Source organism: Sorex fumeus, unplaced genomic scaffold, assembly GCF_029834395.1.
Source record: "Sorex fumeus unplaced genomic scaffold, SorFum_2.1 ptg000128l, whole genome shotgun sequence".
NCBI classification, from domain to species: Eukaryota; Metazoa; Chordata; class Mammalia; order Eulipotyphla; family Soricidae; genus Sorex; species Sorex fumeus.
This window is the reverse complement of record NW_026606185.1, coordinates 2,544,731-2,660,054: the sequence shown is the minus strand read 5'-3', so window position 1 is coordinate 2,660,054 and position 115,324 is coordinate 2,544,731. Positions and strand designations below refer to the sequence as shown.

At 51.2% G+C, this 115,324-nt stretch overlaps 2 protein-coding genes across 2 annotated transcripts; one reads left to right on the top strand and one right to left on the bottom strand.

Moving 5' to 3' along the window:
• Positions 1 to 3,610: 3,610 nt before the first annotated feature.
• On the top strand, positions 3,611 to 66,700 carry ABHD12 (abhydrolase domain containing 12, lysophospholipase). Its single transcript, XM_056138088.1, has 13 exons — positions 3,611 to 3,851; positions 47,476 to 47,600; positions 53,693 to 53,798; positions 56,197 to 56,316; positions 58,528 to 58,558; positions 59,337 to 59,382; positions 62,329 to 62,458; positions 63,084 to 63,121; positions 63,388 to 63,467; positions 64,130 to 64,212; positions 65,469 to 65,547; positions 65,850 to 65,977; positions 66,403 to 66,700. The coding sequence occupies exons 1-13, from the start codon at positions 3,667 to 3,669 to the stop codon at positions 66,440 to 66,442; spliced, it is 1,191 nt and encodes a 396-aa protein (XP_055994063.1). The 5' UTR covers positions 3,611 to 3,666; the 3' UTR covers positions 66,443 to 66,700.
• Positions 66,701 to 68,903: 2,203 nt separating this feature from the next.
• Positions 68,904 to 104,992, bottom strand: PYGB (glycogen phosphorylase B). The gene is made up of 20 exons (XM_056138085.1): positions 104,720 to 104,992; positions 90,109 to 90,210; positions 86,543 to 86,621; positions 83,370 to 83,473; positions 82,209 to 82,340; positions 79,937 to 80,048; positions 79,584 to 79,666; positions 78,916 to 79,059; positions 77,982 to 78,074; positions 77,044 to 77,190; positions 76,343 to 76,506; positions 75,947 to 76,061; positions 74,507 to 74,608; positions 73,977 to 74,124; positions 72,715 to 72,773; positions 72,432 to 72,573; positions 71,902 to 72,109; positions 71,137 to 71,271; positions 69,863 to 69,929; positions 68,904 to 69,071 (listed from the first exon to the last, which is right to left on the bottom strand). Exons 1-20 carry the CDS (start codon positions 104,960 to 104,962, stop codon positions 68,919 to 68,921), a joined length of 2,532 nt encoding a protein of 843 aa, XP_055994060.1. The 5' UTR covers positions 104,963 to 104,992; the 3' UTR covers positions 68,904 to 68,918.
• Between the last annotated feature and the right edge of the window lie 10,332 nt (positions 104,993 to 115,324).

Genomic DNA, 115,324 nt, shown 5'->3' with positions numbered 1-115,324 from the left:
CTGAGAACCATAAGTGATTCCTAAGTGCAGAGCCAGGAATAACCTTGAGCATTGACGGGAGTGGCCCCAAAACCAAAAAAAAAAAAAGAAAAAAGATTAGTTGGAGTAGCTCAACTGGTGGAGTGGAACACATACGTGCATATCCAAGGCCCTGAATTTGATTCGTGGCCTACTGATCCTGAGTTTGTAGGTATGCGTGTAGAGTATGTGTGCTGGGTTCATTCTAACCTTAGAGACTATGTCCCTAGAACTGGGGAAGGCTAGCCCCAAACCCCAGCAAGCAGGGCCCTGTGTATAAGACCAGTGTTGATCTCAGTGCCCCAACGAAGCTCTGGGGAGCATCATAATCAAGTGTGTACCCCCTCTGGTTGTGATAAACAATGAGAAGAAAGAAGGGTAAAAATCCTAACTCTTCCCTTTTTGCAAATACGAATTCAGTAAATGTGTGGGACTGAGAAATGGGCATGAGATTGACTTTACTGTGTTGGTGTGGGAGTGGGAGTGGGACTAGGGGGTTGGTTTTGGTGTCAAATTCAGTGGTGTTCAGGGACCGCTCCTAGCAGGGGTCCAAGTGGTTCAGGGTTTGAACCTCCCTCATGTACAGTTTGCATACAACACAGCCCTTTGAACCCTCTCTGCTGTGGAAGCTCTCTCTTCTGTGAAATGACTTAAAGAACAGCCTTTGAATCTCATGCTTTGTTGAAAAGCTTCTCCTCTTTAGTTCCCCAGTAAGGGGTGGTTTAATTGAGTGTTTTTATTGAGCGCACAATTCAGTAGGGGACTTCATGCTACAGGAATTGTAATCCTAGTAGTATCTACAGCCTTCTTCTGTCCTTAAAACGCTTTAGTTTCTGAGTAGAAGGCAAAGTCCTTCACTCATTTCCTCCCCCATACAACATGGAAAGCAATACTCACTTCTGATGAGCTGCAATGATTCAGTCATTTCTTTAGCAGATATCTACAGCGGAACGCCTTTTTTTGAGGCCCTGCAGATAAAGAAGTGAACAAAGTCCTTGCACTTAGTGTAGGAAAGAGTTTACAGAGATGACAAATATATCGTGGAGAGGGCTGAAGTACATAGATGGTAAGGCCTCTAAACACCCTTTTAGAGTCAGATATATAAAGTAGGAAGGGAATATGTCGTGGAGCTAAGGAGGAACAATCTGGACAGAGGATTCCTGATATGCAGACAGTGGAAATAGGCCAAAGACACCCTTCCCCTAGGCCGTTAAGGTAGGGAAGAGGCTTTGGCACTGAAGCAAGGATGTGCAAGGGAGAGGCTGGTGACCGACATGAGATGAAGACTGGAGGTCACACCCTAAGCTTTCAGTTTTATTTTGAGACGGGAGTATTGAAGCATTTTGAGCAAATAAGTGATAGGAGTGAACCATAGTTATTAACCTCAGCTGTTATTTATGGACCCACATACCTCTGGGACAGGAGTGTTGGGCCATTTCCAGTGTCGTTGGATGGCTAGAAGGACCTGATGGGCCTTTGGTGGGAAGGGGGCAGGCAGGGGGCGGGGAATTCTGTGCTGGAGATTGAACTCAGAACATCACTGTTAGGTATGTGCCCACCATTTGAGCAATTCCCAGCCCCTAGATGGAGTGTTTTGTTTGTTTGTTTGTTTTTGCTTTTAAGGTCATACCTGGAGAAACTCAGGGGATACTCCTAGCTCTGCACACAGGAATTACTCCTGGTGCTAAGGGGACCATATGGGATGCTGTGGATGGAACCTGGGTCGGTTGCATTCAAGGCAAATGGCCAACCTGCTCTACTATCACTTCTGCCCCAGATGTAGGATTCTTAAGGATTTTTTTGGCCACTGAATGTAGAAGGCAGAATGGGGAGCTAAGTTGAGGTTGGAGACCCTGTATTAAAATAATCCAAGTGAGAGATCCTGGCCATTTGGCCCACATGTGGTTGAGTGGCTAGATCCTAAGAAGGATTTGAAATGAGCCTCGGAGCCTCCGTGACAGATCTGGAGTGGCAAAACAGGAATTAGGAATGAGCCCAGAGTTTTGGTCTGAGGTACTCCCAGGGTGAAGTTGTCATTTTTAAAATGGGAAAGGGTAAGGATGGAGTCAAGCGGTAGAAGAGCTGGAAACTCATTTCTGAGCAGAGTAAGTTTAAGTGTCTGGAGGACATCAGAGTAGATGTGTTGACAATAGTGAGGCTTGGAGTTCATGTGACTTAGAAATAAAAATACAGATTTCACTAGTGTGGGTATTTAACGCTGAGGTTAGACCACTAAGAAAGTGAGTTGAGGCCTGCAAGATTCAATGCCCGTTACAGTTCCCTCTTCCCTAGAAACCTCTCTTCCTTTGTATGTTTGTTTGCTTCTACTAAATAGGATTTTGTGAGTGTTAATGATAAAAAAAAAATTATACTTTAGTCTCAGGATTCCCAGTCGCCAGCATATGGTACTATACTCTAAAGCATTCACTATTTAAATCCCAAGTGTATTTGAAGACATCTATACAAATATGACCAAATATCATCAGCAAAATTGGTTTGCAATTTTGAATACATTACAAAGCTACTAAAAGGAGCTATTGAATTGCTGAAGGCATTTCTAATCTTAAATTACCCAGTTGACAGTTTTCACTGTCACAAATGTTAAAATTACAAGTTGCTGAGGAATAAGTAATTAATTCTCTTGGTTTTAGATTATTTGTTTAAAAAGAAACAACTATCCCATAATAAAGAAAGCCAAATATATAAAACTGAATTGTTTGTAGGTCAGGAAGATGGTGCTTAGCGCACGGAGTTGAGGGTAGATCTCCAGCACTGCACCAAGTATGACTCCAAAAGAAAAACCGGATTTGTGAAATTTTTCTCTCATTTGAGAATGGGCTGAATCGCTCGTTTGTGTTTCACAAGGAAAATCTGCCGTTGAACCTTTCCCCCAATTACTACTGATTGCTTTATTAAAATTTAATACAATATTTTTTAAAAGTAGGTTGGTTACATATGTTTTCATGTAATCAACCCTAAGGTAAAAAATGATTCGTGCTACCAGAAAGACCTGCCTGAAAATAGACTTTTTAAAAGTTGTTATGGAGAACTAGTTACAATTAGTGTTAAACTTATTTATTTTTCTTCTAATAAGCCTTTATGAGCGCATTTGGGGTGAGGGGTAGGGGTGGGGGCGGGGCTTAACCAGACTGGGTTTCCAGAGTTAGGCTAGGCTCCATAGGAGCCGGGGCTGGGATAAGAGCAGGGTTTTGACCCTCTGCAGGACTTCCCCCGTTTTGGCCAGCGTCCTGCCCTTCTCTGGGGCCTGTGCTCAGCGATGCTGAGCCCGCAGGCATAGGCGGCGCCCCCGCCTCCCCCGCCCCGTTGCAACCTCTGCACAGCGGCCGCGGGAGGTCCTCTTTGCCCAAAAGATGACGCAAGGCGCGGCTTCAGTGCCCTTCCCCGACATGGCTGCGGGAGGGCGCGGAGGCCTCTGGACTCGCCGCCCGCGGCTCCGGGGAGACGGGCCGGGGGCGGGGCCGGCGGGAGGCCGCTGCCGATTGGCCGGCGCGACGTGGGGCGGGGCCTGAGCCGGCGCCGCTGCCCGGGCGCGGGTGTGAGGGCGGCGGCGGTGGCAGAGGCGGCGGCGGCGGCGGCTCCTGGGGCAGCGCGACGCGGGAGGGCGGCCGAGGCCGGCGGCGCCGCGGCATGAGGAAGCGGGCCGAGCCCGTGGCCCTGGAGCATGAGCGCCGCGCCGCCTCGGGCTCGCCCTCCGGCCCGGCCGCCGCGGCGCTGGACGCCGCCTGCCGCCTGGGGCGCCACCTGCGGCTGCCGGGCGCGGGCCCTGCGGAGCCGCGCGGCGCGGACGCGGGCATGAAGCGGGCGCTGGGCAGGTGAGCGCGGCCGCCCCCGCGGGACCCGCCCGCCGCCCCCCTGCACGGACCCGCCCGCTCCCCGTTCCCTGCGCGGGGCCCGCCCGGACGCTCCCCTGCTCCCTGCGCGGGACCCTCCCGCCCGCCCCCAAGCCCCCTGCGTGGGACCCTGCCCGCCCCCAATTCCCCTGCGCGGGACCCGCCCGACCGCCCCCTGCTCCCTGCGCGAGACCTGCCCGGCCGGCCGCCCCCCTGCTCCCTGCGCGGGACCTGCCCGCCCGGCCCATCCGCATCCGTTCGGCGTCCCCCTCCCGGGTACCGCGCGCGACCCCCGAGAGCTGGTGGGCGGGAGAGCGAGCCCGGCCCCGGTCCGCCGCCTCGGGCAAGGCCGCCCGCACCTGCCGCATCCCTGGGGGCGCCGGGCGCGGGGGCTGCGGGAGCGAGTCGGGGCAGGGCGCGGGGGAGGGGCTGCGGGAGTGTGCGGGGCGCCGGGGGACTGCGGGACTGAGTCGGGGGCAGGGCGCGGGCGGGGGGGAGCGGTGGGCTGTGAGGGAGTGTGCGGGGCAGGCGCCTGGGCGTGCGGGCCGCTGCGGGTAGAGTGTCAGCGCGGCCGTCCGGGGATGGTTCACGATGTTGGAGAGTCGGAGGCCCCGTCCCCCACTGACTCTGGCCCACCCGGTGTCAGCTGCGGAACTGGCCCATCAAATGCACTAACTTCACGGGAGACCTGGAGTTCGAGCTGGGGCGCTATTAAAAAAAAATCCATTCCATTGCCTAAATGATCTTGATTTAAAATTGTTGATATTTGGAGAAATTAAGATATAAGTGATATTTATCCATATAGATCTATCAAATTTTCAGTTTTATGGTTAAAGAGATCATGAAATGAAATCGTGCTTCTCTGAGTCAGTAGTTCTCGATCCTGCTTGTCCTGGGCAAGACTGGGGATATTTTTGTCTGTGTGCGAAACATAGCCAGTAGTTTTGCGAAACTAATGTGTGTGTGTGTGTGTGTGTGTGTGTGTGTGTGTGTGTGTGGTGTGTGTGTGTAATGGTTTACTTGCATTAAAGACTAATGATTAGTTTTGATGTACTTTCGTGAGCAGACTTGACATAATAGGTTGCAAAATACTTCTTTTGGAAAACCGTGGAGCTGGAGAGATGGTGCAGTGGGTCGGGTGCGTGCCTTGCGCATTGCCACCAGGGGCTCGATTTCTGGTGTCCCATATGGTCCCCAGAGTGGGACCAGGAATGGTTCCTGAGTGCAGATGCCAGGTGCAGCCCCAAAACAAAAGCAAAAATCAAATCATGCATAATGTTTAGGAAAACAGTGTTGGCCTGTCATGTCCTTGAAAAATACATAGTTTTAGAAGAATGCAGTTACCACTTTTATATCAGGAGGCAGAGACGTTTGATTGGTGCTCATATACTTTGGATAAACAGGAGGCGCTGGCGAATAAAGGGAACAGTAGAGGAAGGTCAGATGTATCTCGTGGCCTTTTGCCTGAATGTTTCCCCAGATGGCCTTCTGCCTGGTTCCTCCTTCTCCACCGCCTGTGCTCCTCTGCCCTGCTTTTTGGGTTTCCCACAGCCCGTCTTTTGTGCTGTTCTCAGTTCCCTTCCAGTGATGGTTTTCTTCATCACAGCTGTTCTGTCTGATCTTGTCATTGTCTGGGTGCCCAGCTTGCTTTGTGGTTGTGTCTTTACCCATAGGAGGTGGCCAAGAAGGCTAGTTGAGGGACTGACTGGAACACATCCCTGAACCTGGGATTGCTGGCTGAGCAGCGGTGAGGACTTCACAGGGAGGTGCAGAATGCCCAGCTGGCATTGATGGCTCCTCCTGTACCTGCACCCCCCCAGTGTCCGCTAATGCCAGGTATCTTCATCTTTGTTTCTGGTTAACTGGTGAGATGCCATTTGGTTTTCTTCAGCTTTAGTATTTATTTTTTAATTTGTTGGTGACATTTTTGTAGTGTATTTGTTTTGGGACCACTTCTGGTTGTGCGTGGGGCTTACTCCTCATTCTGTGCTCCAGGATCACACCGGGGGTGGGGGGCGCTCAAGAGCCCCTATGTGGTGCCTGGGATTTGAACCAGGGTCAGCTGTGTGCAGGGCAGATACTTTAACTGCTTTACTGTCTCTCTGACCTTGTGATGGCATTTGTGTGTAAGCGTATTTTATGTATCTTGGGATTATTTCTATATTTCATAACCTTGAGTTCTGCACATTCTTTTGCTTTCTTTGTATTTTCAAATATGTGGTAGAAATAGAGAGGACAAAATGATGAACCTTCAAGTGTCCATTTCTTTCTGTTTTGTCAATCCTTCTGTTTTTTGTAAGTGGAGAGGAGAATATTCTTGAAGTAATTTATTTCATTCATGAGCCAGAGAGATAATACAGTAGGTAAGGCCCCGCCTTGTGTGCAGCTGACTCAGGTTCATTCCCCAGCACCCCACATGCTCCTCCCAGCACTGCCAGGAGTGACCCTGAGTCAGAACCAGGAGTAAGCCCTGAGCACTACTTGATATGATTGAAAACCAAATAAAAATTAAAAGTGGAAAATAAAAAAATGATTTTGCCCATAGATACATCACAGTATACCTTGAACAAATAAGAGCTTTTAGAAATATATATATAAACATATGTATATACCAACTTTGTTGTGTCACTTGCCGAAATAAACAAATAAACAATTCAGTTACTTACCTGTAAGTAACTTAATCTTATCTAATATCCTGTAACAGTAACATTTCCCCAGTTGCCTCAGAAATGTCTTTAAGGTAGTTGGGGTTCTTTTTTTTTTCTTCCATTTTCTTTTCTTCTCTTTAAGTTTTGAGGGACACCCAGCAGTGCTTGTTGCTGGGGTCCCGTGCAGTGCTGGACGTCCAGCCAGGTCTCCTTATGGAAGGCTCCTGCCCTCTGAGCATCTCTGCAGCACCTCAAATCTTGTTCATTTCATTTCTTAATTTTATATCTAGTTTTTAAATTTTTCTACTGTTGAAAATAGGATTTTTCTTATAGTACATATTTTTGCTAATTTTGAAACTAGTAACTTACACAGTCTTGTTTCTAGTATATCTTGCCACTAGTTCTCTTGAATTTTCTGAGCATACTGTCATATCAATTAAAAATTTTAAGAATTTTCCCCTTGTCATCTACATTTTATGTATGTTCTTTCTTTGTTGGTTGTCTTCTGTTTCCAGAGCAAGGTTAAACATAGGGACGTCACCGGCTCTGTTTTTTTTATACCTAATCTTAAAAATAACACTTTCAGTGTTTTTGATGTACTGTTTTACTAAGACGTGTGTTGCTTTTTGTTTTTTAAATAAAAAAATGGTTGCTAAGTCTTATCAAATTCTGTTTTAGCATCTATGAAGTGATCATATATGGATTCTCTTTTAATATGTGAAGTTACAGTTGTAGATTTTATTACTGAATCATTTTTTATTATTAAGTTAGCATTATTATTGAGCGATCACTATTAATTTGGGGGGGCACATTGTTTGTTTTTGTTCTGGGGACATACCTGGTTATTGCTGGCTCTCTTCTCCAGAATTACTCCTTGCCATGCTGGGGGACCATATGGGATACTGGGGACGAAACCTGGTAGGCCATATGCAATGCAAATTCCTCCCCACTGTACTGTCACTCTGGCCCCTCTATAGGTTCTTTAAATGCTTTCTCTGCTTTAGCCAGTTCACTTTTGAAATGATCTGTTCCTTTACGTTTTCATAGAGTTCTCTGTAAAACTGTCTAAACCTGGCACACTTGCACTTACTCCCAGACATTGATAGACTTTGTGTGTGTGTGTGTGTGTGTGTGTGTGTGTGTGTGTGTGTTGGGTGTATGAGGGGCAGAAGGGGTGTTACTACTAGGGATCTTACCTCTTTTGTAAACTGCAGAGAATGCAGAGAAGAGGCTCCAAAATCCTTGGTCTACTGTTTGCATCTTGGAACTTCAGAGGTAGAAGGTGGTGGCTAGGTAGCTGGGAGGGTCTGGATGGGGCCCGTGGTACCTGAGAGTAGAGAGATGCAGTAGGGCCCCCCCCACCACCACCACCCCCTCCAGGCACTTCCTCAGGGTGGAACTTGTTGGGACTTGTTACAGTTCTTAAACTTTCTCTCTGGGATCAGTTTTGGTGACTCTCAGTTTTATAGAAAATGGTCTGTTGTTTCTAACGTTTTCCCCTTTTTATGTGGGGCTGACACACCTGCTTAGAGTTTTCTCTTGGCTCTGCACTCGGGTTACTCCTGATGATGCTCAGGGGGCCATATGGGAAGTGCTGGGGATTGAACCCTGCCCGCTGTACTATCAACTTGGCCCTCATTGCGATTCTGAAAGGCCCAGAGAATGTGTTCATCTGATGTGGCAGCTGCTTTGCCCTGCTGTGGCATGGTGGCAGGAATGTGGCCCTGGTGGCAGGGTGGCAGGATCTGCCAGTCTTTCCAGAAGCTGTGTGTGTGTGTGTGTGTGTGTGTGTGAGAGAGAGAGAGAGAGAGAGATTAGACATTGGCAATTAATGAAGAGGAAAACAATTTTGGAGGTTTAAGAATGTTTTGTTGTTGCTAAAAATTTCTAGAGTGAATTATAGTTTTGGGTTGTTGTTATTATTGCTTAGCATATTTTGGCCACCACTGGCTGTGTCCAAGGCTCACTCCTGCCTTTGTGCTCAGGTGTCACTCCTGATGGGGCTTAGGGGACCATATGGGGTGCCAAGGGTTGAACTCAGGTCAGCCACATACAAGGCAGGGGAACTGCTGTACAGTCTCTCTGGCCCCAAGAGAAAATATTTTCAGTAGTTGCTTTGCCCGCCATATATGAAAAGTGTTCCTTCTGTTTTGGTTTCTTAGGTAGTAAAGTCTGTCCTGAAATGTTCCCACCAAGCGAGGCACCAACCCCAGTGAAGGTGAGGAGGAGGGCTTAGACCTAACTACATGCATGTCTGGTAACTCGTGCCTTATGGGATTGACATAGAACTTGGGGGGGGTCTTAGCTCCATCGTGGCCGTTACCGGCCCGAGGGAAGTGCCGTGCCCTGAGCTCAGTGCTGAGCAGCCCCCCCCCCCCCGACCCCCCGCCCAGCACCAGGGTTCCATTGCTCAAGACCCTCAGTCTCATCTTGCCCTCCACATGCTGTGTTCCCCCCACCCTCTTGGACGCATCTGGCTGGAAGGCCTTGGCCACTGTGGGCAGTGAAGTGACCGCTAGGCTGAGGGCAGCACCACAGGGCAGGGTCCCCCAGGCCTCATGTGATGGGGAGTCGGGCAGGCTGTAGCCTGGGACACAGGAGGATTTGCTGAAGGGTGCTGTGCAGGAATGGAGAGCAGCTAAGCTCGTCAGGACTGGGAGAGGCTGTTCTTTCGCTGTGGTGAGATAGGTTCGGGGGCATAGCAGGCGCGTAAGTGTCATAGGTCAGAGTTCATAGGGCTGGCACTTGCCCCTTGGCCTGAGACAGTGTTCAGGGTCCTGCTGGACTGAGAAGGCTGGACTCTGGGCGTGGAAGAAGCAGGGGAGTGAGCTGTGGGGAGAGCCAGGAGGAGGGAATCGAGGCCGCCAGAGTGAAGCTCATTGCTGAGGAGAGTGTGGTCTGCGTCTGGATGTGGAACATCTTCTAGTGCGCTGTGTAGTCTTCGCTGTTCCAGCTGAGCTGTCGAAGGGCACTGCATCAGTACTTGGGGTTGTGGGGAGGGGTTGGTGGTTAGCAAGAGTAGCCAGCTAGGTAGAATGGAGTAGCTCCCAGAAGAGGTGGGGTGAAGAAATGCAGTTTTGCAGTAGAAGAAAACAGAAAGTAGGGGAGTGCTGGAGTTTGGGTGTGTGCAGTGTGGTCCAGTGAGGTCAAGCCTAGATGCTGATGGTAGGGTATGCATGGGCCTGCTCACAGGAAGTGAACTCAGTCCCAAGGTTGAGTGGAGAGCCCCCAGACAAGAGGGCAGGTCTGGTGCTTAGAAGGTGCAGCTGGATGGTTAGATTTGTGGTGGATGCACTGGACATTTTGTTCTGTGAATCTCTGTTTTCTCTGTGACTTAAGAGCCAGGACATCTACCCAGGGGCCAGCACAGTAGAGCTGGAACGGCCCTTCCTGATTCCTCCACCTCTCTCCTCAGCCTAGTCTTGGCTTTTCTGTCACAGTGACTAGGTTCCCATCCACACTGACAGGGACTCCTACACACGGTGTTTCCCAAGAGAGGACAGAAATGGCCTCATGGACAGTCACTGTGCCCCTGTTGGCCGTGTCCGGCCATGCACTGCCGAGTTCTCTCTATCCTTGGGGCCTGGCAGGGCGCTCCTGTGCTGTCCAGTCAGTGGGTTGCGCTGAGCTGTCAGGGCAGAGGGATTGGGTTGTACGGAGTGGGAGTTCTTGTGTCTCAGTTTTGCTAATACACAGATGACTAGTTTATAAGTTGGGGATTCATCTCCAGATGTGCTTTTGGACTTCTGTCTCGTCCACGTGTGACTGTTCACCGGCTCTTCCTTACCAGTGAAGGTAAGATTAGGGAGGTTCCCCATGTGAGGGGTTTCGGAAGAGTCTAGTTCTTTGTTTTTCAACAATAGTACAGAAGGGTTTCAGTGAAGTGCCACAGATAAACCTTAGGGGTGCTAGGATTCATGGTTTGCTCTTGAAGCTAGAGAGAGATTGCCCTGAGCTTTCGGCTAAAGAAAATGTTTGAATTGTTTTGATTTGTAATGGGAAGGGAAGGATGTTCAGGGTTGAAGCACTAGATTGATTTGGTGAGGATGGAGATGCATTATATGCTCTGGGCCTTGTCCCAGCTCTGCTCAGAGAATAGCATTACCAGATATTGAATAGTGCACTGTTCAGGTTCTAAAGAAAATCTGTGGTTCTAATTTTCATGTATTTTCTTCTCCTAATAATAATGTCTAGCAGATACACTCTACCCATAACTGAGAATTTGTGAAATACAGTCTTTCTTCCCGAAAGTGTCCGCACCAGGGTCTGGTGCTTGTTCATGTTTTATTCAGCAGTTGTGGTGCTGGTCAGATGCCGCCTCAGTACTGGGGATGTACAGACAAAAGAAGACAGGACTTAGGTAGTTCCCAGAAAGATGGGTTTCCACACGTTCTTACCCTCTGCTGTTTTGACAATCATTCCTGTAGCGATGACACCTGGTAGCAGTGACCGTAGACAGGTTCACATTTGCCCGTTGTCTCCCTGATTTTTCTGGGTGCTGATTTGTCTCCAGAGGCTCATCTGGTCGCTCCAACCTCATTGACAGGAGGAATGCACAGCACATGGAGCTGTCACCAGATTAGAAAAAAGCAGTTCTCAGTTCAGGGTATAGAGCTCATTGGTGAGCCGCAGACAGGTGACCAGATGGCCTTTAGGGTATTGGCCTCTCTTAGGGCGCCAAAGGAGAGGACTCTCACCCCACAGTCAGCTGAGCCTGCCAGCATGGCTTCAGAAAAACCTCCTGGGAGTTGCTGCAGGCCCCCAAAGCAGGAATCTGCCATGAGAGATGCCCTGGGGTGGTGATCGCCATGGCGAGAGGCTGCCCTGCGGGGACACCTGCTCTCCCTCCCCTTCCTCTTTATTCCCTCTCTTCTCCTTCCCCTTCCCCCCCCCTCTTCTAATTAGGAGCTGGCAATAGTGCAGGAGTTAAGGGGCAGGGGCTAGTTTTATGCTTTGCCCGTGGCTAACCTGCTCAGTCCCTGGCACCCCCTGGTCCCTCAGCAGTCCATGAGCCCTGGAGGTGGCCCACGTAACCCCGTGCACTGCAGGGCCCAAGCAGCGCTCATCTCCTGGGCCACCCCAAGGAAACAGTCATCGGAATACCTACCAGGGACACCCAGCTCCCTTGGACAGGCCCAGTTAAAAGTGTGGTGTAGTGCAGGAATATCATATTCACGTTTATTCTGCCAGTCTGTTGTGTAGGGTAGGTTTATAAAATTTTGCACAAGTTGGGCAAGTATCATCCCCATGGAGCTTATGTTTTCATGATGGAATGAACAAAAATAGCATGTAAATATATAAAATGTCAAGGGGGGGGATGAAGTGCTACAAAGAAAAAGGTAGCAATTCAGTTGTATTTAAAGCCGTTGGAAATGGGCTAAGCCGAGTGGTAAAGTGCCTTGTTCTCAGCTAGAATAGTAAGGCCCTTTTCCCATACGATGCCTGCTGCCTGCCTTGGCCCGAACATTCTCATGGTATTTTGTTTTCCTCTCTGGGAACAAAGAGATATTGATGGATTGTTTTTGTGTATTTTATTAAGGCCTTGAGTTAGAGTTGGAATAATACTGAATTCAGTAAGATTTGAAAATTATTCTTAAGTTTTCCATCTAAAAATTGATAATTTTAATCCAGCAATTAGTCATGGAAATAAATCTTGACTTTACTCCTATTCCTTCTGAGACTTTTGAAGAGTATAATGGGGTATGTGTGTGTGTGTGTGTGTGTGTGTGTGTGTATGTGTGTGTTGGGATGTTTATAATAGAATATATAAAATAATGCACAGTATATTATGGAATATGTTTGCTGTCATAGCATAAGTTCAAATATTCTAAACAGTTTTGAAGGTTACAGTATAGCAGGACTTACTGGAAATGAAATACAGACATTTAGAAAAATAAAGGACTGGGAGGGGAGGTTAGAGGACTGGAGAAATGCATGAGTTCTTAGTTTAGTCCCTTCTACCACTGCCAGGGACAGCTCTGGTGAGCTCTGATCACTGTCAGCTGTGATCCTGGTCACCCTCACCCAGGCTGAATAGCACCTCACTACTGGCCAGGTCTCAGCAGGAGTGGCCCCAGGCCCCGAACACCACTGGGGAGCCCCCCACCCTTGAGTTATTTGGGAGGAAGACTCCTGAATAATTGCCCAAGTGGTGGCAGATATGTCTTGCGTGGGCATGGCCCTGTGTTCTATCACTGCATGGCCTCCTGAGCTCAGGCAGGTCTAGTCCAGAACCACAAAAGAAAAACCCACAACAGCCACTCTCTAGCCAAGGTGGAGTGACAGGGAATGAATTTGCCGTGAAATATACCAGTGCCCAGGGTCAGAGAGACAGTACAGTGGGTAAGGCGCTTGCCTTGCATGTAACCAACTCAGGTTTCATCCCTGGCAGCCCGTATGGTCCCCTGAGCTCACCAAGAGTTATTCCTGTGTGCAGAGCCAAGAGTAACCCCTGACCACTGCCGAGCATGGCCCAGAAAAAAAAAAAAATCCAGTGCCCCGAAGTAACAAAAACAGCAACAGCAATAGGCAAAGTGTATGTAACAAAAGTTTTCCAAACACTGAATTTAAGGCAGTAGAAGACTATAATTTGCAAGAGGTGTCAAACAGGTGAGGCCTGTGATAAACCCACTTAAGGGGGTTCTGTTTCTGCAGCCCACAGAGCCTGGCAGCCTACCTCGGTTGAGGACAGGGTAGTAAGGGCTTCGGGGTCCTGCATGCCTGAGGTTTATAGCCGGAAGGTGAGACCCAGGAGGTCTGTAGAGTGCCCATCTGGGGTCAGCCAAGCTTTGGGAGTGCAGAATCTGATCTGGAGAAGAACTTCCTGAAAGACTTAGATTAAATAATGCGTTTTCAACAAGACCATAATATACGGAACACTGGCTAAATAATCAGGAACGTCCTGAAATAATCTGCCCTAGACTTTATCTCAGAAATACCTAGCAGGTCATGAAAGTAAGATCAGGGCCAGAGCAATAGTACTGCTGGTGGGACTTTTGCCTTGCACTCAGTTGACCTGGTTCAATCCCCAGCATCCTGTATGGTCCCCCTGAGCACCATTAGGAATAATTCCTGAGTGCAGAGCCAGGAGTAAGCCCTGGCTTACTCGCAGGGCGTGACCCAAAAGCCAAAAAGTAAGAGACCAAAATCAAATTCTTTTCAAGATTCAGTTGCATGCTTAAAACAAGGTACAATAATATATATAATAATATAAAAATATTCTGGGGGCCCTAGCTAGAAAGCTTAAACAGCAGAATTGATTCTCATATCTCTGGAGATTTTTGAGATCAGGATTTGAAGCTGGTTTCTTTTGAGGTTTCTCTCCTAGGATGGTAGATGGTCATTTTCTCTGTCTTGAGATGTTTTTTTTCCTTCTGCACTTGTCTATGTCCAGTTTTTCTCCTCCTCTACCCTCTCCTCCTTTTCTTTATTCTCTTCCTTCCCCTTCCTCTTTCCCACCCTTTTCTTCCCAGGAATCCAACCCAGTTCTGCTGCAAGGCAAGTAAATTCCTTACCTGCCCCGCTATACTGTTTCTCTGGTGACAAAGTTTTAACTTTACTTTAAATGAACTTTTCTCCAAATATAGCTACATTCTGAATTGGGGGGAGGGAGGGGGGTGGTCAGGGCTTAAACAACTCAGTCCGTAATACCAGATGTGTAAAAGAGGCAGGAAAATGTGGCAGATAATGAGACTGATCAACGGAAAGCAACTCAGAACTGCCAGAGATTTAGTTAGCAAAGAAGGACATTGAACGAGTACAGGCGAGAAGGGAGAGTACAGGGATTGAGGCATTTGGCTTACGTAGAGTTGACCATCCCCAACCCTATATATGGTCCCCCGAGCACCCCCAGGAATAGTTTCTGAGCACAGAACCAGAAGTACACCCTTAGTACTGCCATCCCAAAGTTATGATGATAATAGTAATGATAAGTGAAAGCAAATCATTGTAGCTGAAATGTGGATGAAGACCAAAAGTTCTGTATGTTCAGAAGGCATCTGGAGTCATGAAACGGGTCACGAGACGTGAGCACTGCCCAAGTCGGATTTCTTTTTTTCATTAATTTATTTATTTGTTTTTGGGGCCACACCCAATTGTGCTCAGGGTTTACTGCTGGCTCTGCATTCAGGGGTCACTCCTGGTAGGCTCAGGGGACCATTTGGGTTATTGGAGATTAAATCCAGGTCAGCCACATGCAAGGCAAATGCCCTACTTACTGTTCTATCACTTGGGTCCCCAAAGTTGAATTTTTAAAGAATGAAAACTGCAGTGTTTGAGGTAAAAGGTACACTGCCAGGCATTATGGCAGAATAGAAAACAAAAAAGATTCAGTTGTCATTATGAAAAATGAAAAATGAAATGATTTTTCTGGAAAGGCATTGAGTTGTAAATTAATTTCAAGCAACTATTATATGCTTAATATTAGTCTTCAGAGTAAAGTAAAGTAAAGGCCCTCCCGTTGATCATCGATTTGCTCGAGCGGGCCCAGTAACGTCACCATTAGAGACTTTGTTGTTACTGTGTCTGGCATATCGAATACTCTCGGTAGCTTGCCGGGCTCTCCAAGAGGGGCGGAGGAATCGAACTCGGGTCGGCCATGTTGGCTGCGTGCAAGGCAAACGCCCTACCCGCTGTGCTATCGCTCCAGCCCAGTCTTGAGAGATGTGAAGGAAAAAAGAGAAAATGAGTTAATGAAATAATGAACAGAAACTTTCCAAGTTTGATATCAGCTATAAATAAACTCAGCCAGAGAAGTTCAAAGACTCACCCCCCTCTCCTCTTACACCCAGTAGGAAATTGTACCAAGGAGCATCATAATCATATTGCTCAAAATTAGTGATCAAGGGACTGGAGCGATAGTACAGTGAGCAAGGCATTTGCCTTGCATGCAGCCAGGCCCTGGGTTCGGTCGGCCCCTGGCACCCCACAGGGTCCCAGAGCCCTCCAGGACTGTCCTCTGATCACAGAGGCAGGAGTAAGCTCTGAGCCCAGCTGGCTGTGGCCCAAAAACCACACACACACAAACAAAAAAATCTGTGATCAAAAGAAAAATCTTAAAAGCAGCCAACAGGAAAGTGGCTTACTCAGAAACTGAGGTACTGCCAACAGTACATTTTTTGTTAGGAGGGAAAGGTCCAGATTATAGGGAAGTTTAGGCACTGGAGGGAAAGAACCCAAAGTGCTGTCTTCTAGAATTCTTTGCTAGATGAAAATTGTTTGGAAAAATGCAACGTAATAAGGTTTTTTAAGTACATATAAATTACAAGAATTCTCACTGTAAGAAATCTGAAAGGCGATTCTTTGGGCAGAAAAAATTGTCATTTGAAAACATGGATGTTTAGTGAAATCCCATTGGAAATAATAGTGAGAAAATGCATGTTTAAAATTTTCTCTCAATTATAATTGCTTAAGCAAAAATAATTAAATGTTTTTTTGAGGTATAGAACACATTTGAAAGTAAAATACTTGATCCCAACAGTGTAACTCAGAGGTGAAACACATACCTTGCATGTCTTCTATCATGGGTCCACAGACCAGTGCTGCTGCACGGACAGAAAAATGAAGAAGACCCTAGCTCGTCTAAAGTGGAGACAAAAGCAACAAGGATGTAGTACACTTGACCAGTACTGTCTGTTAACTACCTTGTCATTGCCCCCCAGCAACAGTAGATAGACATTCTCTGTCTAGGGCCTAAGGGATAATTACCAGACAGACCATATTTTGGGCCATAGAAGAAGTTTCAGTCACATTAGAATTTGAATTATGTACAGTATGTTCTCTGACCATGAAGACCTAAAGTAGAATTTGATAATTCAGAGATCTCAAGAAAATCTCAACGCCATGGAAAAATAAGACACTTCTGAATAAACTTTGGTGGATCAAGGAAGAACTCAAATAGAAAGTAGTTTGAATTGAATGAAGATGAAGACACATGAATCCCCCTAATAGAGAGAAATAAATAACACTAAATGCTTATAGTAATAGAAGTGAAGAAAGTAGTAGGAATGAAGAAAATAGTAAGAGTAGTGGTAGACACTGAACAAGCAAGTGGAAACAAACAAACATACTGGACTACGTTAAACTAAGGAGCTTCTGTACCTCAAAAGTAACAGTGACCCAGATGCAGAGAGAGCCCACGGAATGGGAAAGAATGTTTACCCATCTGTTAAGGGACTAATATCCAGGATACGCAAGACACTAGTATAATTGTACAGGGAAAAAACCTCCAGCCCCATCCAAAAAATGGGGAGAAGAAATGAACAGAAGCTTCCTGAAAAAAGAAATAAAATTGGCCAAAAGGCACAGGAATAAAGTGCTTTACATCGCTAATCAGGGAGATGCAGTTAAAAATAACAATGAAATATCTCACACCGCAGAGACTGGCACACATCAAAAAGAACAAGAATAACCAGTGCTGGTGCGGATGTGGGGTGAAAGGGACTCTCTTTCATTGTTGGTGGGAATTTCGACTGGTCTACCCTTTTTGGAAAACAGTATGGGCATTCCTCAAAAAAACTAGAAATTGAGCTTCCATATGACCCAGCAGTACCACTTCTGAGCTCAAGGGTGCAAAAAAGCACAGTAGAAATGACTTCTGCACCTGTATGTTCACTGCAGCACTGTTCACAATAGTTAGAATCTGGAAACAACCTGAGTGCCAGAGAACAAATGACTGATTAAAGAAACTTTGGTGCATCTACACAGTGGAATACTATGCAGCTGTTAGGAAAGATGAAGTCATGACATTTACTTATAAGTGGATGGTCATGGAGGTACCATACTAACTGAAATGAGTCAGAAAGAGAGGGACAGAAATAGAATGACTGCACTGATTTGTAGAATATAAAATAACATAATATGAGACTAACACCCAAGGACAGTAGAGACAAGGGTTAGAAATATTGCTCCATAGTTGGAAGCCTGCCTCATGACCTGGGGGAATAGGAAACTGGAATAGAGAAGGGATCACTAAGTCAATGATGGTTGAAGGGGTTGCTCAGGATGGGAGACGTGTGCTGAAAGTAGATAAAGGACTAAATGTGATAGCTTCTCATTATCTGTATTACAAACCATAATGCCCATAAATAGAGAATAAGAGAGAAATTGTGCCATAGAGGCAGGGGGAAGGGGTGGACGGGTTTGGGGAAGGGATACTGTGCACTGGTGGAGGGATGAGTGTTGGAAAATGTACACTGATGGAGTGATGAGTGTTTGATCATTGTCTGACTGAAGTTCAAACATGAAAGCTTTATAAGTGTAGCTCACAGTGATTCAATTAAAAAATAAAAGAATAGTGGTTGAAATGAAGAAAGGTCTTCAGTGACTTCAGAATCTATAGAACCAATTACGTGAAGAAAGAACTTAAACCCAAATTAATCAGAAGGAAGCATTTATGAAAAATTAAAGTATAAATTAAAGAAAACAACAACAAAACCCCACCAATAATGTTACTAGCTTTAATTGGTCATAGACAAAAGCTGTAAAAAAAATTCAGATGCCCATAGCAGGTGAATGTGAAAAGAATGTGGTATATGACTCAGCAGTCAAAAGGAATGAACTCAGAGCACAAAGGATATTTAAAAGGATTGTGGAAATTGCTCATAGGACATTCTAAAGGTGAGATAGATTTATTCAGACCATAGAATGGACCCTGAGTGATTAAGGTATTAATGTAGGGTTATTCATCAAAGTGAATGGTAATGTTAGGGGAAAATTGTGTATGTGTGAGGGCAGGGAGTCTGTAGCTTCTGCTCACTTCTGCAACCCGAAAACATACACACACACACAGATATATATATGTATATATATATATATATATATATAAGTTATACACATTTTTTTTCCTTTTTGGGTCACATCCAGCAATGCTCAGGGTACTCCTGGCTTTGCACTCAGGAATTACTCCTGGCAGTGCTCAGGGGACCCTATGGGATTCCGGGGATCGAACCCGGGTCAGCCGCGTGCAAGGCAAATGCCCTACCCACTGTGCTATCGCTCCGGCCCTGAATTACATATATTAAAGGAGAATGAACTCTTGATACAACAGTGAGCAAATGAATATTAAAATAAGCTGAGTAAAAGAAGCCAGACAAAATAAATTTTATTTGTATAAAACTAGCAAATTCAAAATAATAGGCAGTCACTGAAAGTAGATCTCTGGTTTCTGGGAGTGGGGGCACAGAGAGGCAGAAATTTGGGGGGAGATGGATATGTTCAGTCTTGGTCGTGGTGATGATTTCACAAGTGTTTACAACTATTTTAAAACAACAAAATATACACTTTAGTTTTTCAGTGTAGGAGTGCTACTTTTTATTCAGCCATTGATTAAGCTGATTGAATTGGGCGTAAACTCCACATTACGTTTTTTAAATTTTTTTCATTGAATATCCATGAGATAGACTATTACAAAGCCGTTCAGTCATACAATGGGTTTCCATTGTACAATGATCCAGCACCCGTCCCTCCACCAGTGTACGTTTCCCACCACCAGTGTCCCATTTCCCCACCAGCATCCCCTAACACCCCACCTCCCACCCCCAGCCTCCCTCTGTAGGAGGCATTTTTCTTCTTGCTCTGTCTCCTTTTTCTCTTGTGCATTATGATTTGCAATATAGGTGCTAAGAGGTTAATGGTGTTTCTTCAGGGCATTCCGTTTTTATTTTTGTTTTTTTTTTGTTGTTGTTGTTGTTGTTTGTTTTGCATTTGGGGCCACACTCAGCTATGCTCAAGGGTTACTCCTGGCTCTGCACTCAGGAATTACTCCTGGCAGTGCTTGTGGGACCATATGGGATGCTGGAGACTGAACCCTGGTCAGCCACAGGAAAGGCAAACACCCTACCTGCTGTACTATCACTTCAGCCCCAGGCATTCGGTATTTTTATCAGGATGCTAAGGCTGAAATAGTTTTTCAACTGGATTGTCACTTTGGGGTGGTGGACGTGACTGATGAGACTTCCCGAAGCACAGGGTGGTGGTGGCAGGTAGCCCATCCTGACCCTGAGAAAGCCTGGAGATTTCAGTCACAAAACCCGCATACCTGAATTTTCAGCAGATTATAACTTGGTGAGGTCTGTCCTGAGATGGTGGAGTCAGGCTGGAGGTATGGAGGCGATTTTGGATTGTGGAAGCAAGTGGCTGCTGGGGGCCCTGCTTGGGCGGGCCACTAAGCCAACCCCCTTCCCTCCGGTTTACCCCAGCCATGTGCAGGTCTGAGATTAACTGCAGCTTTTGATCTCTTTCAAAGTTTGTTTATGTGTCTCTGAAGCAAGGCCGGTAGTAGAGCTCACAGGCTGGCACTGAAGTTGGTCCTGCTTCTGCTCGCATAGCAGTCCCCTCTCTGCTAATGGCAGTGCTACCTGCCCTTCCTGCATCACGGAGCCTGTGCCAAAATGTCGTCGAGATCTCAGCAGCCCTGTAGAAGCCCAGGGTTATGCTTTCTATGATCTACTCACCCCACTACTTTTTTCGTTAAGTAAAAAAAAAAAGTTTGTCGGAGACCCCTGTTTTCTGTTGGTCTGTCTTCTGCTCTTCGTCTCTGTGCCCATGTGCTTCAGGCTCCTGTGTTTCCTGCCTGCGCTGCGCTGGCGCCAGGCCCCGTCCCCAGGCAGCTAGAGAGCAGCGCAGTGGCGGGCATTCCTGGCTCCTGGTCAGGGGCTGCTTCTTCAGATCACACAGTTTATTCACAGTTCTAGGACTAGATGCATGCACGCTCCTGGAGTGAACAAGTTAAGTGAAAAGGGAGGTCGACTTCCCTAAAAAGATAGTTTTTGTGACATTGTTTGGTGTGGTAATGACACTGTACTCAAGAAACACAAACTCCTCTCTCCCCTTAGCCTCTGAGGCTGGCCACTGCCAGTCTTGTTGATTCGAGTTGACTGCCCTGACTACCTGCTCTGAGTGGATCATGAGAGTGTTTGTTCTTTCACATCTGGCTCCTTTCCTTAGCATGGCTTCAAGGTTTGTCCATTTTGTAGTCAGAACTTCTTTCTTTAAAAATTGCTTTTAAGGGGCTGGAGCGGGTGCAACGGGTCAGGCTTGCCTTTCATGCAACCAATTTCGGGTTCAATCCCCAGTACCCTTTATGGTTCCCTGAGCACCACCAGTAGTAATTCCTCAGGGCAGAACTAGAGTAACTCCTGGGGATTGCTGGGTGTGGCCCCCAAAATGGTGTGTGTGTGTGTGTGTGTGTGTGTGTGTGTGTGTGTGTATAGATTACATGCTCTAGAAATGGGTTGGAGTGATAGCAAAGCGAATAGGGTGTTTGCCTTGCACACTGCCAATCTGGCTGACCCAGGTTCGATTCCTCTGCCCCTCTCGGAGAGCCTGGCAAGCTACCCGTGACATATTCGATATGCCAAGCACAGTAACAAGTGTCATAATGGAGACGTTACTGGGCCCGCTCGAGCAAATCAGTGAACAGTGGGAGGACAGTGACAGTGCTCTAGAAATACTACTGATTGAATTTTCACTCAAAAAAAGCTTGAGCCAGAGTCCAGAGAGGTAGCACAGTGGATAGGTCGGGTACATGCACACGGCTAACCCAGGTTTAATCTCTGGTGTCCTATTGTCCCCTGAGCACTGCCGGGAATGATTCCTGAGTGCAGAGCCAGAAGTAACCCTCAGCATCGCTGGGTGTGACCCCACCCCATCCCCAAAAATAAAAACAGCAACAAAACTTGGGTCAGGAATGAGTCTCAGTGGCGGACCAAGAACATCACCAGTGAGAGCGCCAGTTTGTGTGACACAGATGCTTGGGCTGGAAAGCCTGCAGCAGTAGCAGGAAGTTCAGGACTCCTGGTAGGGACTGCCCTGGGCTGCCCAACCTGGAATAGCAGCATGCACGGTTCCTGGAGGAAGAGCTTTGGTGTGAATGGGGAAGAGGCTGGAGGCCTTGCGGGAGGTCTGCATCAGGAGGAGCTAGCTTGTGGAGCTTGGTCCGCTGAGGTGGGACAGCCTTATAAGAAGCAGGTGCGGGGCAGGGGAAGGTGGGAAACCCAGAACTTTGCTTTGGACTTGTTCGTTGGGAGGAGTCTGTGATCCAGAGCATGCCGCTGGGGATGGCTGCAGTGGGGCAGCACTGGACCATAGGCGTTCTCGCCCTTATGCTGTTGGGCCTTGGGTCAGCATTGGCAGTGCCCCTCGCGGCCACTGAGGAACCCAAGCTGCCCTCTCTGGTTGTCGTTCTGTGTGTCGAGGTAACTGGGGATGCAGACTGACCCAGACTCGTCAGCTTTGTTGATGGAGCTGGCGGGAGCTAATGTGTCCTCTTTTCTCCCGTAGTTGAGGTGAGCCAGCTTTAAAGGGCGGGCCTGAGAGGGTGGGTGTCGCCACACTACAGGGCCCAGGGGCCATGGACGTGGGCAGCAGTGTGCAGTCAGGCCGGAGCAGGGCTTCTCAGCTCTCAGCCTCTGGCACCGTGGGCATGCCACGTGCTCCCTGGATGAGAATTGGCAAGCGAGAGGCACGGCACGGGAATAGGGGTTCAGCCAGTGGACAGGGGAGCAGGTGGGGGTGTCAAGCTTGGGGAGAGAGTGAGCACCACAGCGCCAGGCTCTCCTGTGGGTGGTGATGCAGAGCGCGACAGTTTGGCTCCCACTGGCCTGTGCCTGCCCTGCAGGACCTCACTCGGATCCCTGCCGAGGAAGCGTGTTGAGTTGACTTTCAGATACTCGTGTCCTGAGACCAAAGCTTCAGGAGAAGCCAGGGCAGGGCAGAGAGAACGCCAGCATCTTCCCCACGAGCCCCTGCCCACTGACGCCCTTTCCCCGTGTGCCAACGCCTGGCTCGCTCCCTCCCTCCCTCCCTTCCCCATTGATTAAGCTGATTGAATTGGGCATGAACTCCACAGTTTAAAAAAAAAATTTTACATTGGATATCCATGAAATAGACCATTACAAAGCTGTTCATAATTGGACAGTCACACAGTGACTGTGTGACACAGTGACTGTGTTCAGTCACACAGTGATCCAGCACCCATCCCTCCGCCAGTGTACATTTCCCATCACCAATGTCCCTGTTTCCCCACTCCCAGCCTCCCTCTATGGGAGGCGCTTTCCGTCTTTCTTTCTCTCTCTCTCCTCTTTTCCTTTTGTGCGTAATGATTTACAATACAGGGGCTAAGAGGTCATGGTGTTTGTTCAAGGCATTCGGTATTTTTATCGGGACTGTAAGGCTGGAGTAGCTTTTCGACTGGGTGGGCTGCATCTTTCTGAAGTGTTACCAACCAAGGTTCAGTTCCTGGCATTCCATAAAGGAGTGATCACTGAGTGCGGAGCCAGGTGTCGGCCCCGAGCATTGCCGGGTATGACCCAAGAACCAGACCAAGAGTGACAGTAACTTCAGACATCAGAGCAAGAAATTAGAGCTTTGTGAGCTGGCCGGCTCAGTCAAGAAAGGCTCTGGTGTCCTGAGGGCTGAACAGAGCCAGGAAATTTCCGGCCTGCAGCCACTGCAGAGGCCCCTCTGTGCCTCCCTGCTTGCGCTCTCTCCCCACAGTGAGGAACAAGCTCCTCTGATGGCTGTGCAGTGCTCTGTGTATGTGTGCACGTGCGCTGTGTGTGCTTTGTGTGTTGTGGGTACTGTGTATATATGCTGTGCTGTGTATGTTGTGGGTGCTGTGTGCTCTGTGTTGTGGGTGCTGTGTGTGTGTGTGTGTACTCTTGTGGATGCTGTGTGTAGTGGGTGCTGTGTATGCTCTGTGTGGGTGCTGTGTATGTGTTGTGGGTGCTATACTGTGTGTGCAGTGTGCGCTGTGTGCGCTGTGTGTGTGGTGTGTGCTGTGCTGCCTCTGCCTCTGCCTCTGCCCTCCCCAGCCCTGCAGGAATTCCGCATTGGGGCTCTTGGCCAGCTGAAGGGCCTTGCTCTGGATCTCCACCCAGCACTCTGTTCCCTCTCTGCTGAAGAACCAGGACAAGTTATTTTAGCCTCTGCTCCAGATCAGTAAAATGAAAACAAATTCCAAGCAAATTGACTATCTGAAGGGGCGCACATGGCCCGCCCACGCTTGCAGTCTCCCCTAATCTGACCATGGCTGAGAGATGCTGCTGGGACACAGGGTAGTGTGGAGATGTTGATCCCCGGGCGTGGTGCTGGGGGGTGAGGGGCTTGGCCAGTGGGGGCCTTTGCTAAGGCCACTCCTGCCCAAGAAAGGGTTCCAGGCACTGCACTTTGGTTTGTGGGTCGCATCTGGCAGTACTCGGAACTTATTTCTGCTCTGCACTCGGGTCACTCCTGGCAGGGCTTGGGCAACCATATGGGATGCTGGGGATTGTGCTGGGGTTGGCCCGGGCAGGACAAGCACCATACCTGCTGTGCTACTGCCTGGCCTTCCCGGCATGTTAGCTCTCAGGGGCTAAGGGAAAAGACCCCTCTGAAGTAGGCTGAAGTACCCCCCTCTCTGGGGTTGGCAGTGTGTGGGGGCCAGAGCCATGGCTCTGAGGAGTGGCTGTGAGGAGCTTGGCATCTTCCTTCCCGTCCTGGCTGCAAGGTGCTGTCGGAGAGTTTCTGCATAAGACACTGAAGTTCCCTCTTCTTTCCCAGAGTTGGAGTGTGGAAAGTGCATTTCTGTAAATGAGCTCAGTCAGAGACTGGTTCCCTCCAGAGAGCTCGTTATCTGTCAAGAAAGGCATCTTAGCTCTTCTCCCCTGTGCCACGGGTCATAAAGTGTAGGGAAAACAAAAACGGCCTCCTACTCATAGATTGAGTGAGATGCAGCATCCTGTCATTTTTTTTTTTACTTTTTAATTGAATCACTCTGAGACTCTGAGATAGACCCTTACAAAGCTGTTCATGATTAGATTTCAGTCATACAGTATTCCAACACCCATCCCTCCACCAGAGTACATTTCCCAGCACCAGTATCCCCAGGTTCCTTCCCATCACCCCCCATCCCCTACTGCCTCTGTGGCAGATGCTATTCTCTCTCTCTCTCTCTCTCTCTCTCTCTCTCTCTCTCCCCCTCCCTCCCTCCTCCCTCCTCCCTCCTTTCCTCTCTCCTTTCCTCCCTCCATCCTTTTGGGCATTTTGGTTTGCAATATTGACACTGAAAGGTTATCAAGAATATCCCTTACCTACTTTTAACCCTCAGATCTTGTCCAGCGTGATCATTCCCAGCTATTATTGTCATACTGGTCTCTTCTCTATCTTCCCTACCCTCAGCACACCTGTGGTTAGTTCCAGCCATTGACTAGTCCTCCTAACCCCTGTTTTCCCTGGCCATAGATATTAGTCTATGCCTTTTTGGAAAACAATATGGACATTTCTCAAAAAAACTAGAAATTGAACTTCCGTTTGACCTGGCAATACCACTCCGGGAATATACCCTGGGAGCCCAAAAACACACAGCAGAAACTACACTCTTGTGTTCATTGCCGCACTGTTCACAATAGCCAGAATCTGGAAACAAGCTGAGTGCCTGAAAACAGACAAATGAATAATGAAACTATGGTACATCTAACAATGGAATACTATGCGACTTTTAGGAAAAATCAGGTCATGAAATTTGCCTATAAATGGATGGAGATATAAATGGAAATTTGCCTATACGTGGAGAATATCATGCTTTTTGAAATGAGTCAAAAGGAGAGGGACAGATATTTTTAACTAGCTCAAAGTACTTTGCTCTTTTAGCAGAAAATAACTTCTGGCAAACATAAACAGTAAACACAGAAAGGAAGAAATGGCATCTCTGAATTAAGTCTCATTCATTTGTCCTGTACTGACCTTAAAACTGAGGGCAGGGAATTTTACTTATTTTTTAGTGCCACATTCAGAGATGCTCGGTGGTTACTCCTGGCTCTGCACTCAAGGAATCAGCCCTGGCTGTGCTCAAGGGCTCAGCCATGTGGAGTGTCGGGGTTGAGACTGGTCAGGTGTGCAAGGCCAGGCACCCCGTACTGCCTGCTATACTGTCTCTCCAGCCCTCTGACATCTTATGCATGTTTTTTTTATCTACTTGCTTTTTTAAAATTGGTTTGTTATTGTTTTGGGAATTTTTTAAATGGGTGATAGAGAGTAAAAGTGAACCTCCGTTAGTCCTAACATCCTGGGTTAAGTGTTTTCCAGCCTGCAGGCTGACAGGGTATCAGACTGTTCATCTCAGGAGACCATTTGTTCCATATTGTACCTGAAGAAAAGCGGCAGTGGCTTATAGAGAACATGACCATGTTTATTTGAGGCTGCAGCCTCTGGGATCCTTCTTTTCTGTATTTTTCTTAGTTCGTGTTTCAAAGGCAATGTCTGGCAGTTCAGAACTCTTAAGGGGAAATGTATTTCTTCGTTAAAGCAGTTTAATAACTTTTGAGTATGCCTTTAGGAACCGCAGGAGAGGAGTCCTGGAGAAAGTGCAGGGAGATGAGCCGGGCAGAGGAGACTCCAGCAGATTTCTGATTCTGAACGGATTTTTATCTTAGTTGGGGCCAAACTCAGTGATACCCCAGTGATGCTGTGTTTTAGGGGCTGCTGAAGGATGGGCCTCAGAGCCTCACCCATGCTATTAAGCAAGTACTCTAATTCTGAAGGGCCAGAGTCGTGACAAAAGTTGAAGTAGACCAGACAAATTGCTCTTTTATTCTTTTTTCCCTAACGTTTCTTAAGCATTCAATTTTTATCTGATAGTACAGTCCCTTCTGGCATGTGATCTTGTGGACTCAGTAAATCTGCCACTTCCTAGGTTTTTGCTGGGATTGCCCCATTCACCAAGTCTCTGGGCATCCCATGCATCTGCTTGAGAATTGACCTGACAGATTTATTGAGGGGTGGGTGAAGGGGGGCCCTTCTCCCTGCTCCCCACCAGCAGGTCATACTTGGCCAGGTGGTGTGGAACCAATGGTCAGGTGCTCGGGCACAGTGATGCAGTGCTGGGAGTCACCAAGGTCTGGGTGACTGCAGATACAGGGATGGAACTTGGGGCCTCAGGTGCTGTAGTCCTGTTGAGCGTCACATGCACCCTCAGCTTGTCAGCAGTAACATGATTAATATATGGCTTAGTTCAGAAGATACAGAGCCTCATGGTGGAAGGTAGAAAGCCAAGGTACTTAAATATTCAGGGCTGTCGGGGCCAGAGGAATAGCCTAATTAGCAGGATTTGCAGGTTTTGCACGCAGGAAGCCTGGGTTCAATCTCAGCACCCCATGCTCCCCCCCGCCCCGGGGGGGAGCTTGAGTAACCCTGAGCACCAAACTGCAGGCTCTTCTGAGCATTGCTTTGGGTGTGGTCCCCAAATTAGCAAATATTAGAAACACTAAGCCATACATGTGGGTGACCTGGTTGGGGGATGTGTTCTTTGTTCTGCCACCGGAGCAGGGTCCTCCTCTTGTGATGTGCCCTGCAGCCTCCTCCCCCACCGCTCACTTCCCACTCTACCCACAACCTCTTCCTCGCCTGCCCCCTCCACAGCTAGGCCCTGAGTCCAGCTTCTGTCCCCATAGCCGGAACCACAGATAACTTATTGGATCAACTCTGGTGACTTTTGCCGTTGGCCAAATGTAACTTCTAACTTCATTAAACTTACTTGATTTGCTGAGAGCAGAAACATCTATTCATTTTATTTGCTTACGAAAGTAGTTTAAGAATAAAATAAAAATCACCGGGCATTGTCCTTAGAGATTAAGGGTTCATTTGGCCTCTCCTGTCTCAGGGCCCTGATGGTACAGCAGGGAGGGCATGTGTTGCACACAGCTAGCCTAGATTCCATCCCCAGTGCCCCGTATTCCCCCAGTCCCGCCAGGAGTGATTCCTGAGTGCAAAACCAGGAGTAATCCAGAGCACCGTTGGATGTAGCCCAGACACAAAGCAGAAGAACAGAGAATTCAGAATGACTGCTTTTGTTCCCGATTTTCCTGTTCCTCCTTTTTATACAGAGATCAGGGAAGTCGCCAGGTCCACCAGCCAGAGCTGTTGCAGGCTCCCAGGAGATACCACTGGCAGCTCTACAGGGGACACACCTGGCAGTGCTCAGGGTCACTCCCAGTTGAGTGTTGGTGGATCACAGGTGCCAGGATGTAGCCCAGGGCCTCCATATGCAGAAGCATTGTCTGGCCCTTTGAACGCTCTCTCTGGTGTCCAGGTAAAAGTCTGAAATGCATTTATGATCAAAGGCTGCTTCTTTGAAGTGAGTTGGATGAATTCGTGTATGTGGTGGGGGGGAGAGATTGCTTTTCAAGCATTGCTTCCCAAGGCCAGTGCCAGTAACTGCACTAGGTAGTTGAACCAGGACCCTAGAATGTGGTGCTGCTTGGTCTTGAGGTGCCACTGGGTTGCCAGGATGACGCCCGGCAAGCTGGGGTGGAGGCACATATGCCGGGGATTGAACCAGGGCGTCCAGAGTATGCGTTCTCAGTCCTTTACGGTGTCAACAGCCTGAGTTGTAAGGTTCGTGCTGAGCCACTGGCAGAGGAGGTTGGCTGCATGGTCACCCATTGATGTCCTTCACCTCTTTCCAGCAGGAGCCCTCTGGGCCTGGCTCCAGGCCGGAAACTGCTCTCCCCCATCTTGCTCTGGGATCAAGGGCCTTTATGGGGTGGGTGGGCTGCACTCTGAGGTGCCCACTTTTCCCTCTACCTCTCTGTTATCTGCGCGCTTTTGACTAGGCATCAAGAAATTACCATTTTTGCCTTCCTTCCTTCCTTCCTTCCTTCCTTCCTTCCTTCCTTCCTCCCTCCCTCCATCCCCCCATCCCTTCCTTCTTTTTTGTTCACACCCAGCAATGCTCGGGGGTTACTCTGGGCTCTGCACTCAGAAATTTTCCTGGCAGTGCTCAGGGACCATGTGGGATGCCGCGGATCAAACTTGAACTCAGGTTGACTGCGTGCCAGGCAAACACTCTGCCCTCCGTACTGTTACTCCGGCCTGAGAAGTTACCTTTTTTTTTTTTTTTCAGGCATGTGCTTTCAATCCATCAAGTAAAATTGCATATTCTGCTTTGGAATGTATGTGTTCTTTAAATTTATACATTGGGTTTTCTATTCTCATTTCTACGTACTTATTCAGAAGTACCTAATCTTAGCATCTATTTGCCAGAAAGAAAATGAGGCTTATTCTCAGGTCTGGAATTTGGGAAAAGCACCAAAGCACCAAGAACCCCAATATGCCCCCCATCCCACCTCTCCTCATGCCTGTGAGGCAGATGATTTCCACTTAACTCTCTCTCTCTCTCTCTACTTTGATTACATTCACTATTTTGACAAAAGATGCACCATTATTATTTGGAATTTCCCCCCAACAATCAGATCTGCTGAAAAGGCAATGTAAAATAATTTGTTTTCTATTGCTGGTTATGAAGGCCATATGATGTCTCTCAGCATCAGCAGGGTGGGAAGGACCAAGGATGCTGGTTCCTCCCCCCCATCCCATGAGGCCGCAGTTGCCATATCACTGCAGGCTCATACCTGGCTGTCTAATAAGTTCTGAGGCAGCGGCCACCGTGCTGGGGGAGTGGAGGAGGTGGAAGAGACAGACACCCTTTCCCTCCCAGGGGCACACAGCACCATAGTTCAATGCATAATCCATCCACATTTCTTCCGAAAGCTGCTGGGCTCCAAATTAGGTCTGTGTGCCTCTGGGTCCATGGCTGTACTGGAGAGCCGCTTGCGGAGGGCAACTCTTGGCCTCAGCAGGGCGGGAAGCGGGTTAACTTACTTTCAAGGCCAAGAAAACTAGAACTTCCAAGGCAAGTTTCTGGCATTGGCATTTCTAAAAACCTTCCAGAAGATACTCTTTTTTAAATGTAGGAGTAATGCTATTTATTCAGCCGTTGATTAAGCTGATTGAATTGGGCATGAGCCCCACGTTACTTTCTTTTTAATTGAATCACTGTGAGATTCAGTTACAATGATCAAATACCCATCCCTCCACCAGTACACATTCCCCACCACCAATATCCCCGGTATAACATCCCTTCCCGCCCTCCCTCTGTCCGGCAAGCTACCAAGAGTATCTTGCCCATACAGCAAAGCCTAGCAAGCTACCCATGACGTATTCCATATGCCAAACACAGTAACAGCAAGTCTCACAATGGAGACGTTCCTGGGCCCGCACAAACAAATCGATGAATAATGGGAGGACAGTGCTACAGTGCTACAATATTTGTTTTGCTTGTACTCACAGGGATGCTCAGATTAAATTCTTTTAAACTATTAAATTATCATGAGCTACATAGTTACAAAGCTCATGATCTGGTTTCAGTCATACAATGTTCCAGCACCAGTCCATTCACTTTTCTCCCCCTCCCCCACATTATGATTTGCAATACAGGTACTGCAAGTTTATCATATATATTCCTTTACCTATTTCTAGGATTTAGTTCTTGCCCAGAGTGATTATTTCCAACTATCATTGTCATATGGGTCCCTTTGTCCTAATTGCCTACTCCACTCCACTTGTGGCCAGCTTCCAACCATGGACCAGTCTCTGGGCCCTCACTTCTACTGTCCTTGGGTAATTGTCTCATTCTATATTTTTTTATATCCCCCAAATGAGTGTAATCAGATTAAAGTTTTAAAAGTTTCTTGAAATACAAGAACCGAATTCCTGTGGGCTGGACAAATTCCTCTTTTAATTTTTTGACCAGACCTGGTGGTGCTCAGGGCAGACTCCTGACTTTGTACTCAACATTCACTCCTCAGGGGTCTCTGAGGACCAGCTGGGGACTGGGAATCAAACTCGGGTCAACAGCATGTAAGGCAAGCACCCTGCCTGCTGTACTGCATCTCTGGCCGCAAATTTTCTCTTGACATACCCAACAGGTTTGGGTACTTCTCTCATCTCTTGGGCCTGCTAGGAAGCGCCTTATAAGTAAGGCTGGGAACTGTTTTAAAGAGGACTTTATAAGTATTGGCTTTATAAAGTCAACCTTAATTCCTTAAAGCTGTCTGATTGTGTACAATTCTGCATTGCTCCCAAATCCTTCGCCCCTCTCGGAGAGCCCGGCAAGCTACCGTGATGTATTAGATATGCCAAACACAGTAACAACAAAGTCTCCAATGGAGACATTACTGGGCCCGCTCGAGCAAATAATCTAAATAATCTAATCCTAGTCTTGGTTCTACAACCAATATTTTCAACTATGTCCTATTACAAGGAGAAGAGATTCCAAGTGAACTTACACAGTATCCATATTGCTGTGAAAATAAGAGCAGTCAGTGATAGTCTGAATTCTGTAGGGGTCAGCTGAACTGCCTACCTGCTGTGCTATCTCTCCATCTGCACATTTTGAATTTTAACCAGATTATAGTGGCTACATTGTACCAAGATGTGTCATGGATAGCAAATACTTTGATACATTTCCAGAAATTTTGTATAATTTTTAAATAAATTATAATTCATTTTATCATTCATAATCTGTATATGAATCTGTATATATGAATAACCTTGGGAAGATTAAACATCATATTAGATAATGCATACTTAAAAGTCAGCATATCAAATAAACTTAATTGTTTTTAGCTTCTCTATTCATGTGAGGCAGAGACAAAACTTTTTATGATCTTTCCAGGGACTCTCTAAGAAATCCCAAAGTTCATTTGAGATCAAGATTTATTAGGATTTGATTTTAAGTTCGGCTGGGGAGCTAGCACAGCAGGTAGGGCCTTTGCTTTGCACGCTGCCAACCTGGGTTCAATACCTCCATCCCTCTTGGAGACCCTACCTGGAGTATCCCACCTGCACGACAGAGCCTGGCAAGCTCCCTGTGGCGTATTCGATATGCCAAAAACAGTAACAAAAAGTCTCACAATGGAGACGTTACTGGTGCCCGCTCGAGCAAATCGGTGAACAATGGGAGGAGAGTGCCACAGCACTACAGATTTTAAGAAATCAAATAGTATAAGTTGTCACAAGTGTTAAAAGGTTTAAACACTTGGATAAATAGGATCATAGGTCAAAATGATAAGAGTGTTTAGTTACTTATTAACTAGAGTTATAGTAAAAGAATTTAGACGTAGCTATAGGAGATAGCTTGATTGCAAATTCCCTTTCCCCCAATTAACCTTATGTCCTTTATTTTTTATTTATTTGGTTTTTATTCACAACCAGTATGCTCAGGGCTTAAGTCCTGGCTTTGCATTCAGGGATCATTCCTGGTGGGCTTCGCGGACCACGTAGGGGCCAGGGTCTAAGCAGATTGCTGCGTGCTGGGCAGAAGCCTTCCTCACAGTCCTATCTATCTGCCTCACAGTGACCTCAGGTCTCAAAGTGAAAATACCTGGTTATTGTTACTAGTCAAAGACATGGTAAAGGTTAACATAAAGCTCACAAGAGTATTCTGATGTGATTTGAAATCTTTATTTCCTAAGCAGGTTACTTAAAATATAAAGAAAAACTTTTATGGCTGGAGTGATAGTAAAGCAGGTAGGGCATTCGCCTTGCATGTGGCTGACCTGGGTTTAATACCCAGCATCCTATATGGTCCCCCTAGCACCGCTAGGAGTGATTCCTGAGTGCAGAGCAAGGAGTAACCCCTGAGTACTGCTCGGTGTGACCCCAAAAAAGCAAAAAAAAAAAACCACTTTGAAAATTTTGTCATTTCAGCAAAACCAAACCTCTACTTTATGTTTATTAATACTAAAACTCAGTTTTTAAAAAACATGAAGCTAATCCATCCAGCCTTAATCTACCTTTGACTACACATAATTGAATTCTGTTTCTAGTAATCTTTCTGTATTTATTTTTCTTGTTCTCTTCCTCCCATTTGGAACAATCAGTTTTTTTACTTTAGAATTTGTTGAGGTTGGAGTAATAGCACAGCGGGTAGGGCGTTTGCCTTGCACACGGCCGACCCAGGTTCGATTTCCAGCATCCCATATGGTCCCCCAAGCATGGCCAGGAGTAATTTCTGATTGCATAAACCAGGAGTAACCCCTGTGCATTGCTGGGTGTGACCCAAAAAGAAAAAAAAACTTGCAGAGATTTTCTAGTTTTATTTATATACATTACATGTATGTATATAATATTATGTCATGTAATATATGTCTATAGATTGTTACCATTACCTTACAAAGGAAAATAACATGTAGAAAATAATTGTATGTTAGACAACATTTTGCAGCAGATTAGAAAACTTCATGAATCCACCATTTTGGAATTTGTATGATGTGGTGTGTGCTTCCTTATAGAACAATATTTCATTGTGTCAAAAAAAATATCTGTGAAGACCTGAATATCTTTTTTTTTTTAAATCATTTCATTATTGTTTAGGTAATAGGAAATAAAACATATTTCATTATTGTTTCAATAGTGTTTCCATTTATGGTATTGATGTATAAATGGTCACTGCACCCCACCACCCTCAAAGTTTCAACTCTCCATCCCAGCTACTTACATATCTTTAGTAACTTTATACTGTATAACAATAAAAAGTCAAAACTATATAAACACGGTCCTCCCGTTGTTCATCGATTTACTCGAGCGAGCCCAGTAATGTTGTGAGGCTTGTTACTGTGTTTGGCATATCGAATACGTCACAGGTAGCTTGCCAGGCTTTGCCGCGCGGGCGAGATACTCTCGGTAGCTTGCCAGGTTCTCTGAGAGGGATGGAGGAATTGAACTCGGGTTGGCCATGTTGGCTACATGCAGGGCAATCGCCCTACCCCCTGTGTTATCGCTCCAGCCCCTATATAAACAAATTTATGCTAAAGAATAAATGTTTTATATATCTATTAGAAATGATTCAAATATATGACTAGCTATTAACTCAGTATAATCTTAAATTTTCAAGTTATTGAAAATATTTTTGAAACTTCTTAGAAGACAAACTATAATATTGAAAATCTATTTTTAGTACACTTGTTATACTGTAGATTTAAAAATAATAAATCATAAAATGGAAAGCAGGTTTCAGAAGAATGATCTCTATTAAATGCAACTACTTAAATTTTTGGTCATATATTTTGGTATTCGTTATTTCTTTGGATTTGGATTCTATTTATCTGTTTCAGGAAAGCAGCATTAGACTGTACTTAATTGAACCATTCAGAACAATTCAGTGTAGCAGATTATGATGTCCTTTAAACATCTCAAAACAGAATCTAATAGTTAAAAATCTCAGGAAATGGCTAAGTAGTTATTTCTCGATAGCCATATATAGGCAGGCTATGGGGCGGGTGAGAACCCTCCCCACCCCCAGGGACCCAGCCCTGGCAGCTGACCTCCACTGCCCAACCTCCACCATGCTCCAGGCTGCTTTTCAGACATTATAAGATAGTTCTACCCATTTATGCCTTTCGGAGAGCCCGGCAAGCTACCAAGAGTATCCCGCCTAAATGGGCATAGCCTGGCTAGCTCCCTGTGGCGTATTTGATATGCCAGATACAGTAACGACAACAGGTCTCATATCCCTGACTGTGAAAGAGCCTCCAATCATTGGAAAAAGACGAGTAAGATGAGGCTGCTAAAATCTCAGGGCTGGGAGGAATAGAGACGTTACTATCGCCCGCTCAAGTAATACGACGACCAGTGGGATGACAGTGACAGTGATACAGATTAATTGAAATTTTATAAAATATATATGTATATATCCATCCACTTATATATACAGCATTTGACATGTATATACTATATAGATGCACAAAGCTATTAATGTCATATAAAGATGTTAGATTCTTGGGAATTTTAAAATTTTTAGTTACAGTGGCTTATAAAGGTAATGTTAATGTTAGAGTTTCATGCATAGTAGAATCCAGTATCATACCCTGCCCCAGTGACTTTATAAAATTTATAATCTTCGTTTACCTAAATATTAATAATCATGCTTTTTATTGTTCATTAAATTTTGCAGGACTAAGCCAAGATTGCCATTTTGTTTTGGGTTCCTTACCTGGCAGTGTTGGGGGCTGCTCCCTGTGTCACCCCTAACAGTGCTCTCAGGCCATGCAGTACGGGATTAAGCCCAAGATGCCCTCATGCAAAGCTTCCTGTGCTCAAGCCCGATGAGCCATCTCTCGTCATCTAGTCCCTTGATATCTATTTTGACATCATGCTCACAGACATTCTTAGAATCACTAGAGAGCCAGAGAGCCAGCGAAGTGAGTGCATGGTGTGCGTGCACTTTCGCGGGCCTCTCCCTGCCAAGGGGCCTCTGAGGAGAGTTGGGAGCCCCGAAGCCCCACCAGGCATGGCCCAAAACACATAACAGAAAATTCAGTGTTGGAGCCCAAAAGATAATATAGTGGGCTGGGCAGAGTCCAATCTCTGACACCCTTAGTGACCCCCTAAACATCGTCAGGACTAACCCCTGATCAAATTGCCAGAATAAACCCCTAGCACAGCCGGGTGTGGCCCCAAAACAAACAAGGGTAGTAGAAAAGCCTAAGAAAGGTAAATACACAGCTTTTTTTTTAAGTAGATTTTTTGGGGTGGGCACACCCTGTAGTGTGTGGTCACACCCTGTACTCCTGGCTCTATGCTCAGTGATAACTCCTGACTCAAGGAGCTCAAGGGACCATACAGGATGCTTGGAATTGATCCTGCGTTGATTTCAAGCAAGGCAAACATCTTATCTGCTGTACTACTGCTCCAGCCCTTTTTCTGTGCTTTATTGACTGTGTTTAGTATGAGTGATAGATACCAAGTGATTATAAAAAAATTCACTTGTTCTTACATTAAGTCTGTATTTTTCGTAAACTTAAAACACCAAATTGTCATAAGATTATTTGGCTATAAATCCGTGTAGAATAACATTGTTTGGTAATATGGCAGATAACTCCAAAGACACCAATTTGTATTACAACTACCATACAAAACTAGTCTTTTGTTTGTTTGGGGGCCACACTCAGCAGTGCTCAGGACATACTCCTGGTTCCACACTCAGGACCCCATAGCCGGTGCTGGGAATTGAAGCTGGGTCAACCACATGTAAGAGCAAGCACCTTACCCACAGTACTATTCCTCTGACCCTAAACTGGTTTTATATGAAGTATATATCCCTATACTTTGGGGAGTTTTAGGAATATCATTTTTATTCTTTTTTTTTAACTTTAGTCTTTTTGGGGGAAGGTCACAGCTGGTTGTGGTCTGGGGTATGTCTGGCATATTGTTCAGGGTCACTCAGAATGGTGACCTGTTCAGGGATTGCCAGGAATTAAATCCAGACTTCTTGCATACAAAGCCTGTGAACTAGGTTGGGTTTTTTTTTTTTTTTGAGCTATCTCACCAACCTGGAATATTTAATTTTTAAAGCACTAATTTTTCTCTACGCCAATGGAATAGCTCCTTTAAGGGTTGTTATAAGTTCATTTGGTAAAAACCACCATAACATGTACACACATATGTAAATATACAGAGATAGGTGAAGAAAAATCTTACTGTTTTTATTCTAAAGTCTTAGCCATGAATCAGGCATAGAAACAGTATTACAAAACATACTCCTTTATGTAAGAGTTGTTTCCCCATCTCTGTCTCAGTGGGAGGAGACAGTCAGGGTAGGAGGATTCTTGCTGCTGAGTTGGCTTCAAAGATTTCCAATGTATTTAATTGTGATTACTTTGATTTGCAAGAGTGCGGATGTTTGTGCATTTTAGGGATACAGTGTTGAGCACACCTCACCCACCACCACAGGAACATGATGGATTCTCCCAGCTTAGTTCATAGTTCATTCCCACCCCTACCCACCCACAGTTTCTGTGGCCTCAGTGTGTAGCCATCATCTCATGGGAAGTATCTGTTCCCTCGCTTCCTCGCTGTAAACACCACCCGGGAAGGCCATCTGATATTTGTCCTCTTCCTTCTGACTTTGTTTCTCATGACTCTCACAACTCTAGTTCTGTCAAGGACATTCCAGTGTGATTCTCCTTCACGTCTTCCTTTGTCCCTCATCTGCTTGGGATTGTTCCCAGGCCCTGGTTGCTGCAGGCACAGTAGAGAGCACTGATGTGCCTCCCTCTGCAGATTCCTGTTTCATATTCTTTGGGTAGTTGCTGAGGAGAACACTGGATCATAGGGTGGTTCCCTATTTTTAATTTTTCAGAATTTTCCATACTGTTTTCTGTAGAGGCTGAACCCACTAATACTAGCATCAGCAGCAAATGACGATTCCTAAAGCAATTTCTGTTAAAGGCAAGTCCGTACTTGGAATTCGATAGTAAAGGATAAGGAACTTGGTAACTGGTGTGGAGATGAGTTCTCAGTATCCTTGCTGAAGGGCAGGCCAAAGTCAAGGAACAGGGAGAAAAGGACTCAGATGCGGTGAAATCCGAGAAATTGGAAGTATGCATCGTGTGACGGCATTAAAATTATTTTGCAAGCCCACTGTCAACTTACTGGCTGCCAGTGAAGATGGAAAAGACTTGAGCTATCATAGCATTTAAAAAATTGCTTTTTCAACTCTGTGTTGCATTTTTTTTTTTGGCATATAACTCAAAAGGCATGAAAAGAAGAAGGGACATTACTAAATTTCCTCCCCAGTTATCGTTGTGAACAAGTGCCCAGCACTCAGGTCTTCAGAAATGGGGTGTAGATAGGAGCAGGTTGGGCTCTGGGACACCTGGCTGTGCTCATGACTTATTCCTGGTGGGACTCAAGGGACCACATGGGGTGCAGGGGCGCCAGCCTGGGCCAGCCACATGCAACGCAAGGCCCTCCCTGCTGTCCTATTGCTTTGGCCCCTCAACTCGTCCTTTCTACTAACAAGTAATGTTTGTCTAGAAAAATGACGTACTTGGAAAAATAGTAGATAGACTCTATCTCACTGTAAGATACAACGCGGGCACGGCATCTACAGCTGTAAACGCTGTATTTTTAGTTGATTTCAGATTAGGGCAGGGGAGACTGCTCAGAGGGCTGGAGCACAGGCTGTGCGTGCTGGTGCCCAGGTGCGGTCTCTGGCCCTGCCCGGCCCCTGGACACACCTGTCTGTAATGGGTGTGACCTCTCAACAGAAAACTAAGTAAGCTGACCTACTACCTTAAAACTTTGGGAAAAGAAGAGCAATATAAATCTAAATGAAGCAGAAGCATATAATTGAGCAGAAATCAATGAAATAAGGAATAGAATAACAATAGAGAAAATCAATGACTAGAAGTCATTTAAAAGATAAAATTAACCCATTTTTAGCTAGGCTGATGAAAAAATGATAAGAACTAAAATCAGAAAAGAACATTGAGTATTGCAAGTATTCTTACAGAAATAGGATCATAAGGGAATACTCTAAATAATTGCATGTCATAAAATTAGATAACTTAACTCTTTTTTTTTTTTTTGCTTTTTTGGGGTTACACCTGGCAATGCACAGGGGTTATTCTTGGCTCTGCACTCAGGATTTACCCCTGGTGATGCTCAGGGGACCATATAGGCTGCTGGGAGTCGAACCCGGGTCGGCCACGTGCAAGGCAAATGCCCTACCCACTGTACTATTGCTACAGCCCAATAATTTACTTTTTCAATTGGGCTGGAACAGTAGCACAGCAGGTAGGGCATTTGCCTTTCACGCAGCCGACCTGGGTTCCATTCCTCCGCCCCTCTCAGAGAGCCCAGCAAGCTATAGAGAGTATCTCGCCCGCACAGCAAAACCTGGCAAGCTACCCGTGATGTAGTCAATATGCCAAAAATAGTAACAATAAGTCTCACAAAGGAGATGTTACTGGTACCCACTCGAGCAAATCAATGAACAACGGGAGAGCAGTGCTACAGTGCTACTTTTTTTTTATTAGTGAAACACCATGAGGTACAGTTATAGACTTACAAATTTTTGTGCTTGGGTTTCAGTTATACAATGATCAAGTATCCATCCCTCCACCAACGCCCATCCTCCACCACCATGGGTCCCAGCATCCCTCCCACCCCCCGCCCCCCCCATCCCACCCTGCCTCTGTGGCAGGGCATTCCCTTTTGTTCTCTCTCTCTCACTCTCTTTTTGGCTGTTGTGGTTTGCAAGAGAGGCATTGAGTGGCAATCATGTTTGGTCTATAGTCTACTTTCAGCATGCGTCTCCCATCCTGGGAGGATCCTCCCAACACCCTTTATTTGGTGCTCCCTTCTCTATCTGAGCTTCCTTTTCCCCTAGCAATGTGGCTGGCCTCCAAGTCATGGAGCAAAATTCCTGGTACTAATCTCAGCCACTCCTGGGTGTTAGTCTCCGATTTTGTTACTTTATGTTCCCCAGATTAATGCAATCTTTCTGTGTCTATCCTGTTCTTTCTGACTCATTTCGCTTAACATGATACTTTCCATGTAGTACCACTTGTATGTAAATTTCATGACTTCATTTTTCTAACAGCTACGTAGTACTCCATTGTGTAAATGTACCAGAGTTTCTTTGACCAGTCATCTGTTCTTCGGCACTCAGTGCTACTTTTTTTAAATTAAAATGGTTTTTAAAATTTAGGCACTGTGGTTTACAGTGCTGTTCATGACAGGGTTTCATGCATCAGACATTCCACCCCCCGTGAGCCCCCCTTGCTGCCACCCTGCTCCCCCCTGCTCAATTCTGTAAACTAGTTAATATAAGTAGATAATTGTATTAATAGTCACACTGTGAGAAATACAGCCTGGTGAAATATACGGTACTCGTGCATAAAAACCACAAACATAGCATTATTATAACCAAACTAATAAAAAATAAAAACTTGAAGTATACAGTGATACTTAAGGAGAATGACTTAAGTAAGGTGATGAATTTTTAATTTCCACACATCAAAAACAAGACTAAGAAGGCTTCACTTGGTAAATTCTGTCCAACATTTACAATTCTTGCAAAAAGTTCTTCAGATTCTTAAAACATATAGAAGAAGGCTTAACCCTTCCAACCTGTTTCATAAAGCAAGTATCACTCTGAAACCAAAGGCATCACAAGAAGACAAATCTGTAGTCAGTCTTACTTATGCATGTTGAAGGAGAATCTCCAGCAGGGGCTGGGGAGGGCACAGGGTGCTTGCCTTGCAAGCAGCTAGCCAGAGTGACCCCGGCTCTCCATAGGGTCCCAAGCATCACAGGAGTGACCCGTGAATCAGAACCAGGAATAAACCCTGGGCTCAACTGTTGAAGAAAACCCCTAGCAAACCAAATGCAACAATGTATAAAACATCTGCACAGCCGGGAGTATGGCGTTGTGGTAGAGCCCTTCTCTTGCACGCCTAGGTGAACACCCCAGCCTCATTCAAACCCTGGCACTGCTGCTCTGATCCCTGGTCCCACAACAGGGGTGGAACCGCTGGCGAGCCCCAGGGCTGAGGTGTAGGCTTAGTAAACAAGCATGGGCAGGTGACAGCGATAAAGGGGTAGGGGGGAAATTAACACATCTGGATTTTCTACACACGTGAGTGAGAGCCCAGCAATGTGAAATCAACTAATGAAATATGCCTATTAATAGAATAAAAGACAGACTCCACATTATCCTTTCAAAGGGTTCAAGAGAAACATTTGACGAACTCCAACATTGGATAAAACCCTTCATGATAAAAACACTCAGAAAACACACCTCTGGGTGGGGCCCCAAAACTGAAAAGGTGAACTTTATAACCTGTTATAGGACAGCTTTCAAAAACTCACAACATACATTCTCGCAAAGGATTGGGAGCTGGGGTGAGTTCCAGTCCTAAAATATATGGCATCGTTGAGATTTTAGATTGGTAAGCTCAGGGCACCACAAAAATAAGAACGTAAGGGCTAGAGAGCACCAGGGTAAGGCACAGGCCTTGTGAGCAGCCTACCTTTGTTAGTGTGGCACCGCCGGGTTCCCCAGCATCCTGGGTGCAGCCTTGGAGCCTCTGAGCATTGCCAGGGTGCCTGGGTAACCTGGGCACTCAGGGCCGGAGCATCACCAGATCCTCAGACACTCTGGACCACTGGTTGATAGGCCAAGAATTGCCATACCCTCCCCCCAAATACTGAACGCAGTCCCTCTTAGATCAGGAGTGGCACACACATGTCTAATTGACTACTACTTAATATTGTGTGGGAAAGTCTAGTCAGAGTAGGTAAGGAAGAAATGAAAGGTATACAGATTGGGATGGAGGAACTAAAGCTTTTTCTTTGCGTATGACAACCTATCGTAAGCCGTAAAAATTTCTACTAAAAAACTTAACAGATTGAGCAGGGTTGCAGGATACAAAATTCATTCAAAATCAGTAGTATTTATAGGCATTTGAAACGAAGGGCCAAAAAATGCTTGATAGCCCTGAGTAACACCTTGTTGCTGATTTTGTAATTTAATAAGTTTTGTTTGAAATTTTTATTGCCATAAGAACAAATAACATATCTACCTCAACACATTTGAGGATTTATTTAAATCCCCATTTTTTACCCTTCTATGTCCCTGACAAATACCTGTCTAGTCTCTGATTTTATGCATTTGATTATTTTGGGGACACCGATTGGGGTACACCGGCCATGCTCAGGGATTACTTCTGGTACTGTGCTCAGGGGTCATATGTGGTGTCAAGAATCCAACTGGTGTGGTCTGTGAGCAGGGCAAGTGCATGACCCTGTAACTGTCTCCCCTGCCTGGGGTTGACTATTTAACCTTCGTATTTCCAAGTTCACAGCAGAACTGAACAGAATGTAGAGATTTCTCATGTATTCCTGCCCGCACACACATGCGGTTCTCCTGTTTTGGATTACTGACATCCCTTGTCACAGTGGTCCGTTAATCACACTCACAGATGAGTCTCCCAGTATCAGGTTTCCAGTAGCCATTACTCCATCCCTCTGCAGATTGAGTAACGTGCCCACCTGGGGCACCAAGGCTGTTCCCACTGCCGAGTGTCCTGCCCTCTCTGTTGCACCTCCATCCCCTTTCCTTTGCGGCCACTCATCTTGTTTCTCTCCACAAAGTTTTGCCTTTTCCAGGATGTCATTTGATACAATTAAATAGAAATGCAGTATAAATTTTTCATATTGGCTTCTTTCTTGTAGATTTCCATGAGTAATGCTCTGTTTCTTTCATGCGTTTTCCATGGCTGGGTAGCTCATTTCACTGCACACTAAATAAGATCCATTATCTTGATGTCCCACAGTTTGTCATCTCAGGACTGAAGAACACCTTTACTTCTTTCGAGTCTGAGCATTTGTGGAAAAGACTGTTTTAAATGTTTGTGTTTATGCTTGTGGGTGGACTTGTGTTTCCCATTTATCTGGGTAGATGAATGGGAATACTTGCTGGGGCATACTTGCTGGATTGCATGGTCAGAGTTTGTCCGGTTTTATAGGAAATCACCAAGCTGTCCTCAAAAATAGCCAAACAATTTTTCATTGATAGAAGTACAAATAGTACCTCACTGTGGTTTAAATTTGTGTTTTCCTAGTGACACTTACCTTAGTGACAGATTATGTGGGACATTTCTGCATATGCTTGCTGACCTTATCTGTTGGATAAGGTGGTTGTACAGCTTGGGCTCATTTTGTAATCAATTGTTTGTTTTCTTGTGGGTGTGCTTTAAGAATTCCTTGTGTGTTTTGTTTTAGATAAGAGATCTTTTTCAGATGTGTCTTTTGCCGATGTTTCCTCCCAGTCTGGCTTATCCTCTTATTCACGTTGTCCTCACGGGATTTTTAATTTTAATGGAGGCTAGGTTTCGGTTTTTCCTTTCTTAAGTATAGCTCTAAGATCGTCGTTCCATGCCTGCAGCCATCTAGAGTTTCTCCTGTTGTCTTCTGGTATTCGTATAGCTTCATATTTCACACTTATCTCTGTGACTCATTTAGAGTTAATTTTTGTGTTTAGGTTCATGCTTTTGGCGTGTGCTGTCAGTTTCCCGTGTTGTTGGTGGTCTTCTGTATGTGATTTTTCTTTTGCATCTTTGTCAAAGATCAGTTGATTATGTCTATCTGAATCTGTTTCTGCGCTCTCTATTCTGTTCTGTGTATCTTTTTGTCTGTTTACCCCAGTACCACATTGGAACTAATAAATGTCCGCCCTCATCTGCTCTCTGCCACGAGGTCGGCCTCCTTCGCCAGACCCTGGGCTTTTCCCAGGCACCTACTCCACCCCTTTAGTTCTTCTCAGACACTGATTTCAGCTTCCTCTCAGCCTCACCTTAGAGTCTTTTTGTTTCTTTTTGGTTTTGGGCCACATCTAACTGCACTCAGGGAGCACTCCTAGTCGGGTTTAGGGTGGCAGGGAGCATCAGACTCTGGGCAGCAGCATGCACTGCACTGCCTTCACCCGGCCCGGCTGTCTCTCCAACCCCATCTTATATTCTTGTTTAACTACACTGACTTGTTAAATAACCAAATTATTTAATTTGATTGAACTAAAGAGTGTTTTGGGATCCCCCCCCACCACCACCTATTGTTCGAGGTAGCAGGAAGTTGTACATTGTACACATTGTCTTTCTTTTTTCTTTTTTTAGTGTTTTAAAGTAACCTATCCAGAAATGTCAACAACAACAAAAACCTGTCATTTTAGGGCGCAGTTCCAGGTTGCATCTTGGGTACTCAGGACTGTTGCTTCTGGGTAGAGGGGCCATGGGAGAGGAGGTGGGAATTAGGGTAGGAGATCCAGGAACCCCGGGAGCGGGGCAGCGGTCAGGGCTGCTCAGCCGGGCATGACCTGGGCCAAGCTGGATCTTGGAATTTGGTTTCTTCTGTGAAGCATACTTTGCGTTTACTTGTTTTTGTTTGTTTATAACCTGTTTTGAAATGATTGTAGATTTCCCCAGTGGGCGCGTAGACATGCTGGGAAATCAGGGCTCCTGTCCCCATGCTCTTGCGGTGGTAGTATCCGGCGTAAACTAGAGTTCGAGTCAGCCCTAGGAAAGAGAGGGCGATAAAGTCATGAAGCATCTTCAGATTTCACTACTTCAAACGCACTCTTTGTATGTGTGTCTGTGTGTATGTTTCTGTACGCTTCATCGTGTGTGGTTTTGGGGGCCACACCAGCAGTGCTCAGGGCTAATTCCTGGCTCTGCGCTCAGGAAGCAGTCGTGATGGAACTCGGGACCAGATGGGGTGCCGGGAGGGCATCCTCCCCGCTATAGCGTCATTCTGGCTCCACATCCTCTGCAGTTTCATGGAACCACTGTCATTCTCCTCCAGGTCCCTGTCTGTACCACTTCCGGGGGATCACTTCTCCCACCCCTTTCTAGCAATGCCAAGCTTGTTCTCATCCCTGAACCAGGACAACCAGACGCTAGTCCCCATCTCTAGTTTGGTTGTTTCAAGGATGTTGTATTTGTGAGCTCATGCAGTACAGAATCTTTTAGGGTGAATTGCCTTTTCCCCTTCACTTTCATTCCCAAGTGTCAGATTTAGTAGTTCGTTCCTCCTTATAGCTGAGTGGTAATCCATGGTTTGATTGTGCTTCAGTTTGTTTAACCCACTTAATCCATTGAAAGTCATCTGGGTTGCTTCCAGCTTGGGACTATTAGAAACCGAAGGAATATAAATATTCATGTTCAAATTACTGTGTGAAAATAAGTTTTCTTTTTTAAAAAAATGAATGCCCAAGAATGTGATTATTGGGCTGTAATGTGAATCCATTTACTAAATTTATTCTCCGGTTCCCTTGGCAGATGGTTCTGGTAATCTGTTTATAGAATCAATAGTATGTGTAATCTCTACAGAAAAGCACTTTTAGTCATTTTACAGTCTGTGACATAAAAAAAAAAGGTGCCTTTGAATATGGGCATATGAAATGTGGGGGAAAGTTACAAGAAGCAACACTTTTTCCTCAGCTGTTTGCGAAATGTTCTTTGCTTACCAGCAAGAAAGAACAACTGCCACATCTTCCATTCATAGCAGCAGTATCAGAAATAAGTGAAGACTGTCATCAAGGTGATTTCTGAAAATATTAACAAAATGACCCCAAGAAGAGTTGGTAATAGTTACCTAAAATATGAAGAAAATCATTTTTTTTTCCTAGTCATTGTTTTAGCCTCATTTCTTCTTGGTATAAGGAACAGATTTTTTTTCATCATACATTAAACTATTTCAAAATGTAAAGAATATGAAAATCCATAGTCTGCATCTTTTTATAAGAAATAATCACCCTCGGGGCTGGAACAATAGCATAGCGGGTAGGGCGTTTGCCTTGCATGCAGCCAACCCGAGTTCGATTCCCAGCATCCCATATGGTCCCCCGAGCACCACCAGGAGTAATTCCTGAGTGCAGAGCCAGGAACAACTCCTGTGCATCACCAGGTGCGACCCATAAAGCAAAAAAAAAAAAAAAAAAAAATCCACCCAGAGGCAGCTCAGGAAAGAAAATCATAATTTTGCTAATGAATGGAAATTCCTTTAAGGTAAGCCGAGTCAGCTTTTACTCAGCAGCTACATGGGGGATTGTCTGTCTCGGTGGCTCATCTGCACTGCCAAACAGTGCCCAGGGCAGGTGGATGGTGCACTCAGCACTGGGGACATTGATGCCTCTGATTCCTCTCCATGAGGAATGCTTCCTGCGCATTCTTGAACAGCCTTTATGTAGGCATATGTTTTCTTCGCTCCCAGAGCACAGAACTGCAAGTTTCCGTGGCAGTTGACAGTGCAGCCAAGGTTTCCATGGCACTGGAGGGAGTGTGAGGGAGTGTGGGCGGCCGGGAGTGGCCAGCCTGAGCTGCCGTGAGAGCCGGCGTGGACTTGGTATCTGCATTGGCTGATGGTGTGTTGACTGTCCACTCTTCTCTGTCTTTTCTTTAAAAAGTATAATCTTAGGCACTACGGTTGGCCGTCCTGCTAGTTTTTTTTTTTCCTGTTGTTGCTCTTGTGTGGATGGTTGGGGCGGGGGGTGGGGGGGCATCCCCAGTGGTGCTTGGGGGCTGCTCCTGGCTCTGTGCTCAGGCCTCCAGCATGAAAGCATGCTTTCAGCCTATTGAGCGATGTTTCTCTTCAGCCCCTTTTCTCTTTGAGGGGCTCTTGGTTCTCTTTGAGAATATAATCCTGTGTCTTTCAGAGGCTCTTGGAACTTCTTTAATTTATGCTTAACCCTTCCCTTTTGGAGACCACTCATTGTGCCCAGACACTGATCTCTTACAGGAGAGGAATAAACAGACCATGATAAGCTAGATTGTGAGCCTGTTGCTGGGGGCGCCTGTCTACTTGTGTGCGTCACTGTGTGCTGTTCCTGGCTGTACCCCACCCTGCAGGATATAACAGCTCAGAGAGAGAAATCTGTCTTTGATCGTAGAGCTTATGTCTAGAGATTTTGGACCAGATCCCCTAACTTCAGGGCTGGAACCTATAAGTACAAGAGCCTCCATCTTTCCTCTTGAAAGTGCTGACCTAATAAACCCCTTCAAACTGTTCTGGCGCATCAGTTAATTTCTGGATTCATACCTGGGCATTTCTACCCAGTGACCTCCCCCTCCCCTTCCCTGGTCGCCCTGTCCAAGCGTCTCAGGGTCTTCTCACTTTGTCGATGAACCTAGGGCTGCACTTCCTGGATGCCAGTGATGTGGGACACCAGGGATTGAACCCAGGCCCCACACGTGTCCTCCAGGGCTCTCCTGATGAACCATGTTGTAGCGTCCTGTCCAGTGTGACTCATGGTCCGTATTGCTCTGGGAAGTCTTTGTATTGTTGCACATGCCAAGATCAGGTCACTCTTGGAGAAAACCGTGACTGCCCAGTGGGCCTCCTCCACTGCCTTTCAGAGGGTTTCACAGGTGAAACCAGCTTCCCTGAAAGTACTGACACGCTTTGTGTTTTTTGGTTTTGTGTGTTATTGTACTCTCATTCTCTTATGAGTACTATAGTGTTTTTCAGATGTTATTTTATGTGTATTATCACAACATATCAAATGCAGCAGATACTTGAACCTATTAATTGTTTGTTAAACTCTCTAGTTCAAAGAAATTTGCAAAGATGTCACTCTTCTCACTAAAGTGTTTTGTTAGAAATATTATTTCTTAGCTCTTTTCTTGGGAGGGAGCTGTGCATTGCGCCTGGGTATGCTCAGGGCTTCCTCCTGGCTCTGTGCTCAGGATTCACTCCTGGCTATGGGCATCATAGGTGCTGCCAGGGGCCGAGCCCATTGGGCGACACACAAGACATGCACCCTACTCCTGTACTGTTGCTCCAGCCCCCAAAATAGAAGTTTTGTGTTGAAAGTTAGTCATATATGTAGAAGGCTGTTCTTTTTATTATTAGATGGATGGGTAGTCATTTCTCCTTTTTTTTTTTTAGCTTCCATCACAGATAATAAATACAAATCATCTAAGCAGAAGCTCTTCGGGCCCTTTATGTTTTAGTTGTAGACGGGTTTCTCTGGCTGAGATTATTGAGGCTCTCCAGGCTAGGGACAGTTTAGAAAGGCAGTTGGGAACAGAGTGAGGAAATCTTGGGCAGCTGAGTAACTTGAAAAGGACACTGAGGGGCTGGAGAGATAGCACAGCAGGTAAGGCATTTGCCTTGCACGCGGCCAACCCAGGTTTGATTCCCAGCATCCCATATGGTTTCCTGAGCACTGCCAGGAGTAACCCCTGTGCATCGCCGGGTGTGATACAAAAAGCAAAAAAGAAAAAAAGAAAAAAAAAAAAGAAAAGGACACTGAGGAGGCTGGAGCCACAGTACAGTGGGTCAGGCTCTTGCCAGGTTGGGTCCCCAGCATCCCATAGGGTCCCCTGAGTCCAGCAGGAGTCATTCCTGAGCATGGAGCCAGGAGCCAGCCCTAAGTATTGCCAGGTGTGACCAAAAGACAACAAAGAGGAAAGGCAGGACACTGAGGGGCAGGCGACCCCTGCTCCCTGTGGGTTCCCCGGACATGAACGCCTTCAGGACAGGGCAGCAGCAGAGGTGGTGGCTGTGTGCGGTGGGGCATTTGGGAGAATGTGTCTAGGCAAAGCTGGGAATCCGCCAGGACTGTTTCGTCCACTTCTGGAAAAACCTGGCGGCCCTCCCTGCCCAGCTGCAGGGCCCTCAGCCCAAAGGAGAAGGCCACCTGGTCACTTTTACCAAAGCAGGCTCTGCTCTCCCTGCGGTGTGCTGTGCTGGGGACAGCTGCATGGGGCTCTGCACTGGGGACTCAGACCGCGCGGCTGGGCAGCCGGAGTGAAGCTGCGCCTCCTCCCTCTGACCTGCTCCCTGTTTTCCTCTTGCAGGCGAAAGGGTGTGTGGTTCCGGCTGAGGAAGATCCTTCTCTTTGTTTTGGGCTTGTACATTGCCATTCCATTTCTCATCAAACTATGTCCTGGGATACAAGCCAAATTGATTTTCTTGAATTTTGGTAAGTGCTTTGTCCTCAATTTTTTTCCTTTGATTTTATTTAAGCGTTCATATTCGCAGTGTTTCCTATGTTGATATCCTCAGATCCAGAAATGGACCCTTTCTGCTACCCAGAACTTTTCTTGTGCCGCTTCCCAGCGCAGGGTGTGTGTAAGGACGGTGATATTCATTTGTCAGTGCAGGTGACCACTGGATCGCTGCCGGTCTTTCTGTGTCTGAGTTTCACTGGAAACGCTAACGGCATGGAGAGTTTTGGCAAGCTGTCAAGTTCAAGGCCCTTTATGCAGTCTTCGCCGGCTGTCCTGGAAGAGATGGTCCCTGAGAAACAGCAACTGGACTGGGGTTCGGGTGCAAGTGGCAGAGCCCGTGCCAGGGTTGATCCCAGCAGATACCACACCTCACTCCCCTGCTGCCACCAGCACCAGTTCCCAGGTCACAGGCCTATACACAGGCCGAGCATTGCCAGGAGCGACTCCACACCTGGGTCCCTTTGGGGCGGCCCCTAGTGGGAAGAGATCAGGCCTTTCTTTGTGTATGTGGGGGCAGGGGTGGAGGGGGTTCCCAGGGCCCCAGCCGGGCTCTGGGCTGAGTTGAAGCAAGTTACTCCCTCAGAACAGTAGACTCTGGTGTTCTGTGGGGGCTCCTGGCACTGGGACCCGAGTTCAGGCCTCATGGCAAGTCAAATGCTCCACCTCCGCCTTAGCTGCTCGGCCTCTTTTCCTGAAAAAAATTCAAACTTTTTTCCCTAGGAAAGCTGGTCCACGCTGGCTCCTGAGGACTGACATGCTAGCTTTGCGGGGCTGCAGTCTTCTTAAATATCCAGGTTATTCTTGATTTGTTTTTCACACTGGTTTTTTTTTTTTTTTTTCCCCACTTTGGGGCAAAGCGAAGGACACAGATGCAGGTGCACCACACCAAGAGACAGAGGGCTGGGCTCCCAGCAGGGCCTGCTCTCATGCCATGGGAGGCTGGGGGAGCAGGGCTGCAGCGATAGAACAGGGGGTAGGGCCAGCCCGGGTCAGTCCCTGAGCACTGCGGAGAGTAACTCCTGAGAACGGAGCCAGGAGTGACTCATTGAGCATTGCAAGGTGTGGCCCCCAAAACAAAAACAACCAACACCAAAGAGCTAGAGAAAGGAAGGGGCCAGGGCTGCAGGTGAGACACTGGGACAGGACGTGGGGCTGGCACGTGGCAGGTGCACTGAGCTGGGTGAGATGCGCTCTGTGGTGTGTTGATTGCCTGACCCTCAACGCCCTGGGGAGCTGAACGCGCAGGCTGCAGGCCGATAGGGCTGAGGCCTTAGGACGGGGGTGGAGAGGGGGGCGATGGCTGTGCCAGGCCAGATCAGAGGAGACGTGGGTGACGCCTTGACAGGGCTCCAGCCCTGTGCGTATGGTCCACGGGTGCTCCGGATCCTGAGGGCTTCTGGCATACAAGTTTCAGTTATTTAGTCTGTAATAGACTCACTTGTAGAAACTTGAAATCACTGACTAAAAAGGTGTTTCTGTTCAAAAGAGGAACGGTAAGAAGAGGAACAGAAACGGTAAGGTCAATAATTATACTTTGTAGATCCAAAATACGTTTTTTATTTGGATATCTTAAGATAGGTGTAAAATACAGCATACTAAATGGCACTTGGGTTTTCGAAATGGAATTGTAGCTGAGCTCCTAAATTAAGGGGATTTTGTTTTTCTGACAATGGGTAAAGAGAGAAGTGTGCTAAGAACCACAAGCCAGAAGAGCCAGGGTCTGGAGTGATTAATACAGCAGATAGGGCATTGCCTTGCATGTGGCCCATCCAGATTCAGTCCTTGGCATGAAGGGAGTGATTCCTGATCACTGAGCCAGGAGTAAGCCTTAGCACCTCTGGTGTAACTCAAAAAGCTGGAAAAAAAGAAAAGAAAAGAAAAGAACCAGGAGACTCAGAGTTCAAACAAACAAACAAACAAAATCCAACCACTGGGACACATTTGCTTAAAATGCCAGAACTAAAAGATAAGAGTAGAACCCTACAACGAGCAAGAGAAGAGTCACACGGAGAGGAGCTCCAATGAGAGTCAACAGCAGCTTTCTCGGTTGAAACTGACCTGACCCAACCACAGTGCTGTGGGCAGATAGCACTTGAATCAAGAGTGAATTAATTCCAATCAAGAGTTGAATGGACTAATTCTCAGTGAAGATGGGAGGGTCGCATAGGTCGGGGAAGGGAACCACAATGACAGTGACAGAGGGAAGTGGTCACTCTGGACCAGGACTAGGTGCCGAAAGGAGGCAAAGTGATGTGCATGAGACCCTCTCGGTACCAGTATTATAAAACACAGCACGTGCACGGGCAGGGAGGCAAAGGGGCAGCCAGGGAGGAAGTTGGCGTCAGGAGTGGAGGGGACGGGCCTGCTGGAGGGAGCTGGTGCTGGCACATGAATGACTCTGTGCTTTGTAATTCACTGACACTCAGTTTTCAAAAGAGATTAAAAAAAAATCAGGGCATTTAAGAGAAGGCAGCGGTGGGTGCCCACCTGTACCAGGGGCTTTCTGACACACTGGTTTGGGTGGTCGTCGGGGGTGCTTTCCGGCTGTGGTCTTGGTCTGTGCTCGTAGCTTCAGGCTTACCCAGGGCTTGCCGTGTCCACTGCCCAGGCTGCAGTCACGGTCTGACAGGGCTCTGGTGCTGCAGCTGCCCATGGAGGCTGCGGGAACAGCACTGCCGGGTTGCTGTGCCCTGGCATTTGGGGCCACTTAGCCCAGTAGTGGCCACTTGGGTCCTCGGGGCTGGGCGGGGACTGCCACTCGCTGTGTGGGTGGCTTAGAGGTGCATATCTGGGCAGGGCATGTTCCTTCCCTCTTTCTCGCCATTGTTTCTGAAACACAGACAAAAGGGAACAAGATATGTTCCTGGTAAGAGACTGGCCTCCAGTAGATTCTGGATCTCATTCTCTGCACTCTTGACCTTGCAGGTTTTCTAGACTAACTGCTGGGTTTTGGTTTTTGGTTTTTGGTTTGGGTTTGTTGTTGTTTTTTTTTTTTCTTTTTGGGGTTTGTTTCCTTTTTTTCTTTTTTTTTGCGGGGGGGGGAGGTGTCACACCTAGCAATGCTCAAGGGTTACTTCTGGTTTTGCACTCAGGAATTACTACTGATGGTGCTTTGGGGGCCATATGGGATGCAGGGATCAAACCTGAGTTGGCCGCATGCAAGGCAAACGCCCTACCCGCTGTGCTATCTCTCCAGCCCCTGTTCAGCATGGTTGTCTTGAGGACGTCATGCCACCTCACCCTTGTCAGAGGGTACCTAGCACAAGAAGTTGCACCCTGAGCTTCCACACCAAGGAACAGCCACAGGTTCAAGGTCCCAGTGGCAGCATCTGCCTCAGAAACAGCCTCTGGTCAGAGGCCCTCACCGGAGCCAGCCAGGCCAGCAGCCAGGGCAAAGCCTGAGCTGCGCAGGGTGACCCTGTTCATTCCCCGGGTGGCCGCAGCAGACAGCACTCACTGGGAGGGTGGGACAGCAAACTTTGTCCCCCGGCCTGTGGGCCGTGAACCTGAGACCTGGGAGTGGGAGCCCTCAGCCAGGGCTCTGTGCTGGTGGCTGTCACACTAGTCACCGTCTCTCCCGGCTCACAATCGTCCTTCCAGTGCCTTCATGTTGTCTTCCTCTGTTCCATGTGTGTCCGGAGCAGAGGCGTGTCCCAGGCAGGGATCTGAACCCTTGCTTTTCCAGCACAGGCCAGGAGTTCCAGTCCCAGTTTCTCAAATGCTTTGAGCGTGAGCCTGGAATCCCTCATCCGCCAGACAGCTGCCGGGTGCCCCTGCAGACTCCTGCTCTTTGCAGCTGCAGAAAATGATTCCATGGAGTGGGCTCAGAGTGAAAGTGATGGACACATCCCATGGCTGATCAGGGTCCCCGCCTCTTTGGGTCAGATACCACCTTGTGTCATCCACCCTGGGTTACCTCATTAAAAATAAAAAAAAAAGACCCACTAAGGGCTTGTGTTTTGACATGCTGGGGGTCAGTTTTCGGGGGAAAGACATTCTGAGCCAGCCTCAGAGTAGTGCCATTTCCCGTCTCTTCCCTCCTTGTCTCCTTTGCTGACAGACTGGGGGAGCCCTAGCTCACTCTCTCTCAAGAAGGTAGGGTTAGAGAGAGGTGAGACACCACCTCCCTCCAAGGCCGTTTTCTCTTGAGATGTATTTGTCGGGGTCCTATCCACAGGTGCTCAGAGGGCCAGGGCCCAGGTCTAGGCCCATGCCTGGGGAGCTCAGGGTCCCCGAAGCCAGGTGTGTGACAGTTTCATGGGGAAGGGATGGGCAAGACAGCAGGAAGAAGCGGAGCTGTCCCTAAATGGCCTGGAGCTTTGGGGGCATATGCATGTGTCCCTAGGCCCCTGAACGGGACAGATCATTCACTCTGCAGTCAGAGCTCGTGGGCCCCAGGGGCATCCAAGGACATTGTATTTGTGGGGAGAGTCTGAGGGGTGGGCAGCTGGTGCGGGGGTCCCAGGCAGGGTTGCCAGGGCAGGGGACCAGTGTAGGAAACCCATTAGGTTCTCTTGCTCTGAGCATGCAGATGCTGCGCTCCCTGGCAGAGAGCTGGAAGCAGGCCGAACTTCCCCACGGCCACTGGTAGCCTGGAACATGGTCTGTCCTTTGTCCCTGCCCCCAGGAATAGCCATCCTGCCCCCTGGCAGTGACCGTCCTGTCCCTGGGAGTGGCTGTTCTGTCAAGTGCGTGAAACCCACTGGAGGTTTTGGGGGTTTTCCCAGCGTTCCATTTTATTTTATTTATTTTTTGCTTTTTGGGTCACATCTGGCGATGCACAGGGGTTACTCCTGGCTCTGCACTCAGGAGTTACTCCTGGCGGTGCTCAGGGGACCATATGGAATGCTGGGAATCGAACCTGTATCGGCCACGTGTAAGGCAAACGCTCTACCTGCTGTGCTATCTCTCCAGCCCCCAGCATTCCATTTTATAATTAAAGGTAAAGGTAAAGGCCCTCCCGTTGATCGTCGATTTGCTCGAGCGGGCCCAGTAACGTCTCCATTGTTGTTACTGTGTCTGGCATATCGAATACTCTCGGTAGCTTGCCGGGCTCTCCGAGAGGGGCGGAGGAATCGAACTCGGGTCGGCCATGTTGGCCGCTTGTAAGGCGAACGCCCTACCCGCTGTGCTATCATTAAATATATTTTAAAATTTTGTCCACCATAAGCAGTAAAAGTACATACGCTGTACTTTTACAAGGGAGAAATAAGTACTTTCACACACTCTAAACCCACGTTAACAGCCTGTAATGTCTGTTTGTCTCTCCTTTTTAAGGAAAAAAAAATTTTTTTTTTTGGTTTTGGGGCTACACCTGGTGGTGCTTAGAAGCTGTTCCTGACTCACTGTTCAGAGACCCTTCTGGTGGTACATATGGGGTGTGCAGGAGGGGACAGGTGGAGTCAGGATGACCCTCTCCGTCTGAGGGGCACTTTCAGGGCTCACCTGTACTTCTCTCTAAACTAAGATGGATGTTACCTGGGAAACTCTCTCCCTGCCTTGCCTCCTCCCTGGAAGTACTAGTGCTAGTGGGATCCTCAGGGGGGACTGTCAGGATCTCTCCATCTCGTGGGCTGGAGGGACAGTACAGTGGCAGCTGGAAGGGCATTTGCGGGGTTTAGTCACCAGCACTCTGTAAGATCCCCGGGCATTGTCCAGGAGTAAGCCCTGAACACAGCCAGGTGTGACCCCAAAATAAAACAGAGCTTGACACTGCCTCAACCCTGGGAGAGTTCTAGGACTCATCTCCCTGTTCGCACACCTCAGTTCCCACCTTGGCTGGCCGCACTAGGAGCGTCAGGATCCCGATGAACTGACTCCGCAACCCTGGTCCTGCGGCCTGAGTCCCCATCTGTCACTTTGCCATTGCTGAGCTGTCTCACCCACCCAACTGCCACCGCATCTGCAGCCCTGTCTGTGCCTCGCCCACATGGCCTCACAGTGGAGGCTGTGGGGTGCGTGCGGGGCTCCCCCACGCCATGCGGCCCGGAGGCAGCAGCTCGACAGCGTCACCTGGGCTTCGTTCCCACGCGTACCAATCCCCTCTGCCTCTCTGTCCCCACAGTGCGGGTTCCCTACTTCATCGACTTGAAAAACCCACAGGATCAGGGTCTGAATCACACCTGTAATTACTACCTCCAGCCAGAAGACGACGTGACCATTGGCGTGTGGTGAGTGTCCGGCTGGCCGTGTGGCCAAAGGCCCAGACTACCCTTGACCGGAGCGTCTCCAGCCTTTGCGTGTCTATCTTTGTCCTCACTCACTCGGCTTCCAGAGGACAGATCTCAGCTAAATTTGACCGTAATGCACTAGGAAGAGAGGGCGCCAAATTCATTTGGAGGTTTTCCGGCAACCAAGCCTTTGTGAGCCAGATTGGTTCTGCTTTTGTTTTGTTTTACAGAGAGCCGTATTTCTCTCAACACACCACCGCCCCTAGAATTTTAAGAACAGATGCACAGTGAATCTTTCCAGACACGTGACGTTAGGGACCAGGAATGTAGCTCAGTACAGAGCAGGTGACTTGCATGCGTGAAGTTCTTAGTTAAATTTCTAGCAATGCAAAATAATAATAAAAATTAAAATAATAAATGTCTAGATAGCACTTTTAGCAGTCAGTAATACTGGTGTTTGCTATCTTCCTAGCATTTATTTTTTAGCCATAAACATAGGTTGCTTTTTTTTTTTCTTTCTGGGTCACACCCAAAGATGCACAGAGGTTACTCCTGGCTCTGTACTCAGGAATCACTCCTGGCGCTGCTCAGGGGACCTGGGATGCTGGGAATCGAACCCATGTTGGCCGCTTAAATGCCCTACCCGATACCTGGTGCTATCGCTCCAGCCCCTAAATTGCTCTTTTGCCTCATGACTTTGTTGTGACTCCTTGGAATATGTTTTAATGCTTTTTTTTTCTTTATTCCCTGTGCACAAGAGCGTGTGGAATACCCGTATGAAAATTTATCTAAATTTCTGTAGAATTTTCTTTTCTCTTTTTGCAGAAGCAAATCTAAACCACTGCCTCTTACCTCCTTGGGTTTCTCCTACAATAGTCACATGGTCTCCACTGTCTGGGGGTCTTGTGAGGGGCCATGTGTGGGTGAGTTTCTCGGGAGACGCAGAGAGTCCTTTCCCCAGCAGATTGCCCTGGTGTGAAGGAATTCCTAGTAACGGAGCTGGGTGAAGATGGTGAAATGAGGATGGAGTGTTTAGCTTTCAGGTGTTGGTGCTGGGATTAGTCTTTTGTTGGTGCCCAGTTGGATTTAATCTTGCCATTACCGACCCAGATGTGCAGGCAACATTTCGTCTTCAACATCTTCAGCCAGAAACTTGGTGCTTTTTCCTGAATGCTGTTTGGTGGCCTGTCTTGTCTCTGTTGTCTGGTTCCAACCTGCTCTCTCCTCCTGTGGCCAGTCCTACTGAGGGGGTGTTTGCAGCCTGATACTGAAACTGCAGGCTCTCTCAGAAGTGCCTGGGAAAGTTGTATTCAGTAACAGTGAAGTGGCAGTCACACCGTGCTCATGGGTGCTGCCTGCAACCCCGGATCCCCACTGTCATGACCAGCACGTGGGCCAGGCTGGACGCTGACCCTGACCCCTCCTCCGGCCACAGCAGGAGGAAACTTGGGTTTGTGCTTGGCGTTGGTGTGTCTCAGCCTAACACATGTTCTCATCAGTAAGGAGAATCCAGGAATAGGGCCCTTCCCCTTACTGGGCGTTTCCTGTGCCAGGACAGGACATTCTCACCTTGGGATTGTCTAGCTGGAATCCCAGTCAAAAGTCTCTTCTTCCCAGTGGGAGGTGAAATCTCCACTCAGTGCTTTCTTTGCCTGCCCCCTCCCCAGCAGCTGGAGTCTCTGGCTCCATCCCTCCAATACGGGCCTTCTGTTCCAAAGGCTTGTGATCAGAAGACAGATTCCTGTAGCCTCCCAGAATGTGCTCGTCTCCGCAGTCAGAGAGAAGGTAGAGATGAAACGTGGCACTCAGGAGCCAGAACATGGGACCTGGAGTCGGAGAGCTGGCGGAGGGCTCAGGCCCTTGCCTCGCGTGCGGCCCACTGCCATAAGCCCCAGGGTCACATTTGTCCCCCAAGTAGAGCAGGGACTGGTCTCTGAGTACTGCCACTTGTGGCTCCACAAAACAAGAAATTGGCCATTTAGTACTTTTCAAAACTTCTTGTTGATGAAGGTGAACCACTTATAGGAAACCCTTGTTAAGTGGCCGTGCCCCATCATGCAGGATGTGTCCCACTGAGCCTTCTGGGGGGGGGGGGGGGGAAGGCTGGCCGGGGAGGCTGGATCTGCCTCCAGGCCGGAAGGGTGGGCCTGCAGAGTGGGCTGGCCACTCCGAGCGCCTCAGCCGCATAACTGGCTGCTGAGGGGACGCACGGACAGGGCTGAGTGTGGACAGATGGACAGACTCTGCTGTGGCAGGAGCGCAGGGTCGCCGGCCCACGGCAGGGGTCAGCTGCGCCGTGACGCATCGTCCCGCACTGTTGGACCACTGGGAAGGCGTCGGGACCCTCCCAGAGCCACGCTCCCCTCAGCTCCGGCTCACGTATCCCTGCTCCTCCCAGGCATACCGTTCCTGCCGCCTGGTGGAAGAACGCGCAGGGCAAGGGCCAGCTGTGGTACGAGGACGCCCTGGCCTCCAGCCACGCCATCATCCTCTACCTGCACGGCAACGCAGGGACCAGGTGAGGTGCAGGCAAGCGCTGACACGTGAAGTGGTGGGGTGGGGGCAGGGCAGCCTTCGGGGCAAGGCGGGGGTGCGGGACTGCCGGGCTCAGGGTGTGGGGGGGGGGGGAGCCATGTGCAGAGCCCGCCCTGCTGGGGGCTGGTGAAGGAGGAAACCAGCATCTGGGCTGTTGCTGGGCCCCACTCCTGACCATGAGAAGGGCCCAGGGTTCTGGTCAGGGTTGCTCCTTAGGGCTCCTTGTCCTCACATGCCTTGGAGTACCCCAAGGCCCAGCTGAGGAACTGATTTGGGGGCATGGCTCCCTTGGTCCCTTGAGGGTCCTGTGGCAGTGTAGGTCCTCAGTACGCCCGGAAAGTTGTCGGCTGTCCCTCCCAGCCTGGGCTCACGGTGGGGGGATCGACACTTTCTTGTTGGAAGTGTCAAGAAGGAACAGTGACCCAGGAGCTGGACGGGGGTGGTGGACGGAGGCCAGCCTGGAGGGGCCTGTGTGTGCTCTGCCCCCGCCAGCCTTCTTCTGGTGCAGGGGGTCAGGCCCTTGTCAGGGTCACCCTGTCTCTTGGGACCATGCCGCATGGCATGTCCCCTCACAACCTTGAGGCCAGCCTTCCCTGCAGCCACCATGCTGGCTGCGAGAGTGTGGTGGGACACACGCTGGCCAGGCAGCGGCAGTCAGGGTGTCCCGAGAGAGCATGGACCCTTGATGGGCAGGGCCAGCGGAGAGCTGGACAGGCAGTCGGAGCTTGGCCTCAGGCCCATGAGCCCCGCGCGAGCCTCACAGTTCGGTCTGTCTGGGCCCAGCCACAGTGGCTTTTCTCTTCTGCATCTCAAAGAACAAATGGCTACAAATAGCTCTTTGAACGTTTCCCATGAAGGAGAAGCCTGTGGTTCACTGTGAATCAGGTTCAGTTAGTCTGTGCAGTCCCATGATGAGACAGCTGCTGCTCCTCATCCCCAGCTCCCCAGCCCCTTCTCACCGCCCGGACAGAGGCCCTGCAGCACGAGCCCCCAGCACCAGCCCCTGCTCAGGTGCCACACTCTAAACACCTCTCTCCTCTCAGGGTAGGGAATGCGGGAAAAAATGTAAGAGTACCGTACATTCCGTCTCAGATCACAACACTTTGCAGCTTTTCCTTCTGGTCCTGCGAGCCCCTGCTTTGTGGTTTTGTTTGTGTAATATTTTTTTTTTGTGGCTTTTTGGGTCACACCCGGTGATGCACAGGGGTTACTCCTGGCTCTGCAACTCAGGAATTACCCCTGGCGGTCGCTCAGGGGACCATATGGGATGCTGGGAATCGAACCTGAGTTGGCCATATGCAAGGCAAACGCCCTACCCACTGTGCGATCTCTCCAGCCCCCTTGTGTATTTCACAGCTTTCAAACAAGACTACATGCAGCGCACATGCATACACACACACACACACACACATGCACATGCATAAGACACTCTCATCCTCAGTGGCCAAAATGCTTGTTCTAAGAGAGAGAAGCACTGGGGAGCCTGGCCAGGGTCAGCCCGTCTCACACAGGCCTCAGTGACGGCTGACAGGGGTAGGCATGGGGCCTGTCCAGCCTCACTCCTAGATGTGCCCAATGCCTCAGCCTGTGATGCCTGGAAGACACTGAGCCACACACCTGATGAAAGGTGAGGCCCTGTGGAGAGGCTTCCCACGCGTCACGAGTTTGCTGCTGGGCCTGGACGGCAGTGCGAGGCGGGGCACGTGGGCTCGACCCCCAGCCCCGCAGCCGGGCCCCGCGTGGTCTCCCAGGCCTCCCCGGCCTGCGCTGCAGGGACTGTCCCCACCCAGAAAACGCTCAGCAGCCCCTGCGGGAAACACCCTCCCACAGCACAGGTCGGTGAAAGCATGCTGCCCCAGGCGGGCCACAGCAACAGAACCTGAGCTGGCAGCCGCTGGTAGAATGGAAAAGAGGTGCTGATGGGACAGCGGCCCATGCAGATTGCGACCTTCGGCCTGTGTCCATGCAGAGGTCCAGCCCGGCTGCGGCCCGAGGGAGCTGCATGTCAGGCGGCTGGACTCTGGGCACCTCCTGGTGACAGCGGGGCGCGAGGCAATGCTTCGGAAGGGCCCGAGAGCAGACACTGCTGGCCCGCGCCTGCCGTGCTGCCTGGGGCTGCCCCAGGAGAGGCTTCTCTCCGCGGGCTTACCCAGTGGCTCAGCCAGTGCTGACTCTGTTCCTTTTCCTTCCCCAGAGGAGGCGACCACCGGGTGGAGCTTTACAAGGTGGGTAAGGCTGCACCCTGACTGCCCCTCCCAGGGGCCTGAGCTTCCCTGGGTGCTAGGCTGGGCCGGGCTGGGGCAGTCGGGATTGTTTTCCCATGTTGCGTGTGCTCGTGGAGACCGATGATCAGGAGCTGCAGGGGCTGCTGACATGCGGGACAGGGTTCGGCCAGTGCAGCCGTCTCTGGTCCTCCCCGCTGGACAGCCCAGGCCAGGGTTGAGCCGGTTCTGGCAGACCCCCTGTAGCGGGACTGCAGGAAGGCATGAGCCCCCACCTTTGCTCCTTGGGGCAACTCGCTCCAGGGGCACGTGGCACTGTAGACGCCCCAACACGGACACAGACCCTCAGGAGAGACTTGGGGGATTGTCCCTGGCAGGTGCTGTGAGGAGAGGCCTAGTGAGGTCCAGACGGTTCCAACAGCCGAAACCTCTGAGAATGCTGGGGCTGAAGAGACCCCGCCATGGGGAGGGCCCTGGCCTCTCCTGCTGCCCACCCAGGCCCATCCCGGGTACTGCCAGGATTCACACCTGAGCACAGTCCTCCCCCAAAGAATTGGAGGCGTGTTGGTCTATGGGAGGACCCTTGAAGAGGCCCCTGTTCTGGGAGCCTCTCCTGGGCCTCGGGCGGTGGAGTGAGAGGCAGAAGGAACCTGCCACATTCCCGAGGCGGCAGTCGGCAGTGGGTTCATTGGGTGGGTGTCCACTGAAATGAGGCCAGGGCCGTGGGGTGGGGTGGGGTGGGGTGGGAGGTGCCAAGGCCACCGTGTGTCTCTCCCTGCAGGTGCTGAGCTCCCTGGGCTTCCACGTGGTCACCTTTGACTACAGAGGTGAGGCACATGTTGGGGCTGTGGGGGCCTGAGAAGGGGTGGCCCAGCGGGGTGCAGGCACTGGGCTGGCCTCCCGGCCGCACAGCATCACAGGCAGAAAGTCTCTCTCTTCTCCGAAGCCACTTTCTCCGTGGGGCACGACCGACGCTGGGCTAGCAGAGCTGACCTGACTATGCTAGGGAAGCAGGGAGAGCAGAGATTCTCCTCGCTCCTCCACTCAGGAGAATATCGATTCCTCTTGCCTTGCAGGTCTCTCTCTCCTCCCTCCCTCCTTCTCTCCCTCTCTCCTTTCTCCTCCCTCCCTCTCTCCCTTTCTCCCTCTCTCCCTCTCTCTCTCTCTCTCTCCTCTCTCCTCTCCTCTCTCTCCTCTCTGTCTCTCTCTCTCTCACCTCTTTTTATGTAGGGGTACTGCTATTTATTCAGCTGTTAAATAAGCTGATTGAATTGGGCATGAACTCCACATTACTTTTTTTTTTTTAATTTCCTACCACCATCCCCCAAAACCCACCCCCCACCCCCAGCCTCCTTCTATGGGAGACACTTTCCTTCTTGCTCTATTTCCTTTTGTGCATTATGGTTTACAATACAGGTGCTAAGAGGTCATGGTGTTTGTTCAGGGCATTCAGTATTTTTATTGGGACGATAAGTCTGGAGTCTGTCTGTCTGTCCTCCCGTTGTTCATCGATTTGCTCAAGCGGGCCCAGTAACGTCTCCATTGTGAGACTTCTTGTTACTGTGTTTGGCATATTGAATACTCTCGGTAGCTTGCCAGGCTCTCCGAGAGGGGCGGAGGAATCAAACCCGGCTTGGCCGGGCTGGCTGTGGGCAAGGCAAACACCCTACCACTGTGTTATCACTCCAGCCCAAGTCTGGAGTAGCCTTTTTTTTTTTTTTTTTTTTTTTTTTGCTTTTTGGGTCACACCTGGCGATGCACAGGGGTTACTCCCGGCGGTGCTCAGGGGACCATATGGGATGCTGGAAATCGAACCCAGGTCGGCCGTGTGCAAGGCAAACGCCCTACCCGCTGTGCTATCTCTCCAGCCCCGGAGTAGCTTTTAAATTTGGGTGGCAGTTTTGGGGTGTGGATGTGATTGCCGAGGCTTCCGAAAGTGCAGGGAAGTGCAGGGGTAACTCCCAACTCTGAGAAAACCTGGAGATTTCAGTCACAAAACCTGTGTATCAGAGATATCACAGCAATTTTGAATTGTGGAAGCAAGCAGCTGCTGGGGGCTCTGCTTGGGTGGGCCCTTGGCCAACCCACTCCCCTCTGATTTACCTGTTCGGCCGTGCATGGGTCCGAGATTAACTGCAGTTTTTGATCTCTTTCGAGGTTTATTTATGGGTCTCTGAAATAAGGCCAATAATGAGCTTGTATAGCTGAGCCGGAGATGGTTTGTGGGTGTGGCTCCCACATACCTAACTTTTGGCCGTTTAATTTCTTGATAAACTTGGTCCCGAGTTGTTGGAGTCTGGCCAAAGGCACAGTGGCAATTTTGGGGTATCAGGAAGTCTGAAGGCACCATCAGGCTGCTGATACACTCACCTCGCAAGTACAGGCTGATCTGCTGGTGGCACCATACACCTGAGGACTTTGTTTCTCTTGAATGAAGCCGAGGACTTGCCCCCAACCAGTTCAGATCCCACAGCTGGTATTGCTGAGACACTCCACCTTGATGAGAAGACTGGCACTTTGTACTAACAGAGACCAACTGTCCCCTCTGCCAGCTCCTAGGTGCTAGGCTGTGCAGCTGACATGCCAGCCTCCAGGTGGCGTTGCTGTGTCGTACCCTCAGACCCAGGGTACCGGGGTACCATCATTTCCATTTGTTTGTTGTAAGAAAAAGTGTACCAATAGCACAGATTGATTCTGTGTTTCATTTCTCAGCCAATGGGCCAGAATTCTGGGGTTGGCAGGGCTGTTCCCCCAGAGTCTGGCTGGGAAATCTCTCCCCCTCCTGCTCAAGGCTGCCTGGGGCAGCACCTTCCTGACGCCAACCTTGCAGGCCCAGGGATCCTCGGGGGAGGAGGGGTCGCCCCCCAGAGCAGCTGATTAGCACGCACACGTACACACACACACACACACACACACACACACACACACACACACATTCCCACTTCCAGGAGGAGGATGTGACCCTCTACCATGGTTCTCAGAGGCCTGTTTCAGTGGGATGAGTGCTCTGGGCTGGAAGACAACTCTGTCGTGAAGCCCTGGGGTTGCTGGAGCGGCTCCTGTGCCCCCTCAGGACAGCCGCGGGGCCACCTTCTTGCTCGCTCACCATCTGTGTTTCTGACAGGAGTGAGATCCCATGTTGCTCTTCCTCTTTCCAGTTCTTGCCAAGTCTCTGGGCCTCTGGGCCTCGCAGGCGCAAGCATCCCGTACCCTCGCCTCTGTCTCCCCGGGCCCCTGGGCCTCCCCACCCTGTCCTTCCCACTTGGGGTGCCGTGACCATTCCAGGCAGTGGCCCTGGGCCACTCTCTGCAGCTTCTGCTTAGGCTGTGGCTTCAGCGTCCTGCAGCCGCTGGCATTTGCAGGCCAGTGATGGTGACCCACTGCCGAGTGGCTGGGAGTGGCCATCATCGCTGGGACCTTCCCTGGAGGCTGGGGAGGAGCCTGGGAAGGACGGAATCATGGGGTGGGGTGCAGAGAAGAGGCTCCTGCTCCTAAGAGCCCCGGGCCTTTCTGGTCAGCACTGTGCCACCCTCCCGCTCCCCATTGCGCAGAACTTCTGACTCCCTGGTCCTTAGCTGGGCTACAGCTGGGCAGTGGGTCAGCGTCACACTCAAGCTGGGAATGACCTCGCCACTCTGCATGGGTGCCCTGGGTGCTAGGGAGGTGGGCGTCTGTGCCGTTGCTTGCATCTGGCTGTAACTAGGCGCGAGGTCAGTCAGAGGCCCAGCTGTCCACAGACCGGGCCTGACCTTCTCCTGCTCTGTCCCGGCCAGGCTGGGGTGACTCGGTGGGGACGCCATCGGAGCCGGCCATGACCTACGACGCGCTGCACGTGTTTGATTGGATCAAGGCCAGAAGCGGCGACAACCCGGTGTACATCTGGGGCCACTCCTTAGGCACTGGGTAAGCCAGCGGGGACACAGCATGTGCTGAGCCCCCGCCCACCCCTGGCCCTGCGGGGCTCACCCAGTCCCCACATCTGCCAGACAGAAGTTGCCGAGCCCGCTCTGGGGAAGCCGGGTCACATGTGCTGAGCATGGCCGAGTATTCCCAAGGGCACCCAGCAGGGCCCGGCCCTGTCTGCTGGAGTCTTCCCTTTCCTGTGCTCCTCAGCATGGGGCTTGTGCTCCTCCTGCGACTCGCTCCTCACCTGGCCGCTCGCCACCATTGGGTGGGACCCTCGGCAACCCAAGTCTGCAGCAGGGGCCGAGCACCCTCCTGGCCTGGCAGTCAGGAGCAGACCCTGCCCCCTGCTGGCACTGCCATGGGGAGGCCGACTGCAGGCACCTCAGCTCTGGCCCCTGCAGCCCGTGAGGGGACAGGAATGCCCCAGGCACGCAGCAGTGGGTCCCCGCAGACGCTTCCTGCCAACAGGGACAGCTGGGCCCTCCTGTGTTTGCCCTCCTCAAACCCCAGTCCCCTCTGTAGGTCACTGCTTGCCTTCTTTGGTCACTCCCCGCGTTAGAACAGCCTCATGGGAAGCAAAGGTGTCGTCATGCAACTGAACTTACTTTTTCTGTCTTCCCAGAGTAGCGACGAATCTGGTGCGGCGCCTGTGTGAGCGAGGTAGGGCCCGCGGGGTCATGAGCCCTGGTGCTTGCTAGAGGTGGTCTGGGGGCAGGTGAGAGGTGCCCGAGCGAGCAGCAGTCACAGTATCGGGTGTCCTCTGAGACCTGGGCAGGCTCCCCGGGGCACTTCCACCTGCTGAGCTTGGGGAGGCCTGGAGGCAGCTCCCCTGTGTGGGGCCCCCCACAGACCTCCTTGTGGCTGGGGTGCATGCTTCCTTGTCATTCCCTGTTCGTTGAATTTCCTGCTTGTCTCTGTCTCCCCAGAGACCCCTCCTGATGCCCTCATATTGGAGTCACCGTTCACCAATATCCGTGAAGAAGCCAAGAGCCATCCGTTCTCAGTGGCAAGTGCAGAGCTCACGGCTCATTCCTGCTACCGCAGGAATCGCTGTGACAATACAGAATCTTTATATTGGGTTGGGAGCGGAGCTCATGCCTGGTGTGTCCAAGGCCCCAAATTCTGTACCTAGCACCACCAGAGGGCAGACCCACGCCAGCCCCTTGGGGCAGCATTGTGGGGGTGTCCTCAGGAGCTCTCTCCCCTCCGCACTGCTGGTGCGGCCCCTCAGAAGGGGAGAGAGCACGATTGTCGGGCAGTGAGCTGAGACTTGTTTGGAGACAGTAAACAGCAGGCTTCATTAAAAGGAGTCCTGTTTGGTTCTGGACAGTGACTGGGCGACAGAGCTGCCCAGGAAGAAGCCGGGACCCCCAGAGGCCTGGACCTGGGACTCAGTCCTGATGTCCCTGCTTCCCTGGGAGGGAGTGACTTCTGGGGACCACACGCTCCCCGGTGTGCTGAGGTGACACCCCCGTTGGCTGCTGCAGGATGAGCCAGCCCTCGTGAACTGGGGGAATCTTGACTCCCCCCTAGCTGTCTCAAAGTGCCCCAGGGAAGGGCTGAGTGTGTCCCAGGCTTCCTCCTCAGGTGGGGTGAGGGTGCTCCCCCTCACCCTTCTCGTCTGCCCCTCAGGCCGGCTAATCACTGCTCCTTTCCGTGTTCTTACAGATCTATCGCTACTTCCCTGGGTTTGACTGGTTTTTCCTTGACCCCATTACGAGCAGTGGAATCAAATTTGCAAACGATGAAAAGTGAGTACACCAGGAGAGTGTCTTTCAGCCTCCAGAAGCATCTTTTGCCAAGCAGGATGGAACCTGCATACTCAGGTCTTTTCCAGGCAGGACAAAGGGGAACCAAGTGCGGCCCCTGGGGAAGGCATCCTGCGCGATGGAAACCCCTTTTCCCCCTGGAGCTAGATTTGCGGAGAACTTCCAGGTGGAGGCAGGACTCCTGTGCAGGCGTGTGGGAGGGAGGAATCGCCCAGTGAGCTGACGCGGGCTTGCTGTGCCCGAGGTGCGGCTGCTCCCTCACAGGGACCCCAGCACTGTCCGATGTGGCCCCCAGAACTACCCCGCCCCCCAGAAAAAGGTAAAAGACTTCTCGCCTCAGCACCGTGTTGTGGTGGGGGTTATTTTGATGACAGAAAGATGTTGTAAAGTTCACAGTGAAAATATTTATTGTAGGTAAACCAATTTTTAAATACTAGTTAGGGTATCCTCCTATTTTTGTTTGGAATGGAAATCTCCTCCCCTAATATCCTATAAGCAGGTTTAAAATAAAACTGCTTGTTTATAAACATTAGAATTTATGTCAGCAAATTTTCTTCTGAAAGCAAGCTGGCAGTGGAGGGTTGGGCCTCCTGGGCCGGCTCGGGGTGGGGTCAGCAGCAGCCAAGGAGCCCAGGACCGAGATGGGCAGTCTGAGTGTCTGGGAGCAGAACCCGTGATGGGGTGAGTGTCTCGCAGATAAGCCAGGCCGCCCTTGACTGCGCTCAGAGGGCCCCAGCTCTGCCCCGTCAGCCCTGCCCAGAGCTCGGCAGGACACTCTGTCCCAGCATCTGTGGAAGGCTTCCCAGGGGTGCCACGCCGGAGGCTGGTGGCCCCTTGGAGCTGGCGGCCTTGCTCGGCGCTGACCCCAGCCAGGCTGTGGCACCCATGGGCCTCTGGCGTGCCGTGCGGAGTGTATTGATCACCAAGATCATCATTCCATTGGAAAATGCTGTTTCTGTCGTTTAAAGAACATGTCTCATGGGCAGTAAAACGGGAGGGGGGCAGTGCTTATTTGAAAAGCTTTTTTCTGTTGTTTTTCTGTCCTTTAAAAAAAAAAAAGATACTTTTTAACATCCAGAAAAATATGTTGGAACAAGACTGGGTGAAGGGATTGATGCTCTGTTTGGTGGGTGCCCGTCCCCTAGAAGGGGTGTGTAACTGAGAAGGCTGAGGAATGAGCCTTCCCTGACATGGCCAGGCTGTGGGCCGGGCCTGCTCTGAGCACTTTCCCTCTGCAGCGTGAAGCACATCTCCTGCTCCTTGCTCATCCTGCACGCCGAGGACGACCCCGTGGTGCCCTTCCAGCTGGGCAGAAAGGTGCGTGTCCCAGCAGCAACAGCAGCTCGCCACGGGAGGGTCCCAAACTGGGGCTGGGCCTGACAGCCCCCTGGAAAGGCCCTGGAGTGATGCTGACTCAGCATCAGCAGCAGGGCAGACTGGCCTGCAGGTGTGAGCCACTGGGAGCTCGAGGGCCCCGCCACGCTGCTGGGGGTCAGGCCCTCCCTCAGGCACTGCGTGTATGCGTGCGTGCGTGCGTGCGTGCGTGCGTGCGTGCGTGCATGTGTGTGTCGGGAGCCCAGCTGATACTGGGGGCTCACGAGCCACTCCTTTCTTCCCAGCTCTACAACATTGCTGCACCCTCTAGAAGCTTCCGGGACTTCAAGGTTCAGTTCATTCCTTTTCACTCAGACCTTGGCTACAGGCACAAGTACATCTACAAGAGCCCCGAACTCCCACGGATACTGAGGTGAGGTCACTTCCCTGGCAATACCATCTTGCCCAGTGGGCTGCCGCAGGCCCCTGGGGCCTGCCTTCTCAGCTGATGTCCCCTTGCTGGGCGCCGCCTGGGCCTAGGGCCGGTCTGACTGTGAGGCAGGACAGATTAGCTCACACTTGAATGCTCCAGATCAGTCCAGTCAGAGTGCCTGGGGCGCCCACAGGCAGGGCACGCCCACCGCCTACTGGCAGCTCAGCTGCTGGGCAGGGAGCGCTGACCCCAAGGGCTGGGCATGGCTCTGTGGAGGCTGTGGCCCCTGCTGGCTGGCCCTGTCTCTGGGCGTGGGATGGAGCGGGCAGTGCCAGACTTGGGGTTTCTGCAGGCCTGGAGGGGTGAAGGGGGGGTTCGCTCTGGGCTCCAGGGTCCGACTCGCAGGTTCCTGTCCTGTGTTCCAGAGAATTCCTGGGAAAGTCAGAGTCGGAGCGCCAGCACTGAGGCACGTGAGGAGCATGAAGATCTCTGCCCCTGCCCCGCGACCCCCCTGGGCCTGGGCAGCGGGGTACAGGTCCTGGACGGCACGGAGGCTGTCGGGAAGGGCGGACGCCCGGCAGGCACGTGTGGCTTCCGGGCACACCCAGCACTGAGAGCTGGTCGTAGAGCGGACTCTGGTAGCCTGGCCAGCCTCCCTCCACCCTCGCCCACTTCCCTTCCTCAGCCCCTCCCTTGCAAACTCCGTCGCTCCCGAGGGTGCTGCGGCCTGCGCTTCCCTACCCCCGCGTCCGCTAACCTGCCTTAGACTGAACATTTATTTAAGAATAAAATCGTGGTGGTGGTCCCGTCGGTCCCGTCATGCGCACACCAGCACACCCTCTGGGGCTGGCACAAGGAAGGGTCTGTCTTAGGGGGAGGGCGTCGGGGGGACAGCTGCACCCCCAGGCCGGGCAGCTCCGTGGACGCCGCTGGCCCGGTCTGTCAGACCTACCGCCCACAGGTCTGCTCTGGTCTCCTGCCCTTGGAAGTGGGGAGGGGCTGTCTCAGGAGAGGGCTGTGGCAGGCTGGAGGCCCAGAAGCTGTGCAGATCAGCCCACTGGCCAGAGTACCTCCAGAGCACCTCGTAGCTAATGGTTTTCCTCCCTCTCCAGCTGGGCTAGAGATGGGGCAGCTCCTGGTGCCTGCAGTGTCTGCCTTTCTGCAACCTCAGGGAAGCTCACCCCTCAGCTTTCCTCCTGCTCGTTCAGCGCTCCCTTCCTCGACCCAGAACATTCTCTGGAAGGCTTTTGATTCTAGAGTCTGAGGTTTCTGCTTTCCCAGAAATTTTTATTTTGGTACCCCATAGAAGGCTGATGCTCTGTGGCAGATGGTAGGCTGGAGGTTTGGGTTTCAAACTGGGGGAGAAAAAAACATGCATGAGGACTGAAGTAGCCTGGGGTGTGGGAGACGCCTGCATCTCTGTCCGAGCCAGGGGCTTCTGCAGCCTCAGGCCTGAGCACGCACCACCTAGTGAGTTGGCTTTTGTGTTTTTCTAGAAGACTTTTGCCTGTGGGACGGAGGCTGAGTGGGAGCAGTCAGGACAATGTGGCCATCTGTCTGGCTGACCAAAGCCTCCTATGCGTCCAGCCCACCCCGACCGGCCAGTGTTTCCACTCATTGCCCTGGTCAGGCAGCCGGCCATGCCTGGCCCTTTGCTTTGTGGTCAGGCCTAGGCAGAAACAGGGCACTGGCCTTGCACACAGCTTACCAGGGTTCGATCCCAGGCACCACGCGGAGCCCCCGGAACCCCACCAGGAATGATCCTTCAGCACAGCCAGGGTCCCCAAGCAAACAAAACAGTAGTGAACAAGGGCCTGAGAGTAGTACAGGGAGAAGGCGCTTTCTTTGCATGCAGCGTCGGTTCAGTCCTGGCACTGGGAGTGATCCCAAACAGGCCCGGGGTAAGCCCCAAGCGCCAATGGGTGTGGTAACAGAACCAAACCACAGCCGCCGGGGACGAGCCCACAGCTCCGAACTGTGATTCTCTGTGTTTTGGGGGCAGGGCCAGACCCCTCACTCCCCCGATGAGGCACCAGTGACAGTGTGCACCCCCCCGGGGGCTCTCGGGTGCCCCTCACCCAGGCCAGCCTCAACACCACCAGCAGCCAGCAGAGCCCAGCCCCTTCCCTCTGGCCGGACCATATACGGGTCTGAGGACCAAGAGTGGCCAGGAGGAAACCAGTCCAAAGGCGACCCCTGAAAATGCCAGCACCCCCAGTCATGTCAGCAGGGGCACAGTGAGCCCACCATGCTCCCTCGGCGCATGGAGAGAAAGGCAGAGGCCAGGGGGCTGAGCACAGCGGGGAGTTTAATCCCTTCTTGGAGGCAGTGGCAGTAAGTGCACAGTGATGGTCTGTGGCCTGAGGAGCAGGGCAGAGGTGTGTCGGGCTGACGGCAGGGGCTTCCCATGGCTCCCAGATCTGTCCCCAGTCCGGCTGTGGGGAATCTCGGGGCCTTCCTCGGCTTCAGCCTCCTGGGCCAAGCAGTGCCCCTGGCCTGACCCCCAAGGCTGGGAAGACAGTCCAGCATCACAATCTTCCCCCTGACGCAAACCTTCCAAAGCACATCTTTTGCCATGATTTTTGAAGAAAAGGCTTCCTCTGGCTCATGTCCTGAGGTCAATACATTTGACAAGGCAAAACCCTCTGATCTGACTGCTTCATCTAGTCTACCCCCAGGGGTCAGCCTTGCTTGTTCTGGGCCCTCAGTCACTCTGGAGAGCCTGGGCAGAGTACGACAGACAGCCAGAGGACAGAGTGGGCCAGGGAGGACAAGAGGCCTCAGCAGCCAGGAGCAGCAGAAACACTCTGCCCTCGGTTTTGCCCCAGCACCCGACCCCAAAGGCAAGAAGGCCCACCCTCCCTTCCCCGCAGCACAGCCCGAACCCAAGCCCACAGGAAGGCAGCCGGACATGTGCAGAGCCAACTAGAGAACTGGGCAGCTAGTCCCTGGGGAGGTCTGGGGCTGGGATCTGCATGTCGGACGGTTCCACGCCCCAGATCTCTCGGGCATATTCAGAGATGGTGCGGTCACTAGAGAATTTGCCTGAGCAGGCGATGTTTTTGATGACCTTCCTTGTCCACTCCATGGGGTTCTAGAGGAAAGAGAGAGAGAGACTCGAACCTGAACAGACCCTGGAACTTCATAGACTTGGAGCCGTGGGTTCTGCTGATGGGAAGGGTCTACACACACACACCACAGCTCCCCCAGCGGGAGCACCACCCTGATTTAGCTGCTCACCCAAAGCCTCACTCGTGGGACCTGTGGGCGCTTCTGTCCAGGTGGCAAGAGAACATGCAAACCCTCCTTTCGGGAAGGAGGAAAATCAGCTGCTGAAGCTATGCCCCTTTGCCAGCGCCTCTCCTGGTGTGACCTTCCTGGGCCTCCCAGGAAGAGCCCAGAGGGAAATAGGGCGGGTCACCCCTCACTTCCGGGGCGGGGGGGGGTGGGTGGGAGGAGGCACAAGAGGACCCAGATGCTGCCACACAACCCCTGGGAGCACCACCAGCCCAGCTCCCTGCCCCAGGAGATGCCACCACACACTCAACTCTGTGTGCAGACCCTCTTCACAGGAAGATTCTGGCCACTCACCAGGCCCATTATTCTCACTCCTCAGGGGAACCCACTCCCCGGAACCCCCGAATCCTGAGCCCTGCTGGCCCTCAGGCAGAGTCCCATGTCCCTGCCTGTGCGAGAGCAGGGGAGAGCAGGGGCCCCAGGCGGATGCAGGCAGAGCAGCACCAAACAGCACAAGCCCGACTCTCTCTCTCTCTCTCTCTCTCTCTCTCTCTCTCTCTCTCTCTCTCTCTCTCACACACACACACACACACACACACACACTAGTGCATACACGTCACACACAGCCCACTGTCCTGAGGACCTTACCTGGTACAGCTGGTCCACCTGGGCCTGGCATGCCATGTACGCTTCATAATCTGCAAATACCTTGAACCTGCAATGTGAGGCAGGAAGATGGTGCCATGAACAGGGCAGCAGCCGAGGCCAGAAGCCTGCCCTGGGGCGGAAGTGATAGCACAGCAGGGAGAGCATTTGCCTTGCATGTGGCTGACCCAAGTTCGATCCCCAGCATCCCATATGGTCCCCCCAGCATCGCCAGGAGTTAATTCCTGAGTGCAGAGCCAGGAGTAACCCCTGAGCATCATCGGGTATGACCCAAAAAGGAAAAAAAAAATGCGCTTGCTGAGCCGCAGGCTCTGAGCTAGCGCCTGTCCTAGTGACCCTAGCCCCAGAAGAAAATGTCGCCCCAAGGTTCTTGCAGGAAACCAGGGCTTGTGACGGCCTGACGCATGTACAGGGTGGAGCCCAGGCTGCTTCCTGCCCATCTCCCCTCCAGCAGGCAGGCACTGGCCAGGTTCGACCTGCCACGCAGCCTCAGGCCTCCCAAGGCTGAGAGCTCGAGGAGGGCAGGGGTCTCTGCACATCCGCCACTTTGGACCCAACAGAGGCCGAACAAATACAGAAGCGCTTTTCCGGATCAAACGAGTGAGATAAAGCTCTTCCTGGGTCACAGAGCTCAGCTCCGGACGTTTGTGCCCACGGGCATGGAGCTACAAGCCTGTGTGGAGTTAGGAGTGCGTGTGTATGTGTGTGGAGTTAGGAGTTTGCACGTGTGTATGCTTGTGTATGTGGCATTGTTGAGGGGATGTGTGAGAGCTGGTGGGAAGCAGCTTTCTGCAATGCCAAGATGCCACAGCCAGGGCCGGGGTGGGGGCACTGGGCTGCGGACAGAGACCCCTGAGTTTGTCCTCGGCCGCCTCTTGCTTCCTGAGCACACCAGGCCGAGTCTCACCAGGAGTGGCCCCTGAGCACGGCCTAGGGGCCTCCCCAGCACCCCCACCCCGCCCAAATTGGAAAAACTGACCAGAGGAAAGTACCGTGGTCCAAAGTAGGCCAAAACAACTGGTGCTGGGCAGATGTGCTGGGCCTTCGGGCTGCCCTTCCTCCAAGAGGGCAAAAAAACCCCAAGGATGCCTGGTGCAAAGGTCCCCTGCACCTCCTGCCAGTGCTGCACCCCCAGACCCTTTGCCCAGCTCCCACCCGAGTTCCCACTGACCCCTGGGAAAAGGGCTGAAGGGCCGCCTGCACCCAACCTCACCCACCTCCCACACACCCCCTGGCGGCAGTCGGCGGGGGCCCACCTGTCATGGTGCAGCAGCATGTCCACAACACCCCTGAAGCAGCCAGGGTCTGCGGGGGAGAAGCAGCCCCCACCGATCTGGTCCACGGCCTGCCTGAGCTCCGGCAGGCGCTCGTAGTACTCCCGGGCGTTGTACCTGCAGGACAGGGTGTGGGTCCCCAGCAGCCACTGGCCTCGTCTCTGCCTACTCCCTGCTCTGCCCCAGGCCTCCCCCCAGAACAGGACGGCTGTGGTCTGCAGGGGTGGGGTGGGGCGGGCTGAGACAGCATGGGGAGAGAAGGGTGTGGGGGCGGTGCTGGGACTGGACTTGGCCCAGGGTGCAGTTCCAGTCCTGAAGTGATGGCTGGGTGCGAGGCCTCCCCATTCCGCCCCAGCTGGTGCAGTTGGCCGCCAGCATCTTTTCAATCTGGACTTAGAATGGGCTGTGCCCTCGGGTGTGCCACGAGGAGCCAGTGAGAAAGTGTCAGAGTAGAGGAGGAGGCAAGACCGGGCTGAGTACGGGCAGCACTGGGCAGGGCCTGGGGCAGAAAGGGGTGACCATCGGCTGCTAACAGAAGCAACACGGAGACCTGGACAAGGCGCCCCCCAGCATGCTCCACCCCTGAGGCTCACACATGAACCCAGAGCAAGCCCAACACAGCTTCCTGCAGAAGCAGGCCAGGGACAGGGCAGCAGGTGGGCCAGCGCCCTCCCTGACTCACGGAGACCAAGTCTCCTGGGCCAGCAAAAATGCTGAGCACAGCCCCCAGTGACGGCAAGCACGCACCCTCTCCGGTCCAGCTCCCCAACCTCCTCCACCCGCAGGCCAAAGATGAAGAGGTTGTCCAGGCCAGCCTCCTCGGCCATCTCCACGTTGGCCCCATCCATGGTGCCAATGGTCAGGGCCCCGTTGAGCATGAACTTCATGTTGCCGGTGCCTGAGGCCTCGGTGCCCGCGGTGGAGATCTGCTGCGACAGATCGGCCGCGGGGATCACTGTGGGGCACAGGGAGCGCAGGCGGGTCACCGAAGGCACTGCCGACCCGGTGCTGTGCCCCCCCCCCCCAACAGGCCCAGAAGCTCCTGGCCAGTCTGGCCACCACAGCCCGGGCACCAGAGGCAGGCAGGAAAGCAAGAAGGGTGCTGGCTGGGGGAGAGGCAGCGCCCGGGAGTGCAGTCTGGGTGGGGTGGGGCGAGGACACGGGGGCACCCCCCAGGAGCAGAGGGGCAGAGAGGCCAGTGGAGATGGGAAAGGTGAGAGAGGGAGCCCCGACCCCTTGGTACCCGCGAGCTGGGGCCCTTCGTCTCACTGCAGCACCTTTCTCGGCCAGCGACACTCGGTAGTTCTCTAGGAAGATCACTTTGAGCCGGTCGCCCACGACGGGGTCATGGTTAACAATATCACTGATGGAGGTGACCAGCTTGATGATCATCTTGGCCATGTGGTAGCCGGGGGCTGCCTGGGTAGGGCCATGAGGGGTCTCAGACAGGCGCTACTCCATTCCCAAGCATGCTGCAGGGTATACGAGCACTGCGGCCAGCCCAGCCCTGCCCCAGTGATGCTGCCGCCGCCCATGCCACATGCCAAGTGGGCAGCTCACCTTGCCCCCGATCATGACGGTCCGGGGCACGAAGGCCTTGGTCGGCTCCTGCTTGATTCCTGCAGCACAAGCAAAAGAACAAGTGCGCTCGGACACGCTGCGCCCGGCTCCTAGGGGGGACCGCTGGCATACACTACGTTCCAGAACAGCCCACGCTAAGGGCAGGGAGGGGGCGAGGAGCACCCCTGCCTGAGCCACGGCCCATCCGTCCTACGGGACCACCGGGTTCCTGGCACCAGGCTGCGCTGTGTGCCAGGGGGGCCCACAGGAACCAGAAATGGTGCCAGTGTGGGGCACAGGCCAGGACAAGGTTGGCGAAAGGGCCAAAGGCAGCTCCTTCTAGACACCACACAGCCGCGAGGACTAGGCCAGAACAAACATGCAGGGGCTGTGAAGGAGAATCCGGTGCTCAGGGACTCAGACCCAGGCGGCAGGGAAGGGGCGGGAAGGGGAGGGGGCGGATCCCACCAGCATCTCGACAGGGAGCCATGCAAGTGAAGAGCACCTCGGGCCTGAGCTGGGGCCCGGCCGCCCTAGGTCAGGAGGAGCTGGGGGACTCGGAAGAGGGATGGGGATGGTGGCTGCTCCCTCGAGCTCAAGCAGGAGCCCCAGATGTGCCACAGCAGAGGGGCTCTGCCTGAGGCGGGCTAGAGGTCTGGGCTGGAACCGGGATGCCAGCATGGGAGAAATGAAAGATGCCCCTTGTGGAGTGGGCATGGCGTGCCGCCCACCGCTGCCAGGTTCCCTCAGCCCCAAATGGGAAGAAGCTCAGGCCAGGGAGAGCCCAGAAAAGGGACCAAGGTCCTGAGGGGGTGGGGAGGGAACGGGCGGGCAGGGCCGCTGAGAAGCACCATGGCAGAGGGCAGTGCCGCCCACAACAACTGGGGTCCCTGAGCAACATCAGACAGGAACAAAGCCTGTTTCAGACGTGCTCCTGAGGGTTTCAGACAGGCACTTCCTCTGGGGGGCGCCACAGGCGCCTGAAACAGTCTGAGGGGCAGACCCTCCCATGAGACAGAGGGCCGTCTGGGAGCGGCCGGCAGGAAGGAGCAGCTGGGCATGAGGGCCGCAGGCTCCACCTGCTCAGGTGCTGCAGCCAGTCCAGGCGTCACCTCCTGCCTCCTGGCCCAGAGAGCCGCTGCCACTCTCTGCACTGGCTGTGCAGGCCAGCTGGGGAGCAAAGGCGCTGCCCGGAGCACGACATCCACGGAGCAGACTCACGGCTGTACACTGATGGGGGCCGTGGGGGCTTGGGCACTCACGGTTGTACAGTGTGATGATGTGCAGGCAGTTCAGCAGCTGCCTCTTGTACTCGTGGATCCTCTTCACGTGGACGTCGAACATGGAGGCAGGGTTGACCTTCACCCCGTACTCCTTCTCCAGGAAGGCGGAGAACTTCAGCTTGTTCTCCTGCAGCAGGAAAGAGCCAGGAGGCAGGTGGCCTCGGGGAGGGCCACGGGGGTGGGGGGGCATCTGACAAGCAGCCAGGCGAGAGGCTCCCAGGAGGAAGGTCCCAAGGCCTGAGGAACATGGGAGATTGGGGGGCGTGAGGGCCCACAGAGGCGGCTGTGTGAGGAGGGCACGAAGGACCCGCAAATGGAGAGGCGAACACGGTGTCCACGGGAGAAAGGCGGCATGAGCAAACGGGAGGCTGAGGGCTGGTCAGGAGTGGAGTGTGGGAGACCCAGGGGCTGCTGGCTTCAGAGCTTTGCGGCTGCACACTGGGGGGGGGCCTTGTCCCCCTGGGCTCACCCTCGGGGCTGCAATGGGCAGGTGCCTCGGGGGGCCTCACCTGCTTGACTCTGGCCACGGCCCTGACGAAGGCCTCATCGCTGACCAGTGGCAGCAATCTCCTCAGCTGGCTCAGGTCCGTCAGGAAGCCGTCCCCAATCCTCTGGGGAAGCGGGAAGGGGTCTGTCTGCCTCGCCCCGACACCTCAGCTGCCCCCCACTCTCCCCGCGCCCAGACACAGCCCCTGCACACCTCTGCTTCCCAGCCCCATTGCAGGCCCCACCCGGCCTCCCACCCCCACCGGGCTGGGAGCGCAGGGCCCCTGAGTACTGCAGGAGCAGCCAGCACAGTTCCGCACTCCCCTCCGCCCCCACCCAAACAGCAGCAATGCCCAAGTCCCCAGAGCTAATGTGGGATCAAGAGAAAAAGTCCTGGGGCCAGAGGTTCACTCCATGGCTTGGAGGCCAGCCACACATGCTAGGGGAAAAGGCAGATCAGATAGAGAAGGGAGCACCAAATAAAGGGTGTTGGGAGGATCCTCCCAGGATGGGAGATGCATACTGAAAGTAGACTATAGACCGAACATGACTGCCACTCAATACCTCTTTTGCAAACCACAACACCCAAAAGAGAGAGAAAACAAAAGGGAATGCCCTGCCACAGAGGCAGGGTGGGATGAGGGGATGGGGGGTAGGAGGGATACTGGGATTAGTGGTGGTGGAGAATGGGCACTGGTAGAGGGATGGGTACTCGATCATTGTATAATTGAAACCCAAGCACAAAAATTTGTAAGTCTACAACTGTACCTCATGGTGTTTCACTACTAAAATTAAAAAAAAAAGTCCTGGGGCCAGAGCAACAGTCCAGCAGGAGGGTGTTTGCCTTGCACGTGGCCAACCTGGCATCCCATAGGGTTCCCCAAGCACTGCCAGGAGTTATTCCTGAGCACAGAGCCAGGAGTCAGCCCCGAGAACTGCCAGATGTGGGCCTAAATAAATAAGTGAAAGGAGAAAAAGTCCTAGGCACCAGAGTGATGTACAGTGGAGAAGCATTTGCTGCGGACACAGTCCACCGAGGCTCGCTTCCTGACACCCACAAACGGTCCCCAGAGTCCCTCCAGGAGTGATCTCTGAGCACCACGAGGCTGACCCAAAAATTGAACCCCCCCAAAAAGGGGGGGTAGTGGAGAGGGGAAGGAGAGGGGAGAGAAAGAGAGCATTAAAGGGAGAGGGAGGGATGGAGGGAAAGAGGGAGAGAGAAAAAGGGAGAGAGGGGGAGAGAGAGAGGAGGTAAGGGGGAGAGGGAGGGAGGGAGGGAGAATGAGAGGAGGGAGGGAGAATGAGAGAGGAGGGAGAGAGGGAGATAGGGAGAGAGGGGGGAAGGGACGTGAGAGAGAAGGAGAGGGGGTGAGAGGGAGAGTCCTGCCGCTAATACCCCCTGCCTGCCCTGCCACACCTGCATGAGCCTGTGACCCAGGACCGAGGGGGGCCCGGGGCCTCACCTCCATGATGGTCTCGGCCAGTCCTGGGTTACACAGCAGCAGCCAGCGCCGCGGGGTGATGCCGTTCGTCTTGTTCTGGAACTTCTCCGGCTCCAGCTCATGGAAATCCTTGAAGCTACAAGTACAGGACAGGCTGTGACCTGGGCCAGGCCAGCCCAGACGCGCCTCTGTCCACTGCTGGCTCTTCTGAGTATCACCCGGGCTGCGCCCAGCGGTGCCCAGGGCTCAGGGAAGCACAGCAGGCATCAGACCACGCGGACCAGCCTCGGTTTCATGTCTGTGAAATGGGACAGCGACCACCCACCCAGGCCAGTTGCAGACACGGACCCAGGCCAGGAAGGGCGACTCGAGCCGCGTCCCCACACCCCTGCGCGCAGAGAGGAACAGACCACTCACACCGACTGCTTCACGATGTCCGAGTGCAGCCGTGCCACGCCGTTGACGGCGTGTGAGCCGAGCACGCACAGGTGGGCCATGTTGACGCGCTTGCAGGTGCCCTCCTCGATGAGAGACATCCGCCGCAGGCGCGCCACGTCCCCGGGGAAAAGGGCGGCCACATGCTGTGGGCAAGAGGGACCTGGCTGACATGGGCCAGGTCCAGCTGCAGCCGGAGAACCAACCCTCACGGCAAGCATGTACCCCCGAGACCCCCCTAACCCTACACCCAGCACCCCCAAGAACCCCCACCCAACCTGTCTGGAAGGCCCTGACAGCCCCTGGACCCCCGAGCTACTCTGAGGGGGGGCCACAGTGGGCGGGCCCCGTCACCATTGAGCTCGGCGGCCCCCACCTCCCGGTACTTGATTTGGTCTGGGGTCACCCAGCTGTGCTTGGGGTTTGCTTTCAGAGCTTGGGGACCCTTTTAGGTGAAGCCTGCTACACCCCCTCTCCAGTGCCCCAGTCCTTAGCCCCCACCCGGCCTCAGTGGGGAACAAAGGAAAGATAACCCCATCACACACACAAAATGGAGCCATGGTGCCCGAGGCCATCTCTGAGGCCTCTGGGGGAACATGCTGGAAGCTCCTGACTCCAGCTCCACATACAGGGAGGTTGGGAGGGGCCCCTGGCCCCCGCTCCCCCCAGCACTGTGGGCTCACATCCAGGTGCCTCTGGTTGAGGGCGTAGATGATCTCCAGGTGCCGCGGCAGCAGGTCCTCCAACATGGACACGGGCCAGCGCTCCAAGGCCTCCGGCAGCACGGTGTGGTTGGTATATGCACACGTCTTCTTTGTGATCTCCCAGGCCTGGAACATTCCAGAACATTCCGGTGTAAGTTGTTTAGGAACAAGCAGCTCTTGTGCCAGGGTCCAACTCTGAGGGGGTGTCTAGGGCCAGAGACAGGCGCTCCGATCCCACAGGAGGGGTGGGCCAGCATCAGTAGCAGCTCCTCACTGTCCTGGCACCACCTCCCAGCGCCCACCTAGGCAAGGGACACCTGTACCGAGCGCCCCTTCTCTTAATGATGTTCAGAGTAGCTGACTTGACAAACCGATGCTCATAGGGTTTCCTAGGCCTCTCTTTTTTCTTTTCTCATGTAGACCATTTTTCATTAGTGCAGAGCACTGAGCAGTTTTCTGTCTTGTTCCCACCAGTCTGTCCAGAGAGCCATTGTGCTTCCTGGCCCCGCTGGGGGCGGGTCACGGCTACACGGTCATTGGACCAGGCCGAATTGGGAAAAGCCCATAAGCTCTAGAGCGCAGGGCCCATTGGAGCCAACTCTGCCAGCACGTCTATTCATAGGCCGTGGTTCCTCTCGGCAGAATGTTTCGGCTGCTCTGGCCCACCCGAGGCAGAGACACGTCTATAGAAGACTCTGAGATGTGCCAGGAGGTAGAAGACTCTGAGATGTGCCAGGAGGCTCGACCTGTGGGCCCCGCTGCCCGCCTGGGAAGACCCCACCACACCCTGGGGGCTCTGCGGGCCGGCCCGCCTCTCCTGCAGGGCCACCCACTCAGACCCGGGCAGCAGAAGGAAGACACAAGGGCCTGTATGACCCGGGCTAGGATCACCCTGTGCCCCTGTCTTAAATGCTCACCTTGTCCCAGTCCACTTTCTCCACGTCCACCAGGATCCGCATGAGCTCAGGGATGGCGAGGGCCGGGTGGGTGTCATTCAGCTGGATGGCAACCTGCAGTTCACACAGGTGCTTCAGTCTCCTTGCTGGAGGGCAGCACGCCCAGACCAGGTCCCCACCCACAGACCATGCAGGCCTCTCCTCAGCGACAGCCAAATGTGGTAGGAGCAAGTATGCTCCGGCATAACATTCTAAACAGGTACGCTCTGTGCCAGCTGCACCCTGTGACAGGTGTGCTGAACAGGTGTGCTTGGGAGCAGGAGGGCTCTGTAGAAATGTGCTCCGAGCAGGTGTGCTCTGCACCAGGTATGCTCTGAGCAGGTGTGATCTGAGGTGTATCCCGAGCAGGTGTGCTCTACCCCAAGTGTGCTATGAGCAGGTATGCTCTGAGCAGGTGTGCACTGAGCAAGTGTGAGCAGGTGTGCACTGAGCAGGTGTGAACAAGTGTGCTGAGTAGGTGTGCACTGAGCAGGTGTGCTCCAAACAGGTGTGCGCTAAGGAGGTCTGATCAGGTGTGCTCTGAGCAGGTGTGCGCTGAGTAGGTGTGCGCTGAGCAGGTGTGTGCTAAGCAGGTGTGCTCTGAGTGGTGTGCTCTTGACAGGCACTTCCCGGTTGCAGGCAGTGCAAGACAGCAATCTGTCTGCCTAGAAAGGGTCTCTGCGGGGTTGGCGGTTCTCTCTGACTCACCATGACCCCTTCACCTGGCTGTGTTACTCACTGAAAATCAGAGACTGTCTCCAGTGTCCCCAACATACTTGATCCCCATGAGGTAGGGGCACCCTGGCAGAGCAGGGCCAGGCCAACCTGCCCAGGCCCGTGCCAAGCTCGAACAGGAAACCTAGCCACAATGCCCCATTTCCCCGCTCTTGGTCCAGTCCTCCTGTCTGACCCCTACCTTGTCCGGGAATGTCTCGAAGCAGGTTCGCACTGGATCCCGGCAGCCAAACTTGGAGGACTTAAAGCGGCGGATGATGTCCTGGAGCGTAGCAGCCACCACAAAGTACTCCTGCTTCAGGCGCAGCTCCTTGCCCTCGAAAAACTGCAAACAGGGGATGGCTCACGGAGGGCAGAGGCAGGCGCACAGAGGGGAATCAGACCCGTCACCCCAGACGCCCAAAGCGGCCCAACACACATGCGCCCTCCAGAGGGGGTGGCTTGGCCTTCGGCAGCCAGGTCCTGCCCCGGCATGGGGAAAGGCCCTGTGGAAATGCCGGCCCCCCGCCCCCATGTGCAGATGCTGCAGGCTCTGAGTAAAGCATCAGTGGGCGGGGGCAAGGAGAGACCACTCAGGGGCAGGAACTGTCCTCCAAAGACTGTGCCCCGTGCCGGGTACGCCGCATGTTCAGGGGGGAGCGAGGACCCTCCAGCTGTCTGGAGAGAGCGGGGCATGAGCTCAAGCTGGGCCATGCCTCCCAGGCCCACAGTGGGATTCCACACACCGCACTGCTGCTCCTGCCCCGCTGCTGACCCAGAGCACTACAGCCACAGCCCGGGCAGGACGCCAGCACAGCGAGACCACACGGAGAGCGGAACCCTGGTGTCCTTCACGCGGCGCTCACTCACGTTGTCGTTGGGGTACAGGACTCTGGAGATATTCTCAGCCAGGTTCCTGTCCAGGACGGCCTCCACATAGCCGCCCACGTTGACTGAGAGCAAAGATGAGAGTCAGGGCACCACCCCCGAGGCCTGTCTCGTCTCACAAGACGAGCCATGAACCACACCCCTTCCAGACCCAGGTCACCTGTGAGCTACACCCCTTCCGGGCCCAGGTCGCCCCAAGGAGCTAAACCCCTTCCGGGTCCAGGTCACCCAAGGAGCCATACCCCTTCTGGGGCCAGGTGGCCTCCTCCTGCCTTTCCCCTTTGTTTGTAGTAGCGGGGAGACCCCGGCAGAGGCAGGGATGGGGCAGCACTCACAGTCTTGCAGCTTGAAGTCCTTGGGCGCCTTTGCCGACCACAGCCGCATGGTGTTGACGGTGTTGTTCTTGTAGCCTGGCACCGGGGTGTCATAGGGCATGGCCAGGACCACCTCGAAGGAAGGAGACGGCATAGGCTCATCAGCAAAGGGACGAGCCCTCGGCCACGGCCTCACGTGTGTCACACGACACTGACTCTGCCTGCCCATGGCTCGTCCACCTGCTTGGGCTCTGCCCTCACCAAGCTGGCCAAGCAGCCGCAAGCCCTCCTCGTCTCGCCTACTCTCCTGAGGCAAATGGCCAGGCCTCCCCCCCACCCCCCAGCTGTGAAACCCAGGAAAAGCCAGACAGCCCAACTCTAGCCCTGATGCGATCATGGGCCTGCTGCTACCTGCAGACCCTTGACGCTCTGAGGAGGCTTCTCGCACTCAAACAGGCTGATGTCCATGCAGTCAGACAGCCACACAACGCAGCTCCAGCAGGGAGGCAGCTGGTGCCTGGCAGGGCTGGGTCCCCCCAGCACCGCTGGCTGCGGCCCGCAAACCAACAGAAAATCATGCCCAAGTTGCAGAGCCAACAGCCTCCCAGCACTGCCAGGCTTTTCCCTGTCCTCGCTGCTTGCTCCTGACCTCCCCGCATGGCCCCAATTCACGCCAATGGCAAGCCTCGGTGACATCCCCCACTGGCTGCTCTGGTCAACTGGCACCAGGCGCTTCTCGAATGCCCAGGTCCCAGGCACCTCGCCCCCCCGCCACGTTCACCTTCCAACACCACCAGACTCCCTCCTCTGCACCTGCAAATCCAATGCAACTTAAGGGACATTTAAAAAAAATTATCTGAAGCAATGCGGTTTTAGACACCTGTACCCCTATGTTCACTGCAGCAGCGTGGCAATTGCCAAAATCTGGAATCCACCCAAGTGTCTGAGCACAGAAGATACAAGAGACTAGGGCACATTTACACAGTGGGATACTACTCGGCCGTGAGAAGAGGAGGTGGGCACGTGCGGCTATGCAGATGCACCTGCAGAACCGTGCCGAGTGGACGAGTCGGGGAGAGGGACGACACAGGCCCATCTCTCTCACGTGCAGGACCAAACAAACGTCCACAGACAGCAGAAGCTGGGAGCCAGTCCCCAGCAGGAGGCTTGCACAGGGGGCCACTGGACAGCGAGGAGGAAGTGGGCAGCCCTGGTGACATTTCAGGGCTAGGGCTTTAGGAGGGAAGCACCAAGAGCAACGGCAGCCCTCAGCTCTCAGACCCAACTTACTGCTGAATCTAGACACTCAGGCCAGCGGCTTTTTATATGTAGATAGCAATTTTTTTCAATGGAATCACCATGAGATACACAGTTACAAAGTTAATGATCGGGCTTCAGTCATACAGTGCTCCAACACCCATTCCTCCACCCAAGAACATTTCCCACCGCCCATGTCCCCAGTTTCCTTCCCGCCTGACCGAGGCCCCACTCCTGAGGCCACGATAGCAGGCCCTTCCTCCCTCCTCATGTTACTGTAGGGTCTGTGCGTATCCCTCCACCTCCTCCTTTCGGCACTGCTCTTGTCCAGAGTGACCACTTCCAACTATCACTGTCCACAGTTCACACTGTCTTCTCTGTCCCAACTGCACCCCCTCCACTTGGTGGCAAGCTTCCTACCACGGACTGTCCACCCCCATCCAAAAATGGGGAGAAGAGATGAACAGAAACTTCCACAGAGAAGAAATACAAATGGCCAAAAGGCACGTGAAGAAGTGCTCTGCGTGACCAATCATCAGGGAGATGCGGATCAAAAGGACAACTAGATACCACCTCACGCCAGAGACTGGCACACCTTCAACAAAACAGGGAACAGCCAAGGCTGCCATGGGTGTGGGGAGAGGCCAGCGGCTTCTGGCTGCAGCCACCTGCCCCATCTCGGGGGTCACCTCCTCTGTGCTCACCCTCCCCATATCTTCCTCCGGACAACACACCCATCATAAAGCTGCTCCCACCCCCTCTGACTGTGTGTTCTCTGCTGCTAACCTGAGGGTGCTCTCCACAGCTCTGCCTGTCCTATGCCAGATGGCCCAGGCCAGGGAGATGCCGGGAAACTGCTGCCCCATCCCAGGACCCTGCCCTGACACTGCCCACAGGTCAGCCACAACCGATGCCTCCCGGATCTGACCGCTGGGTGGCGCCATGCCCGGCACGGAGCACGGCCAAGACAAGGGGCCACTGCCCAGGGGAAGCCGAGGCGCGGCCACTTGCCCACTCACTCATGCAGCACCAGTACCTGCGTGTCCAGCCACTGCACGCCATCGGCCGTGTGCTGCACTCGCCCGTAGAAATGCACTGGGATCGTGTACTCAGGCCGGGCCTTCTCCCAGGGGTTCCCGTACCGCAGCCAGTCATCTGCCTCCTCCACCTACAAAAGGACAGCGGGGGCACTGGGGCCGTGGGGTGTCCTGCACCCACCATGCCCACAGGCCGTGAGGGAGATTCCCTGCCCCACACAGAATAGTCAAGACCTTTTGCTCTTCAAGAAATAAACTTGGGGGCTGGAGCAATAGCACAGCGGGTAGGGCGTTTGCCTTGCAAGCAGCCAACCCAGGTTCGATTCCCAGCATCCCAAATGGTCCCCTGAGCTCCACTAGGAGTGATTCCTGAGAGCAGAGCCAGGAGTAACCCCTGAGCATCGGCTGGGTGTGATCCAAAAAGGAAAAAAAAAAAACTTGGATAAAAATCTAGAAAAACAGAGGCCCCTTCCCCCTAAAGACAGTAATAAGCACCAGACAGATGGCACAACTGGGAAAGTGCCTGCCTTGCACGCAGACAACCCAGGTTCAATTCCCGGCACCCCTGGAGTCCCCCAAGTCCTACCAGGAATGATCCCTGAGTGCAGAGTCAGGAGTCAACCTGAGCATGGGGCAGGGAGGGGGGAAGTATGGGCCAAAACCCAAAAAAAAACACCACAACCACAAAAGAACTGTGAAGTCAATCAACAAAATTGATTATTCTATATATTTTTTTGGGGGATTGGGGTACTCTGGGTTTACACCTTGCTCTGTGCTCAGGGATCACTCCTGGGGGCTTAGAGGACGACAGATGATGCCAGGGATCAAACCGAATCAGCCACATGCAGGGCAAGTGCTGTAAGTCCTGTCCTATGGTGCCGGTCCCATGACTGTGACCCTGTTCCCATAGTCACTCCCTGGAGGGGAACTGAGGTGACTGCCTGCACATTCCATGCAGCTCTGGGTCTCCTGCACCTCCCAGCCCCACCGTGTCCTGGGCCCCGACAGTGCTGTCCACACGGAAGCCATCTGCAGCATGCTCTCCCCAAGACTGGAGGGGCTGCTCCAGGGGACAGGTCCCACGGGAAATGGCCTATGTGTTCTCTGGCGATGTTGGAGAAGGGGGTGGAAGGGGCATCCCGGAATCGGGTCCCACCTACCTGCCAACCATTCACGATCTTCTGATTGAAAATCCCAAACTCGTAGCGGATCCCATAGCCATAGGCTGCCAGGCCTAGGGTGGCCATGGAGTCGAGGAAGCAAGCTGAAAGTTCCAGACAGAGGGCGGGGTCAGAGACAGACCAACCTGGAGCCAGGTCATGCAGGCACACTGGGGACATACCAGGCATCCAGCCTCTGGCATGCTGGAGACACAGAGGTGATCCCACTGCACCCTGGCACCCCGGGAGACTGAGTCAACCATCAGCACCTCAGGAGAAAGACCCCCACTGCCGGCTTCCTCTCAGGCCCAAGGCCCCTCCACCACACGAACGCTCCTGCTCGAGATCCCAGTCTCTGGGGCAGGTACCACCATCACACACAGGAGTGAGGAAGGCCAGGTGGTAGGTCACAGATCCAGGCCCTGAAGTCCCCGGGACCCCCAGCAGGAGGCTGGAGCGCTAGTCACCACACCAAGCCCCTAAGCCCAGTGGCTCAGAATGGCATTTGAACGAGGGCCTAGAAGCCCATCTTAGCAAGGCTCAAGGCTCTTTTCCTTCCCATCCAGCAATGCTCAAGGCTTACTCCTGGCTCTGTGCTCATGAGTCACTTCTGACAGCTCTCAAGGGGTCCTATGTGGTGTCGGGGGCTGAACCCGGGAGGGACAGGTGCAGAGCAAAAAATATATATCTTCCCAGATAGGAAACATACTGGACAGCAGCAGATAAAAGAAACAGATCTACAGCCAGCTCCACTGTGCCACCCACTTCATCATGGGCATCCTGCCGACTCTGGCACCACAAACCCAAAATGTCCAGTGAATGGAAAACAGATATGGCCCCAACTGACCTAATAGCCTCAGACCCTGGGTCAGAAGCAGGGGGAGGTGTGTGGATAGAAACGGCTCACAATGCCAGCAGCGGGGCCGGAGAGACGGAGCAGAGAGGCACTTGCCTTGCAGGCAGCTGACCTGGGCTGGAGGGTGGAGAGGCTTCCTTGCTAGGAAAATGAGCTCCACTCTCAGGCTCCTGGACTCTGAGGTTTCAGGGCCACCCTGGGGTGAGGGCACAGGGGACTAAGCTGTGTCACCAGCCAGGGTGGCCCTGCATGGGGCAGGGCTGACTAACATGTGGTGGGGGCATATGCCAGCCATGTTGACTGACTCAGTCACAGCTTGGTGTGACCTCTTTGGGCTCAGTTTTTGGTTAGGGGGGTAACACCTGGCAGTACTCAGGGATCACAGCTGGCAGAGTGAACAGGGCCATGGGATGCCAGGGACAGGACTTGGGCCGAGCTCTATGCCAGCCAAGTGCCCTGCCTGCTGCACTCCGCCCCACCTTCCACCCACCCCCTCTGCAGTTTCCAGAAAAACATGCCATGCCTAAAATTTCTGAACATTTAATTCACATTTTTACTTGATGTATTTTGAGGTGAAGTTGGCTGGGCCCAGATCAGCTTTCAGGGCTTACACTCCCAGCTCTGTACTTAGGGTTCACTTCTGGCAGGGCTTGAGGGACCCTAGGAAGTGCCCTTGAGTGAATCGGAGCGGGCTGCATGCAAGGCCAGCATCTGGGTTTCTGTATAATCTTTTTTTTAAATTTTTATTAGTGAAACACCATGAGTGAAATTACAGTTGTTGTAGACATACAAATGTTTGTGCTTGGGTTTCAGTTATGCAATGATTGAGTACCCATCCCTCCACCAGTGCCCATTCTCCACCTCGGATGCTCCCAGTATCCCCCCACCCTCCCATACCCCAATCCCACCCCACCCCTGTGGCAGGGCATTCCCTTTTGTTTTCGGTTTCTGTATAATCTCACCAAACCTAATTAAGAACTTTTAAAACAAGAGTCGGAGATAGTACAATGGGTAGGGCACTAGCCTGGCACAGGGCTGACCTGGGTTCCATCCCCAGCACCCCATAAGATCCCCCAAGCTCCACCACGATGATCCCTAAGCACTGAGCCAGGAGGAATTCCCGAAAACCATCAGGTGTGGCTCAAAGTCAAAAAGGAATTTTTTCATTTAAAAATTAAATTTTGAAACATCAATACACATACACTCTAAAACAAATTTGGGGCAGTGCTCCTTTACAAAAATGACAACTCTCCAAAGGGACAGTGGGAGGAATGGGGACAGACAGACACACACAGACAAGCAAGCAACAAGCAACGCATCCCTGCAAACCGTGCACGCTTCACTTCTCTGCTGCGGAAACTCCCTGTGCGGAAGCGCCCCCAAAGCTCCCAATGCCAGCTGTCGCTACTTCTGCACTCTTAATCCAGCCCCTTCACCCCAAAAAGGCTAGCAAAAAAAGACAGTCAAAAAAGAATTAAGACAAAGCTGGGTGTGTCCTTAAAGAGGGTGGCTGCAGGAACAGTGCATTATTCTAGGGCTGTGTTGAAAGAGGAGGCGTGCATAGGTGCACTCTGGCTGTGTAGATGCCATCTTTTTCTTTCTCTTCCTTTCAGTTAAAAATGTTTCATGGCAGGGCTCAAGGTATAGTACAATGGGGAGGATGCACTCCTAGCACTACCATTCTGGGTTCCATCCCCACCACCCCTTACGGTCCCCCCACCCCCATGCCCTTGAAGCTGAGCCATGAGCAAGCCCTGAAAACCCTCACAACAAAGAACAACCACCACCTCTGGAGGTGTTACTGAACTGCACACATTTCTGCATCACCTAGAGAGTATCTGTCCCGGGCCAAGTTTCCTGTACCCTTTTGCAGCCTCCCTCCAGTGCCTTTTGTTAGTATGTTGCCAGCACTCCAGACTGTCTAGAATTCTAGTGACACAGCTGCTCCCCGACCCCATCAGCACCCCACCAGCGTGGCCCCACCAGGATCCTTCCCGCAGTGGGACTAGTATCCCCCACACTGCAGCCTGCACCCAGCTTCCACATTATCACCCAGCACTCTGTGAGGTGGGTGTGTGCGTGTTCTCACTGGTTTCTTTCTCCCAGTTTTGGGCTTTGGGCTGAAGGGGGACCATTGTGTGTGTAGCCTTCCCCACCAGGTCCAACACGGGCCATCATGAGGAAGGCCTGGTAGGACGAGAAGACGGGGTCTGTCCCCACGGCTGCAGAGATTCTAAACGAGTAGGAACGCCACCGAGCTCGGCTTCTCCAAGCGCCCTGGATGCCAGGACGGCTCCCCCCGGCCAGGCCGGGTTACCTGCTAGTCTCCCGAGGCCTCCGTTCCCCAGGCCAGCATCCTCCTCGATTTCCTCCAATTCTTCCAAGTCCAATCCCAGCTGTGAACAACAGCACAGGCGACATTTCAGGATTTTCTATAATACCTGCTTTCCAGACACAGGTGGAGAGAGATTTCAATCCTGGGAGCTTATGTAAAAAGGTCAAGTTCACGTCTCTTAGATTTGAAAATCCAACTGTCAAAATCTGGTCACAAATCTGTACATGAAAATGAAGGTTCTCAGGTACTATTAAAAGCTGCCAAGTTCCGAAAAGTTAACAGTGAAGAAACAGGAGAGAAGGCTTTACCAGGGTGAAGACCCTCTCTTGGGATGGATATAGGAGCCTGGTTCGACCCTGACACAATGTGGCAATGCTGCCCAAACAAACGCCAAGCAAGACAATCTGGAATTACTGCCTGAACTCCAAAAGCAATGTTGGAAAGTTTCCCCACAAACAGCCAGGGTTTGGAGGTGGGGAGGCCTAAAACTCACCCAGTGCATCAAGACCAGTTCCAAGTTAAGAAGCACTTTTAACAACAACATCCTCATGAGACAGCTATTACACACAGACACCAGGGTACTAAAGACAAGCTAACACAGTAGAAGATTGGCCCTTAGTCCTCACCTGGGGAGCCAGCACGGGGTCACTCCCTGTGAAAGGAGCTTTAGAGTGAAGACAGTGAAGAGCCTCACAAAAGATGTGATTCACAGACTCTTGTGAATTCACAGATGTGATTCACAAGCTCCCCCTTGGAGAGGAAACTTCAGTGGCTGATTAGCATACTGACAAAGTTGTGGGACCACAGAATCAGACCACACTCCAATTCCAAAAACAAACCCCACACTCATCAGTAGTCACTTCCTACTTCCTCTTCTCTCAGCCCCTGGCAAGCACTCTATTTGCTGCCTCTAAGATTCTGTCAGTTTTGGACATTGGCTATAAATGGGAATACAGACTATGTGGCTTTTTTAATGTCTTCCTTCAATGCACAATAACACTTCAATTTCCTTGAGAAACATCATTGCAGCACATGAGTACCTCATCCCCTTTTATTAACCGAGTATTCCACTGTACGGCTCTGCCACATTTTCTTCATCCATTCATCAACTGGACAACTGAGTTGTTCCCACTTTGGAGCTACGAACAACAGCATAACTTTGAACATACAATTATTTTGTGTAGACTCATGTCTTCACTTTTTCCAGATATAAACCTTAGAGGGTTTTCACAGTAATTCTATGTTTAATTTTTGGACTAAGTACCAGATTAGCCTCCAGACTGGTTTGATCACTTTCCCACCACTGTACATTAAGATTCCAATTTCTCTACATCCTTGCCAACACTTGTTCTAACTTCACCGTGACAGACATTCACAGTAGGAATGTGTTGTGGGAAATGAAATTTCACTGGGGGTCTCTGATATGTATTCCCTGATGATTAATCATGCAGAGTACCTTTTCATAGTTTTATTAGGACCTTCTTTTGAGAAATACCCTTTCAAGTTTTTTTGAAATGGACATCATTTTGGAGATATACCAGAGGCACACACACAAAAAAAAATACACCCAGAAGAAACGGGATAGGAATACCACGCACTTCTCCCAGGCACTGGTTTTGAGAAGTTTTTTGGGTTTTTTTTTGTGTGTGTGAAACACCATGAGGTACAGTTATAGACTTACAAATTTTTGTGCTTGGGTTTCAGTTATACAATGATCAAGTACCCATCCCTCCACCAGTGCCCATTTTCCACCACCAAGGGTCCCAGTATCCCTCCCACCCCCCATCCCTCCCATCCCCCCTGCCTCTGTGGCAGGGCATTCCCTTTTGTTCTCTCTCTGTCTCTCTCTCTGTCTCTCTCTCTCTCTCTGTCTCTCTCTCTGGTTGTTGTGGTTTGCAAGAGAGGCATTGAGTGGCAATCATGTTTGGTCTATAGTCTACTTTCAGCATGCTTCTCCCATCCTGGGAGGATCCTCCCAACACCCTTTATTTGGTGCTCCCTTCTCTATCTGAGCTGCCTTTTCCCCTAGCATGCGCGGCTATCCTCCAAGCCATGGAGCAAAATTCCTGGTACTAATCTCAGCCACTCTTGGGTGTTAGTCTCCTATTTTGTTACTTTATGTTGCCCAGATAAATGCAATCTTTCTATGTCTATCCTGCTCTTTCTGACTCATTTCACTTAACATGATACTTTCCATGTAGTACCACCTATGTAAATTTCATGACTTCATCTTTTCTAACAGCTACATAGTACCCCATTATGTAAATGTACCAATTGAGAAGTGGTTTGGAGTCTGCACAGTGGTTCCGAGAAGCCAACCTAAGCATCACAGTTCAAACCTGGTACTGTACTACAGTGTATGAGCTTTCTCCCCAAGTCTTCTCATCTTTTTGTTTTACCTGTTGGAGGGGGTTGAGGGGTGGGCACCAAGAGGTGCTCAGGAGTATTCCAGACCGTGCTCAGGAATGGGGGTTGGTGGTTCTTAGGGGACTATGCACAGTGCTAGGGACAGGAACCAGGGTGAGTGGATACAGGGAAGAGCCCTTTGGCCCTGCTGGCCAATTCTTCGTGACTTTATTTCAGGCATCGGGATTTACCATTTGCTGATGGGAGGGCTTCATGTATGACCCCTCTCCGAGAGTCAGCTTCCCCGGCCACTGTCCTGGTGCCCCTCCCAGCCTTCCATCTCAGCAGCTTCTGGAGACCTGGTTCCTGTTGCCTCTGGGCATTTGTTTCCCTATACATTTCTTTATATCCCACATATGAACATGTGAAGGAGATCATGCTGTGTCCAGCTCCCTCTGACCACCTTCACTCAGCATGATACTCTCAGACCATCCATGTAGCAGCAGACTGCACAATTTCATCTTTTTCAGCTTTGCTTGTTTTATGGTTTGGCCTGTTTTTTTTCAGTCACTTGCAGCAGTGCTCAGGGCTGACTCCTGGCTCACTGCTCAGGGATCACTCCTAGTGGGCTCAGGGGACCATACGGGCTGCCGGGGATCAAACCTTGGTTGCCGTGTGCAAGGCAAGTGCTCTGCCTGGTGTGCTATTTCTCCAGCCCCTGGATTTCATCTTGCTTTGTTTGTGTGTTTGGGGGGGAAGGGGGAGGTGCACACCTAATGATGTTCAGAGGTTAGCTCTGCACTCAGGAATCATTCCTGGCAGAGTTCAGGACCACAAGGGGTGCCAGGGATCAAACCTGTGTCAGCTGTGTACCAGGAAAGTGCACAACTCTCTGTACTATTGCTCTGGCCCCTGGATCACCTCTTTCTTATAGCAGAGTAGAACTCCATTCTGCATACGTACATACTGTTCCTTTCTCCAGTCATCTGTTCTTGGCACTCAAGTTGTTTCTGGGTTGTGGCTACTGGCAATACTGCTCCCAGCCAACTCTGCTTCTGTTCCTGAGACAAAGGAACACTCCCCCGAAACTCAGCTCCCACTGCTGAGGACAGACCTGACTGCAGCTCGCCACACCCCTCCCGAAAGTCCAGCTCTCAAGGAGATAGACAGGAACTTCTGCTGCCCAGGCCCCAGCACCGTACCTGGTAAACTGCTTCATCGCATGCATTCTGAAGGCCCAGATTCACCATGGTGTTCTGCAGCGTGCGGCCCATGTAGAATTCCAGGGAAAGGTAATAGATGCGCTGAGGAAGCAAAAGGAGACATCTCAGCTCGCTCCTCCATGTCCGCGAGAGGCCAGTTAGAGCAATACCCTAAGTGTACCCTGAAGTGTATCCGTGTTACTACTGTACTTGTCCCAACATCCCCCAAACAGGCTCACCCTCCACCTGCGCCAGTCATCGAAGGTCAGCCCTCCTGGACATCATGTGTATATGTGTATGTGTGTGCGTGTGTGCATGCACAGGAGGGGAGGGGTGCAGAGCCAAGAGCCAAACCTGGAGGTGCTCAGGCCGGGTCCTGGCTCTGTGCTGAGGAGTGACCCCTGGCCGTGCTCAGGCATATGGTGCTGGGGATTGAACCAGGGACAGCCGGACCTGTACGTTCTCTCCAAGCCCTGGAGACCCTTCCAAAACAGAACCTCTGTCCTGACTACCGCCATCCCTGAGCTCTGGAAACACAATCAGAACATTCCCTGCCCATCCATCCGGCAGAAACCAGTCTTTAGCTACTTGTTGGTCGGCCTCTGTGCAAAACTCTGAGGAAATGACAACAACTGCCCCCACGCGTTCTGGGGCTGAGCAGAGTGAGGCACTTCCACAAATGATAGAGGTCACACCCCACACCCTCCAGCAGGCCAAGGACAGGCCTGGGGCAGGGGCAGGGGCAGGACGGAGCTGGCTGGCTCAGTTTTGCTCATACAAGGTTCCATGCTGCCCCCTACTGGTCATCACCAGAAAAACTTAGGACAAAGAAAAGGAGAAGAAACTTTCTTGTTTTTGTTATTTGGGGCACAACTGTTGATGCTCAGGGCTTACTCCTGGCTCTGCACTCAGGAATCTCTCCTGGTGGGCTCAAGGGACCACACGCGGTGCTCGGTATCAAACATGGGTCAGCCAAGTGCAAGGCAAGTGCCTACTGGCTGTACTATGGTTTTCGCCCCAAGGGAAAAGAAATTTTCCTACAGAATTCCAACTGATGCATGTGGAAGAAAGAAAATCTTCCTGAGGTACAACTGCATGATGGGTGGGTGCATCTGTGTGGGCTAGAGAAACATCTGAAGGCCTCAGGATCTCCTCCAAGACTGACTCAGCAATACCCAGGGCAGTACCTGAGCGTTAAGGTGTTTTCCCTGTCTCTGGGCAAAGGTGGTTCTGATCCCTGGCACCTAATGGTCAACTAAGCAAAGTCAGGAATAGTTCCAAGCACTGCCTGGTAGGACCCCAAAACCAACAAAACAAAAAACCCACACAAAACAAATGCCCACAAATCCAAATACACCCACCGCAGAACGCAGAGCTCAGTCCCGAGACTCTCCCCCCAACAAACAGGGTCTGAAAGGGAAGTGTCCAGCTCACCCTGGAAGTGGCCTCTGCCCACCCCAGACAGGCTGGTGTTGTGACAAATGGGGATGTCACCTCTGGCTTTCTTCCCAAAATCCCAAGGGAAAAATTTGACCCATCTTCCTTCCAGAATGGGAGAAGCATGCTGAAAGCAGATTATAGACCAAACATGATTGCCACTCAATGCCTCTTTTGCAAACCACAACACCCAAAAGGAGAGAGAACAGAGGAGAATGCCCTGCCACAGAGGCAGGGTGGGATGGGGGGATGGGGGGTGGGAGGGATACTGGGACCCATGGTGGTGGGAAATGAGCACTGGGTGGAGGGATGGGTATTTGATCATTGTATAATTGAAACCCAAGCACAAAATTTGTAAGTCTATAACTGTACCTCATGGTGTCTCACTAATAAAAATAAATAAATAAATAAAATTTTTAAAAAATTTGACCCATCTACACTAAGGACTGTTTAGGGAGTGTCTCATCAGTGTCTCCATGGAAGGCAAAGAGAGATCTGCCAACTGCCCCAGACAATTAGGAGACACAGTGACGAAACATAACTAGGGTTCTGGCTAGACCCAGGGTTGGAGAAAGAACACTCAAGGGAAAATGGGTAAAATCTAAAGTGCATGCTGGGTTAGCAGCAACTTCTCCATCCTGGTCACTGCTCTGGTTACCGGACAACAGGATGCCAACGTTACAGCAGTAAGACTGCAGGACACACGGGCACTCATCTCTATCTCTGCAGCCCTCTAGAAATCTAACACTCTTCTAAATGAAAAGTTAAAATAAATAAATAAAACCAGTCCCAAGATAGAACACATAGACTGTATGGCTGAGGGTCTGATTCCCAGCACCAAAACTGCAAACCAGCCAGGTTATCTCCCTGTGATTGCCAGGCCCTGTCAGCAGAGCTGGGCTCGGCATTCAAGATCCCCAAGCACTGCAGCCTGAATAGGGACTGAAGCACCCTGCAGGGTGCTGGGCTGAGTCTCACTGGGAGTGGCCCCAGGACCCCTGGACACAGTTTGGGAAGGTCAACAAAAATGAAGAAATTTGTCTTATACATATATATATATACACACACATATATTTATAGTTCCTGGAGCTAGGGATAGTACAGCAGGTAAGGAGCTTGCCTCACACACACAGTCTACCCAGGGTCCATTCCCAGCAACCCCATGGTCCCCTGAGAATCAGGAGTAATTTCTGAGTGCAAAGCCAGAGAATCACTGAGCATCACTGGGTGTATTCCAAAAACCAAAAAAGATAGTCTCATGCCTATGTGGTTCCCAGACCATACCCGTGTCACCAACACCCACGTCCCTCCACCAGTGTCCCAAGAGCCCTCTGCCACCCACCCGGCACACCCTCGTAGCTCCCCAGGCAGTTTCCAGGCCCCATGATATGGCCATCTGTTGTTCCCTTACTATGTCTCTTTATCCTGTAGGAGAGATTTTTCTTTAATTTATTGTGGAGGTGGTGACATCACACATACATCCATGAATGTAAACACATATAAACTCCTGAAATCCCACGGAATTGTAAATCAGTGGCACATTGGGGGGAAAAAGCTTTTTCAGAAACTGTGTGTCTTTCTCTTTCTACAAGTATATACATTTAGAAAACTAATCATATGAATACATCTATACTAATACATTTTAAAATTAACACAATATAGACATCCCACAAATAAACAATAAGAATGAAGAGAATTAAGAAAATTTTAAAGGAAAATCAGAATAGGCCTGTCAAAGTGTAAAGGCGTGTTTAGTTCACAAAGTAATTTTTAAAACCACCCTGGGAGCAGCTCAAAGGGCAGGGGAGCCCTAGAGGAATCCCGGAGCAGGGCCAGGAGTGCTCAGAGCACAGAACCAGGAGTCTCAGCCCAGCACCAGTGGATAGGCCCCAACAAATCCATCACACACACACACACACGCACAGACACACACACATGCACACACACATGCACGTGCACACACACGCACACACGTGCACACACATGCACACACACAAACACATGCACACACATGCACACACACACAGAGGTATGCACACAGGCTGTATCTCCTGTGTGCATACCTGGTTTTCCTGAAAACCAGGAAGGGGCTGTATCTCCAGGGTGTCTACATGGCATCTTCCCTGCTCTCGACACAGATAACTGGGCTGGAAGAATCCCCACTGGACTGCAAGCCGGAACTCAGGATCAATATGCTGGAAAGAAAACCAGAACTGGGAAACCCACTGGGCCAAGAACACCGGCATTCACCAAGGGGCTAATGAGATTTACAGGTAAGACTCGACCAAGAAACCAAAGAAGGCTGTAAGGTAACAGACTGACTCAAGCAAGGCAGGCAGGAAGGGAGGCCAGCCTGCAGGGCCCTGAGCTTCGCCTGGAGCCTCTTGGCACAGAACCAGGAGGAACCCTGAGCAGAGCCAGATGTGGCCCCAAAACAAAAACCCAAAATCACAAAAGAGAGAAAACAAGACCCCGGCAAAAGAGACATCAAGTGAATGTAAAACAGGGCAAAGCCGAAGAAAAAACCAGGTATGAAGAGTGGGCAAAATACAGAACAGGAAAGAAGCGGAGAGAAAAAGCACAGACAGACACAGCAAACAAAGGGACAAGTCCGTCCCTGCGGAAACCAAGTGGAATGTTACAAATATTTCCAGTGTGGGCTGGAGCAACAGTACAGTGAGCGAGGTGCTTGGCCCTGCATACAAACAACTAGGGCCCAATCCCCACCACCCTATGGTCCCCCAAGTTCACAAGGAGTGAGCCCCGTGAGCAGAGCCGGGAGTGAGCCCTGAGCACTGCCAAGTGTGACCCAAAAAAGAAAAAAAATTCCAATATGTAAAGGACTTTTGATGTATATTTAAATATACAAGAAAGAAGTGGCATACATACAAAAAAACAAAGTCTTGTGAAACTCAATCTTTGATGCCACCGACCACTTTTTTGATCATCTGATTGCTTCCAAATTGTATCCAGACCCCAGTGTCCTCTAAACTGCACACCGCAGTGCCAAGAAGGTCCCCTGCAGCCAGCCAGCCAGCCAGCCGGGACGCTACTCAAACCAACTCAGGTGCCGGGCACCACGCAGTCGTCACAGCACTGCTGCCCGCCGCCCGCACAGAGGCCAAGTGAAGCCTGGCCAGGCGCCAACATGCTGGCCAGGTCCAGCATGGCCTCCCCCCTCCCTGAGCACATGAAGGCCCCCATCTCCCCTGAGACCTCCCGAGTTCTCCCCAAAGTAGGTCTGGGGGGTGGGTGGAGGGAGAGCTGGCAGGCAGGAATATGACTGAATTTCTCCGTGTTTTTAGACTGGCATAGCTGAGCATTTCTGCTGGCTTCTATCTTTCAACCAGCACTTTGGGGAAGAGAAGCCTGGCAGTGGCGGAGGCAGGGGCGGGCACACTGTGGGAAGAGCCGGGCGGGGCACTGCCCGCAGGAGGCTCCCGTTAACAGTGCTTCAATCATGGTGCCCCAATAAACCTTTTTTTTTTTTGCTTTTTGGGTCACACCCGACGATGCACAGGGGTTACTCCTGGCTCTGCACTCAGAAATCACCCCTAGCGGTGCTTGGGGGGACCATATGGGATGCTGAGAATCGAACCCGGGTTGGCTGCGTGCAAGGCAAACACCCTACCCGCTGTGCTATCACTCCAGCCCCTAAATCTTTTATTTTTAATATAAGAATACTGCGATTTATTCAGCCATTGATTAAGCTGACTGAATTGGGCATGAACTCCACATTACTTTTTAATTGAGAATGTTATTTTTTAAATCACTGTGAGGTACAGTTACAAGCTTTCCTGTTTCAGTCATACAATGAGCAATCGCCCATCCCTCCACCAGAGCACATCTTCCACCACCAAGAACCCCAGTATCCCCCATCCCAACCCTCCCCCTGCCTCTACGACAGACAATCTCCCCCATCCTCTTGTACTGCTTGTCACAGCCGCGTGCACCAATAAAACTTTTTTCTTTTTTTTTGCTTTTTTGGGTCACACCTGGCGATGCACAGGGGTTACTCCTGGCGGTGCTCCGGGGACCATATGGGATGCTGGGAATCGAACCCAGGTCGGCTGCGTGCAAGGCAAACACCCTACCCGCTGTGCTATCATTCCAGCCCCCCCAATAAAACTTTTTAACAATGAGATTTAATTTAGAAAAAGAAAGAAAAGAAGTGCTGAACTTCCAGAAGCCCGATTCCCTTCCCAGGAAAGATATCCCAGGAAAGATATCTGTTGTTCTTAAAACCTGGTGCCTCCAGTTTTCCCAAAGCTGAAGACCGTGCTGGGTGTGATGGCTGTGGTTCAGGGCTGCCAGGTGCTGGGTTGCCCCCTGTGCACTGCTGCAGAGAACAAGAGCAGTACAGTTTCCGGGACTCTCTGACTCCATCCCCAGCCCCCCAAAGCTCATGGAGTCAGAGAAACAATACAGGACGGAGGGTGTTTCCCGGTACAGTCAACCTCAGGTTGATTGCCAGAAGCAGTACTTAAGAAGAGTCAGGAATATGCCCGCCCTGAGCACAGCTGGATGTGGCCTCAAAACATAAGAACTAAAAGAAAGGTTTATTATATACAAAGTTTACACCAACAGCTAAAAGCATGATAAAGCCTAAGAGAGCTTCAGCATACGCAGGTGGAAGCAGGACCGCCAAGAATACCAAACATGTCACTCTTCAAAGACATCCCAGGTACTGACGAATTAGCCTCTTGTCGAACTCGAAGGCTTTACTTTGCTCTTAACACAACCAAGATCAAGTTGAACTTGCTGAGAGCTCCAATCTCTTTTCCCTTCCTTTAAGGCGTTTGTTTCGGTTCGTTTTGGTTTCGGGGCCCACGCAGCTATGGTCAGGGCTCACTCCTGGCTCTGTGCTCAAATACTGCTCCTGGTAGGGCTGGAGGCACTCAGATGTACCAGGGGCTAAACCCAGACCGGTTATTTGCATGGCAAGTGCCCGACCCACTGTACTATCCCTCCAGCCACTTAACGGGTTTTTTATTTTATTTTGGGGCCGTAATCTGCAGTGTTCTGGGCTTACTCCTGGCTCTGCACTCAGGGATCACTCTGCGGAACCATATTGGGTGCTGGGGATTAAGCTCAGGTCAGCGGGGTACTTTCACTCCTGTCCTTGGGAGGGGATTTTTAACAAGACTTGATTGTTTAATGCCTGTGGAGAAAGAAAAGTCCTACTTCTCCAGCACCTGGCCCTGGCTGCGTCTCTAGGGGAGGGTCTGGCTCTGCTCTTTCCTCTGCGTGCAGGGGGCCAGCTCCCCCTCCCCATCATGCCCCGCCCACACCTGACCTCAGGTGGTAGAATCCTACAATGTGCTCCCTGCCCACCACACTCCCTATTACTGACTGAAGTTGACTTAGGAAGACGTGAGGGGAGAGATGGAGAGGAATTACATGTTGAAGACGAAACACAAGCTTCTCCAGAGTGGGAAAGCAAAAGGAGAGAGCTGTGTTCAAGGGCAAAGAGGGTCAAGCTCCCGGCCCACCAGTTGTAAGCCTCCCTGTGCAGCCAACACCAAGCTCCTCCCGTGAAGCAAAGAAAAAGGTGCCTGCCCACTGAATAGGGGCAGACTCTGTCTCCAGGCGGGTCAGATCTACTCCCCACTTCGGGTACATGGACCTAGGAAGTGGGGCTATGTGCTTCAAGTCCACTCTGAAAATTCTAAACATAATCCTGGTAAAGAAGAGGCGAGATAACAGGGACCTTGGTGATGGCTTCATGTTGAGGAGGACACTGACTCTGTCGCCCACCCGTCCCAACAGGGCGCTCTGTCGAGTCTCTGCTCTCTGCCTCCCCACTGCTCAGCGCTGTAAATGCCCAGGGCTCTAGCCCAGAGCCAGGGTCCTGGAGGCCTGTTTACAGCTGACACATAAGCCCCAGCTTAATCAGTTTCTGAGGGGATGTGACCCTGTCACACTCTATAACCAGCATGATACCATACAGCATTTTATATAGTACTTTTGCCTTTGGTTTTTTTGTTTTGTTTTGTTTTGTTTTTTTGCTTCTAGGGTCACACCCAGTGATGCACAGGGATTACTCCTGGCTCATACACTTAGGAATTACTCCTGGCGGTGCTCGGGGGACCATATGGGATGCTGGGAATCGAACCAGGTCAGCCGTGTGCAAGGCAAATGCCCTACCTGCTATGCTATCACTCCTCGTCTTTCATTTTAAGTGACATTTCAAGGCTTAAAAATAGTTCTTTTATTTAAATTTAAACTGAAACTTTACTAAATACCTACTCCAGAAGGTCCTGCAGAAAACACTGCTTAACCAAAGTTCCCTGTAGTCCAATTTTTGTACAATTTGTGTTTTGTACTCCTTTCTCAGGCTTTCTCCTTGTCCTAAACCCCTCCTCCCTATAAAGGAGAAAAAGTCCAGTCTTCTCCTATTTTATTTGCACTCATATCTCAGAATGGGTGTCTAAAGAGCTTAAACATTTACTCTGCTGAAGGAAACAAAAATGTATGATTTGAGGAGAGCTTAGAAAGGACACTAATAAATGTGCCAAGATGTTTGGAGAGTCTTGGGGTAAAGGGCACATGGAAATTCTTTGACCTAGTCTTGCCACTTTTAAAACTTGCTGGAGCACTTGACTTCATGCAACTGACCGGGGTTCGATCCCTGCATATGGTCCCCTAAGCACCAAGTCAGCTATGGCCCCAAAACAAAACCTTTGAAAACAGGGGCTGGAGAGACAGTATTGCAGGTAGGGCATCTATTTTGTACACAACTGACCTGGGTTCAATCCCCCAAAGTGCAGGCTAGCTACATGTGAGGCCTGGCTGTCCCTGCAGTCTCAGCTCTCCACTCCTTGAATCTCACTCTAAATATCTTCAGCGAGAACACCAAAATCATCCATGAGGGGCCAGAGCGATAAATCAGCAGGTAGAGTTTCTGCCTTCCACGTGCCAACCAGGGTTCAATCCCAGGTGTCACAAATGGTCCCTCGAGCTTTCCAGGAGCCCTGAGCCCTAAGGGATGTACCCTCACTCTATCGCTTGCTCTCTCACTCTCTCTTTCTATTTCTCTCTCATGTAGGCACCATAATTTACCGAGTTGCTGACAGCAGGTTCAAGTCTACAAAGTCCCAATCCCAGTGCCTCCATCAAAGCCCCCAGATTCCTTCCCACCCCCCAACTGTCTCCTAGACAAACATATTTTTGATGATTGAAGTTTGGGCCCATGCACACAATGGTTTGGGGTTTGGTGGTTTAGAGATATGTGGATTCCTCACCTCTACCCCTAGACCCTACGCCCAAGCCTTGACATGATTTCCAGATCCCCTCTTCACTTCCCTTTCATATCTCTTCTTCCTTGGCATTTTTGTTTCTGTAAGAAAAATTTTCTTCTCTCCTTCCCTCCCTCCTTCCCTTTCCTTTCTTCCTCCCTCTCTTTCTTTTAGAAACACAATCAGCATGTCTTGCTGGCAGACTACTAAGTTGGCTACACGTAAGGCAAGTGCGTTAACCCCTGTATTATCTCTCTGTTCCTCTGGATCAACTTCATTTTTTTTCCCCACCATTTTTGTGCCATACCCAGTGATGTTCAGGGTCACTCCTGGCTGTGCTCAAGGACCAATCCTGGTGAGTCTCAGGGACCAGGTGTAGTGCCAAGGTGTAAACCCATGTCCGCAAGGAGAGCACCCTACTCACTGTTCTCTCAGGCACCCTCTAACTCATTTTCTTAACTCCCAGATCCATTAAAACCATTAGGGTAATGGCATTCATTATGATTATCTGATAGACAGCAGTCAAAGTTTAACTTACTTTTCATTGTGCTTATGCCATGAGCTTAAGGAAAATAGTGGACTGAAGTCTCCATTAGAAATCAGTGTCTTCAAGGCTATCTTGCCACCAACAGGCCAGCCAATACCTGCAGGGCGAGTACATCAGCAGCCTGATGGTGCCTTCAGGCTTCCAGATACCCCAAAATTGCCGCTGTGCCTTTGGCCAGACCCCAACAACCTGGGGCCAAGTTTACCAAGAAATTAAACAGCTAAAAATTAGGTATGTGGGAGCCACGCCCACAAACCATCTCCAGCTCAGCTAAACAAGCTCATCATTTATTGGCCTTATTTCAGAGACCCATGAATCTTGAAAGAGATCAAAAGCCGCAGTCAGGGCGCCCCCTGCAGGGCATATGCCAATACTTTATTTCTCTGGAAAAGATGGATCCAGAGACACACAAAAGAATCTCTGAACCGAGCAGCTAAGTGCAAAGACACCTCCGGACTTTAAGCCAGGCCAACTTCACAGGATGCCTCAGGAAAGGGCTGGCGTCGTTCCTCCACCTGCCCCCTAAGACCCCGGTGGCCACCAACTACCAGAATCCAATGAGAAATGCAGGTACCCCGGTTCAGTGACCATAAACTCCAAGCCTCAAGGGATACTGGATAGGCCATCCCTCCCCATCCCCATGGGACCCACAAACTGCCTCTGGCTGCTACTTATACTCCTTAACAGGCATGATCCAAAGACACACAAAGGAATCTCCAAACGGAGCAGCTCACTGCAGAGATTTCTCCAGACCCTAATTATCTAAAATTTTAGAATTCCAGGAGCTTGCAGTCACTTTTGTGTCCACGCAACATCTTTACTATTCATAACAAGCAATACAAAAGAGAGTATAGGGGAGACTGTCTGCCCCAGAGGCAGGGGAGGGGTGGGATGGGGGGATACTGGGGACCTTGGTGGTGGAAGGTGTACACTGGTGGAGGGTTGGGTGAGCGATCATTGTATGACTGAAACTCAAACAGGAAAGCTTTGTAACTGTATCTCACAGTTACAAAGTATTTTTTGTAATATCATACTATTTAATAATAATAATAAATAATAAAATAAAATTAACGTTCTGAATTAAAAAACAAAAAAAAGGAATCAGTGTGAGGACAGAGTAGGTCCCAGTAAGTCATATCCATTCTACCTTGGCGGGAACACAGAAGCCAGCTGCTTGCACCATGCGCTATGTTACAGACCCACGGGTGTCTCACACTGACCCATCCCAGAAGCTCCTGCAGGCATTCTGTGATTTCCAAGACTGGGCATGGTCTGCCGTTGGCGTGGACTGACCGGGGTTTCCACCAGCACCTTGTGCCCTGGCCTTGTGCCTGATCTGCCCAGTCTTTAGTGTCTCGGGCCTGCTTTCTCTCTGAAGTCTCCTACTAATTGGGATCTTTGTATCCTACCTTGTTTAAACACTCTCAGATTCTTTTTTTGGGTAAGATCAAATGTCAATCATTGATAGGCTAACATACAACTATAATGTTCCAGAAAGGCAAGGGCCCTCAGAAAGACATGCCTTGGTCAGCTTCCCCTCCGGGATAAAACTGAGGCTAAGAATGGGTACAAAATCCGCTGAGTTGGGGCAGCCAAGACCGAAGGAGCCCGGACAGCTTGGTTGTGTGGGTTTTTGTTTTGGTTTAAGTTTTGGACTGCACCCAGCAGTGCTCTGGGGACCATATGGTGCTGAGGAGCAACCTTCATGCGGGCAGGGAGCAAGCACAGGAGCTGAGGCACTGGCCATGGCCACAGTCAAGCAGAGTTTGGCCCCCAGCACTGTGCATGGTCTCCCCGTCCCAGCAGACGTCACTCTGGGCAGTACAGGATGTTGGGTGACCCCCTCCCCCATCCTTAGAGTGGCCTCCCAGGCCAAGAACCCTCGCCAGGCACTTCTCCTACTTCCCGGGTTGGAGAGAAGCCAGGCTCGAGCTGCATCGGCCACTCCCACCCCTGCACACCCTGCCAGGGACATTCCCACTGACTTCAGAACATGCTGAGGGTGGCCACATTCATTTCAGCCAGACACCCTAATGTGCAGATCTGCCAGACGGCTCACTTGGAAAACTCTTCTTCCAAGCATGCCAATTTCAGTGGTCACAGGAATTGGGGGAAAAAAGAAGAAAAGAAAAGTGCTGACTTGTACAAGGCAGCATTCCAGTAGTAACAAGAAATGTTCCTATCCACTTAGAGGGAAAAAGATGTCAAACAACAGCATGTATAGTGTTTCAAGGATTATCACCAGGTGGTAGGATTACAGGTAAGGTAAGGTAAAGGTAAAGGCCCTCCCGTTGATCGTCGATTTGCTCGAGCGGGCCCAGTAACGTCTCCATTGGAGACTTTGTTGTTACTGTGTCTGGCATATCGAATACTCTCCGTAGCTTGCCGGGCTCTCCGAGAGGGGCGGAGGAATCGAACTCGGGTCGGCCATGTTGGCCGCTTGTAAGGCGAACGCCCTACCGCTGTGCTATCGGGCGATCTGGCTGCGACATCTGTCACCCCACTGATCGCCAGGGTTGATTCGGCTGATCTGGCTGGCTAGGCGGGTGTCCCCTTCCTCCCTCACCGCTCCATGTGCGTCCCTCCCGAAGCTGCGCGCTCGGTCGAAGAGGACGGCCTTCCCCGATAGAGACAGACCGGTCTTCGGTGGAGGGTATACGAGTAGCTGCGCTCCCCTGCTAGAACCTCCAAACAAGCTCAAGGATTACAGGTAATGCTGGGTTTTTCTTGGGTTTTGTTTTGCTTACTGCTGTTTATTTATTCTAGGATTTTGGTTTGGGGGCATATCTGGAGGTGCTCAGAGCTTACTTCTGGCTCTTCTTAGGTCAGATGCCATGCGGTGCCAGCGACTGAACCAGGGAATGTGTAAGACAAGTGCCTGCCACTCCATCCCCTTACCTGAATTTTAATTTTTATGCCAATAATTAATGTAACTGCTTAAAGACCAAAAAAGGAATATAATAGCCCTCTTGGTTATTACATACACATGGGCAGGTTCCAAGTCCCTGAATATGCCCAGGCTGAGGCTGCTCCTCTGTAGGATTGGGGGGGGGGGGGGGGGGGGGTTGGAGAAGCCCTATTAGCAACTCTCAGCCAACCAGGCCACCAGTCCAGCAGAAAGGCCTGAGGCTCAAAGCTGCTGGGGTCTCTCTAGGATTCTTATTTGGAAACCCTTTCCCTCAAGCTCTGACACTCTGGTACACATTTCTGGTCCACTACAGGTAATTTTGCAAGAAAATGAGATGATAAGGGCCAGAGTGTAAGTGTAACAGGTCAGGCGCTTGCCTGGCACATGATCCCCATATATGGTGCCCTGAGCCATGCCAGGAATCAGGCCTGAGCAGGAGTAAGCTCCAAGTACAGTCTGATGTGGCCCAAAAAAACAAAATTTAAAACACTTTTCCCCGAAAATGCAAATAAGATTATGGGCTCATTTGCAATGCAAATTAGATTGACATATTTAAATGCCAACAACCAGTATCCATGGTCAAAAGCCTTCCTGTCCAAAGTTGGCAAATCTCCAGAGGCAGACCGTGTGGTTTAACAGAAAGGCCTGTCTGTGGCCTCCACGGTAGACACTCCAACAGAGGCTCAGCAAACCTGTTTTGTTAGGGAGATTAGTTCTGTCCTGGAAATGTCATCTCCAGAGCCACTGAGCCCATCACTGGCCTCTCTAGGTCTGAGCTCGCCCTGGCCCTCTGCCACGGAAATGCCCTTGAACAAGCAGTCAAAGTCAGACCCTTGTCATCTGCTAATCAGTTGACAAAAATGATGTTGCCCTGCCACTCAGAGAATCCTGAGGGGAGCCGCTCCCTCGGGCCAGCTTCCTGGGCAAAGCCACCCAGGTCTTCCTGGTACAGCCTGCGGAGCCACCACTCTCGGCGAAGTCTCTCACACTAACAAGGTGAGGCCCAGCTGACATTCTAACCCGTCTGTCCTTTCACTGTCTCTGTTTTAGGGGGAAAAAAAGCCACAAAATAAGTTTGGAAAGAAAAACAAATGCTAAAGCAATTGAGTGGGGCATGGTGGGGGGTGGCTGGAGGGTTGGGTCACATCTAACTGTGCTCAGGAGTTGGAGTTACTTCTAGCTCTGCCATGGTCATTCCTGGCAGGACTTCGAAGGTCATACTTTGTGGTAGGACTGAACCCAGGCTTGCCACTTTAAGGCAAGCACTCTATCAGCTGTACTATATTTTTGACCCAGCAATTACTAAGCATTTTTTAAGGGTCCCATGAAAATACTACACATGCAATGCTATAACAAAATAAGTGCATGCAAAGTGGCTTTAGGAAAGCAAATGTGCCCCTTTCTTGACAGTATTCACCCAACCTCAGTATTGTAGGAAAAGCAAAATTCTTCGACGGTCAGGAGTTCAAAAGTAGGGCGAGAGAGAATGCAGTGGGTAGGCTGCTAGCTTGGTACACATAACACCACGAGTTGGATTCCCCCCACCCCAGTTGGGTCCCCAGACCTACCAGGAGCCATCCTAAAGTGCAGAGGCAGGAATAAGCCCTGAGGGCAGCTGGGCGGGGCGCCAAAGCAACAAAAGGTAAAAAATATCCCCAAACAAAAAGCAGCAAGGACCTGGCCAAGCCTATGATAAGTCTATCAAACTGAAAACTACCAATGATACTGGACAAGCACATGTGCTGACTTGGAAAGCTGTTGAAAAGTGACAAGCATCCATGAACAAAGCAGAAAGAACACCAAAGCGTACATGCAACGTACTTTGTTAGAGCATATGCACCTAGGAATAGGAAAAGCTACAAAAAGACAGGCAGCTATATTTCAAAGGCTGAAGAGATAGTACAGCGAGTAGGGCGTTTGCCTTGCACGCAGCCAACTGGGGTTTGATCCCTGGTACCCTATATGGTTTCCCAGCCTGCTAGGAGTAACTCCTGAGTGCAAGCCAGGAGTAATCCCTGAGCACTGCAGGGTGTGGCCCAAAAAAAAGCAAAAAAAAAAAAAATCCCATAAAAGTCATGGAGATGGCCGGTGACTTTTCTTTTCCGTTTTATATTATTCAATGCCCCGCCCCCCACATAAATATTTGCAACATAAAGAAAGGCACGATTACTTAAACAACTTTCCCGAATTTTTAAGATAAGTTCTGGGAAACCGTGAGAACCTCCAATGCAGAAACTTCTCAGCCTGTGACCCCCGCGCACTGGCAAAGAAAATTTTCTTCATCTCTGCCTAGCCAAGAAGGAAAAAGGCCTGCGGTCCCCTGCGGCTGTCCAGGCGCCCCCTCCCACCGCCCAGCCCCGGGTCCCCGCCCCCTGCGTCAGGAGAAGGAGAACGGGTGGGGGTGCGGGGTGCCCAGGGAGGGGGCGCGGGGGGCCCTGGGAGGAGGCGCGGGGACGCCGGGCGCCCCTCCGGGCTCGTCACCTTGGGGTCGCATTCGTAGTAGTGCTGCTGCGTGCGGATCCAGCGGCCCACCAGGTGGTCGCGCACCGTGTGTGCCAGCGCCAGGTAGTAGTCGCGGGGCGTGGCCACGTTGCGGTCCTTGACCAGTGTGAAGTGCAGGTGCCGGTTGAAGCTCTTCCGCACCTCGCCCACGTCCCCCAGCCCCGCCAGGCCGCGCACGCTGATCTGCTTCCGCTTCTCGCTGTCCGTCTGCGGCTGGGCCATCGCACCGGCGAGAGGGACGACGAGCAGGAACGCGGGACCACCACGCCGAGGATGCTGCAGCCGCCCCGCCGCGGAGACTGCGGGCCGCGCCTGCGCGCTCGGGGGGCGGGGCGAGGGGCGTGTGGCCAGAAGGGGTTTGTTGCGGGGCGGGGCTATCCTCGCTGGGCGGAGTGGGGGCCGCGTGGGGGCGGGGCGCGCCTCCGATTGGGCGGGGCTCGATCGGAGCCCGGACCAGGCTGGAGGAGGGGCGGGGCGAACCTCCGGGAGGGGCGGGGCGAGTCTCCGGGGGTAGGGGCGAGTCTCCTGGGGAATGGGCGAGCCTCCGGGAGGGGCGGGGCTAGCCTCCGAGAGGGGCGGGGCGAGTCTCCGGGAAGGGCGGGGCGAGTAACTGGAAGGGGCGGGGCAAGCCTCCGGGAGGGGCGGGGCAAGCTGGAGGGCGGGGTTGGATCGCAGCCCGGAGCGGTCTGGGGGCGGGACTGGAGCGGGCGGGGGTCGGGGACTGGAGTCGAGGCTGAGAGGTTCCGTGGGAGGGCTGGGGGCCGGCAGGCCCTCGTGGAAGCGGTCGAGAGTAGGCGCTCCAGTCCTGGGACGTTGCCCGGAGTCCGAGTTGTGGGTGGGCACCGTGGCGACTCGGCCCGAGCGCCGAGGTCTCCCGCCCTCCCCGAGAGCCAGGGTCGGGGGCCGCGCCGCCCCTCCGCCTGCTCCGCCGCAGGAACAGCTCGCTCTGCGCCTTTGGCCGGGAGGACGGGCCCGGGCCGCCGCGAGGCCTGCAGAGGGAAGCGGGCAGCGTGCGTGAGAGGCGTCGGGTGGCCTGCAGGGCCCTGCCCCGGGTTCGAGGCAGAGAGCAGCGGGGAACGCCAGCTCACACCGAAGACTTGGTTCCTCCCGGGAAAGCCAGGCCGCCTGTGCTCCGAGCCGGCTGCACACAGCACCCACGCCCTGTCCCATATGCAGCCCTGGCTTGTCACAGGCCCCCCCTGCAGTGCCCACTTTTCCCTGAGGAAACTTGTTCCTGGAGGCAGAGACCCTCAGATCTTTTGACTCCTGACTTTTAAATGAGGTCAGGAACATGCCAGAGAGATAATACAAGGTTGCCTTGGGCACAGCTAACCGGGTTCGATTCCCGGCATCACGGAGGATCCCACAAACCCACCAGGAGTGTCCCCTGAGCACAGAGCCCGGGTTAGCATGGAGCAGTTGGGTAAAGAAAGATCTGGAAGAGGACGTGTTTCCCTGCTGCGGAGCTGGGTGCCTAGACACTGACTCCTCTCTCCCACCCAGGAGCCAGCATCACATCAGAGACGGCCTTCAGGCACTGAGCTGTGGTGCTTGGGAGGAGACTGGGGCTGTCTGCCTCATGCCAGCACTTTCCCTTATAAGACTCTCATTGTCCTCCCGTTGTTCATCAATTTGCTTGAGCGGGCTCAGTAACGTCTCCATTGTGACACTTTTTACTGTGTTTGGCATATCGAATATGTCACGGGGAACTTGCCAGGCTTTGCCGTGCTGGCGAGATACTCTCGGTAGCTTGCCGGGGTCTCCGAGAGGAGCGAAGGAATCGAACCCGGGTCAGCCAGGTTGGCCATGTGCAAGGCAAACACCCTACCTGCTGTGTTATCAGTCCAGCCCTTATAGGACAGAGTAGGGAAACTCTGATTTGCAAAACCACAGTATTGATACTGATGGCTTTAGGCTGAGAAGCCACAAAGGGTCCCAACTTATGTGGAATAAAAACTGCACTTTAGAAATTTTTCGTAAACCTTTTTTTTTGTATTTCCTGTTTTCTTTTCTTTTTTCCTTTACAATATCCTTTTTATAATTAAAATACCGATCATAAACAATGGAGGCCATATTCATGGTTGTTGACATATATATATATGTATATATATATATATATATATATAGTTTGTTTGTTGGGGGCTACTCTTTATCCTGTGCTCAGGAATCACTCCTGGCAAGCTTGGACGATCAGATGTGATGCCGGGGATTGAACCTGGGTCAGCTGCATGCAAGGCAAACACCCTACCCACTGCTCCAGCCCTGGTTATATATTCTTTATGAATTTTTTTATGATCTAACCACCTAGATATAATTTCTCCTGAGACTACAGAGATAATACTATATAATAGTGAGTAAGGTGCTTGCTTTGCACATGGCCGACCCAGGTTTGATCTCTGGCACCACATCAGGTCCCGCCAGCCTTTCCAGGAGTGATCTCTGACCTTAGAGCCAGGAGTAAGCCCTGGGCACAACCAGGTGTGGTCCCAAAACAAAACTGTCACTGTCATTGTCCTCCCATTGTTCATCGATTTGCTCGCGGGCCCAGTAACATCTCCACTGTGACATTTGTTACTGTGTTTGGCATATCTAATACATCTAGTCATATGATGTTCCAACACCCATCCCTTCACCAATGTGTTTCTCATCCCCAATGTCCCAAGTCAGTCACCTCCATAACAGGCTTCCTCCTCCACCTCCTCTTTCTTTTTCTCCTCTCTACCTCTCTGTTTTTCCTTTTAGGGACTGTGATTTGCCTAAAAGGAAAACCACAGTGCCTAAACGACTGTTATTGAAAGATGATCATGTAGATCTCCTCTAAGCGCTCCATTCTTGTCCCTAACGTTCATTTGTTGGAAATAAATCATTGTCATAGTGGTCCCTTTTCTGTCCCCACTCTCCCACTTGTGGCAAGCTTCCTACCATGGACCTGTCTTCCCAGCCCTCGTTTCTCCTATCCTTGGGTAGTAGTTTCATGCGAACATTGTTGTTGTTTTTTAAATGTCTAGCAAATGAGTGCCATCGTTCTATATCTGTCCCTCTCCCTCTGACTCATCTCACTCAGCATGATACTCTTCATGTCCACCCATGTATCAGCAAACTTCATACTAGCGGCTGCATAGTGTCCCATTGTATAGATGGACCATGAATGACTTCTTTATCCAGTTGCCTGTTCTGGGGCACTCAGGTTGTTTCCAGATTTTGACTATGTGAGTAGTGCTACAATGAACATAGGTGTGCGATGTGTTTTGGGGCCCTTAGGGTATATTCTCAGGAATAGTATTTCTGGGTTATACAGAAACTAAGTTTCTAGCTTTTTGAGGAACGTGGGCATTCCCACCAACAATGAATGAGAGTCCCTTTCTCCCCACATCCATGCCAGCACTGGTTATTCTTGTTCTTTGTGATGTGTGCTGCATATTCAAAAAAATAAATTTGAAAGCCGCAGCGCTCTCACCACCTGTGTTCAGAGGTCTCACACTGCTTTGCCCACCCTGGGGCAGCCAATGGCAATGGGCAAAGGAAGAAGAAAATGAGGGCCAGGCTGGCTGGTGTCAGTTGCAGTTTATTCCAATATCGTCTCCATTCCTCTTTCTCTTCCTCCCATCCTCCTTCATTCCTCTCCCCCAATCCTCCTCCTTTATTCTTCTCCATCCTCCTTATGGAACCCCAGTCCACTCTTACAGCCTTAGTTATATCCCAAATAAAGAGGGGTTGCAGTTACAATTACACATAGGTGTTATCATTCAATCAACAGAGGTAAAGTCCTTCCCTCAGGGGGAGATTCTTCTAGGATAAACTCTCATTCAGCAAGAGGACCCACTCAAGGGAAAAATACCATCTATGGGTGTGTTTCTCCTTTCCTTAGTCCAACAAACATATAAACATTCATCTTAATTCTACTCCTTAATAATATTAGTTATTTTGTATGGATACAGTAAGAGATACATTAAGCTTATAGGATGGCTTTCCTGGGGAGCATCTCGTTATAATCTCAGACTACAGTGCTCAGGCCAGATTAGTCTTTCCTAACCCTAGCAGGGTCCTAATCTAGTTGTTACTTTTTGGATCATGACAGAATTTGTCCATAATCATGCTCTTAACTTATAGTTAAGTATTATGGAGCTTTGGCCAGGCCCATTTTGATGCCAGGGTAGCTCACAACTTGCCCTGGGTCAATCTAGTCTCTCTTTGGAACCCTGCTTTTGGAGTGCTAGGAACTAAGGGCAACTGAGGCTTAAGTCAAGTAAATATGACAGATGCCCGGGAGTGAATATTATTTGGAATCAATTAACTCCCAAGTTACAAAAACATAGCACTATCTTCCTGTGTCTATACAAAAAGGGCATTGTTCTGAAGCAAAAGGACATAAGAAGAAGAGAAAGGCAATATTTCACTTATATGTGAAAGGACACAAGTCCAGTGTCCCTAGAAGGATCTGACCTTAAAAGTTAACAGTCTGGGGCTGGAGAAATAGCACAGCGGGTAGGGCATTTGCCTTGCACGCGGCCGACCCAGGTTTGATTCCCAGCATCCCATACGGTCCTTTGAGCACTGCCAGGGGTAATTCCTGAGTGCAGAGCCAGGAGTAACCCCTGTGCATCGCCAGGTGTGACCCAAAAAGAAAAAAAAAGTTAACAGTCTGATTAGGGAATACAGGTGATTGATGATTGGGAAAGCAGAGCACAAAGAAAGAGGTTACGAGATAAACAAAGAAATGGGAGTGTCTTGGGAGCATTGTGACAGGTGTAACCCGATAAACATAAGCTCCCTGTAGCCAAGGAGAAAGGACAAACCAATGTTATCCTACAGTGTGCCAGTGTCTGTGGCGTGAGATAACATCTTGTTGTTTTGATCTGCGCTTCCCTGATGATCATGCCATTCCTCTCTTAACTATCTCCATAGAGTCCATATTTAAAGGGGCTGAAAAGATAGCACAGAGGTGAAGTTTCTTGCCTTACAAATGGCAAACCCTGGTTCAATCCCCACCCCACAAATGGTCCCTCAAGCTGTGCCAGGAGTGATCCCTTGTGCACATAGCCAGGAGTAGCCCCTGAGGCCACTAGGCTTGACCCCCAAAACATAAGATATATCTTCCAAATAATAAACAAGACACAAGTTTCCTTTTTTCCCTGGTGCCAGTGTTTAAGCTCAGACCTCATGCATTTACAATCAGTGAATATAGAAGGACAGTGGGCTCAGGCTTGCCTCTCGTAGGAAAGGATAGGCTTGGTGCCACCTGTGAATGGACCAGCCTGGTGTCACCACAATACCTGTCTCAGAGGAGGGTCTGAGCCCTGGCAGCCGCATCCAGCCTGGTGCTCTCGGCTCTTGTTTCTGTCTTCCTGGGAGACTAAAATCTGCTGTCTGGCACTCCAGGCCCAGTTACTCACAGAGTGAGCTATTCTGTGTCACTTGAGATGATCTGGCACCTTTTAAGTTAAGACTGTAGCTATCCTGGGGCTGGAGTGATAGCACAGTGGGTAGAGCATTTGCCTTGCACACGGCCGACCCGAGTTCGATCCCATATGGTCCCCTGAGCACCACCAGGAGCAATTCCTGAGTGCATGAGCCAGGAGTAACCCCTGTGTATTGCCAGGTGTGACCCCCACCCCCCCAAAAAAAACCGAATGTAGCTATCCTGCTGGGTCCAAAAAGAGATGAAAAGTCATTCTGTGCCTTCTGACTCCAACATATAGCAGTTAGAAGAAACTGACTGTAAAAACGTGCTTTGCGACCTTTCAGGTTTAAGTTTTTGAGGTTCTAATGAGTATGTCTTCTGGCATAAGGATTTATACTTATTGGTTAAATGAGAGACTTGGAAACACCACCAGCTCTTGATGGGGATTTACACACTGTGGGTAAAGACTGTCTGGAATCCTGACCATTCCTGCAGTGATCAAAACACAGCATTTGCAAAGTGAAGCCAGACCCGGGCTTCAGTTTGCTCCTCCTTTTCCCGCGAGTGAGCAGAGCATCCGACTGTCCCTCTCTGCCCAACGTGGCCCTGTGTCTATGCAGGGCTGGGGAGATTGCTCACAGGGCCACTGTGCATGCTTTGAATAGGGAGGCCTGGTTTGATCCAGCACCACCAAGAGTAAGGCCTGAGTGACAAGGCGGAGGTGCCTCTGAGCACTGGTGACTGTGGTCCTGACACCCCCTCCCTCCAAACAGTGATGGCATGGAAACGTGAGATGGAACTCAAATCCACCATCCACAGCTCAGGTGGGAGAGGAATGCAGTTCCCTGTGTGTGCCTTAATACTTTGTCTCTGGCTGTGTTCACCCAGGGTCAGGGGCCCTGCGACAGGGACCACATGCCTGCAAGGGTCACAAGTAGCGTCCACTCTTCCCATTACGCTCACCTGACCCTGGAGAGTGTACGCGTGGGCAGGCAGTGTGTGCTCAGCACTTCCCCCAGGGTCACCGAGCCCAGCAAACCTGGTGGCACTGTGAGCAGTCGGCCAGGCAAGAATGGACTGTCCTGCCTCACCAGGATGGTTCTGGAAGCCTCTTTCAAATCTATCAGAGCTATTACAGTCACATGGAAGCCCAGAACGCCCTGCTCGCCTGGCCCCAGAAAGACGGTATGCCAAGTGCTGGGCATCTGGAGGGTTGACACCATGGCTGAGAGAGAGCTGGTACGAACAGGGACACAGGTCAGCCAAGTCTTAGACAGTCATGCCACAGGGCCAAGCCATTTCACTCAGAGGTATTCATCCTATACATTCACAGAAATAAAATATAAAAACATATTTCCGCCAAATTGCATGTGAAAATGTTCCCAGAAGCCCTACCATTAAAGCCCTAATCTGCAAAGAGCTCAGGTGACTCTTACTAGGAGAATGGAGGTGGGGTGGGGGTCAGAGTGATAGGATGGCAGGGAGGCATTTGCCTTGCCCGGGGCAAAGCCAGGTTTGATCCTGGCACTCCATATGTTTCTCTGAGCCTGCCATGAGTGATCTCTGAGTGCAGAGCCAGGAGTAACCCCTGAGCATTACCAGGTATAGCCCAAAACCGAAAAGTAAAAATTAAAAAAGAAAACATTTAAAATATGGGAGAATTAGGGAGCAAAGCATAAATGGAATATAGAAATAATAGAAGACTGGCTGGAGTGATAGCACAGCGGTAGGGCGTTCGCCTTACAAGCGGCCAACATGGCCGACCCGAGTTCGATTCCTCCGCCCCTCTCGGAGAGCCCGGCAAGCTACCGAGAGTATTCGATATGCCAGACACAGTAACAACAAAGTCTCCAATGGAGACGTTACTGGGCCCGCTCGAGCAAATCGACGATCAACGGGAAGGCCTTTACCTTTACCTTTACCTTTACTGGAGTGTGAGAAGAAAGGGCTTAAGTACACACCGACTTGGGTGGACATCACAAACTTTATGTTGCATGAAAGCCAACCATGAAGAGGACACATCGGCTTTCACTGATAAGAAATCCCAGAATTGGGAAGGAAATGTGTGTGGAGGTTCTAGAACAGTGGTTGCCTGAGGCCGAGGGGAGGGGATTTTCTGCTGCTTCTTGCCTTTAAGGAACAGGGAGCAACATGCAATATGTCAAAGAACTGTGCCTTGCCCTGTTATATAAAAACATTCCAGTAACGGCCAAAGAAATAGCCCCATTGGGCTGGATTGCACACCTGGCCAGGCTGGTTCCTAGAGCATCACCAGAAGGGACCCTCCAAGGAGGAATTAGTTCCCATGCTCCCCCACCTCAGCACTACAGAGTATGACCCAAACCAAAATCAAAACACCCCCAAAATTCTTCTTATGGATTCATATCTCTCACTTTACACAAAAGTCAATTCAAAGATAATCAAAGATCCTGAGATCTGATTGGAAACTATAATGCACATTGAAGAAAATATAGGCAGAATGCTCTAAGATTTGGACCTCAAAGGTGTCTTCAATGATCCACTACCTCTGGCAATGGAAACAGAATAAAAAATTATAAACAAACGGGACAACACCAAATTAAAGAGTTTCTGCATGGCAAAAGAAACATGGGGGAGACACGGCAGTGAATCCCGGAAGATAGCAGCTCACCGGAGATCTCTCCAGACCCTGTACAGAGTCAGTTCCACTGAGGGCACCTCGTATGGAGCAGGTGTGTCCTCTCTGCCTGCTCCAGATGAAACCCCGGTGGACACTAGCTTCCAGAAGCAAAACCAAGGTACGAGGATTCCAGGACTAAGACTCCAGGCCACATGGAGACAGCAGAGATGGGCAGTCCCTCCCCATCTCTCCACCCACTTGGGGTCCTGGCTGTCATGCCCAGGAACTGCCTCTGGGCACCATCTCAGCGCATCAATGGCCTTGATCCAGAGACAAACAAATGAATCTCAAAATGGATTAGCTTCCTACAGAGATGTCTATTCTGTAGGGACTCAAACTATTCACAATTTTAAAATTTCTGAAACGAGTGGCCACTTTTGTGGCCATGTGATCTCTCATGATATTCATAATAAGTAATAGAAAATAAATTATCTAGCATCTGCCCCTAGCAGGCAGGCTTGAAATGGTGGTGGGAAAATTCGAGCAAACCATAATGCCCAAAAGTACAGAAAGAGTATGGGGGAAATTGTCTGCCAGAGAGGCGGGGGAAGCCTGGGGTGTGTGTGTGTGTGGGGGACACTGGGGACACTGGTGGTGGGGAATGTGCACTGGTGGAGGGATGGGTGTTCAATCATTGTAATACTGAAACTCAAACATGAAAGCTTTGTAATTGTATCTCATGGTGAATCAGAAAAAAAAAAGAAAGAAAAGAAACATGGGTTGTAAAAACTCTTTAGGGGAGGCCAGGGGGAGACCCCAACGGCTCTTCCCCTCACCGCCTGGGTTAGGGTTGAGCCCTGGGTCGCTCGCCCAGCCGGGGCAGCCAGGGCAGCCCAGCCAGAGACAGACGGTGGAGGAAACAAGGGCCAAGCCGGTTGGTTGATCAGATGCCGTTTATTTCATTCTACCCACACGCCTGCCCCAGTCTCTCTGAGCCCCCCATTCTAGTCTCACACTGCCCCTCATTCCCATCTCCTCCTGTCTCTCCGCTCATCTCTCTGTGCTCCATCTCACAGCCTGGGCTCTCTCTCTCCACTTGCCCGCTCCTGTATTCTTCTTCTATATTCTTCTCTCTCTGTCCCCCTTGCTAGCCTCTCCACGGTCCATCTTGCAGCCCTGCTCACTCTCTCTCCTCACTCTCTCTCACTCTCAGACTCTCTAGTCTCTCCAACTCCTCAGCACTCTGGACTGACACTGCACTCAGTCTGGTAGCCAAATCAACACAAGAAAGCCCTTCCTGAGGGCCCACCAGGTTCAAAGGAAACACCACCTAAGAGGTATTCCAAAGCCCTTCCTGCCTGCCCAAGGGCAAACTACATCTTAAGGTGTTTTTCTCCTTTCCTCAGTCCAATAACTCTATCAACATCTTAATACTAGTTATTTTTGTATGGACACAGTAAGAGTTGGGGGTGGAGCCGGCCCTTTCCTCCCCACCCCGAGACCCCAAGTTGCTGACAACAAACGGCCTCTCTTGCTCCTGATCAAGCTACTTAATGGCCATGATCCCAGAGACTCAGAAACAAATCTCGAAACCCAGCGGCTTTTGGCAGAAATGCATCTGGACCCGCAGTAGGTCACTGTCGCCGGGCCACCCCACGGGGCAAAGGGTGCTGTCCCTCCGCCTGCTCCCCCTTGGCAGCTCAGTGGCCACCACCCTCCAGAGGCCATTGGACAGTCAGGTTTGAACCCGCAGTGAAGAGACACGCCGGGCCTCATGGGATGGAGGTGGAGCCGGCCCTTTCCTCCCCATCCCAATGAGACCCCGAGTCGCCGTTCACGAATGGCCTCTCTGGCTCCTCATCAAGCCGTTTAATGGCCGTGAGCCCAGAAACTCAGAAACAAATCTTGAAACCCAGTGGCTTTTGGCAGAAATGTGTCCAGTTCCCACAGTAGTTACTGGTGCTGGGCCACACCCCAGGTGGGAATAGATTTCGTGCCTTGGCCTATTCCCCCTGGTGGCCAGGCGGCTGCCATCCTCCAGAGACCACTGGACAGTCAGGTTTGGGCCTGCAGTGATGAGACATGCAGGGCCTCACGGATGGGGGTGGATCTGGCCCTTCCCTCCCCACCTCAATGAGACCCTGAGTCGCCACCCACAAATGGCCTCTCTGGCTCCTGATCAAGCTGCTTAACGGCCATGATCCCAGAGACTCAGAAACAAATCTCGGAACCCAGTGGCTTTTGGCAGAAATGCATCTGGACCCCACAGTAGGTTACTGTCACCAGGCCACACCAGGGAGGAAAGGGTGTTGTCCCTCTGCCTGCTCCCCTAGGCGGCTTGGTGGCCGCCATCCTCCAGAGGCCACTGGACAGTCATGTTTGGGCCCACAGTGATGAGATACGCAAGGCCTCACGGGATGGGGGTGGAGCTGGCCCTTTCCTCCCCACCCCAGTGAGACCCCGAGTTGCTGCCCATGAACGGCCTTTCTGGCTCCTGATCAAGCTGCTTAACGGCCATGATCCCAGAGACTCAGGAACAAATCTCAGAACCCAGCAGGTTTTGGCAGAAATCCCTCCAGATTTA

Coding starts and splice junctions, on each gene's coding strand:
- PYGB (XM_056138085.1), bottom strand. CDS start 104,962: ATGGCCCAGCCGCAGACGGACAGCGAGAAGCGGAAGCAGATCAGCGTG. Junction 83,474..86,542: donor AGGCCTCGGGAGACTAGCAG/GTAACCCGGCCT, acceptor TGGAACTTTCAG/CTTGCTTCCTCGACTCCATG. Junction 76,062..76,342: donor GACATCGTGAAGCAGTCGGT/GTGAGTGGTCTG, acceptor CTGTACTTGTAG/CTTCAAGGATTTCCATGAGC.
- ABHD12 (XM_056138088.1), top strand. CDS start 3,667: ATGAGGAAGCGGGCCGAGCCCGTGGCCCTGGAGCATGAGCGCCGCGCC. Junction 56,317..58,527: donor CACGGCAACGCAGGGACCAG/GTGAGGTGCAGG, acceptor TTCCTTCCCCAG/AGGAGGCGACCACCGGGTGG. Junction 63,122..63,387: donor GCGGCGCCTGTGTGAGCGAG/GTAGGGCCCGCG, acceptor CTGTCTCCCCAG/AGACCCCTCCTGATGCCCTC.